Here is a 144,179-nt window from a genome sequence, read left to right on the forward strand (position 1 = left end):
CTAAATAGTCAAGTTTCCCTTTACGATTTTTTGGTGCAGCCCTGGGAAAGGTGTAAGGGAAGCCATCCTTCTCCTTAAGCATAAGAAGGAAGTTGCATGGGTTTGGGATGGTTTTATTCTCCAAAGCCAGAGCTGCTCTACCATATATTGGTCTAGGCGAGGCCACTGATTTCTGTACAGGACTGGGGTAAGGAAATAACGTGATCTTTAGAGAAACTTTCTTGGATGTGTATATTTCTCTTCAACAGTTAGCAAGTCTGGCAAGTAAATTCATTACAAATTTCCTTGATGACAAATTTTGCTTTAGGTTAAGGCTAAAATTTTTGAAAGAGATTTAGGAGCCTATGTCCCATTGACTTTCAATGAGATTTTGATGCCTTAGTGCCTAAGTCTCTACTGAAATGGGACTTAAGTGATGTAGGAGCCTAAGAGCATTTGAAAAATTTCCCCTCAGATCCTTAGACAGAAACCTTGTCTACATGATGGAATATTACAAAATATTCTCTACAATGTTATTCTCAGTTCCTTTGCACCAGTGTTAGTATCAATACCTGCTGGTTTTGGTGGCTGGATCCATTTTTACCATTATGTTAGCTAAGGAGAGTTAACTACCCTCAGGGTTAAAATGTCATAAGCTGCCTGGGGCCTATGGCTCCCACTAATCCAAGCACCAATATACCTGAACTGCCTTAATGTTGCCCTAATAGGAAAATGTTTTGTAACATTCCACACAGCTAAGACTTTACTTTGTCAGACTTTTAACTAGTGTCGGTTAAAATTTTTCCATCAAAACCGTTTTGTTTTGGGGTGTTTTTTTCAGGGGTTGGCTTGTTATACTTGCAAAGCTGTGGGCTGCATTTGACCTTCAGGATAGAACAATAGCTCCACTGTCTTAATTCAGAGCAAGGTACTGGGAAAGGGCATCATGTAGTGAATTAGGAATGTGGAGTAAGGAGGAGCCTCCCAATGAAGTTAAAAGATTAGAAAAATATTGTCCATCATATCTAGTTTATAAAATCAAGAGCAACATATAAGACTCCCTAATATAACGTTGTTCTGCAGCATCGCTACTAAACCTTAGGGATTCTCTAACTAGTATTAGAACTGGAGACAAATGCTGCTGTTAAAGAGTAGCATTACTGCATGTCACTATTTGTCTTTTCTACAGGGATCTTCTGATAATTCAGTGTTTGAGAAGTTCTAATTATCTAATCAAATCACCTGGAAATTGTTTATTGAATTCAGTAGATTCATCCTTAAATGCTTTGGTCATTCTTTTCAAAGCACCAGTGGTAATTTGCTGTCAATCCAGTTTTAATGTACATTGCTGAATGTCTTTGGGGATTATTGTTCAGTGCCCTGTGAATAATCTTTCCTAGAAGAAGATGGAATTGTTTGCATTTAAATGGTGGTTTTCTTTGATGTAAACAGTAATAAGCAAGCTGTATAGGAAAATTCGTTCCTGCCTCTCTCCCGCCTGAACACTGCCATAAAAGCTCTGTGTCATGTATACATGTGCATTTGGTAACATGAATTTGGTAACTCCTCGGTCTAAATAGCGACTCACCTTTGTGATGCGCACTAGAGAAGACGCATAGTTTTAGTTTTCACAAATGGTGGTAGAATATTTTTATTTTAAAAAATAATTTCCAAAATTCTGCCTTGGGATACCCATACTTGACTTCTATTTGTGTGTATCTGATGTCAGAATCAAGTCTAGTGCTCTAATTTAGAACACCATCTCTGATAGCTTTATGATGATGTCTGGTGCATGTGCATGCTCATGTGCACATTACCCAACTGTCCACTTGTAAATACACAGTATATGTTCCTGTCTTGCTCCCTTCATGCCACTCAAGTCAGTTTTCTAACTGCACACTTTGTAATCTCCTTCCACGTTTCTCTTCATGCCTTCTTTAATGCTGCACCCCAGACTTCAAATAATCTCTTGTCATTCAAATCCCTCCTTGAAATACACTTTTCTGTAGAGCATTTGAATGATAATCCACTAATTAAAGTGAGAGAGCAAGGGAAGAATTGAAACAATCTGCACCGTGGTGAGACTGCCAACCTCCAATTGGACCACCCAATCTTGGGTCATGTAGGTGTCAATGTTGTAGTGTCTCCACATCTTATGCCATGTAAGGACTGTCACTTCCATCTTTCAGGATAAATGTCCATTCCCTATGAGAGCCCCACAACAAGAAAAGTCCCCAGGACACAGAGTTGTAATAGCCCTTATGCTAAGGAAGAGACTGGAGTTGGCTGTATTACAGGAAACTGCTGGAGTTCCCTCTGACTCTAGCTCCAGGCTGACTAGCAGAGGCTATGCTGCTTACTGTTACTAAACAAAGTCTTCCTCATTCCTGGCCTGAACAAAGTAGCCACGGAAGGGTCCATTGACTACACCACAAGAGCCAAAAACTCAAATCAGCAAAAATGAAAAAAACACATATTGGAATCTTCACAGAATATAAAAGATAATCAAATGTTACACATGTGAGAATGGACTCTAGGAAGTGTTCCAGTAGGTGGCCCTACAGAATGATTTTTTTTTTACTTGACCCTTTTCATGATAGTACACTCTTAGCTGTGTAACAGTTCAGAGCTGGTTGTTTTTTTCCCTCCAAGAGCTTTGAGGAACGGAACATGCTTCCAAAGGGAATTCTGTGTGTGACTGGAAATTGTCTCTTCTTAATTAAAATCCTCTGAAGGATTTTTCTGGGATCATCCCTGAGAGAGTTGCCGGGGCAGTCATCAATCAGCAGGGAGTTTATGGGAGAGTGCTGAATTGTGGCCTGGGAGCACAAGAGGGGGAGCAGTGTGGATGCATTGGGCCCCTGTGCAACTGCTCCAGCCCTCCCTGAAATGTCCCAGCAGCCCTGTGGATTGTGGGACATCTGCTGTTCTGGAGGGTCATACTGTAGTCTTACCCACTACATAAAGGAGTGGTTGTAGTAATGGGCACAGATGGGAGGAGATCCATATTAGTAACTCCTGGTGGAATGTTTCCACAGTAGCAATGAGTGCTGATGAAACTTGTTCTGGCTCTTCCATGGGCTATGTCTGTGGAACAGAAGATATAGCCCTGTCATTTATGTTGAGGTGTTACAGTTCCAAAGCAGACCTATTCCTCAAAATACATATAACATTTTTGTTCCACCCACCTCCTCTTTTGCATATGCAAATTCTTTTCTCTGCTTCTTTTTCCATATATTGACTTTTCTTTAAAATGTTTCTCTTGTCAATTTCCACCTGTTTAAAGAGAACACTAGGGTCTTCCAAACTGGAAACACCTTATAATGAAATCTTTGCATAGGTTCTAACTCTTTCTATGCCTTGTAGAAGATTGCATTCAGCCTTTCTAGGGATAGACTCAAATAATGTCAATGGGCAGGCCACAATTTTCTTACACCTCATTTATGTTTAAATTATCAAAACCACACTTGTTAACTAAATCAGTTTTATAAAGTGATACAGGGTCTAAAACCACGATGAAGGCACAGTTTATAGAGAATTATAATGCAAAAAAATTGTGTACATATTGAATCTAAAACTGTATTGCTTTTCTTTTAGTTAACATAATTGCTGCTCTATTTTCAGTAGTGTACAATAGATATTTGGGGTCAAATTCATTTGTGGTCTAACTATTAAAGTCAGTGGGTTACAAGAAGGATGAATTTAGCCCTTCATATTTAGTATTGTACTAACCAAAGTACAATACAAATCCTGATTTTCAATTACATGGATACATGAAATGAATAATACAAAAGAAATTTGCATTTATATAACATCTTTCATTGACAAAGGATCTCAGAGCGATTTGCAGATAGTCATATAAAATTCCAGTTAAGGATTTTCTTCTGATTATTTTTACTTAAATGCATATCTCTCTTTAATCGCCAGATTTTTATGCTTGAGTGTATTGATTGTGTCATATTCCAATCTACAAGCATACAAATTATGAACTAGATCATGCACCTTTTCTCTGATTGGTGATCATATACTCTCATGAGCAGACCCACTGAAGTCAGTGAGACTCCTTATGTGAGGAAGTACCACTAATATAAGTAAAGATGGTACAGCCTAGCCCTGTATGATAGTCTACTGCAATGCAGATGGGTCATTTTTGCTACCTCCTACGTTTTGTCACTGACTACATATTAGACTCACTTTCCACCTCAGTAAATCATTATGCAGACCCCACCTACATTATCTTCATTCATTCTGATTCTTCATCTACCAGTTGATAGAAGATTGAAACATGCCATCAAGAATGCTACTGTTGGTGCTAATCTGGTTTCTCTTTCTCTTGCTGTGGTGGACATGGTTACTGTCACATATATGATATCTGATTTCCTGCACAAAAGACAAAAAAATGAAATGTTTACAGACCCCTTTGTACTCAAGGAAAGGGAACCCAATCTCCTCATAAGCTACTGGAAGAGCAGGAACTTGGGAAGTCAGAGCCTCTGACATTGGCCTTTGGCAGCTGCTGTTAAGTGGGCAGGGAGATGATAAAGAGGACTGGAGGATGGCAAGAGGGGGTTTGCCGTGTTATGTTCAGATAGGCCTTATATGAGTGTGCCAGGCCTGGCCACTGACTATACAGGTCTCTGGGCTATACTTACCTAAATGTCACCAATGGAAACAGACTTTCTCCATATCCAATAATTAACCTAGCACTAACCAAACTAATGCACTCCGTTATCCTCACTTCCTTAGTCTCCTGAATTTTTTTCTCTATATCCCGCCACACTGCTCCCAAGTATGTCTAAACCCAAACGTTAAGCCACATCCTCTCAGCCTCTTATAATGGGAGCAGGAGCAGGCCGTAGATGCCTAATTAAATTTGGTGGAACATTATTCTATTGTCCTTCTGGAATTTTTAAGTTACCCTCAGCCAAAAGCATGTTACGTAGGTCAGACATTAAATGGACACCCTCTTTCAAAGAAGAGGCAGAGATTAATGAGTAAAACCAAAATGATGGATTACATGAGGATAGCAAACTGCATCTGCACAATGGCAAAGGGGAATAGCATTACAGAAGCTGGAACGACTAGGATAAGATAAACCCACTAACATTGTTTTTATAGGCACGTTAAAAATGAATTCTATGACTACAGTAAAGCAAATTATTTAATGCACATTTTAAAAAAAGGTAAATCGTGCTCTGTCCTTAATCCAGTTCACTATACGGGTCAAATTCACAGGACGTGCTTAGTTTGATGCAAATTAGACTCTCTCTTACTAACTCAGACTCCCTTTCACCCAGTTAGATGGCAGAGAGCATTCTCAAATGGTGACTCCTCAAAGATTTGTTCTGTGTGTGTTGGGAGAGGAGTTATAAACAGAGGCACTGTGGCACATGCTGTTCTTTATTTTATCAGGGCAATTCACCTTAAATTTTTCTGATCTGAGGAGCATGCACTAACCTGAATATAACTCTGTGATAGTATTTTGACGTTCCCACAATACAGGATCTCATAAGAGCCATGGAGCAACTGCACAGTTGAAGTGACATTTGGCTCCAGAAGATTACAAATGGCACTAGTTTGGATGCAGTATGTTAGAGGGGTTCACAGTGGGTTGTAGCAGAATAGGTATAATTATGTGGGTTTTCCTGACAATTAATTTGTAACTCTAACTTGGTATCAGCTATTGTTATTAAGGGTCTGACAGATATTGAAAGATGGCTTTGGGTTAGTTAGCGGTCTGATCAAGGATGGTTTGGTTCTCCTGTAGCTGAATGGTTGTCACAATGGTGATGTTGAGTGTATGATAGATCCACATGTTTCTAATTTATAGTTCAGTTTATCATTCTAGATTCTAGTTCTGGTTCAAACTGTGGTTTTGTGGTTCTAAACTAGTTTCTCTCACTATCATTGTTCCTAATGGAATTATAATCCACTTTATTCCAGACTTCTTGTAGATGACGCACAATATTTCCTTACTAACAGCTCATGCCCTGTTCAATAATCCATGCTATAACCAGTGTACATAATCTTTTCCCATTTGCAACAGAATTAATGATAAAGGCCATTTTGCTACAGTTGGGTACAATTTCCGTTTTGTGAATTTAATTAATATCTGACAAGATATTATGCAAATATCCTATACTGCATTGAGAATTAATCATTCTAAACATTTTTTGAAGTCACATAATTCATTTTAATTAATTCTTATTCTGCAAAGGATACAATGTGCTTCTCTCTGTCTAATCCTAGGGGTTTCCAAACTGTGGTACATGTACCAGTGGCGGTACATGCGCTTGTTGGAAATGGTTATCCAAAACCTTGTTACATTTTTTTAAAAAACCTTTCTGTCTCAAATGAACAGTCGTCTGATGCACTGCAGTGTGCCAGAACATGCCAGAGAACAAAATGCACTCTCCTTGTCCATCTGGGTACTTCTACACAGTGAGCAGCAGCCCGGTGAAGTGAATCTCAGTGCCCAGGTTGACCGACTCAGATTTGCAGGGCTCAGGCTACCACGCTAGAAACAGCTGTATAGATGCTAGAGCTCAGGCTCTGAAGTCAAGAGATGGGGTGGGCTTCAGAGTCTGAGTTTTGAGCCTGAGCCAGAATGTCTGCACAGCTATTTTTAGTGCGATAGTGCAAGCCCAGGCTCTGAGGCTTGCTGCCCAGAGCTGTGGAGATGTACCCTTACAGACCAGAGAACCAGGGCCACCCAGAGGATTCAGGGGGCCTGGGGCAAAGCAATTTCAGGGGCCCCTTCCATAAAAAAAGTTGCAATATTATAGAATACTATATTCTCATGGGGGCCCTTGCGGGGCTCGGGGCCTGGGGCAAATTGCCCCACTTGCCCCCACCTCTGGACAGCCCTGCAGAGAACCACACACACATGAGCCTACTGCAGAGCAGGAACTCCCTCTTCACTATCTGCCCTGTAGAGGTTGCAGCCTGGCCATTGCAGTGCTGGTAGGGAGGGTGGGGGGTGCATGAGGAGCCCATGGAAACTATTTTAAAATATCCCTGTGGATTTCTGAGTAACTCAACCAACCTGGTAACTGATATAGATCAGGTGTATGGTGCCTTCATTTAACACTTGAACATGAATAGCTAGGACTAGAGCAAGTTTTTGTTTGCAACTGCCCAGCATTACTGTGTTGTAGTTACACATGTCTTGGCTCTACAAGGTGCTGAGTGCCTTCACTTCCCAGGAAGTAGCATCAGGACCATAACAGAGGGGTGGAAGCAGCAATAATAGCCCCTTTTCTAAGTGTCATGCCTGGATTTAGCTTGCAGCCCTCATTGATATTAACACACCAACCCCATGTAATCGCCTCCTTTACCTTCTGATACATTTTAAGATCAGCCAGAGGTTAGTGTAAAGAGAAATTGAGCAGAAAAAATACTGTTTAACTTCCTTTCCTTTCAATACACATAGATAATGTACAAGGTGATCAAAGGGTGCAATTGTTGTGGGGATTGGACAGTTTGTTAATTATGCAGCCTAAATAATAACACACTCTGACTATGCCTCTGTTAATTTTTCATTATTATAGTTAGCTAGAGCAAAAATTGTGATATGCACTTTACAGATAGATATGAAAAGAATATCCCTACCCCCCAAAGTCTAAGGCTCCCATCCTGCAAATGACAATGTGCCTGTAGAATGTTCCACCCAAACAGAGCCCCACTGCAGTGTCTGAATAGATAAAAATACAGGGTTAGTACGAGGGAAAGAATTATTACAGAAAAGCAAGGTGATTGAGCAGATACATTTGATTTTGTTCCTTCCACTTTTCTCTTCTTCCTGTTTGTGTTTGTGGGTTTTTTTAAAAAGCCTGTACCCTTTCACCTCTCTTGCTCCAGACAAAGGACCTCGCCCTTTGCAGACCCCCATGCTTCCCACTGCTACGGAAGGTCAGCATCCCCTCTCTCCCCCATTAAGTCTAGATGTGACACAACTCACTAGGAGAAAAGGTAATGACCCATTAATCTTGAAGGCTGGTATGCTAAAACTGCCTCACATCACTGTAGGAACATAAAGGGGCCAGAGAACCCTCCCCTTGAGAGGGCTTCCTTGTTGGCAGAGAGCTACTGGAATAGCCCTAACCTTCCCTGGACCACTTTCCTGCTGTACAGGTTGTGTTTGTTGTCCAGGAGATGGGAAATGAGGAAGGAGATAGGAGGGGACATGGCCCATGCTCCAGCTAGTCTCTGCTTTCCTGGGCCCATAGGGGTCTATGGGAAGGAGAGCATGAGCTAGAACACCCCTCAGGCTGCTTTAACTGATGACAGAGTTTTTCATGCCTCCTAGTAGTTCTAGAATAGAGGTGCAACAAAGGTGCATTAAAGCTACTTTTACCCAGTTGTGCCTTTTCCTGCAAAAAGAGTAACAAAGCCTTAGGCCCCATGTGTCCAAATGTATTTTCCAGTCCATAGGCCAGTGACTGTGGCATGATGCTCTGGCTGCTGCTTTTTCCACAGTCGATGGTAGCAGCATCTGCTTTTCCAACTTCTCCAGTGGTAGAGGTGGGCATTTTTTCCCCAATCTGCATGGGCAGGCACATACACCTGCGTCTCTAACCTCCCCTGCCCCAGTCGGGATAATCCTACATCTTTCCAGTGTGAGAAGAAGCTTAATCTAGGCACATGCTCAAACACTGACTGTAATGCTTGAGATGAAGGCTCACTAGCACTTTTTATTGCAGTTACTGATGGTCCTGGTGGTACCAAAGGAGCTGTTATGTCTTCACTAGATTCTTTTGCCCTCCTTGATGTTCCCGAAAATATACTCTTCTTAATGAAACCCTCTTAGAACTGAACACTGGCGCTGAGGAGGAGGAGGGAGACAAGGCCACCTGCGGTTAGTGTATGCTCACTTCTTTTTCAGTGATCTGTCTTTGTCTGAGGTGAAAGAGTGGTGTCAGTTCTGCCCAGGAGCTACAGGCATCAAGCAAGGCCCTCAACCTATTCATCTCTTTGAAACATTCCACTGATGCTGAATCAGCAGGCAGCTGACAAGCTTATGTTCCTGGGAGGGCAGGTTGCCATTACTTTTCATTAAATCGGACTTCTTTGAGGATCAGCTTTTATTGTAGACTAGTTTGTAAAGCCAGTGCTTTATAAAGGTCAGGTGATAAAAATGCTAATGAGTTGGGCTCATAGTCTAATGACGATTATTGCAATAGGCCAAAATTTCAAAGGTATGTGGCCACAGCAGTCCACCCACTCAACTGCTGGCCCGAATGTGCACTGAATGTGCACTGAAGTCCTCAATAGAATTTCCTAGTGGTGGGTGGCCCTTTAAGAACAAACTCAGTAGAAGTAGCTGCTGCAAACAACATCAGGGAATATGACAGGAAGCCTACCACCCCACTCCTCTGCAGAGCCAGTCCTTAGCCTCTGGAGTCACCTCACCCCTTCCAAACCTTGTGTCACCTGGAATTGACACCTTTGTAGGCTCAGGAACCCTGATGTGAGCAGTTCTATACCTTATTAGCTGTTGTATGGGGCTGAGAGATGTGGGAAAGAGAGATAATGGGCTCTGCTAGCATCTTCGCAGTGCAAATCTTAGGGACATCAAACCATACAGTTCCCCAAACATGATTAACTTTCTGCCTCTTGCACCTTACCCTGAAAGCACTCTCCCATCCTCCAGATAGTGCAAGAGAGTAGGAGGACCATTATCGTAGGCATGGGGGCTTACACAGCAAGTGGTGGGCATTATTGGTCGAGGGGGTTGTGGTGACAACTTAAACTTATATTAAAAGAAACTAATAATGGTAGGCAGTGGGGGGGTTGGAAGAGAAAAGAAGAGGCAGAACAATCATAGGCAGTGAGCACAGGTTTGCTTTTTCTGAAGAGTGAGGAAGCACAGGAGGGTTATGGCTTGAGGTGGAATTTTTAAACTGATAAACTTGTAAATTATTGAGAATTATCAAACCGAGCACTTTGTTAGAGCCGGTGGAAACTTTTTAAAAATGTTGAAAAGAGTTTCTGTAAAGTATTTCACTTAATCTATTTCTATTTTTCAATGTTTCAAAATGGGAGCAAATTTACAGGAAAACTGGTTATGGATTATTTTTTCCTAGTTTTTGGCCACCTCTTTTATTAACGCATGTGTAACTGCATAATCTTTTCTCTTCCCTTCATATTTCCTGTTGCATCTTTCCCATATAACCTTAATTTTGCTGCCTCCTGTGTATACATTATGATTGAGCCTGGTTAAAAAAATTAAACTGAAACATTTTCCTGCTAGAAAATTTTCCATGGCAAAAGATTAATTACATTGGGATTTTCCATCAGGAAATGGGCAACATCCGTAGCAGATGAGCCACAGAGAGAAACCACGATTTGTCATGGAAGATACAGTTTGACTGGGAAGAAGGACCAAGAAGGGAGAGAATGGGGAGCATGAGCCTCAATCTCCATGAGGCACCATGGGAGCTCAGGTGGTCATATAAACTAATGTTGACCCAGCCCCAAACGTAACATGACAGTATTTCCAAATCTCAAATTTTCAGAACTTTATGTTCAGTGAGAAATTTTCATATTTCCAACTTTGGGCCAGACTGAGGACAAGAGCAAATGCTGAAAATATCAGAATTTCCTATAGAATGGAAATTCCATTTTTTCAATCAGCTCTAATGAGGATAGAATCTTCAATTACATGATCACATAGAATTTTTTCCACAGGACCCATGTCCTTTTTAGCACACAGGCACAACAGTGAATCAGCTGAGATTGTGTAGTGAATGCTTGCCATCCATAGGTAGCTGGGATTTGTATAACTCATCTGTATTTATTGTAATCTTCTGAAATCTCTGAATAGGTGCTGTAGTAAATTTGAGTGATTCTTCCATATTATCCCCTCTTTAACAGTGGGTAATGAGAGTCTTAAACATTTTTAAATTAAAACAAATCAAGAGATGGATAAAATATAGAATAAATAGCATGTTTCACATATGAAGGCTGATCCTGCTCCTTTCACTAGAGTAAAGGACCTTCATAATTCATTCATGCCTGTGCAGTTGTAACTTATGGGCCTTTTACACTCATGAAAGAAACATAATACTCACCCTTCATGGGTGAAATATTCTATCTGGACTTGGGATTTATTCTTTATTGGTCTCTCTCTGGAAGTGCTCATATTAAAAGTTTTCTTCAAGGATTAGATTTCTTTACAGAAATAAGAGCAGTTAATCTTCAAATCATAGACTAAGTATGGTTCAGGCAGTTTCTCCCTCTTTATATTGGATTTACCTGACTTTACAGCTTTGTTCCAGTTTATTTGATGCCTGGGCTGGATGTGATGTAGCAAAGACATTAAGTACAGGATTTAGCTGCGAATATATTCAGGGTATATTGTACATATCTCTGTTTATAAATAGTTGTTATAGACTTTTGTGTTTACAGTTAGGATATTTATTTCAGTGGATCTCTTATTTACCCTGCAGAAGACAGTCTAGAGTAATGGTTAGAGCAGATGACTGGGAGTCAGAACTCCTGAAGCCAAATTCCACCTAGTAATACTTATGTATAATTGAATACTATGTGCTGTGTAATTTATTTGAAGAGTTTCATAATACATTTTGAATACATTATTTGGTGGTATATTTCCATAATTCATACATTTTATAGAACTGAATAAGTCGCATATTATTTTGTTCCGGTAAAACATTAATGCATACTTTATTATTTGCCCAGTTGTACATGCACACAATTCCTACTGACATCAACAGAAGTTGTGAACAAGTAGCTAACAGCAGAACTTGGCCCCAGGTACTATTCTTATCTCTGTTACTAAGAGCTTACACAAATATGTAGAATGGAACTACTTACATGCATAAAGTGAAGTAGTTGTGTAAGCATTTCTAGCATCTGAGGGTATGTCTACACTGGAGCCGGAGGTTTAATTTCCAGCTCAGCTATACATATCCACACTAGCTATGATCAAGCTAGCATAATGGTTTTAGTTCAGTCACAGCTAGCCCAGGTGTGTCTACCCAGGTCCAGTGCAGAATTAGCCTTAGACTAAGAGGCAGATTTAGAAGCCTATCTGCATCTTCAGGCACCTTTGTAAATCTAGTCCTAACTGTGTCACCTTGGACAAGTCACTTGGGTTTAGATTTAAAAAAACAAAAAAACAAACAAAAAAAAGCGCAAGACTAGATTTTGAAGTGTTTGGTGCTCACAATTGGAACTAGACTTTCAGAAAAGTTCAGCTTTCAATTAGACAGCTCAGTAATGGCTGGACTTTCAAAAGTGCTCAGCTTTCATTCTGACACTTGCAGACAGGTTTTCCCAACAGCTTACTACACTGGGCAATGAGCCCTTTTGAAAATGTGACCCTTTATTTCTCTGTCTAAAAAGGAGCTGAGCCCTTTTGAAAATCTGGGCCCACATAAAGGTGCTGAAGTCATGAAAATCTGGCCATTAAGGGACCAACATTCCAAAAAGTACGGAATTCCCCCAATTATAGCTGAAGTCAATGGAAGCTGAAACCCTTCAGCAGCTCTGAAAAATCCAGTCCTGTCAACCTATGTGTCCCTCAAATTTACCTTAATATATAAATGTTATTACCAAACTCCCAGGGGAGTTGTGAGGCCAACTTGGTGCTTGTAAAGCATTTTTGAGATCCTCAGATGAAACATGGTATGAAAATACAAGTAATCATGGGGAAAAGTCTCATACCCTCCAATGCTACGTCATGAATCTTTTTTGTAAAACATCTAAGTCTGGGATAGCCATTAGAGTTTGCTATTCATAAATCCAGTTCTACTATTTGAAGAGATCAAGCTTTATAGCACTTTCATGAAGATTTTGCTTCTTTTTTTTTCCTTTTACTGCAGGCTAGAATGTATTGTGTAACACCTCATTAGATAATTACAATTTCAATTTCTTGATTACAATTTCAATTTCTTGATTACAATTTCAATTTCTTTCTGTAGAATCTTTCATGAGTAATACATTTTGGGGGCTAAAATTTGATGCTAATGGGTGTTAAACTACTGTATTTTAAATAGATTGCATGGATATGATTATTCCATTAAACTGCACAGTTGTAATTGTGTGTAAGTGTGCTAGTAATAATGAGATAAAGGATACCGAGACCACAGGCTGAGTTTCACACCGGTCACCAGCTATCTATTCTGTAAATTTAATGAGGAAAAAAAAAGCCCTCTACATTTATGTAACATTAAAGTTCTAATTAAAATGCACAAAAGTCAGGAAATTCAGCGTTAAAGTGCAGTTCTGGTCTGAAAAGTGGCTTTGTAAAAACCTCAGTTCTGTTCTCTGTGTGCATTCAGATTCTTCTCATATCAATTACAAAAATAAGGTTTGTTTTTATTGCTTTAGTACTACAGGATGAATACAGCTGAGAGCAAGCTAGATACTTTCTTCCTTCTTGTGCATCAGTTATTTATTAACTTCTTCACAGTGACACTTGTTCAGCTGCCATTGATGCTAGTTGTGTGGCACAGGTCACACTGAGGTCACAATTGTAAATATCTTGGAGTTTCACGGGTGTAAATGATACTCATTTTGGCTTGCAAACCTTTATCACTGGAGTTCATGTTTAAGGACAGCTTCCTGACTTGATTCTCAGATATTGGGCTGGGCTTTCAGAGTGCAGTTGATTGAGAAATAAAGAAATAAACTGTAATAAATTGATAAAGAAATAACTGTAGGAAAGCAGACAGAAGTCCACAGTCCTATTTTTAGTGATTCACTTTTCAGAGCAAAGCCATAGCTGAATTCTTTCACAAAAGCTTTAACCCTTCCCTGTCTGCTGAAAGGGATCATAGACATCATTCAGTCTCTGTTCACAAAGCACTGAGAAAGAGATATCTCTTTTTACAAATACATAGTCTCAGGATATTGCATAATGGAAATACAGAAGTTGAAGGCAGGCACACATAGGAGTAGATTTTCTAAAATAGGAGGGAATAAAAAAGGAATGCCAAGGAAAGAAGTTACATTTTGTTGACTATGAATCCCAAAAAGGATTCAGGATTCTTCCCCTGGATTTTTTTAAGCAGATGCAGTTTAAAAGCATTCTTCAAAAAACTTTTTGGAAATGACCAAGTAAAAGAATAAAATTTAAGAAGCATAGGAGAGAGAGTACAGCAACAACTGAACAATGATAAACATGAGTGTGGAGATGGGACATGGAGTGAGAGGAGAAAAAAACAAGAGATAAATAAGGGATACACTAATGTGGCAAGAGCAGATGGTATCTATCTGTCTAAAGAAAAGCAGCTGAAATGCCCCGTTCTTCAAGTTGTATTGGAAGCATTCTTCTGTTCAGAATCTGAGGGCTTGTCTACACTTACCGGACGATCTACAATGAGGCGACTGATGCATTGGCGTTCAGTTTAGCTGGTCTAGTGAAGACCCGCTAAATCGATAGCTCTCCCGTCGACTCCTGTACTCTACCTGATTGAGAAGAGTAACGGGAGTCAACAGGAGAGTGTCTCCCATCAATGTTGCATAGTGTGGACTCCGTGGTAAGTAGATCTAAGCTACGTCAATTTGAGTTACGCTATTCCCGTAACTCAAATTGCGTAGTTTAGATCGACTTTTCCCTTTAGCGTAGACAAGGCTTAAGAAAGAAAGCCAAAGTGTATAGAAGTTGTTGTGATCCATTTGTATGTGTTCTGTGAGCTTTTCCATAATAAATGTCCCCACATCACAAAAGGCACCATCTCATTTGTCATTAATTACCTCACTTTGCTGCAGAGAAGCCAATGACTAAATGCGGATGGAGACTGAATTACACTCTCACTCTCCAGATTATGTCTGAGGCACTTTAGCGGGAGCCACAGTGTGGTTTGCTTGTACTGCCACTTCTCCATCTGTCTCTTCTGTGGAGAAACTGAGCATGCCAGTCTGCAGGACTGTCCTACCAGGTCTCTTCACAAGCACTAAATTCACACTTAAAAAAATAAATGCAAAAACTATCCAAGGGGATGAAAAAATCCACAGAACTGACAGTTACCTTGGTTTAATACCAATTGTAGATCCATTGGTTTCAAAGAAGTTATTAGCAATTTGCATTGATAAAGAGAATAAGGCTTTATATCTGTATAGCCAAAATCTACCTTTGTGCTGCTCCCACTGTTTGCAGTGTGCAGTATTGTGTGCATTCAAAAGCGGACATATATTATAGGCGGAGCTCATATTCCTACCCAAGTTATGGTTGCCTGATACGTCCCAATATAAGATCTTTTTTCCAATTGTTTATAACTTAGCCAAAATGTAACTGTATGGGCTGAATTTTTTTCATGCTTGTGTATCTACATCAGCCTAAATTTTGGGAGGGAAGTCCCAGCAAAAATGGTTCAACCGTTTCTGAGAATAGTATTATGGAAAAATGTTTTGCTCATGTTAAAAAAAATTTTAAACAATTTCTTTACCCATTTCTACCTTAATTTTGGCATTTTTCTAACATTTGAGTACTTGATTTTGCAACCTTAATGGCCATTTAATATAATTCTAATATGTAAATCATAATTTATTTGTACAGAAATGTAGATGTGATTATAAACAAACAGGATGAGAGTCACAGAGAAATGATGATGTTTTCTAGTGCTTCTAAGGGGACTTTAGATTTGTTATTGTTGTAGTTCCCCAGCTCTGCTTAACAATGATAGCCCTATACAACTTGTGAATTAAGATCTTTTTATCATCACTGGTCCATGGTGTCTCTGGGTAATTGTTCTACTAACAGTATGTACTCTCCCTGATATTTCTTGCAGCTGATTATTATTGCCACCTTTGTGTTGTAACATTGGGAAAAGGGCAGATTGCAAATGTTTTTCTAAAATATGGATATGTGTATATATAAAGTGTTTTCCCATCCTCCTCATCACCTATGGTTTCTCCACTGCTCCTTTCTTTCCTGGGCTCAGTAAGCATGCTTAACAGCTTACTTAACCTAGAATCATAGAATCCTAGAAGATTAGGGTTGGAACAGGCAGGGGCGGCTCTAGGAATCCCGCCGCCCCAAGCAGGGCGGCGCACTGCGGGGCGTGCTCTGGCGGTCGCCGGTCCCGCGGCTCCGGGGGACCTCTTGCAGACGTGCCTGCAGAGGTTCTGCTGGTCCCGTGGCTCCGGTGGAGCATCCGCTGGCATGCCTGCGGGAGGTCCACCCGAGCCGCGGGACCAGCGAACCCTCCGCAGTCATGCCTGCGGGAGGTCCACCGAAGCCGCGCTACTAGCGGATCCTCCGCAGTCATGCCTGCGGGAGGTCCACTGGTCCCGTGGCTCTGGTGGACCTCCCGCAGGCATGACTGCGGAAGGTCCGCCGGAGCCGCCTGCCGCCCTGCCGGCAAAATGCCGCCCCAAGCGCGCGCTTGGCGCGTTGGGGTCTGGAGCCGGCCCTGGGAAGAGGAACTGTAAGAGACCTCAGGAGGTCATCTAGTCCAATCCCCTACTCAAAGCAGGACCAACTAAATCATCCCAGCCAGGGCTTTGTCAAGTCTGGCCTTAAAAACCTTTAAGGATGGAGATTTCACCACCTTCCTAAGTAACCATTCCAGTGCTTCACCACCCTCTTAGTGAAATAGTGTTTCCTAATATCCAACCAAGACGTCTCCCACTGCAACTTGAGACCATTGCTCCTTGTTCTGTCAACTTCCACCACTGAGAACAGCCAAGCTCCATCCTCTTTGGAACCTCACTTCAGGTGGTTGAAGGCTGCTATCAAATCCCCCCTCACCCTTCTCTTCTGTAGACTAAATAAGCCCAGTTCCCTTAGCCTCTCCTCGTAAGTCATGTGCCCCAGCCCCCTGCTCATTTTCATTGCCCTCCACTGGATTCTCTCCAATTTGTCCACATCCTTTCTGTAGTGAGGGGCCCCAAAACTGGATTCAATACTCCAGATGTGGCCTCACCAGTGACAAATAGAGGGGAATAATCACTTCCCTCGATCTGCTGGCAATGCTCCTACTAATGCAGCCCAATATGCCATTAATCTAGATATGAATTGTTCTGTATCTTCTACTAAAAATATATTTGTACTAGTAAGTGCTTTTATGACTAGCACTTCCAAAGCAATCCCCTGGAAATTAGATGAAAGATCAAATGACACTTAGAAACCTTGCCTGGTTATATAAATTCCAGATAATCCAAGAATCTGTAATGTTATGACTCTAGGTCACAATGTAATAGTAATTAATAATACCTTACTCTTATTTAGTGTTTTTCATCCATAGATCTCCAAGCACTTAATGTGCTTTATGTGCAGGATGAAAAGTATGTGACTTCCCACAGTGCAAATCAGTTATTGGATAATTGGTACATTTGCTGACTAATGACATGAATTAAATTAAAAAACACTATGTGAATGGTAATAACAAACTGAGGTCGGATCACTTAAGAAAAAATGATCTCTTTAAGTTGTGCAGTGCTTGGCTCATCAGGTTCTCCTCAGTCTGGTGTTGAAAGGCCAGAAAATACTTTTAAACCCGTCTTTACATTAGAATGAAACCAGAACTGTAGCCAGCTACTCAGTTCTGGGCACCACACTTCAGGAAAGCTGTGGACAAATTGGAGGAAGTCCAGAGGAGAGCAACAAAAATGATGAAGGGTCTGAAAAACAATGCCTACGAGGAAAGAATGAAAAAATTGGGTTTGTTTAGTCTGGAGAAGAGAAGACTGATGTGGGGACATAACAGCCTTCACTTATGTAAAAGGTTGTTATAAAGAGGAGGGTGATAAATTGTTCTCCTTAAACACTGAGGACAGGACAATAAATTAATGGGCTTAAATTACAGCAAGGGAGATTTAGGTTAGACATTAGGAAAAACTTCCCAACTATAAGGGTAATTAAGCCCTGAAACAAATTACCTAGGGAGATTGTAGAATCTCCGTCATTGGAGGTTTTTAAGAAGAGGTTAGATCAGTAGTGAATTTTTTTTTTGTCAAGGTCCATATTTGTTGGTCAAGGTATAATCAAGGTCCAGACTCCAGGAGTCTAGAGAAACATTTTTCACACTGCAACAACAATGATGATAAGTAAATAAAAATGTTGCACTCCATTCAAAAGCACCTGGCAGTCTGGATTTGGTCTGCAGTCTGCCTATTAAGTACCCTTGGGTTAGAGCAACATCTGCCAGGGATGATCCAGCTAATACTTAGATCTGCCTCAGTGCAGGGGATTGGACTAGATGGTCTATCTAGGTCTCTTCCAGTCCTAGAACTCTATTTCCATGATTCTATGCAAATTCCCTGCAGTTTAGCTGGCCAGGAATCAAACTGTGCAAAAGTGTAGTGCCAAAACTGGTTGAGTTTTGTTGCATTAGGGAGCCAGGGTTAATTTAAGATTTCACAGAGAAATCTTGGGAGAATCTGTTTTTTCATTGTTTCTGCCTAAAACTAGACCAAACTCCCAAGTTTCAGCAGAGTTTCACTTTTATGTTTGTGGTTCCTGTAGACAACCTCCTATAAAATGAAATGTAAAAAAAGACTTGCATCAGTTATCTGTGAACCAAATCCACCAAGTTTCCTGCAGTTCTAGTCAGAAGCGACCCAGAAAGCATGATGATTATGGGACAATCTAAAATTAGAATGGGACCCAGGCTATAAAATTCAGATCCAAATGCTAGATTTGGATGCTTTTGGCATGACAGATATTGTAGCTGCATGCAATATCTTTGGAGACCATGATGTGTAAAGTATATGAATGGTTTATGTATCATTGTGAGCCAGGTAGGGTGTGCAATTCCAGGGGGGGAGGATTGCCACAGCTCTGCCTCAGGGATCCCCTCAGGGATCCTTGCATACACTGGTTCTAAACAGTTTTTCCAGAGACCAACAGACATGAAAAAGGTCTTTTGGCATAAAAAGGCTCACTTTAAACTGACACAGGATCTTCTTTTTGATCCAGCAAATGAACAGGGCCTCCTGGCCAAAGGGGACCCCAACCCTTGTGGAAAGCTTGGGAAGACTTTGGCCTACTAGGCCCACGTAAAACTGATTGGCGGCCTGTGGTAAGCTTTTAGTATGTGTGTAAGAACTTTTATGTTTTTTTATGTTTTCTCTGTGATGCTTTTACCTTAAGAATATAGGTGCTTGCATAGAAAGAGCTGTGTGGTAACTTGTAAGTGCTGGTAATAGGCAGCTCCTAGCCCTCAGAGAAAGAAAGACACAGGCACTGGCCTTTACACAGACTGGCTTGCTTCGGGATATCATCGTGTAAGGCAGGGAGCTATGTAGCCTTCAAACCCTAGTCGTGAGGGAGAGACATGGGTCTCTGCTCACAAAAGGTGATGGATGGGAGCCAGAAACCTTAAGTGGGTGCCTTTGAGGGACCACAGAGGGGGAATCCAGGTTCAGTTACCATGAAACTGTGATGTTTGGACTCGGGGTTCTGGTTCAGGGCCATCTTGACTAAAACTTGGTAATGAAGATCCTTCAGTAGAAAATGTGTACAGCTCCATAGCAGGGCTTTTCTACAGAACCTGTCACAAAAAGTCCCAGAGAACAGAGACATTGGCAAACATGTTCGCAGGACTAGGTTCTTAGGGAGAAATGTTGGACCTATTGAAGTCAATGAGAGTTTTGCCATTATAAAATTAAAAGCATTGAGCTGCATTAATCAAAAATATGTGCTAGTTAGCAGGTATGTGTGTAGATATAGTTATAGATATTAAATGATTTATGAAGGGTTTTTTTTGAACTTCACAGTAGTGAATTTGGCTTCAAAAGAACTGGTCAGCAATTCGAAGAAAAAAATTAAAGCTGAGTTCAAAAGCAAAATGTCTGTCCTGGACATCAACAAACGACTGATAGAGGGTCCATGGGCAAAACTCCCTACTCTACCAACTTTTAGAACTCATGGCTCAAACTCACTCCCTTTATCAAAACATTTCTCACTGGCTTTAAGAAATCAGGCAAATTGACTGCTGTTTGTGAATCAGACAGAAACCTCCATGGAAAGTAAGACATTCAGTTTTCAAAACTGAGGGATTTTCGTCAGTTTCAGAACCCACCTCCCCTTTTTAGCTCACTTTGGAGAACTGTCAAACTTAAAAGAGAACGACTTGCACTAGTGAATCAGTGCTATTCTGTCAAATCTCCATGGCCTGCTACCCATCTTTATATCTTATAGATAAATATATTAGGCCTAATTCCAACTGAATTTCAACTGTATTTGGGCACCTAACTTCCTTAGGAGTTTGAACATCCCAGTCTAATTGTAGTGGGAGGACTATCATTTGTCACCCAAGGAGAGGGGAAACTAGATGTAGGGAGTATGGTATCCTGGCAGACTTAAGCAGGGCTCTGGCTTTACCCAATGCCCATTGTGGTAGGATTCTTGTTCAAGGGCAAGGGCTATGCTGTGGCTTTTAAATCCTCTGCCACATTCAGATTTCAGGTTGAAGAAGGACACTGTACTAGCAGTGGGTGGGCACTTTCCACCCATGAAGCATACAGGTCAATTAAAAAAAAAAGCCTCTCTGAGTACTGGAACTCCATATAACAGGGTGCAATATACACTTCTTCCCAGCCATATGGAAGAGGAGTTGGAGCTATGGTGCTACTGATCGGGCTTCTTTTGAGATGTCTAGCACTATGACTGCCTCCCAGGTTCCATAAGCATGGAGTCTACAAAGGCAAATGATTTCCTGTGCCTTCTCCTCCACCTGCGCAGGAGGAGCCAGAATGTAGTTTGAGGCCTCCTACCTTACACCACATTTGTACATTTTCCTCTTAGGCTCTGTTTCTAGGGTACTATGGTACTATGGGCTGGCAAGTGCTACACACATCAGCTTCCTTTAGACCCCTAAGACACGGACCATTAAATAAAAACTGGTATGCACTGGTGCTTAAAATTAAATGTCATTTTTACTTACAGACATTATCTGGAGCTGAGCAGAAAAATCCCACACTAGGATAATCAGGGCAATATGTAGACAGGAAAGAAATATATGTGCAGGCTAAGTTTCTCCTCAACCCTGTCTCATGTGAACACAGTCTCCTGCCCTCCCACCAATCCCCCACTCATTCTCTCTCTCATTCAAACAGAAATACACACAGGCTTTCCTTTTCTTTTTTTTTTCTTCAGACCCCCACTTCTTCCTGCCTGGGTGTTGAAACCTCTGTCATCTGATCTGAGCAAAGAATGAACTGAAACTAACATAAGGCTTCAATCTAAATATGGACTAAAGCGTGTAGGAAGCTCAATTTGCAGGGAGTGGTGACTATTTGTAATCTTACCTCCTTTCTAGAGGTTTTATAGCCTCTCTGATCCACATAGTAGCTTGTGGTGCTCCTGCTCCTAGATACCTGAGATGCCAGCCATCCTCATACAGTTAATTGCAGGTAGCAATATAATGGCCTTCTTTACAAAAAAATTTGGTGCATTTAAAAATGGTTAGTATTGATGGAAGGTGCCAGTCAACTATTCTTGGAGGCTGGGCTCCTATATTTATCCACAGAACAGGTACAGATAAGGTAGCAGTGCAAATGTCCTCAGACATTGTGTCTTCACAGCAATCCAACACCCGCGCTGACTGGCCCATGTTAGCTGACTTTGACTTGGGGGGCTTGTGCTGCAGGCTGTGAAGATGTTCAGGCTGAGCCTGGAGCCCAAGCTCTGGGACCCTGTGAGTGGGGAGGGTCCCAGAGCCCACGCTCCAGATTCGAACATCTGCGCGGCAATTTTTAGCCCTGCAGCCTGAGTCTGCTGACTCAAGCCAGCTGCAGGCATGCTGCCGATCTTTTATTTCAGTGTAGACATACCCATGGTGTCCTGCTAACATACTTCTTTCCTGACTTGGAGGCGTCATCTTCTAGGGATTAGAAGGTAGCTCAGAATCCAGGCCTATTAGAAAGGATAGTACCTTGTGTGAGTGGCATACTTGTCCTCTGAGAAATGGGCTGAGATCAGCACCTCATTTTACATTGGCTGTTGAACATAAGGTTAGTAATATTTTCTGCCAATCTCCTTTGGATTTGAACCTGCAATATACAGGTGAATAGTTCCATATCCCATTATTCTGATCCATCTAGTCTCCTTTTCTTCCTATACAGAATACACAATCATTTAAATTTCATCCACTTTCTTTTTACTGCAAACTCTCATTAGCCTACTGTTATCTGCCCAAAATGTGTAATGATGATGATGTTGGCTACATAGTGCTTTTCATTTTTAGAGCATTTTACAAACCTCAATTAATGAAGAATGCAGAGCATCAACTAATGAATTTTTCACTCTATCAGTGAACTGATATAGACAGATAATGTGATTTGCTCACTACCTGAGTAGTTCAGAGGTGGACAGGCGCATCTCTAAATGAAAGTGCTGGCTAATTTAACTGTCGTTGATGGTGATGAAAAAATCAGTTTGTTTCTCTGAAATGTACTGTAAATTCCAGGACATAAAGCACCTATTTTCAATTGAATTTATGCTTCAATTCTTCATTTATGATTAGTTTCATTTAATAGGATGACGGGAGTACAATACACTCGGTTGCTCTGAAATGAAGGGATTAAGAGCCACACACTTATTTTCAAAGGATAAAAATCTATGGATTTGACATTTCAGCTGAAGAAATAATTTCATACAATTTTGGAAGCTACTTTTAGACAATTTCATGCTCTATAAAAAATCCACTTGGAAGGAGAAATGTGATGTTTGGTGCAAACAGCTCACTTATTTGTTAATCACTCTGATTTTTCCATCTTCATTCTCATTGACCACTTATTGTATTTGCTTTTGGAGGACAAAAAAAGCTGCCATCAGTTTGTAGCTCACCAACTACAGTTCACTGGGCTTCCCCAATAATTCTGCCTTGTGTAATACAGCTGCACAACAGTTGATAGTGCATAGTCAAAGTGATGTTTGCAAACCACCCACAATATGAAAATGATGAATCAAAATCATTTGTTTGGCAAATACTTATGAACAACGATGCAAATATATTTGAAGATCATCAGCCCATTAGCAATTCACTAGCCAGAAAAGCAGCTAACACACAATTATTTGTAACAAGTATGAGATAGACCCAGGCCAGTTGGGTACAGCAGAATAGCAGAAGGCAGATATACTGGCCACTGGATTAACAGTTTTCTGTTCCCTGACTGACCAGAGCAGGGGCTGCTCCAGGCTAATGAGAACATAAGACTCTAATTAACCTGCAAAGAGTCAGGTGAGGCCATTAAGCTAATGTGACCACCTGACTCTAATTAAGGCCCTGCTGATACTATAAAAAGGGCTCACTCCAGTCAGGCAGAGGAGAGCCAGGGAGCCAGAGGAGAGGAAGTGCGGCTGAAGGGCTGGTTAATGAAAACACCCTCAAACCATCGGCAAGGGAGCCCTAAGGTAAGGGTGAAGAAGGGAGAAGCAGGAGAGCTGTGGGGCAGTGGCCCAGGGAAATGTAGCAACTCTGGCAGTGAAAGGTTGACTGCCAACAGCTGCTACCATTAAGGTCCCCGGACTGGAACCTGGAGTAGAGGGCGGGCCTGGGTTCCCCTCAACCCACCATTACAGGAACATCTCCTGGGAGGGGAAGTCAGGTCCCTGTCAGGACAGGAGGCTAAACTGTTCTGAAATAAGCCCCCAGGGACAACAGAGACTGTGGGAGTTCTCTCACCAACCTCCTTGCTGGCCTAAGATGAAAAGGGCTCAGTAGACTGTAACCCTGGCCCTAGAGAGAGAAGGGCTATGTGGAGGGTCACAGTGAACCACTGAGGCTAGCATAAACCACCTAGAAGCGCAGGACCCAGGGGGGCAAGGTCAGAGCTCTGCCACAAGTAGTTAAGCCAGTTTTGCATCGCAGCTCGGAGGTGGTCACTCTAGAGCAGTACCGAGGCACAAGGAGCATGTGTGTAGGGCATGAACCATCATGGTTTATTTTGTAACCATTCTATGTATAAAACAGAAGAGTGTTTTCCAGTATTTTTCAATACTACTAAACTTAGACTTTTAAATGTTTTTTAAACAAATGATTTTCTCACAATTCCAAAGATAACGAATAAAAGTTTGAAACAAAGGCTGATTGGAGCCAAAAGAGATTACTTTCTGAATTTGCCATGAATTTGTCTCTAAATTTAAATATAAAGCAAATTGGGGAGGAGGGATGCTGCTTGATTTAATTTAATACTTGATTCACTCACAAATTGCTTGGCAAACAAGTTTATGCATATTAATTACATTTCTAATGAAAATTATTTGCAAGTTGCACCTGCTTTCATGGTAAAGCCAAGATTTTGGTTGCAAAGTGAATATACATCATTTAGTAGCTCTTGGCTCAGCTAGCTTCAGAGAATACCTATATTTAGATGAGCAAATGCTGCCCTAGAGGTTTGGGTTTTTTTTTCAAGGTCCTTTGTGAAGGGCTAACTATAGGGGGTAGGAACTCACGTCAAGAAAGGACTCCAGGTTTCAAGGCTAATGACTATAACTGATTTGCTTTCAGTCAAGAGTATTTTCTCTTTTAGACTCAAACTTTGCCACAAGAATAATATGGTAGAGTGCTATGATCTTTCGAACTATGTCTCTAGTTTTGAGCAGTTCAATCATTTAAAAAATTTCTGTCATTTCACTGTAGGCTGGCCCCACACCTGCCACAGATTTGAGCTACTATGTTATAAATTAGAGGGAAAATAAGGCAGATATGGACCCTACTTAACATGTACTAGTAGAACCATAAACATTTCTGTTGTCCTAAAATGCAGGACTACAGAAATGTGTGTGGTTTTTCTAGTGTTTGCACAACTTTTATCTCTGAGGGACATGCTTGGTTTTGAACAGTACAGTCTGGTGCCATTGAATTTTGCATCTCAGATTTGTTTGTATTAACTGTTGTCCTTAAAAATAACACAATGTCTAAATTTAATGTTCAGTGTTTACTTCTGTTTCATTATATCAAAGTGTTTATTCAGTTGCACAATTTATTCTTCAATGAGCTTGTAATACATCTTGTATTAAATCATAAGCAGTATAATTTAACATTAGCAAATCTAATGCTAAATGATGCTTGATAATGGCTGAAATTATAGTCTGGATCCTGAATCCTTCTCACTTAGATATGAATTTGGAATTCATATTTAATGTTGATGGGAGTTATGCTTGTGGATCAAGAAGAGAATTCTTGCCATGAAAACAGTGGGTCACATAGCTGTACTTCGTTACACTGCACAGTAATAGAACGATCACCTTTTTGCCATAAACCTTGCTCAGAGGCACATTAATTATAGTAATTAATTACATTGTAATGAAGTACTTATTTTAAGTAGGTGTAATTGCCATTGATATTTCTTTTGAAATGCTTTGAATTGTGTTCTCTGTCAGATGAGCACTGCTGTTCGTTTTTCCTCACCAAAAAAAAAAAAGCAAGCATCAAAGTCTGAATTCTTATTAATTAAAGGGCCACATTATGACAGGATTACTCATGTTGAGTGGTATCTTATGCCACAAGTAGTCACATCGATCTTAATGGGACTAATCATGAAGTAAGATGCTGTTAAACATGAGAAGATGGCAGAATCTAGTCTCAAGGAAGACTGATAAACACTATACCAAACTCATTTGGTTACATAAGTTTCAGTTAGAATCTTGTTAATAGGAGGCATTTTAAGCTTTCTCATGATCTCTTCCTGACTTTTAAGTATCTTTTTTGTTTTGTTTGAAAGGAATACAGTTAGGAAACTTTTAAACCACTTTCCTTCAGTTTAATGTAGTGCAATTGAACAAACGCAGTAAAACCAAAGAAAATATCTAGGCCTGAGAATGACTTTCAGTTGAGCAAATGGATTTCACCTCTAAAGAATCAAACTGAAGCATGATGATTTTCTGGAACATTTAAAAGACTAAGTACCATATACCAAAAGTAAAATCACCAAAGTGAAGAATGTATTATATGATTTATGACACATTTCCCAAAACACAAGAGACTTGTGATGGGAGAGAGAGTTAACAAATCTAAAAAAAAACCCATGTAGTCACAAATAAGGCAGCTGACTTAAAAAGATAGAACAGAATGTCAAGAAATGACAAAATGTTTTGGTAAAATTGCACAAATCAGTTTTCATGGTAACTAAAGAAGACAGGCTTTAAAAAAAACGAAAGCATCCACAGAAGAAGGGAAAGGGTGTTTTTGTGAGCAAGGCTCTTGTCTAAGGCTCAAGAGACCTGGTTTCAGTTTCAAATCCTGCCACAGACTTCTGTGTGACCTTTTATAGTAATTTATATGGGCTAAAAGTGTTAACATAAACCAATTACTGTCCGACATTAAACAGTGTTAAACAAGGTGTGGGGTTTGGTGTGCAGAGACCTCTGTCTGCTAGCTACGATGGCAAACACGCCATTAAAAATCCTTTTAATCCTTTCTTTAAAGATAAATAGAAGGAAAAACAGTTAAAGCATTTGAAATGTAAAGTATAGAATAAAGACTTTCATTTTTAACAACATCCCTTGATCCCTTTCCATTTAGCTGGAGAGAGTTCTTAGAAGGAAAAAGCCTTGCTTGACAGTCTCTTAGATGGTATCAAAGATAACTGTGCTTTTGGGGAAAAGAGAAGAAATTAGTTGATTGGCTTCAGCTGTTGGTCCTGTTCTTGTTAAAGTCCGATCCCGTTTCATCCTAGGTGGTGGTTGGGATCCCAAGAGATGATGGGGATGATGATGATGGAGAAGGTCACTTCAGTAGCCAATTTTTCTCCCATAGTCTTTGTCTTTTGAGGACCCACAAAGGGAAGGGTGTAGAATAGGCCCCACCCCCCTCATTATTTTGTCACCAATTAGGCCTAGTTTCCGACATGCCAGTTTCAGTTCACTCATTTCTGGTTCCACTCTTCTCTTGCTTAATCTTTTAAATACAGATCTTAAGACAGTCCTTGTGTTATATCAGTAGGCCTTTTTGTTTGAACTAGTTCTGCCTTTGTCTCCCTTTTATCCCTTCCCCATCAATATTTGTTGTCATATTTGTTGTGATGATTTATGAACTTACATTCTTTACAACTGAGCTCACAATGAATGTAAATTTGTAGGCCCAATTATCACAGCAGACCTTGGCAAGTCACTTCATCTTTCCATGCCTCACTTCCCCATCTGTTAAATGGGGATAATAATCTCCTACCCTTTGTCTTTCTCCTGTATTTAATTTGCAAACTCTTTTTGGAGGGGAATGGCACTTACCATATCATCTCTAGGTACTACTTTAAAACAAATAATTGGTATAAGATACTATGAAATTGAATGGAAATTACAGATATAACCACTGATTGATGTTTTGGGGAATGTGGTCTCATACAAAAGATTGGAAGTCTGGACTCCTGGGTTCTATTTCTGGCTCTGCTGCTAACGTTATCTTCAATAAGTCATGTAACCTCAGCACTTCAGATTCTCCATATGCTAAATGAAGATTATACTTAACAACTCACACTGATATTGTGAGGCTTATATATTTTTGATAAAGTGTCTTGAGAGCCTCACATGCAAGGCACCATAGAAGCAGTGATAATGTAGATACAGCTTACAAATGGAATCCCACAGAGCATATTTTCTTCCTCACCCTGCCACAATATTTAGATAAAAAGTGCTTTTGGCTGCAGAAGCTTGTTTTGACCAGTCCTTGAGCTCCTATAGCTCATGAGCTAAGCATGCTGCTTTGCTCTGCACCAGTTATGGCAATGTATCTATGACTATGGATGGTTGAATTTGTGGCTGACAGGCAACTCTATGTGGAACTGAAATTGCAGCAGGCAATTGGTCAGTCTTTAAAGACCATTTGTATCATCTGTAGTGAAGTATCTGCAGCTTCCTTAAGATCCTCGGGTTGGCAACCATCAGCATAGACCCACAGACTTAAATGATGCTTTGCTGCTATATTCCACCTGGCTCTATGTATGCAGACAATGATCCCAGAGAAAAAAAAACTGAAATCACAGGGGAGCAATATTAAAAAGAGAACAATCATTACAAAAAGGGACTGATTCCATGATGGCTTGTAACTCAGTGACTTTAGTGAAGTGACTCCTGACTTATACTAGTGTAAATATAAAGTGTCTGAAAAATAAGGTACTTGTGTATAAGGGCAAAGAGAAGAAAAGAAGCAGGTTTCAGAGCTGGGCAAAGTCTGATGTGGATAGAGTTTAGGGTGAGAATAGAGCACAGCCCTGGAGATAGGAATCCCAGGAGCTGCAAGGTATGGGGAATAAGATCTGTATGGATTTCATGTTGTCTTGTTGTTCATTTCCTTGTTAATAAAATCAAACACCAAGAAAAGGACAAGTTTTGATTTTACAGGGTTCATGGACTGTGTCTTAAAGCAGATGCAAAATTCACTTGCTCAAACTGTCAAAAAAAGTCTGCAAATCTGTACACGGGAAACTATGGGCTTATGTACATGGGGACTTCCAGGATAATTAATTTGAATTAACTTGAAGCTGTGACTTTGAAGTGGATTGGTTAAACCACATCGAATCCTTGTGTGGATGCTATTATTAGAATTAAGATGGCCTTAATTTACTTTGGAAGTGAATTAGGATATTCAGAATTAAAGTGGCCTTAATTTGGTTTGAGGATGTTTACACAGTAGTTTAATGTGATTCATCTAATCCACTTCAAATTCAGACCTTTAAATTAATTCAGATTAATTTCCTAGATGTCCCTGTATAGACAAGCCCTGTGACTTACTACTTAGTGCTCTGCAGCAGGAGGTTGTCATATCTTAGCCCTGGTCTACACTACAAACTTATGTCTGTATAAAATTCACACCTCTGAGCAATGTAGTTATACCGACCTTATTCCCAGTGTAGACAGCATATATCAATGGGAGGGCTTCTCCCATTTACATAGCTATCATCTCTTGGGAAGGAGGAGTACCTATGCTGGTTGGAGACGCTCTCCTCTTGGCATAGGTGGCATCTGTGCAGCACTGCAAATGTAAACAAGTCCTGAGAGACTGAGTTCTGCAGCATCGGGACAGAAAATCTTTAGAACTTGGAATGATGATGGAGCATCTATTGTATTGTCCCATGCAAGTCCCGCTAAGACTTCACTACCCAAATGGCAAATACTGGGCCAAGTGGGGTGGGCTGTAAGTCAGGATAGAATTTAGCCCATTTAATTTTGGTGTGCATTAAGATTCTTCTCCCCCCCCTCAGAAAAAAAATCTGTCTAAGGCTGTTGCTAACATCGTGTAATAAATGGAAAGAGTTAACTTCCTTGAATAGCTAAGTTGATAGTGAAAATCCTGTTTGTTGTTCTACTGAACAGCTAATATGTTAACGTGCTTCTCATTTCAAATCCAACCACAAATAATTAGGAACATTCAGACTGCTAATGAACTTGTGTCAATATTTTTACTTTATGATTATTTCTAAAGCCGTATTTTCCATAACTAAGTATGTAGTTCAAACAGGGATGTAGAAAATAATGCAAGAATCATAGAGCGCTAATGCCTGTGTGCATCTTAATGGGGAGAATGTAAAGGAGAAGCTCAGAAAGAGTCCATGTTGAGTTTGTTGGAGACTATAACAGCCCAAGTGCTAAGTTCGGTAATTCAGAATAAAGACAAGTTGAACTCTAACTTTGTTTGTACTTCAGGCTTTCAGCATTTGTAATTGATTTACTCAGAGTTATCTCTGTCTGTTCAATAACCAGATGGATGATATTTAATTGGTGAAGCTGCACTACTCGTGTATTTATATACAGAATATGAAAGAAGCAAAATGTTCATTCCCACTGTATCGCATGTCTTTAATGCTGTAGATAAACTAAACATTTCTTTTGGGCTGCATTCCTGAATCACATCCCAAAATTGTAAAAGCATTTTATGGCTCCCCACCCCACACCCCGTCAAGTACAGTATGGGCAACATTGTGCTTCCATATATTAAATATTTCAAACAAGGAGAAAGTCATATGAAAAGCTCTCAGAAGTGTTACTTTATCTCTGTATTCTCTAGTCAGCCTTAAAAGGGAACTCTCTTTTGGCTGCCTCACAGAATGAAAGATTTAGAGCCATCCCTTTGATATCCCACTTTAAATAGAAAACAAAATGACAATTTTGAACAAGATGAATAATTTTTTACTCTGATATCTCATTAAGCTCACTAGAGATGTGTGCCCCTCTGCACTTTCAAAGGTCTGCAAAGGGGTTTTAGCTTTGTGATTCCTGTTTCACTGAATCTCCATCCACTGCTTTGAACATTTGGTGAAAAGGGTTAAGGGAAAATGTCTGTAGCATGGCATCTGTGAACAGTCTTCATTTTTTGTTTCTTATAAAGCTAGTATGGATGTGCTTGCTTGGGTTATCTCTGAACTAGGAGGTGACCTCAATCTACACTCTTAACCTGAAGTGATATTTTTTTGACATTTGAAAAAGTTGAGTTAATTTTATTCATTTTCACTTTCTGTGATATTTTGAGCTAGATCTCCACTCTTGATGCTGTTCCAGTAGCACAAATGGGCTGTAAAGCTGCCTTAGGTAGACAGCTGATAATTATCCTAGCACCGAGGAATCCTTGGGGGGCACAAATCTGGTCTAGTCACCTGCCTTCTATGAGGTCCCCTAGGGAGGAGTCATGGCTGGAATGCTGGGTACCCTATTTGGCATGATACCTTTGGAGGACCACTGCTAGGCAGTGTCAATTAGAGAAGTTTCAGGATTGCTCTACTTACACCTAGGCCAAACTAGCCCTCAGCATCCCTATGGATCTTGGGGGCACAAAGGTGATATATGGTCACAGGTCATCTCTGCCTCTGTCCCCTCAGGCCCTACACTGACTGCAGGTTGGCCAGATTTGAGAACCAGACTGCCTAGTTACATCTAGGACAAGAAATGCCAAAGCGTCACAGGAAAGTCTTGTTCTGGTATTTCCAGCCCAATGAGAAGTAACAGAAGTCTCATGGCATTTGTAGTTCAGGTTGTCAGGCTCATAGGTTTTGGATCCACACATTCGTCATCAAAAGGCAGTCTGAGATTCCCCATCACTACTCTGAATTGTCAAGGAATCATTTTAGCTGTTGCCATACCCAGATGTAGGGCTCCCAAAGCAATACTGGGATGATGTGTGTGCTAGCAGTCAGATAACATTAAGCATGTTTGTTTTTTTGTTCAAGCAGGATGAAACCAACAGTGTTGTACAGAAATAGCGTTCACTAGAAATTACTCTGAACACCTATAGAATTGTATAGAGAATAAGATCTATAGTATAGGTTTTTAAACTATTCTATAGAATTCTATAGCAAGATGATGATGATTCTCTAAATTCTATAAGATTCAAAAACAATTATAGAAATTTTGCTATTCTATCAAATTCAACAGGGCTTTTACATAAGGACAAAGTGAAGCGCATCAACAAACAAAGGAATACGGGGTAAATTTACAAAGTTGTGATGGCAATATTATTGGCAGTAGAATTATGTCAAAGTTGAATGCTTTTGAAAATCCCACCCATTAGTGATTATAAAACGTGCCATATAAATAAGATTGGAAAATAGGGAACACTATCTAAAGGAAAGATATTGCATGTACAGCAGTGCAAATATCCCTTCAGCCTCCCCACTGATTGGAGGTCCCCTCTCTTGGGCAAGATGATAATGCATTCCCAAACCCATTATTTATTTCACAGTTGGATTGAGGGAAATTATTCATTTCTATTAGGCTACCAAATCAATGCATTGTACTGTAAGAAATTTAAGTCACACATCCTGTAAACTCAAGCAGATTCAAGGCAATGACCTCAATGTGAAAGCTGCCACAGCTTCTGACCAACTCCCTGAGCCATCTATTCCATCCTCCCCACTCCTACCTTTGTTGTTTGAACAGCTTCCTCTTTATTTAGTTTTTCTGCAATTTGAAATCATCATAAACAAGTTATTCTACACTTTACAGTTTTCTATTATTAGATGACCCCTGAAATTCTGTGTATTGTACTTTGGCATTCACATCCATTCAAATTCATTAACATTTTCTACCTCATTATACACACTTCTCTACAATAGGCAAAAGCGGCATGCCAGCAGCTGCCCTGGGGAGAAGAGGTAGAACAATATACTTCATAATTCAAATATTAAAAAAATCTATGAAACACAGTAAAATAATAATTACATGTAAGTGCTGTGCAAATGATAATGTCTGATTGAATGCCTCCTTTACTAAAGAATCTACTACTATGGTAACAGACAAAGAGCCTAATTTATTCTGACTAATCAGGATTGATGTTAATTAAAGAAGAGTTCAAGATAATGAGTTCTCATTACTATGTGATAGATAGAAATAGATTGTTCTACCTCTAGGTAAAATAACCAATTAGGTAACTTCTGTTTTTAAGGCCTTCCCCCCCCCCCCACCCCGAAGTCTTATCTCATCCTGCCTTCTCTTTCTATTGTCAAAATATTAATATTTACATGTCTGATTTTATCACTGCTCATCTAGATGGGTGTTTTTTTTTAATTCAGAATAGACTTTCTCCAATTCAGTGGTCTTTTTTTCTGCACCTACAAGGAAAAGCACAGAGTAACTTTAAAAATAAAAGCTATAGAATGAAAATTTAAAAAACCCACATATGTACTCTGGAAAATACAAGGAAATGTGAGGGAAAAGAGTGCAAACTCTCAGAGCCATAGTAGGAGTCAAAGCTTAGCCAAAAAAATTGCTTTCAAAAAATGTTTCCCAACGTTTGTCAGACATCTTTCCGATCATTTAAATAGGGACTATCCATTTACTGCATTCTTGGAAAAAATATTTGCCCAGACTGATGGAGGATAAAAAAGGACTCATCAGGGAAGATGTTTTTTACAGACAAGTACAGTACTTCTACCTGCATAGGGGGCAAAAAAGGATATTTTATTAAGACACTGTACTGGGAGTAAGGCGATCTGAGTTCTATGCCTGGATCAGCTACTGATTTCTTGAGTGTCACCTAATCAATAAGCTTGTATGAGTCAGTAACCTAAAATGGTCAAGATATTTGACATGCCAGGAAATGCTTGTAACAGGTCTAAGTCTGACCTGCTATACACCCTGAGAACTGTGTGGAAGGACCCACACAGAGCCCCATTGACATCACTTAGTCTAAACTTGGCTTGTTTCCCAAACTTCTGCTTGTAGGTTGTAACCCTTTCTCCTTTTCTTTCTGTCTTTTCTATTTAAATAGTAAGCTCTTCAGAGCAGCTGTCTTTTACTGGTTGTATATCCAGTGCCAATGGGGCCCTGATTTTGGTTGGGGCTACTGGAGTACCAAATGATCATTAACACTAAAATAATAACGCAATACAATTATAATGAATGGCATGTGTATTAGAATACATGTCTATACAACAAGATTTAATTATATTAGACCCAAAATGGGTGCATACTTTAAAGGCTGTCCTTGTGACTAGTGTCAGAACAGGCTACATTTGCAATTAGGGATTGATAAACCTGTTTTCAGCAATCATCAAGGCTGAAATTCTGTCTAATGAAGCCTATTAAAATAAATGTGTGCAAGTTTATTTTTATCTGTTCATTAAATTTTAAGCTACTGAGTAAATGCAAATCAGACCCCAAATGACTGCACAAAAAGGAAAAGATATTTATTAGAGACAGCCCATAAGTACAGTGTATTAACACTAAAACAATGAGACTTAGCATGTATAGAGGGCTTTTTCATTCATAATGCTCAAGGTGCTTTGCAATGGTTGATAAACATTATCACCATTTTATGGATAAGGAAACTGAGGCACGGAAAGCTGAAGTGACTTGTCCATGTGTAGAGGGGTTTGGCCAGGGCATGTCCCTCTCTGGGGCGAGGCAGGGGACCATACCGCCTCGGTACTTCCTTCCAGTTGTTGACGGGGAATTAGCCTAGCTGCAGGAGTCTCTCGCCACGGCAGCAGTAGAGGCAAACACAGACAGTTATTCACTCCCTGCCTGTGGTCAGTGGGCAATAGTGAGTCCAGGGCTCAGGTCCTCAGGCAGGAGTTGAGCAAACAGTTATAAATAGCAGGCCCAGGCCCTAGGTCAGGGTGGGGCAGCATAAAGTCAATGGCTCAGGCAAGGCTGAGCAAATGCAGGTAAACTACCAGCCCAGGCTCTTGGCTCAGAGGGGCCTAGGAAGATGTTGGGTGGCAGGGGGGACGCAGCCCACTGCGTCCCCCCGGGGCCCTAGCAGTGGTAGAAGACTCACTGCTGTGTCAGTGGGGATCCTGACCGCAAAACACTGACATGGTCTCTGGCAGGGCTGCAGCCAGACTAGGGTTGGCTGCCCCCAGGCTACTTCCTACCTCCCCCCTTAGAAGTACCTGGGTCCAGATGGTGTCCTCCAGGGGGTCAAGCACCACAGGCAGTTATGGGTAACTGGCGAGGGGCTGGCTTGACAGCTCCTCCAGGCTCTGGTCAGCATCAGGTGTTGGTCGGGTGGGCCAGTCTTCGAGTCCACCACCGGTTGCCGGGGTCTCCCAACCGGGAGCTAGGCCACAGGCATCTGGCCTCTCCGGCGGCTGTTCCTCCAGTGAGCTCTGGGGTTAGGCTTTTATACTTTCTGTCCTGTGGCTTGACCTCAGGGGGTTGGGTGCAGGACTCACTGTCTCTGCCCACTTTGGTATCCAGGGGGGCTCATCCCTCTCCAGCAGGGTGGGGGACCACACAGCCTCACTACGCCATGTCACCCAGAAAGGTAATGGAATAGAAACCAGCTCATGTCATCACCAGTCCAATGTTCCATGTATCTAGACAATACAACAAGTTAAGAGAAATTCTTGAAGCTTGGGGTAAAATTGTGGGCTGAGCCTCTAAGAGGAGCAACACAGAATTTGCAGACCAAGAAGACTGGGGACTGAGGTAGCTTTAAGCCATCGTTTGCACCCTCCCAGAGGCTGGAGCAGTTCCAGTATAACTTAGACCAGAGCAGGGGCGGCTCTAGAAATTCCGCTGCCCCAAGCAGGGCGGTGCATCGCGCCGCTCGCACCGCCCTTCCCCGGTCCCGCGGCCGGGACAGAAGTGCCTGCGGACCGTCCCGTGGTCCCGCGGCTCCGGTGGAGCATCTGCAATCATGCCTGCGGGAGCTCAAGCGGAACCGTGGAAAGAGGGGACCCTCCGCAGTCGTGCCTGCGGCAGGTCCGCTTGTCCCAGGGCTCCAGTGGACCTCCCACAGGCATGACTGCGGAAGGTCCACCGGAGCCAAATGCCACCCTGCCAAGACAATGCCGCCCCACACACCTACTTGGCGCGCTGGGGTCTGGAGCCGGCCCTGGACCAGAGGTGGGCAACCTGTGGCCCATCAGGGTAATCTGCTGGTGGATTGTGAGACAGTTTGTTTACATTTGCGTGGCTGCCCACAGCTCCCAGTGACCACAGTTCACTGTTCCTGGCCAATGGGAGCTGCAGGAAGTGGCAGCCAGCATGTCCCCATTGGCCAGGAACAGCGAACTGCAGCAACTGGGAGCTGAGAGCGGCTGTGCAAGGCTAAACAAACTGTCTGGCTGGAGGCCCCATTATAAGCCAGAAATATCTGCCAGATAGGCATGTTTTGGTAAGACTGGGTCGAGTTTTGAAGAAACAGGTTGAACTTTGAGTGGACCTGGGTTAAACTTGGACTGGTTCCTGATTTCAGAAATAGGGAAATCCTATCAATAAAATATGGTGGTTTCACATAGTTTTTACCCAAGATCAGGCCAAATTCAGTCATTTGGGGTGAATCTAGTTTTGAGGTTTATTCAAATCTGAAAACTCAAAATGAAACCCAAGGGGCACAAACCTATGTGAAATGAAGCAAAAAAATAAGACTGTGAACCAAAACTATTGAGCACTGTACTGTTCTAAGGGTAATAATCATGGAAGTTAGAGATGAACATCTAATGTTTTGTCTAGCCCTGCTGTAAATGCTTCTAGCAGCTCCAAGTAAACAAGACTTCCTGATGTCTATGTAATGCATTAATTTTTAAACCAATGTAATTCTTTTCAATAGAACAAAATGGAAACTACAATGCAGAATAATTAAAAATACAGCAGTGTTTCTATGAATACAGCAAATAGATTTAATGCTGGAGTACTTAGAGACAAAGGAAAGAATATTGATATTGTGACACCGGCAGACCAGGTGCCAGCTCATGCCAAAGCCCCAGGCTAATTAATTTGTGTAGTAGTATAGATCAAAGTGATTGTTAAATCAAATAGAGTGCAGTTGGTGTTTTAACTTCATGAAAACTAATGGGATGTTACTTGCATTGTTTTCACTTATCTGTATCCCGTTATAAGGTAGTAGCAACCATTTATATTGTGTATATCCGTGTAATTAAATAACCCATCAAATAAGAAAGAAGCTTTGTGGTATGCAAATGAAGAACGTTAGCAAAAAAGTGTTAATTTCAAAGCAAGGATTCATTGTGTGTGGTGATCAGAGGTCAAAGACTCTGACAGAGAGTGAGGATTGCATTTAATGGAAGACTCCACATGGGTAATGACCCTGTCAGCTTGTTTTCTGTGAGGAGAAGCTATAAGTATGGATTCAGGGAAAGATTCTTCATCCTTGGATTGTTTGGACTCTTACAGGGAAGGGTATCAGATGCAAAGTGGAGATCCTCAGAGACAATCCTTTCCTTTTTGGGAAACTGGTACTTTATTACATCACTACCACCATTTGGAATTACACTGTTACTCACCTGTGCATATATATTTACCTGCTTTAATCTCTCAATTCCTTTTCTTAGCTAATAAACCTTAAGTTAGTCTACTATAGAATTGGCTATCAGTGTTGTCTTTGGTGTAAGACCTAGGGTTCCAATTGATCTAGGGTAAGTGGCTGGTCTCTTGGGACTGGGAACAACCTGAATGTGGTGTGATTTTTTTTTTTGGTGTAAGTAACCGTAAGCTTGCCTGGGGGGGCAAGATACACTGGAGTGTCTAAGGGGACTGTCTGTGACTCCACTGTAAGACTATTGTACTACTTTGGGAGTTCATATTTGGTACTGGTGAAATCTGATTATAGACCACACCACCAGTTTGGGGTGTCTGCCATGTTTTCTGACAGTCCGCCCTGAGCCACTGCAGACAGCATGACCTATATTATCTGTTGGGGGAAAGAAGCAATTATATGTATGGAGACCCTGTCTGTCCTTCAGGGATTAATTTATTCATATTATACAAATGAAATAGTAATTACTATGTTGCATATGTGGTCGCATGGAACTTCATAGCAACAGCTAGGATAAAGTTCAGATTCTCCTGCTCCAAAAGCAGAGTTCACTACCACCTGAGCTATAGGAGAATTTTCATTAGTTAGTACCAATATAGAATCTATGACATAACTGAGCTGCTTGTCTGCCAGTTGCACACACCCTAGCCACTTCATTACAACAGTCTACAAAGTTTTGCGAAACAATATAGAAATCATTAGGGTGAGAGAGGGTCCTAGGTATTTCTGGGGGATGTATACAGCCTTTTCATGGCATCCCCCCAGGAGTACTATAAAAATAAAGCAAAAGTAGACACAATGGAAAAGACAGGCTCGTGTTTTAATCAACAATCAGCCCCAATGTGCTGTCCTGCTCCTTTCAGATCCAGCACCTAAACTCTAGCACTGGGGCTGGTTTTCAAGATGCTGCATTTTAATAGTGAGGTGTTATGGCAGTGAAAAGCGATAGCCTCTTCTACCTAGCTACAATCTTGAAGCACATGTAATCTTGCTTCAGGAGACACATTCCACCATTGATCAACTTTCAGTTCCAGGCTTCGCTGCCGTTGGCTCATCATCATGACAAGCAGTATGGGAATAGCATATTTCATTACAGAAGGACTGTCTGTTATTGCTATAGCCACATGTGGTACAAATGACATCACAGAATTGCAGGAAATAAAGGTGAATGACCTTATGCTGATTGATGTCTACAAATCTTCATCAGTTAACTAACCAACCACTGATCTGCCCACCTTTCTGGGTCCTTCCATCTACAGTGGTGACTTCAGTTTCTACCATGCAAATTGGGGATATCCTGACAACAATGCAGCAAAGAGAACCTAATGGAGTGGGTATCAATCACTGACCTGCAACTCCTCTATGACCCAAAGTGAACACCAAGCTTTCACAGTAGCAGATGAGCAATGGGCTCTTGACCATCACTTTTTTCATCTTCTGGGTAACTGCTGCCAATGGTAATAGAGAAGAAGGTGCTTGAAGCTTTCCTGAAGTCTCAGCATCGGCTGTCTTTCATCACCAAGGGTCTGCAGATGTCAACAACAAACAGTTTGTGGAAGGCCTGGGGGCATTGTCTGAAAGCTTGGTGGAAGGTCTTTCCAGCAGAACTAGAGATGTCTCTCAGCAAACTGGCTGAGCTGGCCTTGACATGCCCAGCCAATATAAATGACTCCTACAAAACCTTCTGCAAATTAGTTCAGGCAGCTGCTAAGAAATCAATCTCTAGAAGCTATCACCAACAATATATCCCTTGGTGGTCAAGAGAGGCAATTAAGCTTGACCAGGAATTGAAATCTGCTGGTAATGAACAGAAGGCCATTAATAAGACCAATGAACTTATTCAGCTGCTGGATCAAATCAGAAGCAATTGACTCTAGCTGGAAAGACCACCTAAAGACTTTCTGGAGACCCAGCCTTGGCACAAATAAGCTTCCAGTCACTGAAAATGCTATTCCATCCTGGCTAATGGCTGTATACAGAACTTTCATAAGTCTTTCAGACATGTGGTCAAAACTGAGGTTACAGAGAAGTGGCAGGCTCCAACTGTGGATTCAAAATTGATGGCTCGTTTTTTAGATGAACACTGAACCAGGCCATAAAGCTAATGAAAACAGGAGAGGCTGCAGGCCTAGATTATATCCATATGGAGTCCTTACTTCAGATGGGCCAAAAATCTGGCACAAGGGAAAGGTTGTAGACATTCCAAAACCAGGAAAACATCTGGAAGGTCCCAAGAGCTACTCACCAATCTCAGATGAACAATGGTCCAACAGCTATGTCATCGCAAAGTGGCAGAAACTGTGGGATAGAAAGACAGGCACATTGATGAATTTCAGAGGCCCTAACTTAGACCTCCTTGTCTGCAAGCTGGAACATAGATCCCAGAGTAGGCTTAACAGACATCTGACTGGAATGGCCAAAGTGGCTACCACAATACAGAAATTTGGTTTAATCCAATCTTCACAGTGTGACTGTAAGGCAGCAATGCAGAGGGTCAAACGTGGTGAAGGAGTACACAGTCAGATGATTGGGGAGTGCATTGCAACACCTTGTTACACTCAATGATGCAGCAATTAGATGGCTGAACAATCTAGATATGACTGAGTGATGCATATGAAAGAAGAATAGGACCCTTTTTAAAAAAAAAATCTCCAAGTTGCTCTTTAATAAGTGTACCCTAGATCTTTATAACAAAGTAATATTATTGAGGATCTCTTTATTTTTTCCAATTTTGTCCAATATGAAGAATGTTAGATGTTTTAAAAATAATTAAAATGTTAGATTTGATTTTCCAATGTTGTCTTGTTTGGAGAACATTAAATTAATGCATGGGTGCATGACTAAATGAAGAGGTTGTCAGTGACTGGGCATTAATAAAATCAGAGGGGTGGCAAATTCCTTTTGCTTCATACAGGGCTACTGTTTGTTGGATCTCTTTGGTACCATACAGCTACAGTACATATTTACTCAAAGTTTTTAATAAAATTGGAAGTATCCAGCCTACCATTTGCCACTGGCCTAAACAATATTCTTGGGTTCCTGTTGAAGCAGCCCTGCTTTCCCACATAAATGGTTGCTGTAGAGCAAAAAAATAATTTAAGATGTTGAAACAAGCCTTCATCAGTACTTTCCGCCAAGGAATCTATATCTTCTCTGATGGGGGAGGGAGGATGCACAAATTTTTGGTTATAATCATTATCTACCTAGAAGAAATAGAAATATAATGAATGCTGCAGTTTTTGATGTCCTGTAATTAGAATGCTTTAGAATGGTAAAGAAAGTTGGTTTCAATGAAGAGGCTGAAGCCAGGGAAAGATACTTAACAAAGGTGAAGTAAGGTGTCATTGGAGATCTCATTAGATAAGTTCATAGCAGACAATAGAGTGGAAATAACAGTTCACTAATAACTTACATAAGTTAACCAAATATAAGAGAACATAAGCTTCAGTGTGGCTGTTTATGAAAGTACAGATCAATCCATCTATCCCAATTTGAACAGAGTCAGTTCAGCTCATAATATACTCTTATTCCATTTCAGCCTTTTCAAGAGACGAGCAATAAGCACTCACTGTTCCCATGTTACTAGTTTTGGCAAGACCCACAGAATGCTAATAAAAATAGTCTGCCTAGAAGATACCTTACTAGGGAAGAAAGAGTGGCTGCTCTGTGAGAGGTTAGACATATCTGAAGTCGTTCATCAAAGTGGTCAGTGGGAATCCTAGGCAAGAATCCTAGAAAACCCATCTGTCATCTATTCCAGTCCCCTGGATGGAACAGGATTTCCCACAAATCATTTTTCTGCCCCATTCTTAAACATCCCTAGTGACAGTGCAACAATCAGACCTTGCAGGTCATTCCACATATCTGAAAATTTCACTTATTTTGAAGAATATTTTTCTGAAGACTAACCTAAATGCATGTATATGGTTCCTTTTAGTTCTTTTCATTTCCAGTAGTGACATTATCAACCGCTAGAAATAAACCCTTTCTTCCTTTATATTTCTATGTCCTCAAATGGATCCAGGGGAATTTGCACAGACTTTTCTGCAACAGGAATCTTTTGGGGGAAATTAACATGATTAGACTTTTCTCTCACCATCCTTCTGTCTCTAAGATTGTCCTAAGAATACCCTTTATCCTACCTCATAGTTCTCCGCTTCATGTCTTCAGTTCCAAGGATTTCTGTATTCAGACTATCAGTTTGATCCAAAAGCCCATTGAAATTACATGGAAACTTTCCATGGATTTTGGTAAACCTAGGCCATAGGTGAACAACCCTGCGCACAGCACTTTAAATAATGTCTGACAAGTTTCTTATGGGCACTGCCATTTTCTGGGGTAAATCTAAGAAACACAATGGAAATGGAGCCCTAGTATTCATTTCAGTGCATATGACAAGAAGAAACAATTGTTCTGAAAGCAGTTAATCAAAGCAATCTAAAACTAAATCTACTGTATCATGTGGTGAGCCAAATACACCATAATGTCCTTGTTCGAATCAGTGTGTTGTAAGGATCACTTCTTGGAGCTCTCCAAGAAGCCATATTGCTTTGGAAGGATATATGGGTCATATGAAGAGAAATCAAAATGACAGCATTGTTTTAGGAGGGAAATGATAACAGTGAAAGGATAGGCAGCAGAGCCTGAGCTCTCGTTTTGAAAATACCTAGCCAGACTAGGAATCAGGACACCTGGTTCTCCTCCCAGCTCTGTTGCCACTAACTTGATCTGTCACCTTGGGCAAGTCATTTGACCTTACAGCTAGAAAAACCAAAGTTCTGAGAAGTTGGGATAGTGTTGCTTATCCAACTTCAAGAAATTCTCTGAAATGTACAGATGAAAAGTACTATTAACTTCTAGTAATAGTTAATTACTGAATGGCTCTGTGTCCTTGTGGCAGGGTGCTGCTAGGGATTTGGGGAAATGGATTGGGGCTGCGTAAATAGCCTAGCTTTGTGTAATCACTGACTGCACCTGCCAGCCTCATTAGGCAGGAGCTATAAGGCTGGGAGGAAGTGAGTGAAAAGGGGTGCAGAGACCAGGAGGGAAGGGAGGCTCAGGGAGAGGTAGAAGCCTGCTACTCTGTTGCTGACCAGGCCTGTGTTAGGCCAAGCCATTGTAGATAGCCTGTATATAGTAGGAAACTGATGGTGGGAAATGGACACAAAGAGCACAGGAGTTGCACCAGCTTGGAGTGTCCCTGAGTCTGTCAGGAGTGGAGCAAAGGGGCTGGGTATGCAGGGGTGCAATGAGCCTCCCATTACACGTGGGGGCTTATCCGGGATCTGAAGCCCCTGCCAGGAAGTGGGAACCTGAGCATGGAGGGCACTATGCAATGGCTTGCTAAGCAGCAGGGAGAGCTGCAAAAGACCCTCCAGGTTTTCCAGCAGTCCCACCAGGCCAAGACAGGCCTTACTCACCTGGCAGGCTGAGCAACAAAAGATCCTCCAGGAATTCATCCAGAAGCAGGCCAGTGTACAACAGCAGCTCCTGCACCAGTTGGTGAGTCCCCTGGGAGGTGATGGCAATGGCATGCCAGGGCTGGGACTCTGTAAAATGGGCCCAGATGACCTCAACACCTTCCTATGTACTTTTTGAACGGGTAGCCATGGGCGCCGGATGGGACACGGTGACCCTGGCCCTAAGACTGGCCAGAGAGGCGCGGATGGCCTACATGGCCCTAAGTAATGAGCAGGCCAAAAATTGAGGCCATGAAGGTGGCAGTCCTGTACCGGATGGGACTGTCTGCAGAGAAGTACAGGCAAAAGTGGCCCAGTGGATGCAGGGTTTGCAGTTCCGTGCTTTTGCCCAAAACTTACTGACTGGGCCACACGGTGATTAAGGCCAGACAGTGGGAGAGATAATGGACAGGGTGATTCTGGAGCAATTTGTGCAGGACCTCCCAGAAAATGAGTCTGGGTCTGGCGGCACCAGCCAGGTACAGTGGAGGCCGCGGTTAAACTGGCTGAGGAATACGCCGACGTGGATTTTCTTTGAAGGGACAGGTGGACAGGCCGGGACCTGGACTCAGGGAAGAAATTTCAAGACACCCTCCTCCTCCCTTCCCACCCCAGGAGGAACCCAGAAAAAAAGGAGGCTAAGGGAGACCCTAGTTGCCCAGGCCAGTTGGCCTGCTGGTGATGTGGGTGGTCGGGACACAAATGCAGAGATTGCCCAGAAATGGAGTGTGGGCTAGCCGAATTCTGTGACTGGACATATGGTAGAGGGAGGAAGCAGGGGCGAAGACTGGCCACCATTCCTGTGCAGGTGTGAAAGAAGCCCCATAGGGTCTTAGTGGACATGGCCTTGGCCCGCTCCCTCATTTAAAGGAGGCTGGTGAAGCCTCAGTGGTTGATCCCTGGAGCAAGAATGATGCTTAAGTGCATCCATGGGGATTGGAGGTTGGGGACCAATTTGCCTGACAACGAGTAGGGATGATAGAGGGGTTGCCATACCCCGTGATACTGGGGACAGATTGGGGCCCCTTTGCAAAGAGGAAAGGAGGTGGTAGCAGGGGATGCATTGGCAGAAGAAGGGCAGAGACCCCCTGATCCCAGGGACAGCCAGACCCCCTAGGCCAGGGGCTGCACCGGAGGCCCTGGGTGGCCAGGGTGAGGTACAGACCCACCTGGCTCCCCTACCAGACAAAAAAAAGGGGGGAGCAGCTGGGAGGGTGACCGAAAGGCTGCGACTGGTGTGAGGACCTGTGGGTAGCCATAGACCTGTGGAGCAGACCACCCCTTACCTAGTGTACCTTTTGTGGCTGGGGCATGGACCACTCCAGTGAGGAAGACCCCAGGGACCTCCCAGTAGGCGTCCCCAGAGCAACATGCCAGACGGGGGGAGAAGGGTCCAGATCAAGCCCCCCTGGTGGTTGCTTAATGGAGGTGGTGTGTGACAGGGCGCTGCTGGGGAAGCCTCAGTCAGCTCCTGCCACTCCAGCCCCAATCCCTTTCCCCTGATTGGGGCTGGGTAAATAGCCTAGATTTGCCTAATCACTGACTGCACCTGCCAGCCTCATTAGGCAGGAGCTATAAGGCTGGGAGGAAGTGAGTGAAAAGGGGTGCAGAGACCAGGAGGGAAGGGAGGCTTAGGGAGAAGTAGAAGCCTGGTACTCTGTTGCTGACCAGGCCTATGTTAGGCCAAGCCATTGTAGATAGCCTGTATATGGTGGGAAACGGACACAAATAAAGAGCACAGGAGTTGCACCAGCTTGGAGTGTCCCTGAGTCTGTGAGGAGCAGGGCCAAGGGGCTGGATACGCAGGGGCACAACAGCCCCGCCTCCCCTCGTTACAGTCCTCAACACATCCACACAACTTTTTGCGATTAAAGATGGGCTAAGGCAGGAGCCTCAAAACTGAATCATTGAAACTTGTAGTGGTGAAGATGCTTCAGATCTGAATCCCCAGATGCATTCAGTCTTGAGAGAAACCCAAGGAAAGTATTTGTTCATTCCTCGTATTAACCACAGATAGCTCTGTTATCTCCTTCTCCACTTCAGTTTGTGGAGGGATTGACAAAGCTTTCTGATAATGGCCTTCTTCTGGGTGACAGCTGTACTGCAAATGATCAGTACTGAGCAGTGTGTATTGTAGAGCTGGTCAGAAAAAAAAATTGGAAAAGATTTGCCAACACTTGATTGTAATTAGGAAAATGTTGATGAGCTGTAATACATGAATGGTGTAACAAGCTGGGTGGCAGCGCTTTTCTATTGACTTGTACTGTTTGCATGTGTTGGATCCAGCAGGGAACTGCTGATGGATTCCTACTGACACATTGTGGCAAGAGTAGCAGTTACAGTTAATTAACGAAACCATAAGGATGGGAATGATTCTTTAGCTGGAGTGAATTAGAGTATGAGATGGAGAAACCTTAGGAAAAAAGGCTGGGAAGAAAATTTAGGCTGACAGATTATTTATGAATAACTCAAATACAAATGAATACTTTGCACTAAATACAGGAGGCCATAAAATGGTGTAAATTATAAACAAAGATATGACAATTTACACCACCTGAGGCTATGACCCAGTGTGAGTATCTTTCATTCACGTAGGGTGGGAACTCCATCTGCTGACAAAAAAGCTGTCGTCATGTTTTAGTTTTTGTAAGATTTGTTGTAGAAAGATGGAAGAAAGGGCACTGACAAGTAACAGCTTTGGGCATAAGGCCAGGGATGGTCCATTCTCTTACAAAGAAGAAAAAAAATCTCTGCCAGCTGCGCAAGGAATAATAAAACTGATAGATCAAAGCAAAAAGAATCAGAAGAAGAGTCTGACAAGGTGGGTGAGTTAATATCATTTATTGGACCAACTTCTGTTGGCGAGCGATTTGACAAGCTGTCGAATTTACACAGAGCTCTTCTTCAGGTCTGGGAAATGTACTCAGTGTCACAGCTAAATACAAGGTGAAACAGATTGTTTAGCATAAGTAGTTAACACAGATTTCAAGAGACCATCTAGGGTCAAGTAGCCCATAACACCGCTCCGACACAGGGAGAAAGGAAGGAAAGGAGAGGGGAAAGGGAGCTTGGGCGAGGGGGTGTTGGCAGTTTACAAATTTAGTGCACTGGATGAAATACACCACAAATTGTGATAGGCAGTCTAGGACCCATGGATCTTGAAAGGAGTGTGGTGGGGGGTGTTTGTCTGCAGGTTTTTCACCTGTTCTGGCAGGGTCTGGTGCCGCTTTGAGTTGGCGTTTCCAGGTCTGTGGGGAGCTTGCATCTTATGATGAGCTTCGAGAGACTGGGAGGTTGTTTGAAGGCCAGAGGAGGAGTAGAGGAAAGATTTCAATCTTTTCACTTTGCAAGATCCATGAGTCCTACACATGCCTATCACAACACATGGTGTACCTCATCCAGTGCACCTAAATGTCCCCAAAACAACTATATGGGTGAAACCAGACAATCGTTATGCTCTCAAATGAACTCACACAGGAAAATGATAAAAGATAAAAACACCAGATCACCTGTGAGTGAACACACACATAGATCACTCTATAGCTGACCTCTCAGTCCTCATTGTCAAAGGAAATTTGCACACCTTCAAAAATGGAGCCTGGGAGCGTCAATTTGTAACTTTCCTGGATAATAAAAATCATGAACTGAATAGACACACTGGATTGATGGCTTATTACAACAATCTGTAAACCACCAACAATCCCTCCATCTCCCTTCTTTCCCCCCTGTGACAAGAGGGGCCACTTCACCTTGAATGGTCCCTTGAAATATGTGTTAACTACTTACGCTAAACAATCTGTTCCACTTTGTATTTAGCTGTGACATTTTGAGTACTTTTTCCAGACCTGAGGAAGATCTCTGTGTAAGATTGAAAGCTTGTCTCTCTCACCAACAGAAGTTGGTCCAAAAAAAAATATTACCTCACCCACCTTGTCTCTCTAATATCCTGGCACCAACACAGCTACAACAACACTACAGAGAAGTGAAACATGGTATATAGGAAAAGCCATGGAAAAGATTAAAATGATGCTAGAAGTGTAAATGTTTTTCTTTTCAGGAAGCAAGAAATGGCCTGGGGTTAAGGAAAACATTTTATTAGAAACAAGTGAGGAGTTATATGTGTTTCCTTTTGTACACAGAAATCCCCCATAACAAGAAAACCACCATGGTAGCAGAGAATTTTCCTTTGGACTCTCATCAGCTACAAAATATAAGTACCACAAATGTTCTAGGACCTGTTCGGTGCCAGAAAATTCTGATGAATTGCACTTCATTTCTGCTGATCTGTGTCTTCCATCTTTTGGATGACATATGAAAAGGTGATTCTGACTACTTGTCATGAATGACTTTCTGGTACTTTTCATGAGTGTTAATTCTCATGTCCTGGCCAAATTCCAATTTGGGTAATTACATCTGCATTACTGAAAAATTCCCATCTAAATTCAGTTAGAAACATCAGTCTACACTTTCTGTCCTCAGGCCTAGTCCTGGACTGAAGCCATTGACTTCAACAATAAAACAGGCCCCTAAACTACTGGTTGTTAACCCATATTTTAACCCAGAGGTGGTGGAATTTTGGCAGATAATAGAGTTTATGCCTGTGTGTAATGTGTGGTTAAGCTTGCAAACTGCTTTTGGACTCTTCAGGATGAACTAAGCCTATAAGTGTAAATTATATTCATATTGAAAAGAAGGGGAAAATATCTGGGAATATGGAAGAAAAGAGTAGGGGAAGAAGATGACAAATGAAAGGGAGGAGGAGGAATAAAAGGAAAACCTTCATAATGAGGAAAGAAACTTGTGGCATATTCATTGTTAAATCCAAGCCACAGCATAAGTCTGAACTTCCTGTTATGAGAAAATATAAAAGATTGATGGTTCACATAAAACTTTTATTTTATTTTATTTTTTATTTTAAGGCTATTAAAGAATTATTGTGCATGTCACTTGAAATACAGAGCAGAACTTTGGTTCACATTATTCAGGCAAAAATTGTGCTTGGATGGCTGTCATGATATTCTTGCATGTATCGCTTATATAAAATGACAGTCTGGGAAGATATATTCACGACTCCAAGGAAAATTGAGGTCTTATAGGTGCTTATATGCATGCTGAATTCACAGAAGATGTGTTTTATTCATGTAAGTACTGAGGGAATTTACTTATTTACTAAATACTTGTACAAGAACTGATCACATACAACTGGTATCATCAGTAGAATTGATGCACTTCTTCCATTAAAAATGTATCTTCTCCGATCTCAGTCATATATAATTCATGGATCATTGACATAATATTGTACCATTGTGTATTAAGGGAAGTTTTAATCTATGGATCATTGCAGTGATCAATTCTAATGGTACCTGGTCTACCAAGTCAATGCATATTGTACAGGGCAGTTTTTTTAAGAATGTTGCTGAAGAACAGAAACTATTTCTAGGGGATTTCAGAGAGAATACCTAGATAAATTAGAGGAATTGATTGGTTTTATTTTTGATTCATGATTATTTGATTGCATTATCAAACTAGGTGCCTCTTGTTGTTTTGTTTAATAAATCCAAATAAATATGCCTGGGGATTTCAATAGGAGTTGGGTGCCCAATTCATTTAGTTTTTTTAGAAAATGCCAACTTAAATAAATAGCCAGCAAGTCTAGTCTATGGATTATTGGTAGGAGAGACCATAGCAAGGATTCTAATCAAATTTACTGACAAGTCCTTAATTATAACTGAGTCTATAATGGTGTTATACAATCAATATAATGACATGAGTCATATATTTTAAGGACACTAGGGACCATTATGATGGTCTAGTCTGACCTCTAGAACAACACAGGTCATAAATTTCACTTAGTGATTCCTGCATAAAGCCAATAACTTTTGGTTGAGCTGGAGCATATCTCTTGGAAAGACCCTCTGGTATAAAGTGTTTGTGTAGAACTAGTACTCTGGTTTTCTTTTTATAGATTCACCATATATTTATTAAAAACTTTGCAACACCAGATGCTACTCTGTGAACTCCAGATGGTAGGACTTCACTAATCAGTAGTGATACTTGATTTACTAAATTTTTTCCTTTATAGCAAAAATAGTTCTTAGATTTTTTTTTAAAGTATTTTGTTTGGTTTCTATATAGTACATCTAGATCTTAATTAAGATTTATTATCATTTTAGGAGGCAGTAACCCAGCATCTTGGCTGAATGGGAAGCACTAAAAATAACAATTAATGTAAAACATAGGACAAGATTGTGACTTTGGGTAGGTGCATGTACAGGGGAATAATGGCAACAAGAACCCCCTTCTAAATGGGCTACCCAGACCTTGGCTCTTTAAACCTACTTACTCCCCAGAAGAACAGATGGGTGGGAAGGGGCAGAGAATTGTCAGAGTCTTGATTCCTCCCCTAAACACACTGGCAAGCATGGGAAAGCAACTGCACAGAGCATTGTAATTGGCTGCTGGTGTAGGCCTTCAGCTATTGCTCCCTTCTCCAAAGGGTACATCTATGCTGCAGAAAAAGATCCATGGCAGCGAGTCTCAGAGACCAGGACAACTGACTCGGGCTTGTGGGATTCGCTCTATGGAGCTAAAATGACCAGAGTAGATGTTTGGGCTCACACTGGAACCCAGACGCCGAGATCCTCCTCTTCATCAGGTTTCAGAGCCCAGGCTCCAGGCCGACCCAAATGTCTACACTATTTTTAGCCTTATAGCACAGAGTTCCTTGATTCTTTCTTTTGCCGTGTAGCCATACCCCAAGTCACAGGGCTTCCCGGGACTACTCGGGAGAGCTTACATATCACACTTTCTTCAAGGCTGTGCCCTAAAAGTACAATTTAGCCCATAGACATTAATATCAAGATTTTTCTCAAAAACAGGATGTCTTTGTTTTTAATAAAAAAAAAAATAGTCCTAGTTGAAAGCAATTATTCACATAATTTATTTTGCCCCCATGTGCAGATTGCTAACACGCAATCACAAAAGGGAAAAATTCAGATTTTGAGGTTTTCAAATTTTTCTTGAGAGCCCCTAACAAAATTTTGGCTATCATAGGTGTACCTAGTCTGGATGGATGGCATGAAGACTAGAGCTGGTTGAAAAATTTCTAGTGCAACAGTTTTTCATCAGAAAATACGATTTCATGAAAATCAAAATATTTCACATGAATGTGTCAGTTCTGATGAATTTTTATAGGAAATATTGAAATGTCTTGTTTTAATAAGGTAAAAGGATTTTGTTTTGACTTTTTATTAAAATATTAATGTTATAGCTATGTATATATTTAATGTTTTCACCTTATCCAAAAGTCACACCAATATTGAAAGAAAACATTTTGACAAACCCAAATTGAAATTTTTAAAAATTTTCATTCCAGGGAAAATTTCAAAATTTCAACTTTTTGTTCTGATTAGAACAACAAAATTGAAAGTCAGAATTTCCCACAAAACAGAAGTGTCCTGCATAGGAACTGCACAACAGGCAGGTTACTGTGTATTTACTTTGCCAGTAGTGTTCTGAGATTGTGTGACAACTTGTACCGCAACCTGTAACTTGAGGGGTCTTTTTATCTTTAGGAGAGGAGGATACGTTGTACCTCCATTACAGCTCTAACTCTTTCCTCCACTTCAGTCTCACTCCATGAGGGCTCCCATATAATGGCCACCAGACTATTATTTTTCATGATAGTAGCACTCCTAGCTTTAAGCTTCTATTTAAAGGGCCAGATTCTCTGGCTGCTATGCTCCCTTTGTGCTGCTCAATTATGAGAGTCTGTCATAAATGCTCAGGTGTCGATTCCTCCAGTGTTTGTGGCGAGAGGGGCATAAAACCAATATGGCCCTTTTCTGTCCCTCACTCTGCATAGCTAATTCTCAGGGGGAAGGAAATGACATGGCCAGAGTGTGATACACTCTAGCTACTCCAGCTAGCAGCGTCTTTGAACGGAGCAGAGAATGTCTTTACTTGAGGAGACTGAATTGCTGGAGACTGAGAGCCTTGAACATTTGAAAGCCATCTCATCTAGCACACAGGCTTTTAAAAAACATTTTTGGACTGGAGGTGCAATCAGGAAATATGTCCTATTTCACTCATGGTATTGAGGCTGCAGCATAATGCAAAACTACTTTCACAGCAAGAAGGTTCAGAGAGCTGATATGACTCTGTTTTATAATTCTGGAGAGTACTATGTAAAGATTTTATGCCCAAACTTAATAGTTTTGTTTACATCCGATCGCTGCTGCTTTTTCATTTGTTACTCCATGTATGTAATATGATTCAGAATGTACAGTAGTTAGTCAGCTGTAATGAAAATAATGTAGCCTAGCTATTTTTAAAAAAAAAAGGCAAGATGAAGGGGTGGGGGAAACATTTACAACTAAGAAATTACAGTGAACAGATGGAAGTAGCACCTAAATATGCAAAAACAAATCCATCCTAGTGTATACACAACCTTTTGAGTATAAAAGAGTTACACCAAGGATGAATTTGACCTGGGTTTGATTTCTTAGTATCAACAGCTGGGTTAAAAACAGCTGACTTCAAACTTTCTCACTCTTTAGTTCTCCTTTGTAAACAAACAACTTTAATCAAGGTCAGCATTTCAGTTTATTGGTTTCGTCTCAACCATTTATTTTTCCTTCTCCACCGATTGTAGGGAGCGAAGGAACAATCACATAGAATAACTGGCAAAGCAGCAACAGAAATGGGATGTTTGAGTGAATGGCCATTTGTATTTCAATGTTTGGATTAAACTCTACTATTAGCTTTTGCTTCTGTACCAATAAAGTAACAGTGTCCTTCATCCTAAGAGGTCAGTGCCTTATAAACTTGACATCTGTATACAGGGATCACTCCATCAATCAGCCACTTCTGGGGTGGAATGTGATATATGTTTCGGGCTTCTGATTTTTTATTTTAATTGATAAACAGCAATTAAACATCTCAATATTAAAAAAAGAAGAAATTGGTGTTTATTGAATAAACACTAGAAATGGTTACTTGTATCTAAGTGCTTTTCTACTGGGTGTAGTAATGCAGACTATGGGAGTGTGATTTCTAAAGCAGACTAATGTGGTGCACATTAATTGATTCACATAGATCAGGGGTTCTCAAACTGGGGGTCGGGACCCCTCAGGGGGTTGCGAGGTTATTTTATGGGAATCAAGCTGTCAGCCTCCACCCCAAACCCCGCTTTGCATCCAGCTTTTATAATGGTGTTAAATATATAAAAAGATGTTTTTACTTTATAAGGGGCTTGCTATGTACTCAGAGGCTTGCTATGCAAAAGGGGTCACCAGTACAAAAGTTTGAGAACAACTGACATAGATCCTAGTACTGCACACTGAAGGTTCCCTAGTGCTGTTTGAAACAGTACTACATTGTAATATTTCCTAGTGTGTTTTAAATGACTGATTATAGTATATACTACTGTAGTGAGAAGTATACACAAAGAGCCCTGAAAAACCCTGATTTTTGGACATCTACATACAGATCAAAAATTGATAAAAAAATAAATAAACCCCCACAATTAAATTAATAAACCCTGAAAAACAGAAACTTGTCTATATATATTTTACAGAGTACAACAGCCGTATACAATAGATTGGGACATGATGTGAAGAAAAATGGCATATCCAATGAAACTCGTGGAAATTTGCTGTAGGAAGGAACAATGTATTTGTATTCCAACTGGAATTTTTGCTAAGACACTAGCACTAACACCTATTCCTGCAAAAAAGTACATGGTGTGATCAGTATCTTAGGTTTACATCTCATCTGAAGTGCATCATCTCCATCAGCACAGTGCCTGCTGAGAGTATACTGAAGCACAGATTCAGTGTTCAGTTGCAGGGAAATGAGATGCTTCCTGGTTTAGCAATACCACAACTTACTGCACCTGGAGTTTTTCCTAGGAAGTTTCTGATCCAAACACTAGTCCTGCTCTAGTCAACTGGTGAGTCCCGATGATAGCTCAGCTGCAGTAATAAAACTGAAGTGCACTCTTTATGCAGTATATCTTCCTCTGACTACATCAGTAATCAGCCATTTATCAGATAATCAGATCTCTGCCAAACTATGTGCCAAATGTGATTATCTGACTGATGAATAAATATAAAATGTAATTTTAGCTAGCCCATTTTTGTACATATTTCTCTTTTCAGACTGTCTTTCTGACCTTGTGAAAAATGGCTGCAGTTGAACAAAAAATGTGTTTTATTTCTAGATAATGGACTATGCCAACTTCCATTTCTTATAGAATTCAATAGAAACTTGGTATATCAAGACATTTCCTACATCCTTATTTTCTTTCAGACTATACGCTTTAATATACCCAATGCCCCAATCTTTTCTTATATCTCTTGACTTCAGCAATTCCTTTTTCAATTTCTATTGTTTTTTTATGAGGCAGGGACTTTTGCTACTGAGCAGTACATTTAGTTTTCCACACATGTAGCTATGAGCTAAGAAATTACACCAGTTCCTTGAGGCCTTCGGAGCTAAGTGATTTTGGCTCGATCTTTTCCAGCTATCAGCCCTTCCATTAGTGTTAGAGGATGCTTCAGTGATATTTACTTGTTATTCTGATCCTGCTAATTCATTTTCTTTTGCTTTGATCCTGATAGTTTGAAACTTGGGTCCCTGGAAGGGTCACACTCCCTGCTGAAAGAGTCTAATTAAGATGTGCTAATATAGTGGCACATGGTTGTCATAATCCCTGAAAAGGTCTTACAGGAACATCTGATTTTTTTTTTGAAGTATGTCTACTTCATAGCACAGAGACACCTGCTCTGTGTAGGGGCAATGTGTCCCTCTCCTGGTGTGCTCCAATCTCTCCTGGGTTGCATGTGGTCTGCACTGCCCATGGGCAATATTCATTGCTCCTACCCAATGGCCTACCTTACAAGCTTTATGCAGCTCCATGTGAGACATTTTAGGCAAAAGATTTAATTAGGTAATCACATGTTTGCATATTATTTGCATATGGCCATAAACTTCCATTTGGGTACCTGATGTTTTGGTGATAGTGAATGTTGTCAAACTGAGACTAGATTCCCCAGATAGTGGATACAGGTGTGGAGAGTGTGGTATCTTCTTGATGAGAGAGATCAGCTTCAACATAAACAGTTTCTGTTATTAAATAAAGGATGTACAAATAAAAGGGATTTCTTTTATTTATTTATTTTTTGCTGTTCTCTAGCAATAGCCTGCTACTGCTGTATCCTGTGTTCCTTTGTTTTCTCTGTCCCAGCATGAAACACCTCACAAGAAAGCAATCAGGTACATAGTGTACAGGAAGTGTGGCATCTATACACTTCCTAGAGGATTTATTTTCTCTATTTCTCACTAAACTAAAGCTCTATTAATCAAACAAACTGTTATAAATATAACTGGGTACTTAATGACTGTTCAGTTTGCTTTAACACAACTCTAACATGTCTCAATCAGTCTCTTAGGGCATTTATCCAATCTTTCCAATCTGCTGTATTGCAAACCCTCCTTATACAAGTTATTGTCTGTGTCAGACTCGTCAGTCTCATAGTCAGTAACAGGATCCATTTGTGAATTATTTTAGACTTGTGTGTCTGTTCTCACTACGCTTGTCTCTGCCAAGTTCTCAGGGATCTTGAGCTGATGCTTACGAGTCCTTTGTAAAATTTTGATTTATCTGTGATCATTGAGTATGACCGAGGTGACTTTTCCTTGGTCACTCTAGTTTTGCCAGTGCCCATCTTGGTGAATTCTTGAGTCTGTTTTTTAACTGTGGAAGAGGTCTTGTTCATTGTAATATTTTGTCTTTTCGTCACTATCACAGACTCCTTAGTCATCCTTTGTTTTTGTCCCATATCCGATCTGTCAGTTGTAGAGGAGTTCAGAAGGTGGCCATCTACGTTGCAGGGCAGGTAACTATAATTGAGTAGTGCTAAATATGGATCTTCTCTTGCATCTGTTTTTTCTTTTTTGAGGCAAATTCTTTACTGTACATACTCCACATTCAGCTAACCCATTGGCTTGAGGCTATGTGAGACTAGATTTCTCACGATGAAAGTCATACATATTAACAAAGTCCAGGAATTCCTTATTCTTGAAAGGTCCATTATCAGTTATTACTCTTCTTGGAATTCCATGATATGCAAATACAAATTTAATTTGCCTGACAAGTGTTGGAGCTGTGGTGCCTTCAAGTGTGATTACTTCTGGGGAAAGTGGTAATGTGGTCCATTATAAACAGGTGATCATGTCTTCTCAGGCTGAACATGTCAGTTCTGACTTTGTCCCATGGGATTGCCACTTATTTACATGGTATCATTGGTTCTTTCTGCCGGGAATCTTTTTACTTCAGACATGTTTCACACCTGCTCACTTCAATGTCAGTATTCATCAGTAGTCAGAATACAATTTCTGTAGTTCTCCCTTTTTGATTTGGTCTTTCCCAAGTGCCCTTCATGGATTTGTTCCCATATTTTCCTTTTTATCACTGTGGGAACCATGATCTATGTTCCCTGTATTCTCATACTCATGAGCAAGACCAACTTAAAGATAAAGCTTTCATTAAGAAAGGAATCTATATACGGAAATAAAGTAACAAAATGTTCTACTATTCTCTACCTGCAACCTGTAACTGCCCTGTCCTGGGATCTTTGCTTTTCTCTGTCCTAGAATGCAGCACTTCCCAGTTAAACAGGCTACATGCCAGAAGTATGGCATTTCTATACTTCCTGGAAGTCTTATTCTGTAGCACAGGGAAGTAGGAATTATTGCAAGCCTCAGAAGAGGGGGCCAAGGCCATGTAGGGAACCTGAGGGGGGGAATGCACTTGCTTAACTGGAGGGAGCCTGTGCGGCAGGGTTGCAGTATTGCCAGGTCTCACAATTTTTATTCCGACTAATAGGATTTTGGATGGTTTGGGAGTCTGTCCTTTTCCACTAAAAGCTGCTCTCACCCCTTCCCCTATAGTAGTTCCTCTGTCCCCCTTCCACCACTCTCTCCTCAAATAGTTCCTGTCCCTTGGGCAGGATACGGAGCCATCATCTCTTCTTCCTCCTTTGGAAAAATAAAGAGATTCATACAGGAACCAAGATTAAAATTATACAATGTTATTGTGATAACCACATTCTTATATGCTTCCAAAACTTGGAAAAGGCAAGAAGTCTACAACAGGAAACTTGACACATTCCACCAGAGATGCTTGCAATGAATAGTTGGTGTCCACTGTGGGATAAAGTAACTACCGGTATGCTAATGTGTTGCAAAGGACAGACCAACAGACGGTAGAGACAATGATCTGAGAAAGAAGGCTACAGAGTTTTGGTCATGTTATCTAGATTTCAAAAAATTGTTTTCCTAGATAGGCCTTGGCTGGTTACCATTTGGTAGAAGATGGAAAAGAGGAGGACAGCAGATGATATGAGAGAACCATTGAGAAAGATGCCAATGTCATGAGAACAGATTACAATGGAGCAAAAAAGGCAGCATTAAACAGACAGGTAGAAACACTGGGTTGCCTCATGAGTCACAAGGCACAAGAGCATCTATTCTAATCTCAAAGAATAAATAAATCTAATCTCTCCTTCCAGAACAGGTAACTAGGCCCAGAGGTTTTATTCTACCTGTGAGGCTTCATCCCTGAGGCCCTTAAGTGCAGGGGCTCTCCCCTTTGCCCCTTGACCTCTGGTCCCCACCAAAAATTTTACAAACATAGTGCCCATGTCTTTCCATTATATCCCACTGCTCCACAGCCCTAAATTCAAGCTTCATGTCCTTGCTTTCAAGACCCTGTATAGTCCTGCTCCTCCTTTTTTTTTATTCCCCTTTTCTAGTTCAGTATATACAACATTCATTGCTTCTTCTCCCTCAGACACCAGCCCTCACACACCATTTAGTCTCTGTCTTCATGCACCATCTTATGCCTGGAATACCTTTCCTTAATGGGTCTGCAAGGCTACTCACCTTTCTGCTCTCAAATCCCTCCTGAAGACCCACATTTACTTTGACTACTAGAAACCAACTAGCTGATTAGGGCAAGACAGAGAATTGGGATAATCCACACATAATCTTAATAGAAACAAGCAAAACCATTGTGTTGTCCCATGTTGTTGTTTTATGAAGATGTAACCAATCACCACCTTGAACAATTTGCCTTGCTGTAGTATGTCTTCCCTTACCCTTTATCGGTCTGTCTTTTGTTTTTAGATTTTTGGGGCAGGGACTATGCCCTCTTTTCTGTTTGTACATTGTGGGCCTGGCAGTAAATAAATGTCTAACATTAGACAGCATGCCATATCTTCTTTGGGGTTTTCAAAGACACGTAGGATGTTTTAATTCCATTATGTACACGATCTTAAAAACAAAGCTAGTGTTTGAATTATTGCAGCGACTCAATTTTTTTTAAATGAGTGAAAAATCTTATAGGACCAATACGAGGAGCCAATGTTAAAATGAGTGGTTGTTTTGGTTGTTGTTGTTTTTTTTTTTTGCATCCTGTGATTGATGGAGGGTGATGATCCAGCCCCAATAGGTATGTGCCAAGAAAGCATTCTCACAAGTCCTGTGCTCAAGTCAGCTCTCCCTCCCAACAGCTACCTATGACTTCTCCCCTGCCACGCTCCTTCTACACAAACCTTAGATTAAATTGGAGGCTCAGTCCTTCATGACTCCACAATGACAAGTGCCCTGATCCAAACTCTCAACAGCTGCTGAGATATTCCCCCCCATCAACCCCTCAAAGTTGCTTCCCAGCCCAGCTGTCAAAAATCCATCCATGAAACTTGCCCTAGATACCACATCTTACTTCACCCACACTCTCCAAAACTATGGGATAGCTACATAGTAGGGAATCTATGTAGGGAATCTATGCACATTCTGCACAGACAGTGGTTCTATTGATACTGCCTTTTATGTTCACATTTTTTAAGATTTTCATGCAGTTGTTAGCTCTGGTCTTTTGGAGAAATATATATATACACACACACACACAGTGCTTGTGTTTGGCATACAGGTGCCCTTTGAGAGATAGCTGTCAATGATAGTTGTTGTTGTGTATATGATATCCAGACTGTATGTCTAATGCCCCTCACATAATACGGATTTTAAGCTAGCTAGGAATCTGATGGTCTACTTGGAAGTTCTATGCTTTCTGATTGTCTTTTTTAAGCAATGCAATTTTGTTTGAAGGAAGCCTTGTGCTGAAGAAAAAGCAGCAAACAGAACTGGTTGGCGGGAAAACTAAGTAGTTTTTGAAAAATGCCCATTTTTTCCCCCCGATTTTGAAATTTGAAACTTTGTTAAAATATCAGACTCCAAAAAATGTCAAACAGCTCAATAATTGGTCAAAGTATATGAGGGCAGGGGAGAATTGTGAACATATAATTTTAAAAGTTCTCATTTTTAATATTTTACATATTAAATTGAAACTTCAAAATTTTGACCAGGTCTAGAAGAAACTGAATAGCGACCAACTCAATGCAGTTACAAAGCTATAGCAACAGCATCTATCATATACCTCTCTGTGTGCAACTGCTCCCGATCTCAGAACAAAATGGCTATGCTAAAAAGGAATTGTGTATAGTTTGTTCCAGAAAACACCTGTTTCTTTCTGCTGCAGGAGTAGAATATTTGTTTTTTATGTAGTTATTTGCAAGGTGATATCATGGGACATTAAAATGCTGAGAGGTCAAAATACAAAATCTTTAAAATGTAAAAGAAAACCAACCAACCAAATACAATGCACAGCTAGACAACATATAAACCTCTAGCCCCATATAAACCCCAGGGAGAACAATTCAATTCCTAACCAGTTATAGGAAGGAGGAAAACAAAAAAGTAGTTATGTAAAAACTGTAGGAAGGAGACAAAAGTAGTTATTGATAGTCCAGCTGAAATAAAAAGGATCTTGTAGGTAGACCTAAAGAGGCGCCAGTAGGAAAACACTGCCCCAAAATTGCCAACCCCAACCATTTCAAAATCATGAATGAGGCCATCAAAAGTCCTGAGATTGGTTAAAACTTGAGATTTTTAATAAATGATGGGTTCTTTTTATTTGTCTTCTGAATTCCAGAGCTTTTTAGGAATCATGTTTTCCAGTTTCCTCTGCCACCATGAGGGCTAGAAACTTGCTTTTAAAAAAAAGAAGAAGAAGAAAAAGCAAGTAAGGAAAGAGCTGAGATTTATCATACAATCACAAGCCTCTAGAATCTGGGGCATTAAGAAAAACGCCAAGCCTCACAATATTTGAAATTAAAGCACAAGAGTTGGTATAAGGGAGTTTCACAAATTGTGCACTCTCAGAAAACAAAGACCTGCCCCTTGTTTAATTCTAGGGACTAACAGCCTACCGAGCTTGGAAACCAGAACTGCCAGCCTCCAGCCTGTACAAGAGGTGATGGTTCTTCAACAGAATTACTGCAGTAGTGTTTTTTAAGCAGAATGTGACAACTGAAGGCTTCTGCAGCAAAGTAGCTTGTGGCTCCTTTAAGTGCTTAAGGAAGCAAGGCATAAGGACTGAATGCTGCTCTTTCAATGCCAAGAGGGTGCCTATTGGACACTTGGTGTGCAACAGAGCAAGCACTCTGCCCTGAAAGGGCTCGTGTTCTGCAGCTAGGTTCTGTACATGTGAATCTAATCATAGTTTGCAGCAGGGAATAATATGAATTTTTAATAGATGGAAGCCAGCGGCACTGTAACCTAGCACCGTGCAGTGTGAAATAAATGCTGTTAAACTCTCTCCCCATGCAATCTGACTCCCAACGAGCTTAAGCATGCAGTGTACCCAGATAGCTGGCCTCTGAGAGTCATCGCCACATTTTAATAAATATAAAGATGTGCTGCCTGAATCCTGTCCCTCTGAGAACCAAGCAAGAAATCAGACTGACTGTCAAAGACAGTAAAGTAGCCTTACAAGTTAGTCTTCTCCACCTAAAAGCCAGGCTCTGTAATTTGAGAGTTTACAATGGCTCAATATCAATTTATCCAGGCCTCCTTCGTTGAAAGTAGATGTTTCATTTACACTTAATGCTCCAAAGGCTCATGTAATGAGTCAGAAATCAATTCTTTTCCCCTCTCCTCTCCACAAAATGAACAATGGTATTATACCCATAAAGCACAGGGAGCAAATGGAAAAAATATTCTGCCTTGCCTTAACTCAGTGCAAGCAGGATGCAAGCAGAGATTAGATTTTTTTTTATTTTTTTAGATTAGAATAGATGCTCTTGTGCCTTGTGACTCATGAGGCAACCCAGTGTTTCTACTTGTCTGTCTAATTTTGACCTATTCCGTTATTTACATCTTTTCGTAAATCAGTACATTAGTTTACAAACAGGAATAACATAATCTGTTGACAGGGACTCACCTGTCATTTCACTTAGTGACCATGGGGCTTTTGACATTTTTCTGGCTTTTTTTCCCCCTTGTGCTGTAGTAATAGCCTGTTTTATCTGTACACTACACTATCAGTAAAAGTCCAGCACTCTCCAGCAAAAGGGAGTCTGAGCTGAGAATAGATGCTGTATGTGTTTCTGCAGACTCAAAATAAAGGCCTGAATAGCTAGGGTTCTGCTAACTGATCTTATAACTGGAAATAGCCTGGCTCTCCCGGTCCTGAGCCTTTCCTAAACAGAAACCATCAGTCATGTCATATATTTTATGATAATTGTGTGATGTCTCTATCATCCAGTGGTGACTAGGTTTATCTCACCAAATTTATTTCACTTGTAACCTTGGCCAGATGTCAACCCAGGCACCCAGAGATGAAAGGCTAATATATTATCTCACTATAGCATCTACCACTCCTTCCCTGTCTCTTGGCACGGTATCTGTGATTCTCAAACTTCAAACCCGAAATTAACCTTGGCAATATCACACTAAGAAAAGGTCTCGCAGTCCCTGAATAGGTCAATGGCCCTCCCAGCATTCCTTTGGCTCCTTTAAAGCCTGAGCGCAGTATTACTGCTGCCAGAAGTATAAGACAAAAGGTAATTAAACTAGTATGTGGGAACCTGGAGAAAGCTCAACAAACTGAGGTGAAAAGGTGCTCTCAGAGCCAGTTTACTGCTGGGGGTATGGATCCTAGCATATCTGACTGCAAAGAGAGTGAGCACTGCCCAGCCAGCCTGGCTTGAGGAGTCTGCACTTCCTAAAAAAAGTTTTTTGAAAGGACAGTGGTGTGAAGTCTGAGCAGGAGGCAAGAGTGTGAAATAGAGGAACTCAGGCCACTGATGCCAAGTAGCAGTCACCAGCAGGCTATATCAAGTGATATAGAAAAGTTGTGTCAATTGATGGCATACACTGTGGTTTTTGTCTTTAAAAAATGTCAGACAAAAAGAAACCAAAAAAGAGTCTGCTACCGTCACTGGGTTGAAAAACAAATGTTTTCAGAGGAGCTGAGTTTGATGTTTTGGAACAATGTATGGCATTTTTCCTTCTGTAATGAAATCTAACAAAGGCAGGGCTTGCTGTTACTATGAGATTTGCCGCAACTTAGCGGGGCAACAGTGAATTTTGTTAAACAACATGTTGGGCAAAACAGACAGCAGACAGTATGGGAGCCAGGGAATAAAATATTGATCTAGACATGGTGAGAAAGTCAAGTCCATAGAGGGTCTACAGACCTGGTTAGAATTGCCAGTGTCCTACCTGCTACCATTTCCACCACTCATTTTCCCCCCAATGCCCCTATCGTCAGCAGTGCCCAATTCCAGTGACTGTGTTGCAAACATCTCTGCTCCATTGGCTGTTGCTGTTGCTCTGCAACCAATTTCAGAAGTGATCCAGCCAAGTTTCCAGTTAATTGAGTAGATTTAATATTATCCTCGTTTTTCAAGAGAAAAGGAGTTAATAGAATAAACAACTATTTAGAGCTCGGGGCAATGATTGTTTTTGTTAAATAGGTATGTACAGCCCCTAGCACAATGGAGGCCTGCTCCCCAATTTTAGGCAACATTGTAATACTAAATACATCCAGGTGCCATTGCAATAATGAATGAAGTGATGTACATAAAGTGCTTTAGATAGACCTGGCCACTTTTTTTCTCTTTTTTTTTTTTTGGAATGAAATGGCTTTTCAACTTTCCATTTTCATGGAAAGTTTTTTGAATTTTCATTCAAACCCCATGTTGGCAACCAAATTCCCAATATGTTCAGTGTTAAAACATTTTTTTTTGGTTTGGGGTTTTCAGTTAAAATAGGGGAAAAAACTGAAGACAATCTTCAGTGAAAGTGAAAAAATCTTCATTTTTGATCAAATTTTCCACAGGGAAAATATCCTCTCTCTACCAGCCCTAGCTTTGGAGTTCTTCTAGATAAAAAAGTTGCATATATTTTGTTGTTGTAATTTACTTCTATTGTGGTGGCACCTAGGACCCCTAGATAGGGACCAGGACCCCATTGTGCTAGGCACTGTACAAATACACAACCAAAAGACAATCCCTCCCCCAAAGAGCTTAGTCTTACAACCAAGCAAAGATTTATAAAGAGTAACCTGGAGATGAATGAGGGACCTTTTGATAATAAATAATATGATAATAAGTAGATATTTGTTAAGCAAAACCCATAGGCATCTTTTTATTAACACTGGAGTCACAGAAAAAAGCTGACAAAATTGATAGAGAAGTTTGAAAGTGAGGAAGAGAAAAAACAAAGCAAAATGAAAAAGGGAGGATGGTTTCTGAGAACCTGTAGGGAAAAAAATCCTGCTGTGCATATCTGACAATCCAAGGTAATAAATAAAATTTAAAATAAAAAATTAACAACAAAAACTTTCCCTTGTTCTTTTCTTCTTTTGCTGCCCCATGTTAGTGTTGAAGACAGCTGCTTTGAGATCTGAGTGATCCGTCTGTCATGAGAATATCTACCACATAAATTATCCACACTTTTCCCAAGAGCTACTCAGCCCAGATAATGCTTGCTGGCTTGGGTCCATTTATTAACACTTTACTTGCGCACTCCCCCTTACCACCTGTTTTATTTTGAGAATGAAACATTTTTCTCTAGATTTAAGGTGAGGGGGAGAGGTATGATTTTTAGGAGAGGCAGTGAAATCTAGTGGACAGGACACCAGACTGGGATTTCAAGAACCTGAGTTCTATTCCTGGCTCTGCCACAAACCTGCTGGGTGACTTTGGACAGGTCACTTCTCCCTCTGGGGTATGTCTACATTGCAATTAAAAACCCGCAGCTGGCCCATGCCACCTGGCTCAGGCTAAGGGGCTGTTTAATTGTTGTGTAGATGTTCAGGCTAGGGCTGGAGCCCAGGCTCTTGGACCCTGCAGGGGTATGGTCCCAGAGCTCAGGCTCCAAGTCAAAACATCTAGACCACAATTAAACAGCCCCTTGCCCTGAGCCCCCACGAGCTCCAGTCAGCTGATACGGGCCAGCCATGGGTGACTAATTGCAGTGTAGAGATGCCTTGGGGCCTCAGTTTCTCCTCTCATACTTTATTTCGACTGTTATTTTGGGGCAGGGGCTGAATACCTTCAGCACATGGTACAATAAGACCTGTTCTTAGTTGGGGCAATTAGGCATGACAGTAATGTCATTATCAATTGCTAATTTATTATTAATAATGTTGTTTGGTGACCTCACTTTTTAAAGTACAGAGAGAAAGATAAATCTTGTTCTTTAAAACAAGTACACTTTTATTTGCATTTTAAATTTACCTCTCTAGTTGTGTGTCCCTTTCAGACCTCCATATTGTTTTAACGGGAACTATTGTAAAGCTGGTGCGGGTATTGTTAGTATTAACCCTCTGTAATAGGGTCAGTGGCCCACTAAAGGAAACTGGTCTCAGCGCTCCGATTCCAGTCCAGGTACACCCTGTTTTGGCCAATTAAGAGGGCCGGGCAGCGTCTGGGAAGCTACAGGAGGCCTGAGAGTGAGTTAAGTGGGTCAGAGCAGACTGGCTCAGTCAGGAAGAGCGGTTCCTGGGAGAGGGCTGAAAGCCGGAGAGCAGCCAGGGGTTTGTAGGCTGGTGTCCCCGAGCCAGAGAGCCAAAGCCAAGAGAGGGCTGAAGGCAGAAAGAGCAGCAGAGGAAGATGCCTGCTGGCTCTAAGCCACAGAGCGAGAGCCTAGCTAGAGGGCTGAAGGGAGGGAAGCAGCTGAGGGGCTTATCCACTGGTGTCTCCAGAGGAACCAGGAGAGGCTCTCAAGGGAGAGGCTGTGAGAGTTCCTACCAGAAAGAGCAGGGCTATACCCCAGAAAGAAGGGCTGGACTGGCTGTCCTGGGTGGAGGGGCAGATGATGGACTGATAGAGTCCAGATCTGGCAGTAGGCACTGAGAGGGTGAGAATGGAACTGGGTTTTTAAAGATTACGTGCAAGAGGTTGATGTGGACTGTGGTGTTGGACTTTTGGATTGGTACTTTTGCATGGTGTTTTGCTTTGTAAACTGTGGTGGACATGAGGAGATGCTTGAATGTGACTTACTGTGAACTCAAGAGGGAAACTGAGGCAAAGGGCTCGCCCGGCTGCTCTGAGGCTACAAGGGGACACCTGGGAGGAGGCCACTCATTTGCATCTTCCAACAGCTTGTCTGCCAGTATTCAATGTTCACTAAACAGTGCATGATATACTTTTTTGTTCTTCCTCACTGGAGGGTGAAGAACTTCTGTGTCTTCCTAATGGGATGTCCTAGAGCTTATGTACTTTACATACAACAATAGTTTAGTTATTATAGACTTATAGCAGGGGTAGGCAACCTATGGCACAGGTGCTGAAGGCGGCACGGGAGCTGATTTTCGGTGGCACACACTGCCCAGGTCCTGGCCACCAGTCTGGGGGGCTTTACATTTTAATTGAATTTTAAATGAAGCTTCTTAAACATTTGAAAAGCCTTATTTACTTTACATACAACAATAGTTTAGTTACATATTATAGACTTGTAGAAAGAGACCGTCTAAAAACGTTAATGTATTACTGGCACGTGAAACCTTAAATTAGAGTGAATAAATGAAGATTCGGCACACCACTTCTGAAAGGTTGCTGACCCCTGTCCTAGACACTTGTCCTGTCAGTTTCAGGCAAGAGAATATGCTACTGCTGTTGCTGCAAGAGGTTCTGCAGGGAAAAAATTATCCATGCAACAGAGGAGAAGTCTTTCAGCCTTTATGTTGGGGTGGGAGAGAGTAGATAGAGATAAACACATGTGACCCTTCCCAACTCTCCCAGGGAAGTAAAAGCAACCTGGTGGAGGCAGCAGAGATGCACCTGCATGCTCCAGAGGTCCATGATCAATTCACTAGTGTTCACATCCAACACACATTGAAGTCAATGGGAGCTTTTCCTTTGACTTAATTGGCATTGGATTAGGCCCTCGAGTTCAGACTACCTAAAGTTAGGTTGTGTAATTGGTGATTTCTAATGAGAAGAAAAATTTTCATATCTCGCAGAAAGGGATTAACAGTGCCATGATCAAAGGCAAAAGACCAGGGGGCTGCCGTTCTACTCAGAAAAATGACTGAAAATTGCAGTGGGCTTGATTATGCTCCCACTGAAATGAATAAGAGATGTTTTCATTGCTTTTAATATGAGCAGGAGCAGACTTGTTATGAAGTCCCCCCCCCGCCCCCATATTGAATTTGCTCACTTTACAGACCATGATAAGCTTTGGGGGAGTTTTTTTTTAAAAACTCATCAGTTCTGAAAACTCACTCAATTGTATATCACAGAAGCTATACTCCTAAGATCCAGAGGCCTGCAAGTGGTGGGGGTCTACAGTTTTTGGATCAGGAGCATCCAAGTTCTATCCCTGCTGTTGCCATGAAGCTCTAAGTAGCCATGGAGTGCACCACGGCAACAACCATCAAGTCTATGGATTTGTTACTGTAGAGTTATCGTGAGGAGATGGTGTGAAAAGGTGACATTTTTTAGATAACACCACACTTTAAGTTCCGTGACTCTCAACAAGTCTGCCTTGTCTGTTTGCAGTCCTGTATGTTGTTGGCAATTTCATCTGATAGTGGCTAGTCGGGGAGCGCTGTGACCACTCCTGTTGACTGGCTAAGAATTTGCACATCTTTTTACGTTTATTTGTTACCCTGTTTCCCCCATCCCCACCCTGGCCCTCCTGTTGGTTTCATCCACCTGTTGTGTCTTGTCTTTTAGATTGCAAGCTTTTTGGGGCAGGGACTTGTTTATTATATTTCTGTACAGTGTTATCCAATGCCTAGAAAAATAGGACCTAAATTGGATGTGGCCACTTAGATGCTACCAGAATATAAATAATAATAATAATAATTAGTTTTAACTGTGATGTCTCAAATATCATCCCCAAAGTATAAATCAAAATGTACAAATCAGTCATTGCCAGGTTAAAACTGTTCTATAAACTTAACACTAAGGCTTTGTCCAGATGAGGAATTGGAAGTTGTTAGCTAACGTGATTACTCAACAAGTTTAACACGTGTTAAAGGCACGTGGCCTTGTCTACATTAGGCTGTTAAGGTGTTAGTTAACACATGTTCCAAATAATACTTTAAAGAAGGCCTAAGAGTCTCTTACTTATGCTTTGAAAAAAGCACTACACACCAAGTAATAATCATTACAGAGTGGGGGAAAGGTCTTCTCTCCTCATGCAGTTTTTCTTAACTCTAAGCCAGTGGTTCTCAAACTTCATAGCACCGTGACCCCCTTCTGACAAAAGAATGGCCATACTGGGTCAGACCAAAGATCCATCTAGCCCAGTATCCTGTCTTCTGACAGTGGCCAATGCCAGGTGCTTCAGAGGGAGTGAACAGAACAGATAATTATCAAGTGATCCATCCCCTGTCACCCATTCCCAGCTTCTGGCAAACAGGGTCTAGGGACACCATCCCTGCCTAATAGCCATTGATGGGCATATCCTCCATGAATTATGACATGACCTGGGGAGGTGGGGGTGGAGCCCAAGCCCTGCCACCCCAGGTGGGGGTGGAGCTCAGGCTTCAGCTTCAGTCTCAGGTCCCAGCATTAAAATGGGGTCCCAACCCACTTTGGGGTCCCAATCCATAGTTTGAGAACCGCTGCACTAAGCTAAAGTAAGTTCAACCAGAATTGGCAGCAAATGACAATGTTTTTGCTACTCTAACTAGAGAGACCAAGGATTGAACAAACCTGGAGAATAAATCTCTCTTTCACCTCTGTGGGTGGTCCTTATAGCTCAGAGGTAAGTTGCATTAGTGGGGTCATGAGGTGGAATCTTACATTGCCACTTACCCTGGTTGTAGGCAGGGTATGTGGAAAAATAGAGGGATTCTCACTTCCAAAGCTGTCAAGCTAGCATCTTTCACAGGAATATTAAAGACAACACTTTGCTCACATTGTTTGATCCCCAATCTAGCGATTGACTGATACTCCCCAATACCTTTTCTGTTCACTAAAATGGCAGTTATTTTAAAGTAAAGAACTTGACCAAGCAGGGTGACAAAGAGAAGCAAAGAACAGAGAGAATTAAGAAAGGTGTTTCTCTACAATCAGATCAATTCCGTGACTAGTACTACAACTAATCTTTAAAAGCTAAACATAGATACAGCACATGTGGAATCGGAATGGCATTTCTTTGTTAAAATGAACTGCTCACCATTACCCTGCCAAAAGTAAACTCTCTCGCCTTTGATGAAGGGAACAAATGCCACTCTTTGTGCTAAAAATACTCCATCTAGGCTGAAATTGGAGGACTTTCTAGACACATTGCAACATTAGCCAGGAGCGACAAAAATAGACAGTCAATTCAGTCAAAAGCTTACTAGTTCATTATTTCACATCAACTGACTCTTCAAAAGAAATTGTAGTATTTACTCAGAAGAGACTAGAACTCAGCTAGTTACAATAATCTCCTTCTGGGTATTCTCTAGCTTTAGCAGCATGTCAATACTTGGACTTTAGCCTGGACAAACAAGGCAAACTGAACTGCCTAGGGGATAAATACATTGGGATGTACATATGTGCCAATTTTCATTACATTCAGTATTAACAGATTTATCATGTAATCTTGTGTCCATAAGGGCTGGTCACAGAGAGATTTCATTGTGCCGAGTTGCCTCTGAGGAACATGATGACAGATATTTATTCTTTCACCATGACTGTCATCCAAATGGCTGACGTGAAGACGGGAGTTAGAAATTCTAAGTTCAATCCCTCAGTGCATAGTCTACTGTGTATAGCGCATGGTCTTCACAAAACAGGTGACAGAGTTGCCTGTGATGAAATCCAGCTGAGACCAGATGTCTACAGTATGAAATCTGTGGATGAAAGGTCCGTAGTGAGATGGTGTGGGACCCTGCTGATGAACTACAGCAGTAGCTGCAATGCAGGTAGAACTGCATGCGCCAGCAGCCACTGCCTCTAAAATTAGGATCCTTTTTAAAGGGCTCCTGCTGCTGCTCCTGCACCCTGCCCCATCACTAAAATTTGCTCCTGCTTAGCCTCCATTATAGTTGACCCGTGCCTTCCTATCAGTCCCTTTTGTGCCTTCCTATCAGTCCCTCTGGATACATACATCAGCTTTACATGCTGATCCTACCACATTCAAGATTCAATCCTCTCAGTAGCTGGATGCTGTTTTTTGGCTATACCTTGCAACCTGATCAATCAAGGTCTTACATGTGCTGGCAATATGCTTCACTGAGCCTGCAGCCAGGGAGTGAGGTAACTTGTTAGCAGCTCTTCCTCCCCTTGTAATATTTTAGCTTCTTTCTTCCGTGTATTTACAGATATTTCAATGCCAGACTTAGAGCTTTAGTAAAGCATTAACCTTCCTAGTTCCTCTTTCTTCCTTGTCACTCAATGCTGAGTCCATGACAGACTGTTCATGTGAGATTCTCCTCCTCTTTCCTCCCAATCCTGCTGTTGGACCCGATTCTCTGTTATCTCCCATCCTCTTTACATCCTCTGGGAGCATAAAAGGTCCATAAACTCATCAGAAATTACACCAGAATATCCTTTCAGGGCAAGGGGGTATCAAAGAACCAGCAATACAATTCCGTGATGCTCCCAAGGCAGTCACTGGCATAGAGGGGCTGGCCAGAGTACACTATGGTCTGGTTCTTCTGAGCCGTGAAACAACCTCTAAGGCGCTGAACTAAGGTGACCAGATGCCCCGAGTTTATAGGGACAGTCCTGATATTTGTGGCTTTTTCTTATATAGGATCCTATTACCCCCACAACCCCTGCCCCGATTTTTCACCCTAGGCTGAACATAAATTAAAGCAGCCCTGAGCCTTTTATGACTTCCCTCAAGGACCAAACTGTCCCCAAAGGCCTAAGAATTAGAACCACTTTTTGGCCTTTCCCTTATCCTTGTACTACTAACTCAGTAGAACAGAGAATCAGGTCTGGTGACTCCACTGTAGACTAGGTGGGAAATGGAAAAACTGGGGAGGAAATTGAGGGGGGACAGAAAGGCCATGGTCTTCCTCCTTTAATTTTCCAGGGTATGGTACTTTCTTTCTGTACGATAGCTCTACAGTACCATACTGCACTTGATGGCATGTTGAAATAAATGTAGTGGTTTAAAATGTCTGACACAGCATGATTCAATTGATTGTGTCAATGGACTCTTTCCCCAAGTCAATATAAATGGAACAATAATTACCTTAATTAAGATTTGCATAATTGTGATTACTAACTTCCAAGAGAACTGTTGTGGTAACAGTACAGAAGCTTATCTAACGGACATTAATTTGTTTCCTTTCTGATTTAATTTTTTTAAATCACAATGAGCAGTAAACAGGATGTTTACTTGACTAATTAATTAATCATATTAAGTAGTTGTGGACTGAAGTGATTAAGAAAAGTTTGAGCACTTTAAAGCGCAAGAAAGGTTTTTCATGTGGAGGTTCACAAGAAGGCTCGGTGTTTCATATGCTGTCAAAAACCCAGAAAACACACTGTGGATCATGTAATCAACTTGGAGTCTCTCCCCTCCTGCCCTGTGTTTTTTCAGGATTGTTCACTGACAGCCAGATTCTGATACCCTTACTCACCATGAATAGCACTTCACTCCATGAGTCATGCTACCAACATCAGTTGGACTATATGTTTAGTCAGTGACTATTCAGCATGAGCAAAGATATCAGAATTTGGCCCTGAATAACATTCCCACTAATGTCATAGCTAAACCGTTCCTGATCATCTGCAGTGATGAGGCCTGGACCACTCTTGGACCAAAACTAATGCACCAGGATTTTGTCCTGGCAATAATAGGGTTTGGAAATATTTGTTTATGACTGAAAATAAATTAGTAAAAGGGAAGTGGATATTGGAAAAGCAGCAAAATAGCACTTTTTGGGCCTTTAAAATAAGGCCAAAGGATGAGAGAGGGAGTTCAGAATCAGAATCCAAGGCTATGTCTATACTTTGAGCTAGGAGTGTGATTCCCCTGCATGTGTACACACTCTCACTAGCTCAATGAGAGTGTAGCAGTAGAGCCGCAGTTGCACAGGTAGCAGCAGCAGAGGCACAGCTTAGCCGTGCCGAGTATGTACCCACTGGTGCAGCTACACTGCTGTTTATACTCAGTGACAGCTGGTACAAGGATACGTACACAAGCAGGGGAATCATACCTCTAGTTTGTAGTGTAGACACAGCCCAGTATACCAGGAGGAGGAAGGATCTGTGTGGAGCGGAGAGAGGAGTTTTTAAGGTCGAACACACTCAGAAATCTTAGATTTGGTGGTTTTTTTTTGTTTTGGTGGTGGTGGAGAAAGAAGTAGAAAGGTGGGTAGCAGGCAGAAGAGAAAGTCTTGAATTTGAGTATCCCCGAACTCAGTCTCAAAATGTCAAAAATGATTGGAAGGAAGGAAGCAAGAAACAAAAGAAAGAGGCCCTTTCCCTGAGTCAGTCTAACAAGGCATGCAGTTATTTCATTCCCTCAACCCAGCTAGGTATTAGAGGAGCACTTATTCACATTGCTACTCTGACTGGTGTAATTAGAGTACCATGCTACTTGTCTATCAAAAGGTCACCTTACAAAGAACAGCTTTCCTAGGTCTATCAGACCAAGCCTATAGTCAGGTCTATTAGAGAGCTCTCAGCTAATCAGAAAGAAAACCTAAAAATAATTATAGGACAATTTCTCTGAAGGTTGTCCACTTTTATGTTTATGGCTGTTCCTTTGTGTTCACAATTCTATGTCTGTTCTCCTCCCCTTACCACCCTTTTCCTGCAGCCTCCTATTCATCTTATCCTCTCTATTATGTTTGTGCCACACTCCTCTGTATTTCATTCAGAGTCCTGCACTTTATGCTTCTCTTCTGCTTATTTTCGTTTTTCACTTAAGTATAACATGGTACTGCATCACCAAAGAAGTCATCATAATTTTGGCTTCAGTGCACTTTTTAACTCCCCTGCTACCAACTTTTTACTTTTCTCTAGGACTGTTCAGGTATTTTTACAGAGCAATCTTCAGTCACATTTTAGAAGAGACTTTTCTTCCTAGTCCCAGTATATTAAATTTCTATTACTTTTTTTAAAGATAAGTCATGAAATGTGTAATATTCTTTCCATTAATTTAGAATTAAAAAAAAAATCTTTCTTTCATCAGCTAGGGCCTGAACCTGGGCTTTCCTTACTCCTTGCTAACAAGCTGAAAATAGCAGAGAATGGATGAAAGAAGGTGAATTAAAATGAAAGAGCTAGGAGCATCAATTGATGAAAACACATTTTATAGAATTCTGAGAAGTCAGGTGTACAGTTTGGATGAGCCCCCAAGAAAGAGTAAGTCAAAGTGACTGTGATGTGGACCAGAGAGCCTCCATGATGGGTTCAAAACATGTGACTAACATATGGGCCAAATAAGCCCCAAGGCAGGTGTAAATTGTGTGACTACGCCATATGCTCCAGAACGCTCTCACATTAGAAATAGAGCTTTACAGTACATAGGGGTCATGTGCAATTGGTCAACACACACTTTTTTTATTGCTTGTTTTGGTTTGGTTCCCATAGGTGGAAATCCATGACGTAGGTTGGAATTAACCCAATTTTAAATAGCAAAACTCAGCTGAAGTGACAGAATTTCTTCCCTGGTTTGGAGACAAAACCACTGAGATTTGCAAGGATTCCACTCAAAACCACAAATCTCTGTCTAGAGCCTGAAACCTGGCCCATAAAGCACAGCCTAGATTTGCTTAAACGTCCATGAACCTCACTAAGCCTTTCACTGAACTTAACCAAAGCTTTTAATTTGCAATAAAATCATTACATGTCATTCTAAAAGTTTTCCACAGCTCTGATTAGAGCACATTAGTGAATAGCAGCTTCATTAATGAACAATATTAACAGAAGCTTTGTAAATAGAAAATTCATTGTTTAATTGGATTTCACTGAATTAACATATAGGGCCAGATCCTTGCTGTTGTAAATCGACATGGTTTCACGGTCGTCAGTGGAGCAGTGCCGATTTACAGCAGTTGAGGATCTGGTCTCTAGCTCACATTCAGCCCATGGCTTTGTGAAAGTATTAGCAAACTACTTCTCAAACTTCTCAGCTGCTTAGTCTGGAAATTGTGTTAGAAATCACCCAGAGTCAAGCTTTTTTGGCAAGTTTCCCACTCAAGTACTACTTGGTGTTTGCTGAGCCAGATATCCCATGAGAACAGGTTTCGTCTCTCTCTCTTAACGTTTTGGAATTTCCACTTCTAAGCTTAGCTAAGCTAAATTTCTTAAACCAAGCCAGTTTGCCCATTCCTGCTAAGAGCTACAGTACGTGTCCAGGAAAAATTTGCATAGGCAGACCTATCATATCCAGTATAGTGATCACTAGAATTACACAGTGTGTGAAATCCTAATCTCATTGAAGTCAATGGCAAAACTCCCAGTGATTGGCTCAAGATTTCACTATCTAGGACAAGGTGAAAGTGGACAGAAGATTGAGAGTCAGGGCTCCTGGGACCAGACTCATTGCCGGGGTAACTCAATTGCAATCTATTAACTGGGGGCCATATACTTTGCTTGTGTAAGTTAGTTTTGCTCCATGGACTGTATTCGTGGCAATTATCCATGAGGCAGTGTGAACACAACTTCTATTTTTAGAAGCAAATTGAGCAAAATTTCATCTTGAGTCACTAAGCGCAAACATGCACAGAAGCCCCAGAGGTCATTCCCATTCTAAATATGCAGAAACATCAGCCCTATTGTTTCAGTCTCGCTATTACACCATACCTAGTGTAAAGGCAGATTTAGGCCCTGCTCCTGCAAACACTTAAGCATGTGCTTCCTTTCACTCTTGTTGTCCCCATCCCCCTTAGTCCCATTGGCTTCAAAGGAGCAGATCATCAGCTGGTGTAAATGATAGCAGCTCCAGGAAGGCAAGGGAACAAGGAGCATGCTGCTCAGAGAAGTGACTAAGAATAATAAAAAATTGTCTGGTTTCCCTTTGCCTTGTACTTTGCATAGGCACTGACACCTGGGTGAAATGGGCATAAAATGCTCCCATTCAGATCTGGTGTTGTTTTACACCCACTTGACTACAAAAGATGCAGAATCAGGACCATTAAGTATTTAATAATCCTATAGCAAATACAGGGGAGCAATTGCATCTGTAGAGGAACCAATCTGTTAATTAGGATTTATCTGCTACAGAAGAATTCTAATGTCCCTGTTTGCAAGCAATTCCTTGTAAAGCCATTATTCAAACATTGCTTAAGGAGGGTCAGATCTAGAATGGCTTCCCCCAAGACTTGGAAAAACTAGAACTGAAAGGTGGTGAAGGGCTCCATTGTAGAAATTTTTCTAAAGATTTGAAAGATAGCTAGAGCATCTATCAAGCAGGGGTGAATGGGGATATATAGCATAGTCTTCCTGAGAAATAGAAATACCTAATCAGGAGTATGATGCCCAGGGAGCCTATCCCCTCCTAAAAAGATTTAGCAAAGAGTCAAAGTTTTTAGGTATAGAAGCTGTGGCCAAAGAGGCTGCCTGAAGATTCAGAAGGAAAATAAACCAGTGCAGTAAGGTGTAGTCCCTGGCTCACAATGTCTATATCAAATCTATGGATGGCAGTTGAAACACCTAGGTACTAGAAGTGAGGCTTAGATTAGCTGTCCCAAGGACTTAAAATGGCAATTGCCACTGGAGAAAAAATGTATCTGCAAAAGCAGAGCAAGTGACAAAAGCCACCTCTTGTCTTTTCCCATTATTTGAACTTTTAAAGGTTGCCTTAGTAAAAAAGGGAAGCTCTGAGTACTTTCAGGTTGTTCTTCCCAAAGAAACCACTTTTTATCCTGATGTTCAGTACATGTATCTTTGTAACTGACCTTGTGTCTAGTTGTCCGCAAAACAATATAGAGGTAGGGAGTTATAACATTATGTAATGAATGATTATTTTTCCCTCTTGTAGTAAGACCTCACTGTCAACTCAGTGTTAGCGTAGCATAATAGCCAATAGTCAATATATGTTGGCAAACCAGTATGGCACTCCTCTGGTGACCCCATCCGTTTCTGCTCAATTTAAATTTTCATATGCAAAAAATGAAGTATCTAGTCTTACAATCACAAAGAAAACCTTCAGAATGTGAACCAGAACAGTGCTGTCATACTGAATCTACAGACCAGCAGACGAAACAATCTCTGAAAGAGAATTATGAACTACCCCACTCTTCTCAGAGGAGTGTTAAATCTGAAGTTCAGTGGTGACAATGGGGATATTAACATTAACTGTTTCAGTGGTAATAATCTCAGCAAGAACATTCAGTCATCCAGGGAACTTGGGAGGGCTTTGGAATTATGCACAATTCTTGAACAGTGACCCATCATTATTTTTTTCCAAGCAGCCACACTGTTAATATCAAAGCTTAGCAGTCAGCCACCATGCTGCTTAGTCACCAAAATGAGTGGTTAGGAAAATTCTCCAAATCAGTTTGCTTAGCAATGATTTAATTTCAGGGGTTTGTTTTTCTTGTATGGATTCCAGTTTGCTTGTGATTGCTGTGTTGAGACTGCAAAGATCATCGGCATACATTTCTTTGTAGGCTCTAGTCTGAGGCTAGAACATTTTAAAAAAGTAGTACATGCCTTTAAAAATTCTTCCATGAGAACCACTGGGGACACAATGGGTCAAATCCATTCCTGAAGTAAGTCCACTTAAGTTACAGGAATGATGTTTGCATCTCTCTTTGGCGATTCCTTCAAGTGAAAAGGAACATTAAATTGGGGTTGTTTCAATAACTAGATGTTTCAGCAAGTATTTCAAACCCACTGAAGTGTGGCTTATTCTTGAACTGTGACATGCAAGGATTTTCTACTTGTCTGGAAACATGGGAATCAAGGTGACCCAGGTGTAATTAATGCACATGGCTAACAATATTTCATGAGCAATAATGTAGTGAATAACATGGCAAATCACACTGTCACAGGCACCATCTAAAAAAAAAGTCACCACTTTCACACTTCAAATTTAGGTGACATTGCAACTACAAGCCACCAATTTGGAGTTCAAAAAAGGATGTATCTCCACTATTAAAAATGGGTGATCCGAAAGGAAAAGACATTGACACACTCCTAAAATGTTAGGAAAGTGTTTTACACTGCTTCTTAGAGTACAGGCATCACACACACATAGCCCCTATGACACACAACCACCAGAAGCATCTGAGCCCCTAACAATATCATCACCACAGTATAAAGACTCATCATAATCTTGAGCCCTTCTTTCTCTTCCGTGAGCTAGCTAAGGTATTACTCCTCCTTCATCTTTTACCTTCTGCTCCTTTCAGTCTTAATTCTGTTTGTCTTATGTTTTTTGTCTGGGAATTAGTATTTATTATATATAGTATTTCTATATTATAGAAGTATTAGTGAAAGCAGAAGGATAATGTTAGACACTCACAGATTTCCTCAGAAAATATCCTTCTTCACTTTCCTTTGTATCTTAGTTAATGATCACCCTCATAAGCATTTTTTAACTCTTTTCTGCTGGAATATCACTGGATTCTAAACTTATCAACATTTCAGATGGAGCCATTTCTTCTTTTATCTCCTTCAGTTATTTGAGAGTTACTGTCACTCCGGCAAAATTCACCTGCTCTAAGTGAAACCTCTCTAGAGAAGATTAGGGATGATGGTGTACGTGATGCTTCAGTGAGATGAGTCATGTCAGTGCTAAATAAAACACAGCCAGAAATGAAATTAGTGTGACTATGTACCCACAGGTCCTCTAATTTGTCAAACATGTCATCACCAAACAAAAGGACAATTTTGTGGAGTTTTGTGTTTTGATTTAAGTGTAGGAGGAGACTGAGGGCAGGCTGGTTGGGTCTCACTTGTTTGCAAGGGCTGATAATCTGTTAAGAGGAGAGAGAGGCTAGGAAGAGCGAGAGAGGAATTGTCTACAAATCAAACACCTTGAATAACAATTTTGAAATACCTAGTAAGGAGCTGGAGTCTTGCTTTTCTTCAGTTTATATGGCATTAGTTGCTACATACTCACTTTCATCAGGCTAAGCTCTTCAGCAAGTATTAGAAAAATGCCCCCTCCAAAATCTACTTCCACTGGTTAAGGGAAAAAGCAATTAACCTAGTCTTATTTTTTCCCCAGAATCTAGCCTGGCTGCAGGGACAGGTTGTTTATGGTGGCCATCATATAGAAAATGGCAAGCTTCTGTGATAGTTTTAACTGAAAATGAATATTATCTCTATTACTTTGCAGCTCAGATAATGGCAACAAATGTACATTTCTTCTCTTAAATTATACTTTTAAATCAAAATGAGCTGAGGCAGCTGCAGAGTGCCTCCAACCTACTTGCAGGTGGCTATTCAAGCAGGGTATTTGCTGCTCCAATAGCAATCATTGGTGATGGGCAAATCTCAATAAAGGTTCAAAGATGAAAGTGGCTGGATAGTGGAAGGAAATATCCATAAGATTTTTGAGAATTCTCAATGGTATTTTGCAAAGCTTGTTAAAAATGGTAAATATGTTTTGTTAAAAAGAAATATAAAGTTTAATTATCTCTTTTGCCCCTCTCCTTTTTATTTTCTTATGTCATCTTGCCACTGAAAAATGTGGGGGAGAGAAAGGAAAGAGAATAGGAGAGTGGAAACAAGAACCTGAACAGAATAGAAACCCCCAAAATGTTTGGGGATGCGTGTGTGTGTGTTTAAACCAAAAATCAGAAAATGTTGAGTGAAAAATATAAAGATTTTCACAGAAAATCATCATTTTTTTTAAAAAAAGACCAGTTTTTTCAGAATTGAAGACTTTTTGAAGAGAAAAATGAAGATTTTTCACAGAATGTTCAGATTTTTTGGATGAAAGAGAAAACACCAAATAGTTTTTCATGTTGTTCTTCAAGTGATGGTCCCTAGTTTTTTCATCTGTGCTACAGAAGGACTTGTTAACTTTTCAATCAGCTCTAGAATTTTGATCTGGTCATGTTGACACCCTATTTTGTTCTCCTTTTGCTAACTAGATGTGTGCAGAAACAAATTTTGGAACTGTGAACAAAATTCATTGTGGATAGTAGCTGATAAAGGTTAGGTCATCTTGTGAGAGAAGAGAGAGAATACCATGTGGCTTAGGTGCCCAGACATAAAGTTAACTAGTCATTTATGAATGGTAAATATTTAACCGAATACTCCCTCTGAACAGTTTGTGAACACCATCAAACAATTTTAAATAATTAACAAATAGGTAAAAACCATGATCTGTTTGGGTAATTTGCTAAATTCATCTACAAGAAATTAAATAATTAAAATATTAAGCTAGAAATAAAACCCTTGTCCATTAATAAGTGGATCTGACTAAGTGACTGCATGAACTTCTTTATATGGCAAAATCCAACTTAACCCCATCCTACTCTTTTCTATGCCATGTCACAAATATTATAACTCATCTACATGTTAGACTGCAAGCCATTTGGGATAGGGTCCTGTCTAATAAGCTGCTCTTTTTAGGTACCTAGCATACCTTTTAGGAGTGGTATAAATAAATAGTACATCATCATTATTATTCTAATATTATTTTTACAAGTTATAGTAGGACCAACCCTCTTCATGGATCTAACTCAGGTAAGCATTAAAATGACATGGCAAAAAATTTCTAAACACCCAAATGACACAGAAGCCGAAGTCCCATTTTCAAAAGCAACTTAGGAGCCTGAATATCAATGGGATGCAGGCGTTTATGTCAACTAGGCACTTTTAAAACTTTTACCCCTGAAATAATTATCTAAACCTCTTTAATCTAGAACGCAAGCAAAAACTCTAAAGAGAAAAGGCACTCTCTCGACCTTTCAGTGGGATCAAAAATGCCATACACCAATTCTTGTTCCCCTTTGCACCACTTTAGCAGTGTAAAGGGAACAAACATCTGGCTTAAAAACTGCAGGGGATTTCCCTTATATAGGTGGTATAAAGCCAGCATAGCCACCTGCCCCTGGTACCCCGGCATACAAGGTATAATGGGATATTGTCATAGAGCACTGTATAGTAAAGAATCCTGGGCTGGTTTAATGGTCCTTAGGGGGCTGTTTGAACTGGCTTAATATAGCACAGCTGTAAGGCAACTATCTTGTGCCAGAGACTGAAATGACCCCTATCTCTAAGACAAATATGACAGAAAGCAGGGGTGAAAGTAGAAATAGGGACTTATCAGTACGGGGCTGGATTGGGGCTGGCTCTGGCCCCTGGAAGGGACAGGGCCTCGGGTGGAAGGGGCGGGGATGGAGGGGTCAGAGCCAGTCCCAGCCCGCCCTGTACTGATAAATGCCCTCCCCATCCCCTGCCGGGGTAGCAGCAGCTGCCAGGGGCTCCAGCAGCACTTTAAAGGGCCCAGGGGTCGGCCGCCACTACTGCCCTGGGCCCTTTAAACCACTGCTGGAGCCTCCAGCTGCCGCTGCTACCCCAGGGCTCCGACAGCAGGGCTCCAGCGGCTCCCCTGCCTCTACCGCCCCAGCCCTTTAAATAGCCACCAGAGCCCTGGGGTAGCAGCGGCACGGCTCTGGGGGCTATTTAAAGGGCCCAGGGCAGTAGAGGCAGCAGAAGACCCGGCCCTTTAAATAACCCCCGGAGCCCCACTGCTGCCACCCCAGGCTCCATCAGTGGGGCTCTGGCAGCAATTTAAAGGGCCTGGGGCTCCAGCTGCTGCTAGGGGCCCCTGGACTTTTAAATTGATGCCTGGGGAAGCTGGGCCGTCCCGGTACGGCACACTGGCTCTTGCTGGTACACCATACCAGGGTGTACCTGCTTACATTCACCTCTGACAGAAAGCCATCTAGATTCCTGCTCCTCCTTGAGTGTACTTCGGGTCCCTGAGAACAGCCTCTCAGTCTAAATTCATGAGCTAGACATTGTCCCTGCCAGCAGGTATATGGGATCTTGGGGAGCAATTACCACACGGGTGGGGTGCAAAATAAACTTTATTAAGAAAATACAAAAACGGAAAATTCAATAGTGAGGGGTATGGGGTTGTTAAGGTAGACAATTGGGGAGGGGTTCCTTTTTGGTGAACAGTAAGGGAGTTTCAATAGTGGGGTACAACACAGTAGGATGCAATACAGTGGGTAATCAGTTAACACTGAGGTATAAATGTAACAGGTAGCTAGCGATTTCTATGTTAAAAGGTGTGTCACAGCAGCATATAACCAACTAACAGTTATGGATAAAATGTGTTAAATAACAAACAATTCCAGGTAAAAATGTGTCACAGTGGTGTAAATGTAGAATGTGAGGGGTACCAGAAAGGAAGAAAGTAACCAATGGGGTTTTATGCTAGAGATTTAAACTTAGTGAGACAGAGCAAACAGGTTGCAAGCTTAAGCAGCAGAGAGAGTGTAACAAGGTAGAAAGACACAGAGAAGCTGGGGGTGTGTGTGTTTGCAGTGGGAAGACAGACAATTACAATTATAAAGAACACAGCAAAATCTTATTTATGAGCTAACTTAACCAAGACTACACAAATTAAAACACAATGCAACAATTCTCTAAGCCTAACTTACAAAAGTATAATGCTAAACTTAACTTAATGGGTGCACCTTATGCTAAGGATAGTTCCAGAGGGCTGAGTGGTGTGTGTCCAGGACACAGCTCCAAAGAAGGGGGGGGGGGGTGACTGCAGCAGTGGATACAGCTGAAAACAGTCCAAGGCAAAGCCCACAGGAGCAGAACTTAGCAGCAGCACAAACTTATTTTTAGTGGCAGAGTGCCACAGAGTTTAAGAGAGAGGTTTTAGGACACAGACCAAGGTTTAGCTTGAGTCTGTGTGCTGGGGAGACAGAGCCAGCAGCCAGGATAAGGGGGGTGGTGGTGGTAAGAGAGGCTTTAGGACACAGACCAAGGTTTAGCTTGAGTCTGTGTGCTGGGGAGACAGAGCCAGCAGCTAAAATAATAAAATAAAAGTATAGAAAGTTTCACAGAGGGATTCTTACCATCCCCCAAGGCAGCAACAGAGGCAGAAGCAGCAAGAACATCAGAAGGCTTGGTACAGTCTTGATAATCAGGAGATCTCTCAGGCAGCAATTCGTTCTTCGTGGGGGGGGTTCAAAAACGGGGTACGCTCAAAAATAAAACGAGAGCGGAGAAAGGACCCCCAGAACCCCTGGTTGATCAGACCAGGCAGCAATGCAAGAACCTTTCTGAAGTCTGTTCAAAAGATGTCTGTTTTTAAAGGCAAACCCTGGCAGCTTCCCGCCAGTAACTCTGATTGGTTCCCCTTCTCACAGGGAGGAGAGCAAGCAGGGAAAAACTGCAGGTAGCCACAGAGACATGTTTGGACTAGTCCTGAGCCCAGAGGTATGACTCATGCCCAGGATCTTAAAAACACAATAGTCTTGCAGCTCTGGATAGAGCCTACCCTACACCCAGCCCAGGTTTTAACAAGGTGATAACAGGACTAACCCTTTGAACAGGGCAGTGGTCCCACTTAGCATAAGTGGCCATTCCTTTGAGAAGGGCAATGGCTTTTGTTAAACAACTTAAGGGGCCCTCCCTTTGAGAAGGGCAGAGGCCCTGGTAACAACTTAACAGCCAGGGAAGGGCGGCCACAGAGGAGAACAAGAACAAAATGGGGTAAGGGGACAGCTTTAAGAAACAAAAATGGAGCTGTAACAGACATGCCCCCCTGGCCGACCTGAACGGGCTGTGAGGGGGATATCCCATGCAAAGACCAAAAAAAAAGGTAAAAGAGAAAAGAAAAAAAAATAGGTGTTTTACAAGTCGTCGTCTTCGTAGTATGGAGGTGGTGGTTTGCTGCTGTCCAAGGGGATGGAGGAATACCTCACCTGCAAAGGCAGGGCTGACACAACCTTACGAATTAGCTGCTTGACCACTGCCATCCCCAACAAAAAGGCTACAAGAATAAAAGCAACAGTAATAAGCCACTGCTCAATGGACTGGGCCCAGGATCCCACTGCTTACGCTCCTTACGAATCTGCATGGCGAAGGAGGACAGTTGGTCAGCCACGGCTGAGATGTTGTTCCACCCAGGCTGAAGGTGCAGGCAACATTGTCCCTTAAAGCGAGGATCAGGGTCCTCTAAGGCAACACAAAAGTCCTTCTGTAGGTTGGTCTGGATCAGAAGACGGTTCTGCTCGGCGTAGCTGGCTAGGATAGTGAGGGCGTCACTGGTGGTGTGGCACGTAAACAGAGGCCGATGAACCCAGTCTGTGTCATTGCAGGGTGAAGCTGGATGCTGTGGAGTCAGGTTCGTGAGGGGGAGGAACTCCCAGAGGGAGGGGGACCCTCCCTCTGAGGCCTGTGGTCTTGTACAGGCAACGCAATCGTGCGATGGGGGGACATCTGACAGGTTCCCGATGAGGACCTCCTGTAGGGCGTAGGCTCTCAACCAGGCAACCAGGGGGTTTTCTCGAGGCGGGGCGGCAATCATGGCGACTGATTCCCCCCACTGGGACACCGTCTGGTCTATAGCTCTACTCTTGAACGGTGGCCCTCCATTGGTCTGGATCTCTTCGGGTGCCCCCCAGGCAGCAATTACCTGGAGAAGGGCTACAGAAACAGCTGGTGCAGTAGATCGCCTGAGGGGAGAACACATTAGATACTGTTTTGCCCCCGGGAGGGAGCCAATGAGGTCCATCTGCCAGGTTTTACCCGGGCTAAAGTGCTCAGGGCTATAAGCACCATGAGCATAGACAGGCTTGTTAGTGACTCGTGCCTGTTGGCAGCTCAGATACCCTTGGACAGCTTGGGTGCACTGCTGCCTAGACACACTCGATGTTCGTCTCCCTCGGTCAGTCAACAGCTGATGTAGGGCACGGGCAGGCAGGTGCCCCCACTCTTTATGGAGCCAGGTGATGAAGGGATCACTGCAAGAGATAATGTTAACCTGGGATGTGTTACATTTATGTTCTCGGAGTTGTAGATCCAGGCTGGAATGAAGAGGGTTACTGTCAGACCTGTGTGAAGGACAATGGGTAACAAACCATGGCAGCTTGGACTGTGCTGCCAGTTGTGCCCATATTTCTTCATGAGCGGTGGGCCGTCCTTCTCCCACCAGGATGGACACGCAGTAGCTTGAGTCCACTCCCAGGACCACATGTGTTTTCGGGCGGGCTGCCACAATGTGAGAGGCTGCCAACAGGACGCCTTCTGCTTCGGCCTTCTGAGCTGAGCTGCAAAAATCTAAGAGTTTAACTTTGAGGGTATTACAGGTAGCACATAGCATTCCTGCTCGGGGAGAAGGCGATGTGCCCCCATCAGATACAATCCAAGGGGCATAGGCACTTAGTTGGCCAATAGCCCCCGGCTCAGTGGGAGCTGTGGTGGAGGAGGACTTAAGGGCCCAATGTCCAAATACCTCTTGGGCCTGGTAAACAAGTCGCTCCCAAGTAGCAGGGGCTCCCTGGAACTGGGGGCCCGGGGTGAAGGTGAGGTATGGGAGAAGCTGCACATGAGGCCCTTTAGGGTGCCTGTGGCAGATTTATCCCATGGGAGAGCACACTGGACAGCAAGCATGGCGATGCCCACAGGCCCATCTGTGGGTATGGGTCTGTATTTCCAGGGTGTGGGGTTGAGTAGTTCAGGCTCGTGGGGGGCACTGGCACCCGATAGGGTGACTGGTAGTGCATCGAGCACGGCTTTGGCCAGTTTAAAACGCCATAGCTCCTGAACCCCAAGGAGGGGCGTGGGTCCCACTAGGGCCCGAAATGTTATTGGTGTGTGGTTTATGTGTGCATGTACCTTTACCTCTGAGCAGGGCTCTGTGCTATTGAGGCCTTGCACATAAATGGTGTGTCCTGTGGGAGTGTGAGGGACGTGAGGGGGTACAATGGACACCTGTGCCCCCGTGTCCAGCAAAAAGGGGATGACAAGACCCTTGTCAAAAACTAGCGGATAATAGGGACGGGGGTCCCCTGGCCGGGTGCTGGCCGCCGCCAAGCACCCGGCCGCTATTCGTTTTTTGGCTGGGAAGGTTTTGGGCGCTCTTCCCATCCCAGAGCTATGGCCAAGGCTCTTTGCTGCTCACTATTGAGCTTACGTACAACCTCCTTAGTGAGGCCCTTGTACAATAAGAACCCAAAGATTTTGCGTTCTGTAAATGAATGCTGTGAGTACTGAGACCTGGGTTGTGGACTGGCGTGTGGTGGGGGTGGACTGGCGTGTGGTGGGGGAGGACTGGCGTGCGGTGGGGGAGGACTGATGGGTAGAGCTTGGGCTGAGGGCCATCTTACTTTCTCGAGGGCTTCATAGAGTCGCCCAATGGGGCGCCTAGCATACCCCCTTAGCCACAGAACTGCCCCAGTGTCAGGGGTGGTACTGCTATCCATGGCTAAGTCAATGGCAGCTTCGGCTATGGGTATCTCAGTGGGGTCAATAACATGCCTGAAGGCATTGACCTGGTTAATCTGGGCCTGAGTAAGTCCGAGAGGGTGTAGGGCAGGGGACCATAGCATGATGGACCCCCCTGCGATGGCACATCTCAGGGAAGGTATGTCCTTGACGCTTCCTCTGGGGACTTGGATCCCTTGAAGGGAGTGCTGTAAATGGAGGAAGGCCAGGGCTGGGGCAGTCAGGGGCCATGCGGTGTTAGATATCACCGGGCTCCCTGAGAGACCCCGGGACCAGCTACTGGTCCTGGCTAGTACTATGCCCTCTTCTCTATTTACTAGCTCCTGTCCATGTTCCAGAGCCAAGCGGCCTAGCCACAGTAGTGGTGGCTCATTGGCTTCCCTAGCAGTGTCTGAGATGAACTCCTTCATCTCTGCTTTGGAGCGGGGTCGGAGTTCTGTCACCTGTGTGGTGTTGCCCTGGTCATCAATCTTTATACGACTGATGGATACTGGCAGGGCTTCACCAGAGGTGACAGTGGGTGCAGGTTCATGGGCTTGGGCCTCTAGAGGGGCTGAAGGTAGGGCTGGGTATAGTGGGGTTTTCTTGAGGGGAGATGAGGCCTCTGGGCGGATATATGGGGGTGGTTTTTCAGGGGATTTATTGGGACTGGGCAGGCTAGGGGTCAGTGGTGGTCCCTCCTGGCTAGTGGCCTCCTTGGCCGAGGTCATTAGGGCCCCATGGAAAACAGTTAGTTTATCAAGGGCCTGAGCCAGGATCTCATAGGTAACTGTGGCTACCTTTTGGGGCTTATATATGTCATGCCACAGTTTCTTGGGCTTTCGAATTTCATCCAGCTTTTGCACCAGTTCTGTTAATATCTGGTGGGTGGGGGACCCCTGCAAAATTCGAGGTTCAGGGGTGAGCTTAGATGGGGCCCCCCCGCAGGCTTTCATGACCCTTCCCACCTCTCTCCAGAGGCGGGTGGGATCTGAATCTGCGGCTGGCTCTCCTGCCTTAGTGCAGACTGGCCAGAGGCTGGAATCAGCAGGGCTGGCCCTGAATGTGGTGTGGCAGGTTAAGAGGCACCCCACATCAGTGAGCCCCAGGTGGGTGGTATACACCCTGGAGCTCTGGCCAATGCCAATAGTACAGACCCATTCTAGGGCCTCAGGCTGCTGTTTGCTTTGCAGCAAGTGGTACTGTAGGTGGTTGGTCTGATCTTCCTCTGTCCCAGAGGTCTTGGCCTCTTTCCAGGGACAGGGAGGGCAGTAATTGTTACCCCAAGATCCTGTTCGTGACGCCATGTCCCTGCCAGCAGGTATATGGGATCTTGGGGAGCAATTACCACACGGGTGGGGTGCAAAATAAACTTTATTAAGAAAATACAAAAACGGAAAATTCAATAGTGAGGGGTATGGGGTTGTTAAGGTAGACAATTGGGGAGGGGTTCCTTTTTGGTGAACAGTAAGGGAGTTTCAATAGTGGGGTACAACACAGTAGGATGCAATACAGTGGGTAATCAGTTAACACTGAGGTATAAATGTAACAGGTAGCTAGCGATTTCTATGTTAAAAGGTGTGTCACAGCAGCATATAACCAACTAACAGTTATGGATAAAATGTGTTAAATAACAAACAATTCCAGGTAAAAATGTGTCACAGTGGTGTAAATGTAGAATGTGAGGGGTACCAGAAAGGAAGAAAGTAACCAATGGGGTTTTATGCTAGAGATTTAAACTTAGTGAGACAGAGCAAACAGGTTGCAAGCTTAAGCAGCAGAGAGAGTGTAACAAGGTAGAAAGACACAGAGAAGCTGGGGGGGTGTGTGTTTGCAGTGGGAAGACAGACAATTACAATTATAAAGAACACAGCAAAATCTTATTTATGAGCTAACTTAACCAAGACTACACAAATTAAAACACAATGCAACAATTCTCTAAGCCTAACTTACAAAAGTATAATGCTAAACTTAACTTAATGGGTGCACCTTATGCTAAGGATAGTTCCAGAGGGCTGAGTGGTGTGTGTCCAGGACACAGCTCCAAAGAAGGGGGGGGGGGTGACTGCAGCAGTGGATACAGCTGAAAACAGTCCAAGGCAAAGCCCACAGGAGCAGAACTTAGCAGCAGCACAAACTTATTTTTAGTGGCAGAGTGCCACAGAGTTTAAGAGAGAGGTTTTAGGACACAGACCAAGGTTTAGCTTGAGTCTGTGTGCTGGGGAGACAGAGCCAGCAGCCAGGATAAGGGGGGTGGTGGTGGTAAGAGAGGCTTTAGGACACAGACCAAGGTTTAGCTTGAGTCTGTGTGCTGGGGAGACAGAGCCAGCAGCTAAAATAATAAAATAAAAGTATAGAAAGTTTCACAGAGGGATTCTTACCATCCCCCAAGGCAGCAACAGAGGCAGAAGCAGCAAGAACATCAGAAGGCTTGGTACAGTCTTGATAATCAGGAGATCTCTCAGGCAGCAATTCGTTCTTCGTGGGGGGGGTTCAAAAACGGGGGTACGCTCAAAAATAAAACGAGAGCGGAGAAAGGACCCCCAGAACCCCTGGTTGATCAGACCAGGCAGCAATGCAAGAACCTTTCTGAAGTCTGTTCAAAAGATGTCTGTTTTTAAAGGCAAACCCTGGCAGCTTCCCGCCAGTAACTCTGATTGGTTCCCCTTCTCACAGGGAGGAGAGCAAGCAGGGAAAAACTGCAGGTAGCCACAGAGACATGTTTGGACTAGTCCTGAGCCCAGAGGTATGACTCATGCCCAGGATCTTAAAAACACAATAGTCTTGCAGCTCTGGATAGAGCCTACCCTACACCCAGCCCAGGTTTTAACAAGGTGATAACAGGACTAACCCTTTGAACAGGGCAGTGGTCCCACTTAGCATAAGTGGCCATTCCTTTGAGAAGGGCAATGGCTTTTGTTAAACAACTTAAGGGGCCCTCCCTTTGAGAAGGGCAGAGGCCCTGGTAACAACTTAACAGCCAGGGAAGGGCGGCCACAGAGGAGAACAAGAACAAAATGGGGTAAGGGGACAGCTTTAAGAAACAAAAATGGAGCTGTAACAGACAGACATCAATGGACTTTGGAGACCAAGTAGTGTCCTGTTACTTTCCAGGATATGTTGAAAAGAAACCACAAAATTTGGTTTTTCACCCCTTCATGAAATGATAAAAATAGGACAGTTCAGTTGCAGTTATTGCTCCATGAAAGAAAATCAGTTTCTGCTCTACAGTTAGTAAAAGTAAAATTTTGTGTTTCATAACAAAAGCGTACACACTTATGGCAAAAAGCAGTTAGAAGCTGTCATAGATTTATTCCCCACTTTGAACTTTAGCGTCCACAAGATGGGGACCTGCATGGACTCCTCTAAACTAAAATCCTAGTTTAGATCTGGTAAAGCTGCCACCAACTAGAGATTCCAGTGTCTAGTACACTCCCTGGTCCCCCAAAACTTTCCCTGGGAACACAGATCCAAACTCCTTGAATCACAACACAAAGGGAATTAAACCATTCCCCCACCTTCCTCCCCCTCCCCTAGTCGTGGGGAGAGATACCTTGATTCAAACTCCTTGAATCAAAACAAAGAGGGATTCACTTTTCCCCCCTCCCCTTCCCCTGAAAATCCAAACAAGGGAAGAAATCAATCAAGTTCTAAAAAGCAAAGGATTTTATTAAAAGAAAGAAAGAAAGTACACTAGCTCTGTAACACCAGGATGAAAAATATACAGGGTCTAGCTTATAAACCTGGAGAGGCTTTCCGCCCGCCCCCAGCTCCTTTCTCAGAATAATCAAAGTAACAGCAAACAGAAATAAAGATATTTCTCCAGCAAACTCACAATTGCAAATGCAGAAATTAATTATAAGACTAATCCGCCTTTCTAATACTTCCTATACTGAATAGTAGAAAATACTTCAGGAAAACTGGGAGAGCTTGAAGATATGTCTGGCCTCTCTTAGATCCAAAGAGAGAACAAAGACCCAACAAAGAACACAGACAAAGACTTCCCTCCACAGAGATTTGAAATTATCTTGTCCCTTGATTGGTCCTCTGGTCAGGTGTTCGTCAGGTTACTGAGCTTGTTAACCCTTTACAGGTAAAAGAGACCTTAACCCTTAACTATCTGTTTATGACACGCCCCCCAAATCGCAGACAGTGGGGGAACCACACTGGCGGTGATTTCTTCCTAGAACTTTAAAATAAACAGATTAATAAAACACATGCACCATTACATATACTACTAAGTATGTAAACAACAAGATTTTTCACATTTCAAGAACACTTTTTAACCATTTGATTCTGGGAAACTTTCACGAAAGAGTGCATCAGCTACTTTGTTGGAAGCTCCTGAAATGTATTGAATTTCAAAATCAAAATCTTGGAAAGCTAAACTCCATCGGAGAAGTTTTTTGTTGTTTCCCTTGGCAGTATGAAGCCACTTTAGCGCAGCATGGTCGGTTTGTAGCTGGAACCGCCGTCCCCAAACATATGGGCGTAGCTTTTCCAGGGCATACACAATGGCGTAACATTCTTTTTCACTGATGGACCAGTGGCTTTCCCTCTCAGATAGTTTCTTGCTGAGAAACACGACAGGATGGAAGTTGTGATCCGGTCCTTCCTGCATTAGAACTGCTCCTACCCCACGCTCAGATGCATCGGTGGTTACTAGGAAGGGTTTGTCAAAGTCCGGGGCCCTTAACACAGGGTCAGACATGAGCGTCGCCTTAAGCTGGGTAAAGGCTTTCTGACACTCATCAGTCCACTTAACTGCATTTGGCTGTGTTTTTCTGGTTAGATCAGTTAGTGGGGCAGCGATTTGGCTGTAGTGTGGTACAAATCGCCTGTAATATCCGGCCAAGCCTAAGAAGGATTGGACCTGTTTCTTTGACCTTGGGACAGGCCACTTTTGGATAGCCTCCACCTTGGCCTGTAGGGGGTTTATGGTTCCTCGACCCACCTGGTGCCCTAGGTAAGTCACTCTGTTTTGGCCTATTTGACACTTTTTGGCCTTAACAGTTAGTCCGGCCTGCCTGATGCGCTCAAAGACCGTTTCCAGGTGTTCTAGGTGTTCGGGCCATGAATCAGAAAAAATGGCCACATCATCGAGGTAGGCAACTGCATATTCTCCCAATCCTGCTAGTAGACCATCTACCAGCCTTTGGAAGGTGGCGGGTGCATTTCGCAGTCCGAACGGAAGCACATTAAATTCATACACCCCTGCATGGGTGATGAAGGCTGACTTTCCTTTAGCGGGTTCATCTAGTGGTACTTGCCAGTACCCTTTGGTTAAATCTAATGTAGAGATGAACTGGGCACGTCCCAGTTTTTCCAATAGCTCATCGGTGCGTGGCATTGGATAGCTGTCGGGGCGAGTTACAGCATTTAGCTGTAGAACCACTGGAGATGCCCATGCACTGTTAGAGAGGCAGATTATACCCATCTCTAGCATGTTTTGGATCTCCCGTTCAATAGCAACTTGGGCATGAGGAGACACCCGGTAGGGTGGGGTTCTAATTGGGTGAGCATTACCTGTGTCAATGGTGTGGCATGTTCGTTCAGTCCGTCCTGGGGTGGCTGAGAACAAAGGGCCGAAGCGAGTGCACAGCTCCTTGATCTGTTGCCGCTGTAGTCGTTCCAGGGTTGTGGAGAGGGTCACCTCTTCCACACCACCATTACTTTTCCCTTCGTAGTAGACACCTTCAGGCCACTCAGCGTCATCTGTTCCCTGGGCTGTAAACTGACAAACCTGTAAGTTTCTGGCATAAAAGGGCTTTAGAGAGTTAACATGGTATACCTTAGGCTTTAAGAAAGAATTAGGAAATGTTATGAGGTAGTTAACAGCTCCCAGGCGCTCTTGGACCATGAATGGTCCTTCCCATGACGCTTCCATCTTATGGGCCTGTTGCGCCTTCAAGACCATAACCTGGTCTCCTACCTTGAAGGAACGCTCTCTGGTATGTGTATCATACCAGGCCTTTTGCTCTGCTTGAGCATCCTTTAGGTTTTCTTTAGCCAGGGCTAAAGAATGGTGGAAGGTGCTTTGTAAGTTACTTACAAAGTCCAGTATGTTAGTTCCTGGAGAAGGCGTAAATCCCTCCCATTGCTGCTTCACCAACTGTAATGGCCCCTTAACCTCGTGGCCATACACAACCTCAAATGGTGAGAACCCTAAACTGGGATGTGGTACAGCCCTGTAGGCAAACAGCAACTGCTGCAACACTAGATCCCAATCATTGGAGTGTTCATTTACGAATTTACGTATCATGGCCCCCAAAGTTCCATTAAACCTCTCCACCAGGCCATTGGTTTGGTGGTGGTACGGGGTGGAACCAAGTGATTCACCCCATGAGCTTCCCACAGGTCTTTCATGGTCCCGGACAGGAAATTAGTTCCCGAATCTGTAAGGATGTCAGAGGGCTAACCTACCCTGGCAAAAATGTCAGTTAAGGCCCGGCACACAGTGGTAGCCCTGGTGTTGCCTAGAGCCACTGCTTCCGGCCATCTGGTAGCAAAGTCCACGAAAGTCAGTATGTACTGCTTGCCTCTGGGGGTCTTCTTTGGGAAAGGACCCATAATATCCACAGCTACTCGCTGAAATGGGACCTCAATTATGGGGAGTGGCTGGAGAGGGGCCTTGACCTGGTCTTGGGGCTTTCTTACCTTTTGGCATACCTCACAAGACCGGACATAATTGGCAACATCCTTGCTCATCCCCTCCCAGTGGAAGGACTTCCCCAACCTGTCTTTGGTTCTGTTCACCCCAGAATGACCACTGGGATGATCATGGGCCAAGCTTAAGAGCTTTTCCAGGTACTTAGTTGGAACTACCAACTGTTTTTGAGGATGCCAGCCTTCCTGGTGTCCACCAGAAAGAATCTCCTTATATAAAAGTCCTTGTTCTACAACAAACCGGTTTCGGTTAGAAGAGCTGAGAGGCGGTGGGTTGCTCCGTGCCGCCGCCCAAGCTGTCTTAAGGCTGTCATCTGCTTCCTGCTCAGTCTGGAACTGTTCCCTTGAGGCTGGAGACACCAGTTCCTCCGTAGACTGTGGACTTGGGCTTGGTCCCTCTGGAAGCGATGTAGGTGATGAGGTTGTTTCCGTTGACTGTGAACCGCTCTCCGCTGGTGCACTAGGTGATATTTCAGGCTCTGGCTGAGCCTCTTGGGTAGGGTTGTCTGCTGCTTCTGCCAGTTCAGGCCCGCTGGTGCCCTCTGGCGATGGGGTTGGAGACGGGTTGGCAAGCGCTGGCATCAGTGCTGGCAATGGTTCTGCCGCTGGTTGCTCTTCCAGTTCCGGGTCTGGGACTGGATGTACTATGGCTGTTGTAGTTGTTGGCATGGGATCCGGTTCCACCACCTCTGTCTGGGTCTCTGGTAACACAGACGGGGCCCTGGTGGACGGCTCAGGAACAGGGATGGGAGTGGAAGTTTGTTTGGCCTGGCTGCGGGTGACCACTCCCCCCATCTTGGCCAGCTTCACATGGTTGGCCAAGTCCTCCCCCAGTAGCATGGGGATGGAATAATTGTCATAGACAGCAAAAGTCCACTTTCCTGACCAGCCCTTGTACTGGACAGGCAATTCAGCTGTAGGTAAGGTTACAGATTTTGATATGAATGGAGAAATTGTGATTTTGACCTCTGGGATGATGAATTTTGGGTCCACTAAGGACTGGTGGATAACTGACACGTGTGCCCCGGTGTCTCTCCATGCGGTAATCTTCTTCCCGTCCACTCTCAAGGTTTCCCTGTGCTCCGGGGGTATTTGAGAGATATCTGGGCCTGGGGATCCTTGGCGTGATGATGGTGTAATGGACTGTACTCGATTGGGGTTCTTGGGGCAGTTGGCCTTTATATGTCCCAGTTCATTACATTTAAAACATCGCCCAGCTGATGGGTCACTGGGCCGAGGTGGGTTGCTGGAGACTGGTGAGGTGAGACTGTAGGTAGTCTGAGGCTTTCCTTGGGTTGTAGCAGGGGTCTTGGGTGGCCCCCGGTGGTAGAGTTTATTGTCAGCTTGCCCCTTGTTATATTCACTCTCCTTGATAGTAGCTTTTTTCTTTTCTGCTAAGTCCACCCATCTGCCTCCAATCTCCCCTGCCTCTGTTACATCTTTGGGCTCTCTATCTAGGATGTACCGTTCTATTTGCTCAGGAACACCATCTAAGAACTGTTCCATTTGCATCAGGTGGGCCAGGTCTTCTAGAGATTGAATCTTTAGTCCTGACGTCCATGCATCCCAATTCTTTCTAATGTAGTAGGCGTGTCTGGAGAATGACACATCTGGTTTCCACTTTAGGGCTCTGAACCACCAACGGGCATGTTCAGGTGTTAGCCCCATCCTGATTCTGGCCTTTGTTTGAAACAGTTTATAATTGTTCATGTTTTCCTTAGGCATTTCAGCTGCCACTTCTGCTAAGGGTCCACTAAGCAGTGGCCTCAGCTCTATCATGTAATGGTCTTCAGGGATGCTGTACCCATGGCAGGTCCTTTCAAAATTTTCCAAGAAGGCCTCAGTGTCATCACCTGCCTTGTAGGTGGGAAATTTCCTGGGATGGGAAACAGTGCCTGGAGAAGGGTTGTTGGGGTTGGCAGGAACATTCTGCTTAGCCTTTTCTAATTCCAGAGCCTGTTTCTGTATTTCCAGTTCTTTCTCTTTTAACTCCATTTGTCTCCTGTGGTCAGCCTCTCTGGCTTGTTGTTTCTCCATCTCTCTCTTGTGGTCAGCCTCTGCCCTGGCCATTTCTGCTTTAATTAGTTCCATCTGTCTTTGATGTTCTTTGTCTTTTTCTGCTGCTTGCATCCTAGCCAGTTCGAGTTTCTCAACTGTTTCACTGGTACTCATGTTTCCGTGCTTTCTGGTGCTGGCCACACCCCTCTGTAGTCAGTGATTTGACTGTTTTGCTTGGTTCAGTTGCTTGGATTACAAGTTCCTAACTTTTCTATTCCCGACTGAATAAAAAGAAAACAAACTTTTCATTTGCAAATGTGGTGCTGGTAGTTCACTGACAGAGAACCAGAAAAACTGGTTTGTCCTGTTTCTAGCAACTTGCTAAGTACCTCTCAGTGGGGGTCCTTTCTAACAAGCCTCCAAGAAAACTTTACATCTCTTCCCTCAGGCTGTTTTTTCAAACAGCCAGAAAGAAAAAAAAATCTCTCTGCTTTGGTTTCTAAAAAAAAACCTCCCCCTGATAGCCTGCTTTCCTGCTGTAGAAGGAGAAAATAGCTCTCAATGGCTCTTGGTTCTTAAAACATCCCACCACTGCCTACCATGTCATAGGTTTATTCCCCACTTTGAACTTTAGCGTCCACAAGATGGGGACCTGCATGGACTCCTCTAAACTAAAATCCTAGTTTAGATCTGGTAAAGCTGCCACCAACTAGAGATTCCAGTGTCTAGTACACTCCCTGGTCCCCCAAAACTTTCCCTGGGAACACAGATCCAAACTCCTTGAATCACAACACAAAGGGAATTAAACCATTCCCCCACCTTCCTCCCCCTCCCCTAGTCGTGGGGAGAGATACCTTGATTCAAACTCCTTGAATCAAAACAAAGAGGGATTCACTTTTCCCCCCTCCCCTTCCCCTGAAAATCCAAACAAGGGAAGAAATCAATCAGTTTCTAAAAAGCAAAGGATTTTATTAAAAGAAAGAAAGAAAGTACACTAGCTCTGTAACACCAGGATGAAAAATATACAGGGTCTAGCTTATGAACCTGGAGAGGCTTTCTGCCCGCCCCCAGCTCCTTTCTCAGAATAATCAAAGTAACAGCAAACAGAAATAAAGATATTTCTCCAGCAAACTCACAATTGCAAATGCAGAAATTAATTATAAGACTAATCCGCCTTTCTAATACTTCCTATACTGAATAGTAGAAAATACTTCAGGAAAACTGGGAGAGCTTGAAGATATGTCTGGCCTCTCTTAGATCCAAAGAGAGAACAAAGACCCAACAAAGAACACAGACAAAGACTTCCCTCCACAGAGATTTGAAATTATCTTGTCCCTTGATTGGTCCTCTGGTCAGGTGTTCGTCAGGTTACTGAGCTTGTTAACCCTTTACAGGTAAAAGAGACCTTAACCCTTAACTATCTGTTTATGAAGGAGCCCACACTGCAAAGCTTGAGTCTGGACCTTAACTCTTCCAAATTTTTAATCTGATTAGTGCAGGGTTTGGGTTCAGTGACTTAGATTGGATTTGAATCTAAAGTTTGCCAAAGTCAGTGGAGTGTTTTGATCCAGTGCTTTGTTTTGGACCAATCTCCATTTAAACAAGTAAGTTACTCCTTGGTCTGATATATTTGTTTGCAGTGTTCAGATAAGGGAGGTTTTATGGTCTTGGTGGGCATTGACTCCAGTCCCAGAGTATGGGACTGGAGACTAGGCCCCCTGGTTCCATTTTCTTACTCTGTGACCTTAAACAAAGTGAGTTAAGCTCATAGGGCTAGGACAGTGGTCAGCTCTTAAGCAGCCATGCAGTGGGGGAGGGGGTTGGGAGGAAGAAAGGAACTTCCGCCATTTTGCTTCATTAGGAGTTTAAATTTGGGAGTCAGCATATGCTATTCTTGGATGCTCCTGTTGAGGAGGAGTAGACATTTCAGTAGAAGTCTCTGTAACCTACATCAGCAGTTCTTAACCAGGAGTCCGGGGCCCCCTGGGGAGGCAGCTAGCAGGTTTCGGGGAGTCCACCAAAATAAACCAGAGAGCAGGGCCAGTGTTAGACTCACTGGGGCTTAGGGCAGAAAACTGAAGCCCAAAGTCCCTCCTCCCTGGGCTGAAGCCAAAGCCCAACCAACTTAGCTTTGTGGGGCCCCTTGTGGTGTGGGGCCCCAGGCAATCACTCTCCTTGCTACCACCTAACACCGACCCTGGCTTTTAATCTACTGGCAAACCATTGTTGTTGCACAGGTGGCCCATGATGTTTTTATAGCATGTTGTCGGGGGCCTTAGAAGGAAAAAGGTTGAGAACCCCTGGCCTACGTATCTATCCCTGAGATTCTGAGTCTGTTTCACCTCTCACTTGCACTAGTTTGACACCAGTGTAGCTCTACTGACCTCTATGGAGTTACACCTGATTTACACCAGTGTGGGTGGAGAATTGGCCTGTATATGTATCTCTGGAACTTCCTGTGCTACAGAGTGTATCCTGGAGTGTGGCAAAGCACTAACAAACTATGGAGTCCTGCAGCAAGCACCTTGAGCCTTTTCCTTCCCAGTGAACCACACTACCACAATTCTGACAGTTTTGGCCAGACACAAATCCCATGATCATCTTCAGTACTTCTTTCTGTAATTCCATTAGTGTTTTGTTAAGCACCCAGCAGCGGCGGCTTTGCTCTCTTAAGACAATTGCACTGCACAGTAATTTTTTTCCTCCCTTACGACACATTACACCATTACATCAAAAGAGATTCACCTTCAATGGGATCTGCTGTCAAATCTGTCCCTGCCTTTTATTTCTTTTTTCCTTTCATAGAGGAAACTCTGGTGACTGTCTTTTCTATATATATTTTCCCTCCTATGAACCCCAACCTCCATTCTATTCATTTTCTGTCTGACAAGAAAACCCAGCCTGGCTCTGTTAATTTCCTGTATTTGGTTCTATAACAAAGCAGAGGAACTCTGAGAAGCAGTCAGGGAGGCAATTCTCGCCTGCTCAAGTAAATTTTGCTTGGCATTTTCTTCTGCAGTTTCTTTCAGTGCCCATATGACCTCATTCCCCTGCAGAGCTCAGCATGAGCAGCAGCTTATAGGAGCGGAATAACTACACTCATTCTACAGCAGGAGCTCTCAATACTTGGCACTTTTTCTGTTAATGCTTCAGTGGGAAAATTGAGTGCAGGAAAGGAGACCAGAATTAAGGAAGAGTATCACTTAGAATGCATGAGTTGTGACCTATTGCTTATTATAATTTAGCAGATGAAGAGTGGCTAAGGACTGAGAGTATGTTTAAAAAAAATAGAATCCGTGCATTTGGAAAGGGTCCAGTCAGCTAGGTTCTGTAGGTTTAAAGTAATATACCATTATAAAGATAAAGAGATAATCACAATTCTTACTCCTCTACATTAAACTCAATATGAGTAGGCTTTGAAGGATTCAATTTTTATCAGTAAACATTGATTTCACTGTACACACAGAAACTGACCAAAAAATATGCCCATCGATACTAATCAAAATTGACAGATAGGCAAGGTAAGAAAAATGCTGCTTGGAAACTTCTTGGAGTTTGGTTTAAGGTTATTTACTTGTCATATTTTGACATGTGATGTGACAATTTGTGTTTTAACAGTTCTAAAGATTTATTTTTTATAATCCGAATGCATACATACATAATTATTGTCTGAGCCCATCATTGTGTGACCACCCATGCTTTCCTGCAACTCTGAAAATTTAAATTAAATTTTCAGATAAAATAAAAAATGCTTATAAATAAACATTGATATTATCTGTGGAAATTATTAAAAAAAAATTCTGCCAAGCCTAAACATGGGAGTATCAGGATCCTTATAGGAAAGGAGAGGTAATGAGACTAGACAGCAGGGTTCTCCTGGCATGGAAAGAGGAGTAGGGGGAAAGAAAATATTGTCACATGTATCCCTAGGAGATTCTCACTATTCCACTAAAACACAGAGGTCCACCTTCGGCTCAAGGTGGTTTCCTGTCTGGCATTGTGCAAATTACTATCTACCTGAGTTTTCCTGTCTGTAAAATGGGGCTGATCATTTTTAGTCTCCTCCCTGATAAGTGTGTTATGAAGATTAATTAGCTCCTCCTTGTAAAGCATTTTGAAGAAGCAAAGTTCTGCTAACTTGCCCTTTAAGCAACTAACCCTTTTCTAACTGTTGCTTTTGCAACAATATAGAGGAAACGGGACTGCAGTTCATTGCTGTGGATCCATTTCTTATTTACTTATGGGTAAGAACTCAGTCATTTTCTATAACTCTCTAAACTGCCACACTGGCATGAGGTATCGCTGGTGAAACAGATCCTGAGGTGATGTGAATTGGAGCAGCTCCGTTGATGGAATTATGCCAAGTTACACCAGATGAGGATCTGTCCCAACATGTCCACAATGCCTGGGGTACATTACAATTTTAGAATAAATTATGGACAATGTTACACTAACATAGCCAGTTTTATAGCAATCACACCTTTCTTTATCTGTATCATATTCTTTCTATCTTAGCATATTTGTATAAGTGATATGTTTTTGCTTAGTCTGAGACACTTGAAATGTGCTCAGATCTCTTAATTCTATATTACTCTACATCTCACAGTAGGTCTTTATAACTCCTGCCTCTAAATGAGGCAGAACTTCCTGGCCACAAGCAATGCATTTAAATATAAATACAAAAGCTTCCCTGGAGAAAATAGTTTCTACTCATCTATAAGATTGTGAAATTGATTAATTTCTCTGCTATTTTCAAATTGGTGACTAAGGGGTGTAATGGCTTAAGACAGTGAATAGGGGGAATCTCAGGGCTGGGTTTAAACCAGTAAGACATTCATTCCTGTTCATGTTTTAATCTGTTTTGAAGATGGTGTATTTTTCTATTAAAGCCTAAGAACAATGGATTTTTATCTCTTTAGCAAGAGAGGGAAAATCCTTTAAACCTCAGAAAAGTGTTAAAATGATAATATACCAAACAATAAATTATTCTTCATTATGATTATAAATGGTAAGGAACACAAAGATGTACTGATCAGTAAGAGTTCTGCTTTGATTCTCCACTGACCATTCATCTATTAGGAATTCAGACAAAGGGAAGTATCAGTTACAGAAATAATTAGGCCCAGGATAAAGAAAGAACCAACATGAAGTTTTATCTATCCCCTGAAACAGAGAAACAGAAGGCTGAAGGAACAGAGGTCCTTAATGCTTTTGGTCCCGTTATAGTCAGAGGAAATCAATCAAAAAGCTGCTCCCACGTTATCTTAACAGATGGTCCCTGTTCCATGCTTCAGAGGAAGTCAAAGGGCACCCAATATGCTAATATTCCTTCCTGAATCCAAATGTGTTGATTAGTCCAATTCTGTGAATAAGTGCCTGAAAAACTGTAGTGAGGCATCTAATCCCAGTTATACTCTATGATGCCATTGCTTGCAAGGAACAATCTACTTTTTTTAGCTGGACCAGAACCTTTAAGGTTCAAAAACTTTTGGTTAAAATCCCTTAGCTTCCATCCCATTGTGCCTCCACATATCTTGCTACTAGCCTTAAACTCAGTGCAGTCTCCCTTCCCCTGCAAGAACCCTCAAAATCCTACTAGCTATCCAAGGCCCCCATACTTCCTCACTACTTTTAGTGACACCTCCAGACAGGCAGTTGATTTCCCATCATCAGTATATTTTTAAGATCTTTTGCAGAATCCAGCTATGCCACTGCTTAGCACCTACAACTCCACTTGACAACTGGACAAGGTGTAGCACCTTGTGAACTATTTTTGTTCTTCATCAGTAGTCCTTGGAACACTTGCTGATGGTCTATGGAGAGCTGACTGGTCACATGATGTTCACTCCCTCTCCTTATTTCTAACTACTAGCATGCCTTAAAAGAAGGTAAATATTCATTAGGTACTATCCTAATATCACTTTTTTTGTTGTAAGCAGTTGCTACAGTTGTCATAGGGATGATATTCAGTTTTCATGGGGATGGAAGTAATCCATGCAATGGCCAGTGGGTGGGAGGTGTCCATGGGACAATTGCTCCATTAAGAAATAGTCCTCACTGTGCAAAAGTTTGAGAACCTCAGCACTAGATAACCTAATGGTATTAGCTGATACCAATTGAATGGAGCAGGAATGAGTAAATGCAATACATAGTAGAGCAACTGGAATTGGATGGGAGTTATAGGTCCTCAGTACTATTCAGAGTTTGTCCCTGAGTTTCAGTGCAGCCGATAATCTATTACAGAGACCTCAAGTAGTTGGCATAGGGGACCCTTCTAGAGCTACACGTAATATTTTATCCTTTGCAAAAGCATCTTCAGCTTTTGCACTCCAGTACTATCTTGGAAGTGGGTTGGGGTTTTACCAATTTGCATCAATAACAATTTAAATATCTAATAATTTATAATAGATCATAAACCCTTGCTGTGAAAAGATTTCAGAGATTCCTGGTTGGTGCTAGCTTAATGCAAGACCTCATTAAGGGTGGCTGTGTCTGGTAGTCCAAGAGAAGGAAGGGGTGTGGAGGAGGAAAAGAAGATGAAGATGAGGGGGGCAAAATGGCCATTGGCATAAGAAGACAGAGTTCTAACCCTAAACAGCTTCCCCCCAGCTCCCATGGAAGAAGGGAAGACATATATGTGGATAGTGCTTACTGAAGCAGCAGGGGAGCTCTCACCATACTAGCCAGGGCAGAGAGGCAGGAGCTGTAAGGGAACATTGCTCCCCCAAGTCAGGCAGTTCTCCCCCTGTCATTAGCTGAGGTTGGGGGATGCTGAACTCCTCTCACTCTCCCTTATTTTATCCCCCTACTTTTATGTGACTGGGAGGAAGAGGACGACAGATTCCAGTAGAGATTGGCTGGTCCTCTCCCAAATCCAAGGAGCCAGGTTCCTTGGAGAGGGGCTTTTGTAGGATGAGAGAGATTATGTTGCAGAGGTGGTACCAACCAGGGTTCAGAGGCACAGGCTCTAGAAGCAGAGGGGAGGAGGAGAGAACGGAGCGCCTAGTGTGGTTTAGTGGTGTATAAAACAGGGCTTATCACATCAGAATATTTCCTGATTTGAACAAATTCATACTGTACATTTGTAGTGACTGTTTCTGTAACTTTCTTCACACTCTGTGTTCCATTGTCTGCATTCCTCCACACACGGGTGGCCTAGAATCTTTTGACCCTACATCTGCCTCACTTGCATGGATTAACAAAAGGAAAAGAAAAGCTTGTTGCTAAGCAAATGAATCAACGGTGGTTCAAGGTTGTGTCCCTTGATAACAAGGAGAAAGAACTACAGAAGCTACAAAAGTGAGAGCAAAAGCGTTTTTCTTCTCCGAAAATATGTTCATCAGTACCTCAGTTTTTATGAAATAGGGTTGAATCTGTCTGTTATAAAACTCATTTCTTGCCTTATTCTATGTTATACTTTGTCTGGGTAAAAGCTAATTTAAAGATATTTTAATGTCTGATTATTCAGTTGTTTGGGGAAAGCTAATGCTGTTTGTTAAAAATACTCCCATGGTTTATTAAAGAGCTATATTCATTATCTTCTCTTCCTGTAAAGAGGTATAGGGCTATTCACATGCAATAAACTTCTGTTTCTACCCTCCACCTCTTATATGACATTAGTGGTACACTCAGAGAGATAGGGTGACATAATTTAGACATTGGCTTCATGATCCAATGGCCATAATTGACTGAGGAGACAGCACTCACGCATAAACCAGACTCAGGCTCCCATCTGTTTAGGAAGCCAAGCATTTTCTGAATTAGGGCTAGTCACAGTGGGCCACACCTCTCAGGTCTTGGTTTGACGGTGGCTAGCTGTTTTCCTGCACTTGATTTGAATAGTAGTTTTATTTTTTGTTTTTTACAGAGAAATCCTCAGTATTTCAGATCTCATTCTCCATTCCCACCAAACAAAAAACTTTCTAAAATAAACCCTAGCTCCATGTCATGGAGAGGTATGTTCAGAACAAGGTGAGAGACATTTATTTTTACAAATCTATTTTGGTTCTGGATTTCTGTTTCCAGAAGGTTTGGATTTAAAGGTCAACTGGAGAAAATACTTGAGAATGTATCATAGGAAATAACCCAACACTGGCAAGCATAATAATGGACTATCTGACTTGTATCTCATTCCGACTGAAAAGTAAGTAAATGCAGTACATAAAAGAAAACAGCAGGAGAGCTCTTGGGTGAAAATTTAGTTGGAAAGAAAATGAAATGGTGGAGATGCATACATGTTTGTGAGTTCCCTGAAACTGTAACAATGGCATCCATGTTTGCTGACTGACAAAGACTCAGCACCAAATATGTAACCCAGAGTTCAGTGTGTGACACATCCCCTTCTGTGCCCAGTCCACAGATGACAGGAGCATTACAGCTTTAGAATTTAGGGCCAGATCTTTAAAGGGTATTTAGGCGCTTAATGATGCAGATAGGCGTGTAGTGAGATTTTTTTCAAGAGTATTTAGATGCCTATGTCCCATTGAAATCAATGAGAGTAAGGCACCTTGGTGCTTTTGAAAAATCCCACTAGGCATCTATCTGTCTTTAAGAGCTTAAATATCTTTCAAAATCTAGCTCAATTAGCCCTTTAGCCCAAGCTGCACAGTCTCACCGTTTAGTTCTGAAAGCTCCTGTTTCATTCCCCAGTCACAAAAGTGGGAACTCATCTAGCATTCAAACTTAGGACTTCACAATATGTTATTTACCTTTTATAAATAAAAAGATGACATTTTCTAGCTGCTAGCCCTGCCGTATCAACCCAAGGTCTGTATCAACCCAAGGTCTGAAGATCAAGCTGCAGGAAAGGGGAAGGCATCATAACCAAAGCAAAAGGCTGTCTAGGCCTAATGAGGCTCTGGTGACACCTGCCTACTTGGCCCTTAGTGAGTTTGCATGAGTGGAATAGTTGGGAACTTAATAAGTGATTCTGATGAACAAACAGTCCAGCTGACTCTCTTGTAGCACTAAAACAGGCAGTGAAAACTTATTTGTGTCACTAATGTGAGATCTGATTCTGAATACCCACTGAGGGGAGTGGATCTCTTCAGTAAGAAGGTGCCATTTTCAGAGTAGAACCATCCTTTCCTCCTTGAAGTTGCTTGCTTATTTATATCAAATTACAACAGCTAACAGGCAGAATTTTTCCATTTCTAATATCTTATCCTTTGAAAGGAAGACTTAGATTTGTTGATCAGGCACTGGACCAGGTTCTAGGAGACCTGGGTTCAATTCCCAGCTCTGACAAAAACTGCCTGTGTAACCTTGGGCAAGTCACAAAGGGTATGTCTACACTGCATTTTAAAACCTGTTCAAGCTCCGACTCTGAAACCCAGGGTAGGTTTCAGAAGCCAAGCTCCAGCCTGAACAGCAGTGTCTACACTGCTGATTTTAGCGGGTTTTAAAACACAGTGTAGACATACCCTTAATCTCTCTGTGCCAAAGTAACTCATCTGCAAAATAGGGCCTTTTGTGCATGTTGTCTATTTAGTCCATACATTTTTCAGGCCAGGAACCCTCTTTCCATTTTTTTGTACAGTATAATCATTAATCTCACTTTGGGCCTCTATATGCTACCACAATAAAAAGAATAAAGCAATTGAAACATGGGGGGGGGAAATTCCATTTAAAATTTGTGGTTTTTTTTAAATATAAAATTTTGCTGAAACTTTTTGAAATTTTGGGAAATTTGGTGAAACAAAATCTCCAAAAATTTCATCCTGGGTTTTTTGTTTAATAACTGGAAATTTAGAAAAATCTGACCATCTGAAAGTCAACAAATAATAATTAATAATATGAGAATATTAGATAATTGTGAGCAGTAAAGGCTTACTGATAATGTTCATTCTTTTGCATACTATAAGCTTGTCAGGTTACAAATCAACTCCAAAACCAACCAGCAAATAATAACATAGCCCACCTTTATAATACATTGTCAGAAATTTGAGAAGAGTGATGTCAGCAGTACACCTCCTCTTCTTGTGCTCTCTGGTTTCAGAAATCTAACAGCCCTTCCAAACACAAATCAAAAAAGAAAATGAGCAGCCAGATTTCACAACTCATCTGAAGTTTATTTGGGTGACTTTCTTCCATTTCTTTTCATGAAATCTTTGCCAAGCAGCAGCAATAAGATTTCATTCCCTGGACTGTTTCTCACCAGACTAACCTAAGAGCTTGCTTTTTCATGGATAAATGCACAGCTTGACTGCAGGAGAGATTCAGGATCTAATGTTTCCAACTAGAATATGAAATGTCATGTACTTTCTGATATCCAATAAGTAGTGGAGTAAGGTACCAGTCAGCTTGAGAAAAGACGTCAGAATCTGATCGTTAACTAATAAGATATTCTTCAGTGTTAGTTAGGTGTGGTGGAATCTGACCCTATATTATTAAATGCAAAATAATAGAGAGAGAAAATCAACCGTCAATGGCACTATTCATGTGCTTCTATTTAGGCATCTGCTCCAGTACCTTGCTGAATCGGGACTGAGAGAGTTGGGTCAGGCAGTAGACTATGTTTGAGTTGTGGGAGGCAAGGACACTGGATTCCTATGCCTAATCTAAATATCAGGTATAATAAGCATATCTTTCCCAAGGACATGTTTGGAGTGTGTGGAGGGGAGCCACAGTGACTAATAATAATACTAAATAAACTGAGTTTTCTCATGTTATGCAAAGAACATGTTGCCCACCTAGGGTGAAATCCTGCCTCCACTGAAATCAATGGCAAAACTCCCTTTGGCTTCAGTGGGGCCAGGATTTCACCCCTGGTGAATATGGGAGATCTGGCCATGGGAGATCACAGTATCCCTAGCATGCTAGCAATGGTAGCCCAAGCAGTTTGAGTATTCTCCAGCACAATGCTTGTCAGAGGTTTGGACACTGGTATCGACACTTCAGTGGTTCATTTTTAATTGGGGGGGGGGAGGGGGAATAGAACCATAATCAACATAACTAACATTTCAAGGAGTAATCACCTTAAGTCAGTTCCAAAACCAGTCTTGCTTCTGTACTTCTCCCTCTGCCCTGACAAATAAGGTTCTATAAGCCAGAATCTTAGAAGTATTTAGGAACCTAACGATGCAGATAGGAGCCTAGAGGGATTTTCAAAAGCACATAGGCAGCTAAGTCTCATTGAAATCGGTGGTTCTTTTGAAATCCCACTGGGTACCTATCTGTCTGTGTGGGTGTTTTGAAAGAGACATATATGACAATTTGATCTACCAGGCTGGATTCTGCTCTTACATACTGCAGTGTAAATCAGGAGTAAGGCCACTGAAATAAATAGCTGTGCTGTGGCCTGAGGTCAGAATGAGGCCCAAAGACTCCCAAAAGAGAACCTCTGTTTTGGTCTCATTGGAGAAATATATAATCATAGTAAAGGCTAATAAAAACACTTGGACGGTGAGTTGTAGTGCCCAGTAGCAACCCACCTAACTTGCATATGAAATATTGCATAAATCACATTAACAATTTTCCACCCATGCAGAGCCTAAATGTTATTGCTAGGAAAGGCAAAAAATAAATCTATATCCTCTGAAGAATAAACAAATAGTTAATTGGAAATGAACATGGAAGGTGCTTTAAGTAAATAACAAGAAAAGGGTAAAATAATGTGCTAGAAAACTGCAGTTACAGGAAAAGAAATATACATCCATCTTTTTGTTAAACATACACAAACTTAAATCCAAGCACTATGCAGAATTTAAATAGGGTCTGCCATTTCTCGCTGGGTATTACTAAAGGAGTCACTTTGTTGCCTTATTTAACAGTGCTACACTTACTTAACAGATGTGTTTTGAGATAATGGTATAACATTTATTTTATCTACTACAGCAGGAATAACCACACTGCACTCAGGGGTCACATATCTGCCCATTGTGTGATCCCTGGTCTGGATTAATCTAGGCTCAGAATATAGGGGTGGGAAGGATGTGGGGAGAAGGTGGCTTTACCCAACCTTTATATTCCCTCAGTGTTTTCTACCTTGGTGCAAATGAAACCAGCCTGAGAGCTGCAATAGCTTGTGCCAGCTGGAAATGACCCCTTGGGAATGGTTAAACTGGATGGTGATCACTGGAATGCAGCAGCATGCTGGTCACCCTCTGACATGTCCCCTATTCTGTGGGCTGCAGGAAGATAGGGGTGTAGTGCTGTGACCCAAAGTGGCCTGCCCCCTTTAAGAGTCAGGGGCCTAGGAACAACCAGCTCTGTTCATTTTTCAGTCCCAGCTGGGAAGGGGTCAAGTGATCCTTAAAAAGAGCTGAGAGAGCAGTTTCAAGAGAGAATTGAGCTCCTGAAGTAGGCCCTGAAGCACCGGGGATTGAAGGCATGGGTATGTCGTTCTTTCATCACTCAGAGAGGCAAGGGGGAAAACCTGTGACAGCTGTAGCCCAGGGTGAGCAGGGACATTTCTTTTCTTTAATGTTATGCCTAAGTTTTATAGTCAAAGAATAAAACTGTGCCTGGAGAAAGAGTTGGGCATGGGAAGGTCAGGAGATAGCTACCCTAAACAGGAGAAACTGAGGCAGCAGCTAGCCTAAAGGCAAAGCCAGACTGGGTAGGTGACATTGCTACAGGCTGGTATAGCCAACTTATGCCATCTGGGGATTCTCCAAGCATTATTACAGCCTCTTTGCATCAATGGAGTGATGGAAAGAGGTTGTATTGGGAGCAAAGAATCTGGAACATGGAATTCTAAAGTCTGGCCATTTATGCCTTCCAGCTGTATCTGCAGGGTTAAGACAAAGCTGATTAAAAGTAGGTTTTAATTATTGCTAAATTCTAGCCTGCAATTTCTGTTCCTCTGTCAAGGAAGAAGAAATGAATTAATATTATGCTGGTGTACATTTGTCTTTTAACTTAAAATTTATACAAAATTATGGTATGATTTTCTTACCTTAGTTTCTGTCTACTCTGAGCCCACGTTAGATATAACCAATAACTTTTAATAGCAGTTAAAGTACTCTTCTTGGATCAGAAACACTGGGTGGAAATAGCTGGTAATTATGAGGCTTATAGCATCCAGCCCTATGGAGTAAGTACATTTCTAAACACTTCTTACATTGCCCTCATGCCCTATAATTTAATTTTTTTTCATAACCACAACCAACTGCGCAAAGCATAAAATTGCTGATGGACATTTTAAATCGCACTTTGGGCAGCTGCACATCAGACTGGTGGAAAGTAAATTTTCCAGAGTAAGGTGAATTTAATTCCTACTGTGCTAAAAGGAAGGAAACATGTCAGAGACTTTGGGATGGTAGAAGCTGATTGTATAAACATGGTTGCCTGCAGTAATAGGGGACTGGACTAGGTGATTTAAGAGTTCCTTTCCTGCACAGTGGGAGATCTTCCTTCAGCCTAAGTATATCAATAAATGTCTGTCACCCTGTTTGCATGGAGATCAGAAATGACCAATCTTGACTGCTCTGTTGAGAACCAAATAAAATGGAGGAGGGCTTTTCATGGAAGAAGGCAGGAGGATTTTGGCATGCAGGACAGTTGGTTTGGGGGAGCTTGTCAAGGAGTGGGAAGATTTGTTACCAAGAGAGGATGCAGATATTTGTTTTTAGTGGGAAGGTTTGGCAGCAGGGAAGGGAGGAGCTGTTGGGAAAATTTATTACTAGGAGAATGTTTGACAGCTTGTGGATTGGTTTGCAAATCCTTGTTACTGGAGGGGTCCCCTTCTTTCTAGAGTCACTCCATCTTCTTCCTGCCTTTTCAGCTTCCATGTTCCCCCACCAGTTGTCATCGCCTCCTTGCCTTTCACCTACAGTATCACCCCTTCGTACAATAAAAATATAATTTGAGACCAAGATGCTTTGTCTATGATGGATCTGGACACTGCACCTTTAAGCTTGTGGAGAAGATTCACCTTTGGCTTCAGCTTTAAACCACAATCTGCAAATCTGATATTGGTTCTGAATTTACAGCCATTTCCAAGGGTCTTCCAACCAATTATTCTTGGCCTTCTTCGCTCATAATCTGCAGTCCACTTCTCTGACAGCTCTTCAATTGTCCAGGCAGATACTTGGATTACTTCTCATGACCCCTCTCATCTTCATCTATCTCAGATGCCCTACATCTGGATTTAGGTAACTAACTTGAGGACCCAAATTTTGGCTCATGTTCTTTGTTTGTTTTCTAGCTTATTCTGTTGCATCCAAGTTCCTTTCTAAATAGTACTTATGGTATTTCTACACTACAGGTGGAAAGCATAATTTCCAGCTCAAACAGATATATCCATGCTAGCTCTGATCAAGCTAGTGCACTAAAAATAGAGCATAGCCCTGGTGTTGCAAGCAGCAGGAGGGCCTAGCCACCATGAGTTCAATCTCATCTGAGACTGTAGGTACGTAATCGGGCAGCTAGCTCCTCCCACAGCCATGGTTACTCTTCTATTTTTAGCATGCTAGCTTCATCAGAACTAGTGCAGTTATGTCTCCTTGAGGTCAAAATTACAGCTTTAGTGTAGACATAGTCTAAGACTCTGGGGTGCATACCACACAAGAGACCCAAGATTGTGATCAGAACAGTTTGTTGTTTAGCAAACTTTAAGCAGTTTGTCCCTATTTTATGCAGTTCTATACCAGTACTATTGCATTTTGCTGATATATGGAATGCTGTCTTTTTTTAATTAAAGATAGACAGCTCATGTGGATATCTTTAAATTATGGCTGTCACAGTTTCAATGTAGCGGCACTTGTATTCCCCCTCAGTGGTCCCTCGAGGGCACCCACTTAATGTTTCTGGCTCCCATCCATCTCTTCTCTTGAGCAGAAAGCTGTGTCTCTCTCCCTCTTGACCGGGGTTTTTAATGTTACACAACATCTTGCCTTACACTGTGATATCCCCAGCAAGCCAGTCTGCCCAAAGGCCAGCACCTGTGCATTGCTTTCTCTCTCAGGGCTATGAACACTGTATTGCTGGCAGTTACAAGTTACCACACAGCTCTTTCTAAGCAAGCACCTTTATTTAAGATAAAAGCATTACAGAGAAAACATTTAAAAACAATAAAAGTTCCTATACATGTGCTAATAGCTTATCAGAGATCATCTATCAGACTTATGGGGCCCCAGTAGGTCAAAGTCTTTCCAATCCTTCCACAAGGGTTGGAGCCCTTGGACAGAAGCTCCTGTCCATTTTCAGGATCAGAAAGAAGCCCCCAAATCAGTTTAAACACAACCTTTGGATGCCAAAAGCCCTCTCTTTGTCTGTCGGTCTCTGGAAAAAAAAAGTGATTCAGCTTAATCAACCCTCTGTTCTTGTTCCTGGAGGAGCTGTGATAACCCTCCCTGGCCCACAGTGATGCATAAACTCAGTACAATATGGTGCCCAAAGATATTGCTTGTGGTTGCAGTATCCGTCACAATTCATCCATTGCCTCCTTTAGTTTTTCCTTTGGTTCTGAAAATCAAGAGCTTGCTGCTGAATTGTTTGTTTTTCCAGTTGCCTTCTACGCATAGCACAGCTCTACATTCAGCTGAAGCACTACATTGATCACAGAGGCTAAAAAGGCTCAAACTCACTTTTGTCACTGTCACTCTTACGTTATTACAAGTAGCTTGGCTTCAAAGACTTCAGGTTGTGTGATAAACTCTAACAACTCTGGACTGTAACATTGTCTGCATCAAAAATGGAAATGCCTGTGATAAAGAAAAAGAAGGAATGGTTAAGGTTTGATAGTGGCCCATTTGAAATAAATGGGAATATAATAGTGCAGCTGGATATTATGATGCAATATTGAAGCTGGTGGTGTCAGTGGATCAGGCCTTTCTGATGTTTCCTTAAAGCCCCTGTGTGACGTTATTGATATAAATTGGGACCATATAGAACATCGGTTGCAACCAAGGTCCTGTAGTGGCACCAAATCTTAGGTAAAGGGGGTCATATAAGGTGTCTAAGACCAGGTTATGGGTTGCTGGTTATGATTATGCTGTCTGAGTGCATGTATCATTTTTAGTTGAAGTTATGTATATTGGCTCTATACTGTCTGTATTTCAAGTTGGTGATGTGCTTCTGGGTGATATCCCAGACAAGTTGGTGTTAGCTCTGCTTAGCCTGCTTGATGGCCCATTAAGGACCATCAGCTACACAATTGACCCATGGAGAGAAGGCAAACACGCCTTATGACTCAGCGAAGTATGCAGGGACTGGCCCATGTGACTCCAGACTCCATTTTGCTGTAATTTTCCACAGTAAGGACAAAGAGGTTCTTACACCTGGAAAAGCCTATATAAGGCTGATGCATCATCTCCATCTTGTCTTCAATCCTGCTTCTTACCTCTGGAGGGACTTTGCTACAACCTGAAGCTCTGCACAAAGGACTGAATGACCCATCCCAGCGGGGGATGTTCCAGAGACTTGATTTGAACCTGCAGTTTACTTCATCACTGCTACAAGCCTGAACTAAGAACTTTGCCATTACTGTATGTAATTGATTCCATTTAACCAATTCTACCTCTCATCTCTACCTTTTTCCCTTTGTAAATAAACCTTTAGATTTTAGATTCTAAAGGATTGGCAACAGCGTGATTTGTGGGTAAGATCTGATGTGTATATTGACCTGGGTCTGGGGCTTGGTCCTTTGGGATCGAGAGAACCTTTTTCTTTTATTGGGGTGTTGGTTTTCATAACCATTCATCCCCAGGACGAGTGCACTGGTGGTGATACTGGGAGACTGGAGTGTCTAAGGAAATTGCTTGTGTGACTTGTGGTTAGCCAGTGGGGTGAAACCAAAGTCCTTTTTGTCTGGCTGGTTTGGTTTGCCTTAGAGGTGGAAAAACCCCAGCCTTGGGCTGTGACCGCCCTGTTTGAGCGATTTGTCCTGATTTGGCACTCTCAGTTGGATCCCGCCAGAACCGCATCGTCACACCCTGACTTAGGCCTGTGAGGGATGTTTGCATCCCAATGTACAAAAGGGAAAATCTGTAGTAAACAAAGCATTATCTACCCTCCCCCGGTCTCTGTAAGCAAAGGGCATGATTCTTATTTACAATTAGACCACCTTGCACCAAGTGACACTGTAAAGGGTGGTACTAAATTATACTGAAATTCATGTTAAGGCCCTTTTTCAGTGCTACAGCAGTTTAAGGCAGCCTTAGTATAACTGAGAATCAGGCCCAAAGAAATAGCCTATAGAATTGAGGAAAAGAAATGTCAGTTTTGAGCTTTACTGTACATGTTTTATTGCTGTACGCATCTGGCTATGCAGTTTTCTAGTATATGTGGAGAGTTGCCATGTAAATCAGGGAATAATAGTGACAATAAAATGTAAGGAAGTATGATTGAATTGTTTTGATGGATAAAACATCAGCCTCTTTGCTTGCTGGATTCACAGGACAGGGCAGTGGCAGAGAAGAAAGAAACGCAATATTAAACCCTCTCAGCACATTCACATAGTCTAAACTGAGATCTAAATGCAGACCACAGGCAGCTTTGAAGAGAAACAAAATATCTTTAGAACACTCACAAAACTGTGCTAAATGCCACATCCCAAATGGAAACATAAAAAAGAGGAAATAAAGCACAAGAGGAGCTAGGGCTATGTTGGTTTTAATAGCTGGACAGAAAAAGATGAAAACAAGACAATATTTTACATCAGCTTAAAGGGATACTGTCACATTAAATCAAGCAGGCCCCGTACATGCTCTCTACAAGCTGCTCATGCCCTGTACATGTGAAAGGGGGAGGCGGAGAAGAGTACTGCTTATGTGGCACTGGGGTTCCTTCCTACAGGATGGGGATGGGACCAGGAGCTGTCTGCAACATGTTCTGCCTTTGGTTGCCATAACAGATCGTCATGCAGAAATTAGTGAGAAATTGACCCCGGGTTTACAAGATCACAGCACTAACCCCTGAGCTATGGAGCCCAAAGCATAGCTCATAAAGTGTTAAACCCAGGAATGGAACTCAAGCATTTTATTTTCACAATCAATGCCTAATCCAAAAAGCAGGCACTGGAATCCGTCCTGTTCCAAGAGATGTGCGCATAAATAGCTAGCAGATAAAGTGCCAGTCGATGGCACTCAAGAATATTTAGCATAATCCTGGGGGATTTTAGGACTAATAAAACTCCTTGTTGTACACTGTATATCTTTGTCTGTGCAGCTATTCAGATCTTAACAGAATTCACAGCCACAAAGTTTATTTTCTACTTCTTTTGTAATTCCAAGTAGCACTAAGGGCAGATTGTCCACCTTACTCACACTAAGTCACTCCTTACTTCCTCAGTGTTCTCACTGCAGGCAGGAAGGAGCTAGGGGCTGAGGGTTTTAGAATCCAATCAGATGCTTGGGTAGCAAAAACTGCAATGCAATACTTACATTAAAATATATACAAAATTATGAAAAAATATTTCATTTTGTAAGAACCTACCTCTCTCTCACACACAATTAAAATAAATATGAAACACATCAGAAAAAAAAGATTGGAAGGGGGAAATTAAATGTTACTGACTTGATTGAATGTCTCCATCCAAATATCTTGCATAAGCAGACGTGTCACTTTAATCAGATAAAAATCACCAGGGAATACGGTAATTATTTGTATTACTTCTTGACAGCTATGAAAAGCTAAAATGTTACAGTGCAAATTCTGTCTGAACAGTTTAAACAATTGAAAAATATGATTTAACAGCCCAAATAAACTTGATAAACTCTGGTCCTCCATTGACATGAGGGAGATGTACTCACATGCTCTCTACATTTATTGAGAATTACCAGCGTAGAACCCCCCTTCCCAAATACATGCCAACAGAATTATTAAAACCTATTAAGACCCCCAGCACCCCGTATAAACCCATTGTGAATAGCAGATTTCATATGCTGTCTTTTCGAGCACAGCTAGTTCTACAAGCTTCATTTCACTTAGCTTGTAGTAGGTCTTTGCCTTTCAGACTCTTAAAGAACCATAGCAAACTAGCAAAGGCCAACAACTTACTTGATGTTTCCTGCCAGGGGCCCACCTTCACTAAAAATTGATGTGATTTGGTTTGGATTTCGTGAGGCACAATGATATGGTGTTCCAAGCAGAAGAGGATGAAAGGCAGGCGTGGGCTTATTGTGATGTGCTAGTATTGTCATTAAAATAGCAACCAATGGAAACAAAGGGCATAAGGACCAAAGCCCCATTTTGGGTCACTGGGAATGGAAGCCAGGCTTTTGGACTCTGAGGAGAGGTATAGAGCTATTCTGCTGACTCACCCAGGGAGTCAGACTAGGCAAGTCATTTTAGCTGTTACTCATTAAGATGTGGTGGTTTTGGGGGGTTGGGTTTTTTGTTTGTTTGTTTGTTTGTTTTTAATCACTGTCCTTCCTTTGAGCTTATTACTTCAGTGAAGAATTAAGGTAAATCCTGGAAAGCGGGCGTGAATTTGAGGGCAACACCTTCTCGTGCATGCTGTGTTGGGGGGAGAATGATATGGAGAATACCACCATTAGCAATCATTATTAGTCCCCATGGCTCTGTTTACGGGGTTAAAGTTTCAATAAATCACAATAAATCTTGTAAATTACAATGAAGTAATTACAACACTACACTGTGAGGCTGTTAATTTGATCCCCATCATTCACATTTGGTCCAGCTTTACACAGAGTCTGGCTTCATTTGATCTTAGTGAGCTATCTTAAACAAGGCAACCTTCTTTAAGGAATATATTTTTTTCTTGCCACTGAAGTAATTTTCAACACAATGGTCAGTATAACACAGGGTCATCTGAATCAGAGCTCAGAACCTAAGAGCTCAAAGACTCAAGTGATACAGGCCAAACCCCAGTTTATTAGCAACAAAAGAAAGAAATACAACGGTGGGAGGAGGGGGAGGAAATCAGGCTAAAACTGAATCAGAGCAGGGAATATCTTAACCACTGGGCTATCGACTATTCTGGAGTGGGTTGCACATGTTTTTCATGAACAAATTTTAGACATCTCATTTTCATTCCATTGTGGAATGATAAAACTTTTGAGGTTTTGAAATTTATTTGGAAAATGGAATTCTTGTTTTCCAGCCAGGCATACTCCAAATGCTATTCTGAGTAGTGGTGGGAGAACTTAAAAAGATTCAGAAGTTTGGTTCAACAAACTTCATGAATCAAAATGTTTGATTGTCATCATCTTCATCAGCTGCTCCATAGTAAGTGTCAGGACAAGATCAGAAGTGAAGATATTCAAAACCAAACCCAGGAACCCTCCATCAGCACTGGTTTGATTTCGGTGGCTTTCTTGGTATGGACATATTATTAGGATGGAAGATCAACAAATTACGAAGTGTGTTTACCAGCGAATGCTGCTATGCAGCCGGTGATCACATGGTTACCAGAAGCTCCGGCGGCAAGATAAGACCTCCATAGACAGACGTAAACTGACTATCCAGCCAGACCACCTTCAGGACATAGAGTTCAATCTGGGTGGCACTCAATCTGCAAGGAGGCTACAACCCTTCAGGATTTGCCTTGATGATGATGATGATGAATCAAAACTGGGCTAGATCAGAATTATTACAAAAGACCCTGGTACCACCTCAAAGCCTTTCTTTTGTGATTGGTCAGCATTTCTGGTCACAGCTGGACCCAAGATCCACAGGGGCTTGTGAAAATGATGGGGAAAGGGAAACAAAACAAAAAAAGAATGGAAGTTTTTCAAATATCACAGTATCTTCTGGGTCTGGGCAGTTGAAACTGGTGCGAGGGGGGGTTCCTATTTTATCCAAACTATCTTGCCCATCTGTCGTTTTTACAGGATTTTTTTTCTATTTTTCTACCACATTGAAATATCTCTGTAAGGCCCTGACCTTGGAATCAGATTTGCTAATACAAAACCCTTCCTTTCTGCAGAGTGTCTTGAGCTCTGCACAAAAAGAGAGGTTCATGCTAGCTGATCTGATGGGTCTAATTGTGGGAAACTGATTTTCTTCTCTGTTGTCAAATGTTATTTTTAACAACTTGATGTCACTCAAACATACCGGGCCAAATTCTGCTCCCAGTTACACCAATGTAACCCCACTGTCTACTGGAGGTTTTATTCTCAGCACTTCACCATTTGTGTCCCTCATTCAGACGTACTTTCCCATCTCATCCCCCTTTGTTTTAGTTCTGTCTTTCTCCGGCATTGTATATATTTCCTGTAAGAATTCCAGTATGTTTGCTTCCTCTAATGAGTTGCTTTTCGCCTTTGAAAAACTTCTTCCTCATGTAGATTTCCTGAAGTACTTATCATTTATTGATGGCTAGTTAATTATAACCAGGCAATAGATCTTGTTAAACTCCCTGAAACAGCAGCAGTTGCTGACATTGTGTGTGCCTTGACACCAATGATCTTTCACAATCACAGATATTTTTTCAGGCAGGTAATACATGAATCTGCATTTAATGAAACAGAATGAGTCAAGGATTTGTATTCCTCTCTGCTTACATCTTTGTGCATCAGCCAACAGTCCTGATTCCCTTTCTATCCTTGCCTTTGTTTAATAAATGATTGATTTCCTGTATCCACTCTTTTCTATAGGCAAGATATTTTGCCATACCATCAAAATGCAAATTACATCTGAGTTTTTTAGTGTGGTTTCTACTACTCATCAAAATTATCCATTGCCCCTCCCTGGAGGCCTACATGTGAAACATCTCTGGCTCTTCCATTTTTCATGATGTATTATTAGCATATCACCCTTATTCCTGTTCTCCATAGATACATGTGTGCACACACACAGGGTCAAATCCTGGATGCTGCTCAGAGCCCCAGTAAATAGGATGACTGCAGGTACTGGGGGAAAACGAATCCCTCCCTGCCTGGCCTGTAAAACAGTAGCAAAGCCACTCTGAGATTACTGCTGTAGCCCTACGGCGGTTGGCCTTTCCTCAGCAGTCCTGAACACCCTCTTCTCTATGTGGGTTTTTGCCAGAATATCCACAATGACACAAATCTACCCACACTTCTTCCCTGCCTGACACCGCCCCAAAGCTTTGAGTGGCCACTCGCCCTCATGAAGCACAGCCTCGTGACACCCAGCTCCCAACATGCTGCCTCTCCTCTCCTCCCAACAATGTGGCCATTCCACTCAAAGCTTTTTGTAAGGCCACAGAGAACGAAGCAAGATTTGCCACCTGGTAAAGACACGTGCATATACGCATGTACCATAGGCCAGGAATTTGTCGTCATCTATGTTGTTGGATTAGTTCTCTCTCTCCTTTGACAAAGTATCACGTTCTCCTGTCAAGGTGATTTTGACCTGTTTGTGGGAGCATCCACCAGAGCTGCACGCTTAAAATTATCATCGGTGTAAAATGGACATGGGCAATTTATGGCTCATATTGTGAGGATGGGGAACAATGCAGAAATGTTGACACTGACATCAGACATTTCGTAAAAGCTTGTTGAAATTCTGCTGGAATGCGACATATACTGTATTAGATAGAAGAACTGATCAAACCAAATATGAGGTCATTAGGACAAATGGTGTACTTTGATATCAGCTCGGACAGCCATTGTGGTTTGAAACAAGGTTAAAGTTCCCTGAGAGAATTCAGCAATATCAGGCATAGAACATTACAACCGCTTTAACGATCAGTGATTGAACCAGCACTGCACATGCTATGTATTGAACTCACTCTTACTTGCGCCTTTCCTGGCTCAACTTGGGGCACAGGACATTTTTAGAGAGGAAAAATTGGCCCTTGATATTGCAGCCTTGTTCCCTCCTAATGTGAGGGTGAGTTTCAATGGAAGGAAATGTATGTATTGTCTTATACTGTTGATCCCAGACACATTCTGTTGATCAAAGTAAGGAGAGCAAAACTTAGAATTTCATGAATGGGGAAAGCCTGGCTAATCCTGAGAAGGATGTGTTCAGATTTCTAACCTTTACATTTTGTGTATGTTCAATTCTGTCTCTTGTTCTTGTGCTGAGCCTGTCATAACAAGATAGTGTAAATTAGGTCTGTCAATTCATCGCAGATAACTCACATGATTAACTCAAAAAAATGAATCGTGATGAATTGGTTTTAGTCACACTGTTATACAATAGAATACCAATTGAAATGTATTAAATATTTTGGATGTTTTTCTACATTTTTGTACATACTGTATTCTGTGTTGTAATTGAAATCAAAGTGTATATTTTTATTATAAATATTTGCACTGTAAAATGATAAACAAAAATAGTATTTTTCAATTCACCTCATGCAAGTACTGGAGTGCAATCTCTTTGTCATGAAAGTGCAACTTACAAATGTAGATTTTTTTTTTGTGAGAACAGGCATTTGCATGGCACTTCTGTAACTAGCATTGCAAGGTATTTACGTGCCATTCGTATGCCCCTTCATGCGGAAACTACAGAACCCGAACCACCAAAACAGAAAATCTACCTTCTCCTTGCGGCATCTGACTCATAGATAATGAAAATGAACATGCGCCGGTCCGCATTGCTTTGGATTGTAATCAAGCAGAACCCATCATCAGCATGGATGTATGCCCTCTGGAATGGTGGTTGAAGCATGAAGCGACATATGAATCTTTAGTGCATCTGGCACTATCTTGTGATGCTGGTTACAACAGTGCCATGAAAATGCCTGTTCTCACTTTCAGGTGACATTGTAAACAAGTAGCAGGCAGCATTATCTTCTGCAGATGTAAACAAACGTGTTTGTCTAAGTGATTGTCTGGACAAGAAGTAGGACTGAGTGGACTTACCAGGCTCTAAAATTGTAGATTGTTTTATTTTTAATGCAGTTTTTTGTACAAGAAGCTTTTAAAGTATGAGAAGAATCAGAGAAATTAGCAATAGAAACTCGTCTTAGGTCATATTCTACATTTGTAAGTTCAACTTTCATGATAAAGAGATTGCACTACAGTACTTGTATTAGATGAATTGAAAAATACCATTTCTTTTGGGTTTTTTTACAGTGCAAATACTTGTAACCAAGAACAAATATAAAGTGAGCACTGCACACTTTATATTCTGTGTTGTAACTGAAATCAATATATTTGAAAATGTAGAAAACATCCAAAATATTTAAATAAATGGTATTCTATTATTGTTTAACAGTGTGATTAATTGCACTTAATTTTTTTAATCATGTGATTAATTGCGATTAATTTTGTTTAATCGCTTGACAGCCCTAGTGTAAATGTTAACTTGATGGAAACAAAAAAGTTAAACTCTCTTTACTTGGTTTTCCACCACCCTGCATGTTGGATAATCATCTACACCTGGGCCAAGTGGGTGGGGAATGCTACTAGATCAGAATTTGGAACAGGCATAAATGCAGGGTAGGGCAACACAGTCAGGTTCCCTATATAGTGCACTTTGTTTTCCCTCGTAACATATAGCCCTAACCTCCTCCCACTGAGCTTAGAGGGCGTTTTTCCCATATACGGCAATTGGATCAAAACCAGGCCATTTATCTGTATGTATTAGAGATGAGTGTGAAGATTGTATACACTTTATGTGCTTCACACTCATCCATAATATATAGAGTTTTGAACTTTGGGGAGGCTTGGGTCCAAATGCTAACATCACAGGCAGCACACACCTTGTAACAAGCAGAACCAAACCTCTGGAACTCAATCCACCCAAACTTGGAGAATTTTGGATCCAGAACCAACTGGTGAAGCTCAGATTCATCTGTAGTATTAACATTACTTCTTTATGGCATTTGTTTCTTTCCCATCTCTCATTTTAAGTCTTTCCTGCTCTGATTCTGGGTTTTATAGACTAGAGGTTGTTAAGGAGAAAGCAGGTTTATTCAATTTAAGCCTATACTCTCCGCTTCAATCCTCTGCATTGACCCACACATCCTAGCCATAGTTAAATCCTGCTGATTCCTCCTGTATATCTCCAAGATCTGACCTGTCCTCTCTTCCCACCCTCCCAAAGCTCTAGTCCAAGCCCTGACCATCCATCATCTTGACTCCTCCAACCTCCTCTTTGGCTTTTATAGCTGCAACCCAGCTACAATCAAATCAATTTAAAATGCTGCTGCTAAGGACATCTTCCTGACTTGTTGCTCTGTTTATGTGACCTCCCCTACTCTTCGAGTCACTCCATTGTCCTGTATTCTGTGGCACCAAACACCAATCTTCTTGTCCTAACCTTCAAAGTCCTCTGCAATTTATTTTTGGCAAGCATATTCATCCTCTTACCGACTCCCTCCATCAATCCACCAACAACGCTCCACTAGCCTTGATCTCTTGCTTGCCTAGGCTTGTCAGGTGTACCCTCACATTTTTCTCATGCCCCTCCTTATGGATGGGAAAAACTCCTAGTCAAATCCATAAGTCACCTCCTTAGCCTCCTTTAGTCCCACCTAAAAACTTACCCGACATAATGCATACAGAAAACTGCCATCGCATAACTGCTAGACAGGTGGTGAGTTCTGATTATGGCTATTGACTGACCACAAACTGTAGACAGAGAAGCTGTGCTGAGACATCTTGTTAGTTTTGTTTCCTCATCTTCTCCCTCCCACCCACTTGTTGGTTTTATCCATCTGTGATGTCTTGTCATTTATAGTGTGAGTCTACACTGATCTCCCATAGAATTTCAAGTTCAAGGTCTCAGTCCTTTTCTTCAAGGCACTCCATGGCCTGGGCCCAACATATCTGAAAAATTGAATGATACTCTGGGATGAAGACCGGGGTCAAATAGAATAGAATACTCAGCTGAGCAGCACCCCATTCTTCTTCTTGGCCTTGTTTGGGACTGTGAATCTGGCCATGGAAGATGGGAGAGGAGGATATTTATCTGATACTCCCTTCTGTGAACATGTGGGCATGGAGGATAACCCCTATTTACTGGCCAGCATAACTGAGTGGATTAAAAGGGAATGAGCTGTTTTGTGAAGAGATAAAATAACTTATTCCTGCCTTTCACCACCTCAAAGCAAGGGCTAGCAAGGGAAGAATTGTGACTGACTGTGACAGATGCACCCACACTAGACTGGCAGGGGTTAACTCTGTATTGTGGGCTGAGGAGGTCACACCTCCGAATCCCTACTGGGAATGCTCCAAGTGCAACAGTAGTATAAAAGGGAGCACCTCAGCTCAGTCTGGGTGGACAGCCAAAGGGGAAGGATACTCGCTGCAGTCTCCAGCCCACGAAGCACCTGAGGTTCCGATAGCAGGAGCCAGGAACGCCAAGACCTAGGTGGAGACCCAGACACCCACGGACATCTGTAAGAGCCCAGGGTCACTGGGAACCACCCACGCCAACAACTCCAGAGACACCCGGACTACAACTACAAGGGACACAGTAGGAAGTAGCCTGGGGGGAACTACCCGTTGTCCTGAGTATTGTCAGTGTGTTTTGTCATATTCCCTGTTGACACAGTGGCGGAGACCCTTGCTACTGGGACCCACTGGAGCAGAGTGGGCCCGGGTCCCCCTACCCTGGCCACCACCCATCCATAGGTGGTGGCCCGGTGTCCTGACTCTGGCTATTAGGCCTTACCACCCTGTGGACAAGGGCAACTCTATTGACTCTGACCACTAGGCCTTATAACTGTGCATCCTAGAACAGTGCAGCAAACCTGGTCATGAACCAGGAACACCCCCTTGAACCAAGGAGAATGGGGCGCCCCCCCTGCCTCATCACACTGATGTACAATTCAGTAGCTGGTCTGCTTCTGGGACAGTGCAGCAATGTGCCACCCCTTACACAGGGTAGACTACAAAGCTGTTATCTAAGCCACAGGGACACTAATTTATTTCCACATCTCTAAATCCATGCAACAGCAAATTTAAAACATTTTATCCCACAGACTAAATATAAGCTAACGTCGCTAATCAGCAAAGAGAGACAAAAATATTTCCTGCACAAACTCCACATGGGAGGAAGGAGGGGAATGGCTGTTCCAAAGGTTTTTTCATTAATTCTAATACCATAACGTTGTACAGGTTAAGCATCTTCTCCATAAACCAAAGATTAATCTCACAGTAGAAAGAAGGGAATCCTTGACGATACGAATACTTATGGAGAATAGTTATGGAGCTTTTGAAGAGAAGAATTTCTTGTGTTCCTTGCTGTAATAAACAACAACAAGCCCATAATGCTAGCAGAGAAGATTTCCCTTGTCATGTGTTTAGTAATCGGGGCACATCATGCATTATTTATGGTCAAAAGATAACTGGACAAAACCAAACTCTTGGTTCTAATGGAAATTCTGCCAGACATCAAAGAACAGGGTTTCATCAATAAAACAAAAGGAGAAATAGCTGCAGAGACATATACCAACTGAATATATAAAAATGTACATACACTTACCGCTGAAATCCATACTAAATCCCACCTGGAAGGCTTGTAATTCATCTAACTTGGGAAATGAATCATACAGAGTAGACTCATACAGAGAGTATGATATTTCCAAAGTTACAATACGTTCAAGAGAGCTGTTTCTTGTTAGAACCAAGGAGCCAGATTATTTGGTTCAGTGGAGCTGTGTTCGTGTCACGCTGCAAGTAGGATCTGATGTAACAACCCCATGGGAGGGTCCCCACAATGAAAGGGTGATCCTCTGGTGACAGAGAGACCATATTGGATTTCTTATGCCCCTTCCTATTGCCACTGCAGCCGGGAGAGGAGGGAATGGGGGAGAGGAAAGGGGTATGGCCACATGTCTCTGTGATGTGCCAACGTCCACTGCATTTTGAGCTTTGCAGGAGGACAAGTCTTGCACTGTGACACAACAACAAGGTAAGTTTACACTCTCTCCCTCTCTCTTTCCCCACCATGTCACGGGCTCTTGTCTTTATCCAACTAACCAGTTAAGTATGTGCTTAAATGCTACACTGGACACTCGGATGCCAGAGTTTTTATTCACATTTAAAACTTTAATTGCCTGTAGTCTTCTAGATGTAAAATGTTAAGCTTTTAAAAGATTAGAGTCTATAAACCAGCCTCCCTTTTTCCTCCTCCATCTTCCAATACCCTCACGTCACAGCCAGGTTTAACACATGCCCAAACACACCTCGTGTGAACTCACTTACATCTGCAGAAGGGGGGTACCCTATTGGTGGCCCTCATATGATGTGTTGGCACAGGGCTCCCCTATAAATGGGCAATAATAAAAATCCAAATCCTGTTTCCAATATACTCTAACATAAACATCTATCAATCATAGGGGTTTCATATTCCTGCAATATCCAAGCATCTTTAATGTCCAACTGATGATAGTGAAATCACTAGTGGACTGCAGAGAGTCTCCATCACTTCTTCCTGGGTACGCATGCAGTAACTGAGAATTGGGGTGTGACAAAGTGGGACTGTTCTTAATGTTTCCTCTGAATACTGTGTGGGTGCCTCAGTTTCCCCTATGCATTTCTTAAGTCTCCAGCGTGCATAAACGGCTGATACTTTGTATCCTGGCAACAAATGGCTGGGGCCCTTTCCCCCCTGCAAGGGAATAGCTAAAGGTGAACAAAGAGATCAGGTGACCTCCTGGCCCGGGAAAGAGACAAAGGCCAGAAAGGAGGGGCTGGAGGGGGTTTCAGTTTGGGGCTGGCTGGGGACGAGGAGTGAGTGCAGACGGGGTTGTCTGGCTCGCTGAGCCCCAGAATGGACCCGGCTGAGGGGTCCCGTTCGCTGTACCTACAAGTTCTGTTTTAGACCATGTTCCTGTCATCTAATAAACCTCAGTCTTACTGGCTGGCTGAGAGTCACGTCTGACTGCGAAGTTGGGGTTGTGTACAGGACCCTTTGGCTTCTCCAGGACCCTGCCTGGGTGGACTCGCTGTGGGAAGCGCACGGAGGGGCAGAGGATGCTGAATGCTCCAAGGTCAGACCCAGGAAGGTGAAGCCGTGTGAGCTTCTTGCCCTGAAAACAGTCTGTTGCAAGGGAGAGGAGGCCCCCAAAAGTCCTGACTGGCTTTGTGGGGAGCAGTTCCAGAGCATCGCCCGGGGACTCCGTGACACGGGGCCATTCCAGAATAAACTCAGTCTAATCAAAATGTGGAAGTGTGACACTTCACAACACTGCAGAACTTTCAAAACTAATCCATTCTTGGCTGTCACACAGACTGCACTGGAGTTCCACTTTCACTTCCCAGAAATATGTTATGTGAATCTATATTTACATGAATATTTATTCATTTTTCATAATCAGGCCTAATATACTTGGTTTTCCCTTGCTTTTCTGCTGAGTGGGCCATTCACAGTAACAAAACGTAGGTATTTTAGAAATAGGAAAACAGATCATTAAATGAAAGTAAATTTTGCTTTTGAGTTTTGCACATAATTTTGCATATATACAGTTTTTGCTTCAAATGATTGTGTCATGGCAAACTGGACATTTTGCACGCCACCTTTTCACTTCCCCTTCATCAATCTTGAGGAGTCAGCATTGTATCTGTGGGGCAATGAAACACATATGTCTGATCTGAACAACAAACCATTAGCTTGACAGGATAAACTGATGCATGTAATTCATTGCCCATATTTTTTCATTCTCCTTTTATCATACCTTCTGCTATAGAATAAGCCCAATGTCAATAATAAATCAGATCAAATAATATTCCTCAACCATGAAAACTGAATGGACCCCCCCCCATGTGCTACAATATACTAGGTATGATTTAGGTATAATGAAATCAGCATTTTATACTGATGCAGGGAGAATGGATAAGATAACCAACTATAGATCCCTTCTGAACAAATTGAGCCTCAGCTTTATGCACCAAGTTTGAGGACTCCAGTCTTGAACTATTAAAGGATGATTCACTCTACAATTTAAAATTGGCTTTTTTACATGAGAAAAAGCTCAGTCTCTGAAATTTCAATCTTCAGTCCAAAAATTGCCCTTTCCAAATATATACAGCACAATGCAGAAAGTTATTAACATAATTGAAAACCAACTTGCAGATGAAAAACCAAGATCCTGACCATTCATAGTCGTTAAAGAACCCACAGCACATTCTTTGCACAGTTCCAGTTCCGTTAATTATATTCTACCTACCTAAATTCTCTCTGGGGTTTCAGATTAAAACAGTATACTAAATCTCATCTAAATTTCTGTAGGGTGTTGCTGTGTATTATTAAGTGCCACCTCAGAGGTGATTAAGTTTCAATGATGGATGAAGTAAGTATTATAATAATCCCCATTGCCCACAAAATATCCTAGTTCCTGCTTTCTCTTCACCTTCTGGATTCCAGAGTGACCTGAAATTTCTTAATTTGGACAAGCTTTCCAAATCCAATCCCACTGACTTTCTCTTCTATTTCCTGTTCAGCCTTTTACAATCTTCAGCCCAAGATTTTGAACTTTAATTATTTATTGCACTATACATTAATCATTAGGGAAAACTTCCTAACGGTCAGAGTGGTTAAGCACTGGAATAAATTGCCGAGGGAGATTGTGAAATCTCCATCATTGGAGATTTTTAAGAGCAGGTTAGACAAACACCTGTCAGGGATGGTTTAGATAATACTCAGTCCTGCCTGAGGGGGACTGGACTAGAGGATGTGTCAAGGTCCCTTCCAGTCCTACATGTCTATGATTTGATGCAGACCTTTTCACAAGCCTCAAAGTGCTTTATAGAATGACCAGCTCTACATTTATAGGGGTCACTTTACCTCTCCATCAGAAAGCAGTCACCTCTGAGGTGGGATACAGCAGCCCCTGTAGGCCTAACTGAAAGCCCTTTGAAGCTAATGGAAATGATGGGCCTTGGATCAGGACCTATAACAGGACTAGCAATTCTACAGTACAGTGACAGGGGACAAAGAAAATGTCCTTCAATAGGTAAACTTGCTGGAAGAATACAGTTACTGTTGTGACATTAGCTCACATTGCTTTATACTATACAGTAGCTTTACGATGACTCTGAAAGTAGCTTGTTGGTATAAAGACCATAAAAAAGGAGACTGAAGATACACAATATAACTAGCATAACCCTCTTTCATTAAAACCATTTACCACAGCTCTAGCCATTAGTTCTGTGGCAAAGACGAAGGAAAAGAAAAGCAAACAAAAGTAACAATTAGACAAACTGTTTCTCAGATACTCTGGGCCAGATCCTCAGCTAGTATAACTGTTTACACCAGCTAAGAATCTGACCCTCCAACTCTGAAAAGTTCCAGGCTTATTCATTCTAATACAATCCAGTAGAGACAGCCAGCTAGAGAGGGTGCATCAAACTTCTTCAAAGTAATACTTTCCCATTATTCCCATTTTACAGATGAGGAACAGAGGGACTAAACAACTGACCCAGAGTCTCCCTGGGTATCTGTGGTGGAGCAGATAATTAATCCTGGATCTCCTGAATTCCAAGCTAGTGCTCTAACCACTTGACAATCCTTCCTCTATGTTCTAGCTATGTACATATTCAAGTAGAGATACCATTTGTCTTTCCCACTTGCTAATGGAAGGAAATTAGCAGATTTTTCCATTAGAAGCGAAATAATTCATCATTTTCTGCTGCTAAATGTGGGAGAAAAGGTTAAGAAACTGGGCTCACAGTCCTATATAGATGATGAATTTCTTGTGGCAGAAACATTTTTTAAAATGTCCCTGCTAAGTGCATGGCCGAGTTGTGGTGTGGTGCTTAGTAAATACAAGTAAAACATCATTTCGGGGAGTACACCACACTGAAGGCCAGAAGTGAAACAGTCAGAAACAAAATGCTGCATAGGATTCATTGGGGGCTTCATTCCAAAGAACCCACTTTTACCTAGCATATTGACAGCTGGGATTGTTTTTACAGCAGAGATTTCTGAGGGTCTTTCTTTCTTTGCATTTGTAACGACTGTCATGAAGCATTGAGTTGTAAGAAAACAAAGCAAAGACTTTTGCTTTTTAAAGCCTGTAAGTGACTTAGGAGCCTAGTCCCATTTTTGAAAGTGACTTGAGCACACAGGAGTCATCTCTGTAAAACTCAGTAAGGAGCCTAAGTGTCTAAGTCGCTTCTGAAATGTGACTTAAACTCCTAAATCACTCAGGGTGCTTTTGAAAATGTTAGCCAAGACCTATAATGAACACTTAACTCTGTATATTGTCAGCTCATCTACACAGCATGCACATTCTCACACACACACACACTCACACACACCCCTTTGTTTTACTCATTCTGCCCGAATAAAGTTTCAGAAATACATTAAAATGACCATGTCTTGTCATAATCAGTGACAACATACATGACTGGATGGTTCTATTCCGGACTGAAGTTGTTTTTCAAATAAAGCAAACTTACAGAAGCCCTAATGCTATGGTCCTTGCACTCATGTCAATAGAAGTGGGAGCTTTGTGTGCACAAGGACTTTGTGTACACCCTCCATGCTATGTTAAAAAAACTGCCCTTTATGTAGCTTCTGACACAGTCGGCAATCAGCTATACACACCAGAGGGCAGTTTTTCCACTGCCAGGATGAAAGTTGGCTTCATGTCAGTCATTCTTGATGTCAGACTGGTGGCTCAGTGTTAGATTTAGTAGCATTTCTTCTGTTACTATAAAAAACTGTTGAACCTTAAAAAATGTATTGCATATTCATTAGTGATCACTGCAGTAGATGGGGCCTTAAGGCAAAACACACAGATGAAATAATATGCATCTTCCTCTGACATTTGCTGGCTAATGCACTAGCCATGAAATTACAAATAAAATCCACCAGGACCAGCTGCTCATTTTATCCACATCCATCCAATCAGACCAACTATTAAAGTTTATTTCCAGGCTAGTTTCACTTAGTTCACCTGGAGTCCCCTCAGAGCAGAGCTTTTCAAACAATACTCCCAATTTATTCCACAAATGTTTCCCATCAATCTACAAATAAATAATTTGAGTCATTTCTTTTCCCCTGCTCCGCCAGTTCTATAATCAGATTCACTGAGTCTTTTCCCCTCTGCTCACCCCTAGATCAGTGGCGCTCAACCTTTCCAAACGACAGTACCCCTTTCAAGAGTCTGATTTGTCTTGCGTACCCCAAGTTTCACCTCACTTTAAAACTACGTGCTTACAAAATCAGACATAAAAATACAAAAGTGTCACAGCACACTATTACTGAGAAATTGCTTACTGTCTTATTTTAGCCATATAATTATAAATCAATTGGAATATAAATATTGTACTATATTTCAGTGTATAGTATATAAAGCAGTATAAACAAGTCATTGTCTGTATGAAATTTTAGTTTGCACTGACTTCGCTAGTGCTTTTTATGTAGCCTGTTGTAAAACTAGGCAAATATCTAGATGAGTTGATGTAACCCCTGGAGTACGTGTACCCCTGGTTGAGAACCACTGCCCTAGAAGACAGTGGAGAATCCTCTCCAAAATTAATGCAGCCTCAAATTGTACCTATATTGCCACTGAACTCCTCTCTGCTGTGGAACTCCACTTTACAGCCCAAGGAGTGCATGGGGCAGCTGCAAGCAGGGGCAGCTGCACAGGAGACATGCTGAGAGAAGAGTAGGGGAGAACCACAGGTATGTGAGACATGGAGACTCTATGCAGACACATATGCAGACACAGTTCCGGCACATCTCAGCTCCTGGGGGGCTGAACCTTCCTTTCACTGTTGATGGAAACTCCTTCCCTGGAGAATAAGCTAGTGAAAACATTCTCCACTATGCATGTTTTGCCACACAGGGGAATGATCTGACCTCAGATCAAAGTCCACCAGTAGCCTGCCTCCAGCACTGGCCACTAGCTGATGCTTCAGAGGAAAGTAAAAAAGCCTGACTCACCTGTCTAATGCTGAACCTGAGGGAAATTTTACCCAGTCCTGAGCTTATTCCCTGAAACACGAGATTTCATTACCTATTAACTTAGCTTGCAGAAATACATTAAAATTGGTACTAGGTATTATTGGTCATAATATGTAGCCCTTATCAGTTTGTATACCCTTTTCTTTTCAGATCTCTCTTAAAGTAGACTTTCTACCCATAGTGTCATGTTGACTTCTTTTTCATTTACAGTAGTTTATTATTAACATTTTTCCCATTGTAGCCCCACACTAACAAAGCATCCCACACTTTTACATTGAAATATATAATTTGGTTTCTTTTTTCAATTGAGACCCTATTTATTCTCTCTCTCGCTGTGTATAATATGTGTTCCTACATAATGTGAATTTTTGGTATATGTATCATATCCTCAGTAGGCTGGGCTTTCTAACACATTTTGCTATAGATACCAATTTTGAAATTGCAAGTTAATTATGCAGTAGTCCATAGAGGGCACTTCTTAAGACTTTTTGACATTTAAATCCTTCATTCACACACCATTGATCAATCCTCTAGTAAGCCTGCATAACAGCTGAGTTGCATTTATATCTCACTACACACCACTAAGGGAATTTTTCCCTAAAATTCAGGGGGTAAAGATCTTTTTGAAATGTGTGTTGGGAAAGAAAATATCCTACATAAAATTGCTAAATTTAAATAAGTTGGCCATTTTGAAGCATTTCAAAAAGAAATGTCAAAAGTTCACCTTGTACACTGAATTTCAGGGGTTTACATGTGAGTTATATGATAGTCAAGTTAACTTACAAAAATAGACATTTATAAATGGAAGATCTGAACTAATAGGAATGCATTATAGTAATCCAGTGTTGTCACTATTCAGTTCATATAAAACAGAGATCATTTTCTAGCACTGATTTTCAGAACTGCTCTTGTTGGAGTCAATGGGTGTTCAACACCCTAAGAGAAGGGAATATAGTACCCTACAGAGTGAAGTCCTGCTGTGTTTTAACCTAACTCAACAAGCCACTAGATGTCACTTGCATTTCACAGAGATATGAGTATGAGGTCTCTGACTGTAAACAACTCAGTCAGGAAAGAGAAAGCTAAAGTATTTCTTAGGTGTCCATCTAACCTCTACTACTTGGTGCACTGAGCTTCCTTTCTAGGTCTGGGCAATATTTCTATTTCTTCTTAATAATCCCAAAGGTGTTGCAAATTTGATTAGACATTTTGCAAAACGCCTCTTTACCAAAATAAGCATGACAATCCGAGGGAACAATTTGGTGCAGAATATAGACATATTGGTAAGATTACACTTCCTTTTTGTGAACATAGGGCTGCTGCTGGAGTATTTGTGTCCCACAGCAAGACTTTCTTTTTTTCTGTTTTGTTTTCAAATATGCCAGTATTAAATGGCTTGATCTAAAGCCAATTGAAATTGACAGAAAGACTCCCATTGACTTCAGTGGCCTTCAGATCAGGCTCGTAAAGAAGACAGGAGGTTTGAAGGTTTAACTTTGTTTTTAAAGTAGTCAAAGTGTAAAAAGTGTTTGGGAGGAAAGTTTGTGTCTTACCACAAAGACATCCTCATTAAACATTAAAATGCTCTGAGGTTTTGATAGAGGCCACCAGGTCAGATATCTTTCCCTTTACGTTGCTTTCATTGGCACTGCTTTCTTGATGAGAGTCCTAATTGCATTAGGAGCTTCACTGGCATTTAGTTGAATTGGTTCACTTTAAATGCTAATTTAAAAAAAAACCCTGAAAGCCAATCCATATATTAAATTGGTGGCAAGTGCTTGGTTATCACAACCTCTCCCCACCCCCCATTTAATACTCGATCCAAAAAAAGTCTAATTCTATTTGCTATCTGTCCTAGAGTTGGATCCTTAAAATGCTTTCATTTAGTCAGGTTTTGAATATTTGAAATTATTTACTGATAGTGTTACATATTGGATGCCACCGGTTCCGACGGTCTCTCTGGCATTATTAGCCTTCTCTTGTGGCTGCTAGAGCTTTCTCCTTACAGTGGCCTTTCCACTCTGCACATTTCAGCCTCACCATGCTTCCCTGAAACTTTTAAAAACATCTACATCACATGACATGTATGTACTGTCATTCCCCTGCAGCACTACTATCATGCTATCAGCACTTGAGTGGTGCATAGCAGCCATGACACAATAGTGAAGGCATGGGATATTTTAGCCAGTGAAACAAGAACAAATCTTTATTCTTATGAAAATATCATGGCATGTGTTTTTTTAAAGTCTTTATAGTTTGTATCTCTACATAAGAATAAGAAACTATGGACCAGTAACAAACTTTATGGCCCTGAGTCTGCGACTTGTTGCATGCTGGCAGACTGCCTATTCTTTTGACTGCACTGAGATTCTATGTGAGCACAGAGGTCTCCCCACATGGAGTCATTTGCAGGATGAGCTCTAACCACTGTCCAAGTCCAAGGTTGGTACATCACTTGTTTCCTCCAATCTCCTCCTCCCCCAGTCCCTACACAATGGCTGAAGTCTTGGACCTACTGAAATCAATGGGGGTTTTGACATTGACTTTAGTGAGACCAGGATTTTACTCAGGACCTCCCTAGCAAACTCAAGTGTCTTTCTCTTGCCCATCTGCAGTTTCCTTTAGTTGACAGATCAGTTCTTCCCATATCACATTCTTCAGTTTATCCATTAGTCTTATAAATATGGGACAAGGCTCCCGTTTCACTTTCACAGGTGCAAATGAGGAGTCAATGACGTTACACTCGTGTACAAAATAATGTAGGTAAAAATCAAATCAAGCCCAAACATTCATAGGAAGTAATATCAACCTCCTCAACAACAATCCAGTCTTTTAAGAGTGGGGTATGACTCTTCTACTTTCTATGGGCAACAGCACCAGTTTTACAGGACTTTGTAAACCCAAGGGTAGAATAAAAATCAAATAACAAATATAAAATTTTGTGGGACTACTTACGTGCTTACTTTTGTGGGACTTGAGTATGTGCTTTGCTGCATCAAAGCCAAAGCGCTCAGCACCTTACCCGACTGAGCCCATAGTTGTGACTCATTTGGTTATTTGTGATTATGTACTATTTCCACATGTATTCACACATGTTTAATTCTAGGCTATTCCCATTGCAGGATGTATTAAATTATTACCTGTGCTAATTCTCACACTGCTCTCACACGTTGTTGACTAGTAGGTCCCATTTGAATACCACATGTAGGAGTCCAAGACATTTGGTATGCTTTCAAAATGTTATTTCCTTGTCTGGCCCTCAATATGTGCAGTGTTTAGCAAGATCAGGCTCCTGTCGGAGTTCTGAGGCCCCAGAGAGTATGTTTAAAACTGAGAGCATCTTTAAAAAACTGACCTTGACATGTCAATCAGTGAGAATTTCCTATGTTGCTGTTGAAGTAGAGAGGCTCAGCACTCAGTGTTGTCTCTCAGGCATGCCAAAAAAAGCCACTTTTGAAAAGTTGGCTCTAACATGATACTTTTGGTGACCTGAATTTGATGGGTGACATTTTATGGCTCGCCACTGAACGCATCTGACCAGAAGATTTATAGGTTTATAGTATCCAATTCAGACTACAGAGTTCAAGAACCCAGAGAGTTCTATATTGGGAGAGGATTCTTGGGGTGCTTGGCAAGAACACATACACAAAGGACAATACCAAATTGATAAAATCTTTATTGCCATTAACATAAAAACAAGGAATGAAATGAAACTTATAACTGCAAAACAGTAAAAGAATTCCAAAACTCCTGCTGGTAACATTTCTATTATAAGTACCTTAACCTAACATACTCACACCCTTCTTTGGGAGCCCGGTAATAAGAGGTGAAGATGCAGCCTCACTCTGGGCATGCCTGATTATGCGATGGTGCTGGCTTCCCCGTTGGTTAAGAATGTTGAGTAGTTATACTATACTGCGCAAGCTGAGCTGATAGAATGATAGAAGATAGAGTGGATAGATAGATAGAATATATAGATAGAACTTAGAAGAGCGAAACTTATCCCTAGAACTATTCCCTAAAACTAATCTAAAAGACTAACCCCTAAAAGACTAACTAACTAGCCAACTCTTACAGGGTATTTTATAGGATCCTGATCTATGTAATTCAGGCCCAACCTACTATACCCAAATCTTGTTTCCGTACCCTAAGAAATTTATGGGTACCCTTCTCCTATAGGTTGGTGGATTATGACACATACTTTCTAAAAATATTAAGAATTATCTCACTCCAAAACTGCCAACCTAGTCTCTCTTGGTGACCTTGAGTTGTGGTGTACCCTGAGGTTACCAACCGGTTGTAGAAGCCGGATAAACCTGTGATGTGATGTGGATAGTTCCTCCCTTTGGTTCCCCAAAGCTTCAGGGACCATTCTTATCTATGCCAAAGGTTGCCAACTTTTATGCTGACATATTTATAACTAATTCTTCTTTTTGCTATATAGAAACTCTTACCGGATCCTACAGGCCGGCAGGCTTCTTTCATTTCAGCATTTCAGCAAAACTTATTATTAGGAAATACATGTCTCAACACATCCTAAATTCCAAGAAATTAATACTGATATAAGAATAAAATGGATTAATATTAGAAAAAGAAACATATTAATTAATACTGCTGGCTGAATTAGTAGGATATAATAACTAGCAAAATAATCCTATGGGCTACACTTTAACTCCATGGTCTGTGTTAGGAACTGAAGACTAGTCACATACTGTATGGTGTGCAAGGCTTTCCACTTACAAAACCAGTCAAGACAACAGTGTCTTGTGTATCTTATCTGCTCACTTCTCTGCTAACACAGGATACACTACTTCTCTCTCTTCCTAGGTATGTCTACTGCACTCCTGTGTGTTGTATCTGAGCCCTACTGCTAAGGATGCCCTTGATAGTAGCAAACAAGTCTTGTTATATCCAAAGTTGACAGAGTCATCTGGGGATTAGAGCAGGGGATGGGGAGTCAGAACTCCTTGGTTCTATTCCTTGCTCTGACAATGCCTTTCTGTGACTTTGTGCAAACCACTGAATGTTTACAAGATTTAAGATGATGAGACTGCCTCTTCTTCCCCTCCCCTCCTTCTCAGTTTTAGCAGACAGCTAAGATGGCTTCTCTGTCTAGAGAATTGTTGTGCTAAAAGGCAAGAAATCCCAATCAGTAAAGCGTTTTGATATATATATATACACACTGTGACAACTCACCTCTTTTGTCATGTCGGGGCTCAGCTTTTCTCCCTCAGATATTGAGGGGGGTCTGGGGCAAATCAGTCCCATTCCAGAGGTTCAATGGTTCACGTTGGTTTATTTACAATATTTTATAGGGTAGGCCTTAGGCTTTGCTTGAGAGCTTCTTTAAACAAAACAAAAATTTCCTAACTCCCACTGGAGTACTTCCTCTTTTTATGCTGGGTACCAAACATAACTCCCTCTGGGTTCAGCTGCACTGGAAACCAAGGCCCCCTCCCCATACAGAAAGAAACACAAGATTTCCCCTTATAACAGTGTTGCCAACTCTCATTATTTTGTCACAAGTCTCATGATAATTATTGTTTTCCTTAAAGCCCCAGCTCCTGGAGTCAAATGGATATGTGATGATTTCAGCCTTCATTCTTAAAGAAAAAGTAAGTTTCTAGCCCTCACGGCTGTGGAGAAAGCTTCAGAGTGTGACCCTAGTGCACCCTAAAAGCTCAAAAAGCAGGAGTAAAATAAAAGACCACCAAATCTATTATTTTTACAGAATCTCATTATTTTAAAACCAATCTCATGATTTTTGGTGAGCCTGACTCATGATTTTTGAACATTTGGGGTTGGCAATATTGTTGTAGGGGAAAACAGCTCTTTACCTAGGAAAACTCTTTTTCCCTCATGGCACACAACTATTCTGCAGCTTGCTTCTCATCTCATCTCTCTTTTCTCTCTCACTGGAAGAAGTTGTTAAAAGTCATGGGCTACCCTTAATTACACTCAGGGGTCCATAATTAACCAGAGGTAACCTCTTTCAGTTCATAGGAAAAAGGGATCTAACCACTCTAAGACTGATATACCTGCATTCAACCAGCCTTCCAGAACTGTCAGGTCTGTCTTTGTCACAATACATACACTCACATGAATACCAAATTAACATAGCCTCTCCCTTCCTCCCTCCCCCTGGGCCAGTCAGAGTCTGGGATGACAGAAGTTCAAAGCCTCCTGAGCTACTATGATGTAGCAAACAGGAAAGCAACACAACACATCTTGATAAATAGCCTCCAACATATACTTGAACGACAATTGGGCAAGTTGTTAGCTTCAAGGATCCTCTCGAAGGAGGGGGCAAGTTTGTTTTGCCAGGCAGGAAACTTAGAGATCAAAAGGCCTGAACATCTTTTAAAGGAAGCTCTCCCTAAAGAAGAGAAGAGATACAGTTTGTGAGTTAAGGGAACAGATTATGCCAGCCAGACTTTAGGGTTTTCAGGAAGTGTATAGAAAGCTCAGAACTACCAGGATTCCCATGTGAAAGACGGTTGGGTATGTGGCAACCTAGACATATGTACAGATCCACTTCCTGGACACTACAGTGCAAATAAGTGATGGTCACATAATAGGGTGACCAGATGTCCCGATTTTGTAAGGACAATCCCGATTTTTGGGTCTTTTTCTTACATAGGCTCCTATTACCCCTGACCTCCATCCTGATTTTTCACATTTGCTGTCTGGTCACCCTATCACATCACCACCACCAGAAACCTACTGACCACTACACTTACCTACATGCCTCCAGCTTCCATCCAGGACACATCACATGATCCATTGTCTACAGCCAAGCCCTAAGATACAATCGCATTAGCTTCAATCCCTCAGACAGAGATAAACACCTACAAAATCTCTATCAAGCATTCTTGAAACTACAATACCCACCTGGGGAAGTGAGGAAACAGATTGACAGAGCGAGATGGGTACCCAGAAGTCACCTACTACAGGACAGGCCCAACAAGGAAAATAACAGAACACCACTGGCCATCTTATACAGCCCCCAGCTAAAACCTTTCCAGCACATCATCAACGATCTACAACCTATCCTGGAAAATGATTCCTCACTCTCACAGACCTTGGGAGACAGGCCAGTCCTCGCCAACAGACAACCCCCCAACCTGAATCAAATACTCACCAGCAACTATACATCACACCACAAAAACACTAAGCCATGTAACAAACCTCATTGCCTACTCTGTCCCCATAGCTACTCTAGCGACACCATCAGAGGACTTAACCACATGAGCCACACCATCAGGGGCTCATTCACCTGCACATCTACTAATGTGATATATGCCATCATGTGCTGGCAGTGCCCCTCTGCCATGTACATTAGCCAAACCAGACAGTTTCTATGTAAAAGAATAAATGGACACAAATCAGACAGGAATGGTAACATACAAAAGCAAGTAGGAGAACACTTCAAACTAGCCATCCTTCAAGAAAAAACCTTCAAAAACAGACTTCAAAGAGAAACTGCAGAGCTACAATTCATTTGCATATTTAACACCATTAATTTGGGCTTGAATAGGGACTGGGAGTGGCTGGCTCACTACAAAAGCAATTTTCCCTCTCTTGGTATTGACACCTCCTCATCAGTTATTGGGAGTGGATAACATCCACCTTGACTGAATTGGTCCTGTCAACACCGATTCTCCATTTGTAAGGTAACTCCCTTCTCTTCATGTGTCAATATATTTATGCCTGCATCTGTAATTTTCACTTCATGTATCTGAAGAAGTGGGTTTTTTACCCACGAAAGCTTATGCCCAAATAAATCTGTTAGTCTTTAAGATGCCACTGGACTCCTCGTTATTTTTGTGGATACAGGCTAACACAGTTACCCCTCTGATACTAGTCAGTTTGATGGTTTCAAGCAGGGGCGGCTCCAGGCCCCAGCATGCTAAGCGCGTGCTTGGGGCGGCATGCCGCGGAGGGCGCTCTGCTGGTCGCCAGGAGGGCGGCAGGCAAGCTGCCTTTGGCGGCATGCCTGTGGAGGGTCTGCTGGTCCTGCGGCTCCGGAGGACCTCCTGCAGGAGTGCCTGTGGAGGATCCGCTGATCCCGCGGCTTTGGTGGAGCCGCGGGACCAGCAGATCCTCTGCAGGCACGCCTGCGGGAGGTCCACCAAAGCCACGGGACCAGCGGACCCTCCGCAGGCACACCTGCAGGAGGTCCACCGGAGCCGCAGGACCGGCGATTGGCAGAGAGCCCCCCGCGCCATGCCGCCGTGCTTGGGGCGGTGAAATGTCTAGAGCACCCCTGGTTTCAAGATATGTTTTCTCTGAAATGTTGTGTTCTAACTAAATGATACTTTGCTTTAAGGAGGCTGTTTGTCCCTGACCACCACTGTAATTGCCCCAGAGGGAACAGTACTGGAGGGTCTGAACCTAAGTCTGAGGTAATCATAGTTAGTACCAGTGGACTGCAGCCAAGGCCCAGTCTGAGAGTGAGAGAATCACAGTGATTCCATCCAGAGGCAGTTGACAGCTCCAGACCTGGCTCCTGAGAGCAGAGTGCACTCAATGAGGCCAGGAGGGGTCAAAGGGGCAGTTAACCTGATAACTGTGACAATGATACAATGACTTATGTCAGTAAAGAAGATGATGCAAAATTCAAGGAACAACACTTCAGCCATGTTTGTCAGATATCCTCAAATTCCTGGTGGTGTGTGTGACTCATTTCAGCAGTTCTTTTGCACGTATGTGGTGCCCGGGGATTTCTTGAACACTCAACAGCATAATTACTATTTGACTATGATCTTCACTTTGACTTGTACATGGCAAGTCAATAGCTTTGATTCCTCCAGTGAAGCTCTTTTAGGCCATTGCTGTGCTGTCTGTTAGAGATTTTTTTTAAAATACTCAATGGGGATAAGACAAATGAGAAGGAAAGCGGGTTCATGTACAAATAAATGTCATCTGCCCATTTTTCCCCCCACTGGGAGATACTGGAAATTGGATTTTGCTTTTTAAAAGACTGTTTAAAGCCAAGGAATTTTCCTTAAGCGAAGCAAATCGAGTGGCCTGTGGTGCAGTTAAGCTGTCAAAAACTACAGCTCTCACTCTGAAAGGCGAGGTATGGATTTTAACTTAGTTATACTACCAGTAAAAATGTTTCTTTACACTGCATTGGTATTCTCATAAGATTTAATAGCACTTTATTTTAACAGACCTGTAGTCTGTATATCTGAATATCTGAAACAAAACTGTGCCTGTATAACTTGCTTTTCACTATATTGTAGGGGTTGGTAGGGTGACCAGATGTCCCAATTTTATAGGGACAGTCCCGATTTTTGGGTCTTTTTCTTATATAGGCTCCTATTACCCCCCACCCCGTCCCAATTTTTCACACTTGCTGTCTGGGCACCCTAAGGGTTGGTGAAATTTGTTTATGATCCACAAACATTCATTAATTTAATCCTTGTTACATCCAAATGCACCATGCTGAGCACTTTCATCTCCTTCTGAAGTCTCCTCTCCTGCTTCCCTCAGCTTATTTAGCATTGCTGTATTGTGATTAGCATAACAGTGTTTAGCAGCCCTACCACAGGCTCAACACTGCTCTCTCACAACCTCCCTCTGCCCCTATGTATAATCAGGACCACCTGTTTGTGCAAATGCAATCAGCAAAGAACAGGCAAGTCCAAGCAGATTCTAACAGCCAGATCTTTGGCTGGTGTTCATCATTGTAGCACCACTGAAGTAAATACAGATGCACTGATTCACACTGGCTGAGAATTAGCAGATGGAAGTTTAGAAAGCTGTCAAACCAGTTGCTCTTTCTTACCTTTAGCCTAATCTCTATCTGATCCTTGTAACTGGTGATTTCAAAGTGGCCATTGTGGGGAACTGCACCTTTAAGAGATTTATGGCATGTAAAGCAGATCTCTGTCAAGCACCTTTCTCTGAGTGGTAACTGAATACAACAGCCACCACTGAAGAATCTAGGTACTGAATCACCATGAAACCCAAAATAAACAAAATATGCCTTGTTTTCACTTTTATTACAAACTCAGGCCAGGCTCACAGATATTCACTGACTTTCTTGAATCTTCCAAGTCAGCCTGGGCCAGTTATGGGTTTCACTGAAACCATATGAAATGGTTTTGATGTCATGTCTGTTTCATCTGACTTTGACTTTTGAGATCTGGGGTTCATGTGAACTCCAAAAATGGGCCCTGCTTCAGCATAGCACTTAAAGTACATACTTAATTTTAAACTTTAATTTAATTTTAAGCACTTTCTAAGTAATAGCAAAAAAAAAATTAAGTACATCAGAAGCAGGAAGTCTGCTAAACAACCGGTGGGGCCACTGGACAATCGAGATGCTAAGGCTCTTAAGCTGTCATGGGATAAGAGGGAAGGTCCTCTCATGGATCAGTAACTGGTTAAAAGATAGGAAACAAAAAGTAGGTGTAAATGGTCAATTTTCAGAATGGAGAGAGGTAAATAGTGGTGTCCCCCGGGTCTGTACTGGGACCAGTACTATTCAACATATTCATACATGATCTGGAAAAAGGGGTAAACAGTGAGGTGGCAAAAAAGCAGATGATACAAAACTACTCAAGATCGTTAAGATCCAGGCAGACTGCAAAGAGCTTCAAAAGGATCTCACAAAACTGGGTGACTGGGCAACAAAATGGCAGATGAAATTCAATGTTGATAAATGCAAAATAATGCACATTGGAAAACATAATCCCAACTATACATATAAAATGATGGGGTCTAAATTAGCTGTTACCACTCAAGAAAGAGATCTTGGAGTCATTGTGGATAGTTCTCTGAAAACATCCACGTAACATGCAGCAGCAGTCAAAAAAGCGAACAGAATGTTGGGAATCATTAAGGGATAGATAATAAGACAGAAAATATCATATTGCCTCTATATAAATCCATGATACGCCCACATCTTGAATACTACGTGCAGATGTGGTCACCCCATCTCAAAAAAGATATATTGGATTTGGAAAAGGTTCAGAAAAGGGCAACAGAAACCATTAGGGGTATGGAACGGCTTCTGTATCAGGAGAGTTTAATAAGACTGGGACTTTTCAGCTTGGAAAAGAGACAACTAAGCGGGGGGTATGATTGAGGTCTATTAAATCATGACTGGTGTGGAGAAAGTAAATAAGGAAATGTTATTTACTCCTCCTAACACAAGAACTATTGATGAAATCAATAGGCAGCAGGTTTAAAACAAACAAAAGGAAGTGTTTTTTCACACAATGCGCAGTCAATCTGTGGAACACTTTGCCAAGGCTATAACAAGGTTCAAAAAAGAACTAGACAAGTTCATGCACGATAGTTCCATCAATGGCTGAGGTAGGTGTCTCTAGCCTCTGTTTGCCAGAAGCTGGGAATGGGTGACAGGGGATGGATCACTTGATGATTGCCTGTTCTGTTCATTCCCTCTGGGGCACTTGGTATTGGTCACTGTCAGAAAACAGGATACTGGGCTAGATGGACTTTTGGTCTGACCCAGTATGGCCGTTCTTATGCTTAAAATTAAGAATGTGCTTAAGTGCTATGTTGAATCAGTTTCAATGAAACCCATAAACTGGCCCAGGCTGTCTTGGAAGGTTCAAGGAGGTGAATAAAAGTGAAAAAGAGGCATGTTTTGTATATTTTAAGTTTTGTGGTGGTTCAGCACCTTTTTAATTTTGATTTTTAAGCGCACAGGATTAAGTGCTATGCTAAACAAGGGCCCAAATTTGGAGTGCACATGAACCCCAAGTCTCAAAAGTCAAACTCAAACGAAACAGCAGAAGTCTTTTTAAAAACAGGATACATCAACAGTGAGCAGCTGTGGGGGAGGGAGGGAGGGACGAGAAGATAAAGTTGCAGCAAAGCAGTATGAAATAATAAAAATGCAGTAATCTTTATGAAATAATTAAAAGTCAAATGAGCCAGATCCTCACAAGTGTAAATCAGCATAGCTCCAATTTGGGGAAATTGTCTTAAATACATGTATGACTCTGTATAATCTGCATATACATATTAATAATGCTCTGAAACCATATATTAAACCTCAGAAATTAGGAAATGAAAGGGTTAATGTTCTTGTATTGATATTAACTCATCTAGTCTCCAGTTAACACAGGTACATAAGCATGTGCCTAACTATAAGCATGTAAGCAGTTCCCTTGGCAGTGATTGGATTACTCGTTTTCTTAAGTAACTGGCTTAATCAAGGCCCTAAGTGCAAGTACATAAAGCTTTCAAATACTAGCTAGATGATTAAACAATGTATTTGGAGAAGATAAGAGGAAGTAAATAAAAGAAAACAGAAAAGAAACAGAATTTGCCTGTCCAAATGAAAGCTTTAAATGATACCTGCTAAATAGTTGTGCTACTGTTTTGAGAGTCTAATTTTTTATTAAAATAAATAGCCATAAATGATAAGCAACTATACAGGAGAAATGGATGTTTCTATTGCAATTCTAAAGGTTGAAGTGTTCTCTGGTGGAAGGGGGTGACATTGGTGAAGGGACTAATGTTGAAATGATAAAGAAAAATGAACAGGGGAGGAGAAAAAAGAGAATTGGAAGAGATGGAGCACGAAGAACATTATTTTGTGTAAATTAAATTTAAATAAAAAAGGATGACACTGACTCTGATCTTGTCAGGCTGAAGTATTTTCAGGCCAGGCAGTAATAAGAGAATTATACATAACACAGGTGCCACAGGACTGCAATGCACAGCCTTTTTTTTTTCCTTTTCTAATAATGGAGCTGCTGAGGCACATTTGTCAGGGAGACAAATAAACTCCCAAAATATTGACCCAAAAAAATGGTCCGGGTCAGTGAACATCTTCAGAGACAGCCTGCATCAAGGTGAGGAACAGAGGGTATCTGCTAACAAAGAAAATGCCTCAGACCTGTTAGTTTGCCATTTGACTCTTCTAGTGACCATTCTTTCATTCTTTAACCGTTCTTTCTCATCTCTGTCAATCCTCCTCTAATGCTGGGACAGGACAGAGTGTCCTTTGCTGGGTCCTGCTGTTTCTATTCCGCTGTAAAAGTTGATTTCTTCCGCTCAAACCTAATCAGCTCAGCAGCAGGCATCTTTAAAGGAAAACCCCTCCTGTTTAAGAAAAATGACAGCCCTGCCAAGGGACTTATAGGAAAAGCTTTCACAAATCACAGAACTTTTTGTGCCTAGCACGTTGAGGGCCCTACTGGGTGTAATAAGAAGTACAGTAGACAAGTCCATTAAAGGGGGCTGACTGATTTTGCCATTTGAAAAAAAAATAAATCAAGATAGTAATGTTTTAAAAATGTGCGCTGACTATTTGTACTTCAAAGCATTTCTTTCGGGAATATTAGCAGTAGTTCTTTTAGCATTACTCTTAGTAGTAAATAGGTACAATCTCATCTATTTGTGGCTACATGCCACATTCTCCTAGATCAAGAATGTTACTTGCTCAACACAACGGCCAGTCCCAGTGGGGAAGGAGCAACAAGCACACGGGGCTGCAGCTCCCCCCACCTTGCAAGGCAGGTGGCAATGGGCTTGCAGGGAAGGGAGAATCGATAGTCTTGACTGCTCCCCCATGGCACGGAGATGTCTAGGTCTGGGCAGGGAAATAATCTGTTTTAGTAGCAGGTTATGAATCTCCTGGCTCAAGAGGGTGGGAACCAGAAAACCAATTGTGGCTCTGAGTCACTGTTTGCTACTTGGTCTGTTCTTGAGGTAACTACATTTCTACATAGCTACATTTCCACCATTTGTTATATTAAGGCCCTAATCCTGCAAAAACTTGTGCACATGCCTAACATCATGCAGTGCAAATAGTCCCATTGTCTACATTCAGACTACAAACAGTGCACAAAGTTGCATTCGTGAGTAAGCCTCTGCAAGACCGGGGCTTAAGGTTGCAATCTAGCCCATTGTAAATATTATTTGTATGGTACATTTTCTTGTGATGTATTTTCACATCTGACTAATGATATTATTTGACATAACTGTAAAATCAGTATTGTTATAGTAGATTGTCTATTCTCACATTCTAATGATGTATTTACACATATCAATGGTAATGTAACCTTACCAACCCACAAGCAATAAAGAAAAATGACATTTATGTAACAAACTATTTTAAACAAATGTAGGTGATGGAAGCAAACATCAATATAAGCATCAAATTCTTACTTATGGATTAAACCTCTAATAACTTGGCACACGGGGAGGGCAGGAGAGCCTTATAGTGTTTAGATGGTGAAGGTATCCTCTGCTGTAAATTTTCTTGGCCTTTGTGACAGGGTGTACCTACCCCACACCAGTTTGGCAGGGGTTAACCACATGGTGTGGGCTGAGGAAGCCACGCCCCCTCATCCCTGCTGGGCATGCTCCAACTGGAACCAGAGTATAAAAGGGAGTAGCTCAGCTCACTCTGGGCTGGCCATCAACGAGAGCAGATGTGTGTTGCAGGCTCCTGCTGGGAAGCTACTGGAGCTCCAGGACACAGAAACCAGACAGGCTGAGACTCTAGCAGACCCCCCAGCCAACCACTGATGCTGGTGGAGGAGAGACAGCATTAGCCATGAGACTACAAGCATTGGAAGGAATGGTAGGAAGTGACCCAGGGAACGGGACTGTAGTAATGGGTGACTGAGACTGATTATACAAGTACCAGGTCCCTAGGGCCCTGGGTCAGGACCCAGTAGAGAAGGCTGGTTCCAGGTCTCCCTCCCTCAACTGCCCCACCGCTGAGGGCAGCCAACATGCAGAGGGGTGAACTTTACTGCAGAAAGACAGTCCTATTGACTCTGGCCATTGAGCAATACTGCCCTGAGCTGCAGGGCTGCTATACAGATTTGGGCCACTAGGCCATGCTGCCCTGAGCAGGACAGCTTTACTGACTCTGGCCACTGGGCCATTCTGCCCTGAGCTGTAGGGCTGCTACGTAGACCCAGGCCATTTCATAGAATCATAGAATCACACAGCATATTAGGGTTGGAAGAGACCTCAGGAAGTCATCTAGTCCAACCCCCTGCTCAAAGCAGGACCAACCCCAACTAAATCATTCCAGCCAGGGCTTTGTCAAGCTGGGCCTTAAAAACCTCTAAGGATGGAGATTCTACCACATCCCTAGGTAACCCGTGTTTCACCACGCTCCTAGTGAAACAATGTTTGCTAATATCCGACCTAGACCTCACTCACTGCAACTTGAGACAATTGTTCCTTGTTCTGTCATCTGCCACCACTGAGAACAGCCTAGCTCCATCCTCTTTGGAACCCCTCTTCAGGTAGTTGAAGGCTGCTATCAAATCCCACCTCATTCTTCTCTTCTGCAGACTAAATAACCCCAGTTCCCCCAGCCTCTCCTCATAAGTCATGTGCCCCAGCCCCCTAATCATTTTCATTGCCCTCCACTGGAGTATCTCCAATTTGTCCACATCCTTTCTGTAGTGGGATGACCAAAGTTGGACACAATACTCCAGGTGTGGCCTCACCAGTGCCGAATAGAGGGGAATAATCACTTTCCTCGATCTGCTGGCAGTGCCCCTACTAATTTGGGCCGTCAAATTCCCATTTGGATAACCTCCATAATCAAATACCCTGTGACAGGGTGTACCTACCCCATGAAGTCCTTGTAAAGTCCCATCTCAGACCTGAGATTATTTTCAGATCTTTTTTTCATTATGTGAATAATTTCAATAGTTCAGTCCTCATTTGCTAAGGCAGAAAACCTACTTGTAGTCTAGTTTGTGGGCATTGTCTATACACTTCCAACTCTCTATAAGACAGTTTTCTTCTTTCAACTGGGGCAAATATGAAATGAATAAAAGATTCTGCATTAAATAAAGATTTATGAACAAGAATAGGTGAAAAGAGGATACAAAAAAAATTAACATGATAAAGTGTAATTAGAAAGGTGAGTTTTCATACCCGACTAAAAAAACCAATTTCCCAACATTGGGTATTTCCATATGACAATAGAGATGCCAGGTAAAAGCTCTGTGATTTAATTTCAGACTGACATCTTCTTCTCCTTAATATGTTGCTTTCAGTTTGCACAGAAATTATGTAAATTCTGCTTTGGTGTTCCTGACCTGACCATACAATGAGATGTGTAATAGTGACATCTAATGGAATGTACCAGTATCACACAAAGAGAAACAAGTGCAAGTATGTTAGGAATTGAAAGGAGAGATAGGATATGACTGAAATACTTGTCCAACTTGAATGAAATATGGAGAGGACAATGACTGCTTGGGCTGGATTGAGAGCTACCAGGATCCAGCATGCAATACCCCATTGAAACATGAATGACTTAAAGATTATTCTGTTGAAAGAAGAGCTGTGAATTTCTCTCATCCCTGAGAATTCACCACTGCAGCAGTGAAGGGTGAACTTCAGAAAGCTCAGAACACAGATAGATCCATGATCAAAATATGGATCTATATTTCAGCCCTCCCCAGGTTTGGATCCAGAGTTTTGGCTAATTAAAGACAGATGTAAGCCATGAAATTCAGATCCAGATTCCTCTTCTGATTTGGCACATTGTTCTGGTCAAACTCATGTGGGGTTGGTTCGGGTCCACCCTGGCTCAGAGGTTTGGAGGATCCCCACAAAATACTGGTCTTTATTTGAAGCTTATTCAAACCTTTTGATGTCTTTTCTTCGCATCTCATCTTTCTCTCTCCTTCAATCCTTTCTTTCCCTTCTGTTCCTCCAGCTGATGCCCAACCTTGATCCCCAGAGAGTACAAATAGCTCTGTGGCCAGTTCCCTATTTGGACTCAGTGACTCCTGGTCCTCCACCCCCAGTGCTTTTAGTTTTTCAGTAGGCTACTCCTATCATTACTAGTAACCTCTCAAGTCCAGCACAGTTTATCAGCAAACTGGGGAACCTATGTGAAGCAGCAGGAGGCATTGGAGGCTGGAAGGCTTGCAACAGCATGTCTCCCCTGATTTGGGGAGTTTACCAGTTTCTTCAAAGTTATGATGCAAACATCTAAACGGGGACATCCCCTCATGTCTTGCAATGTTCAGGGTAGGTTAAACTACCTCAAATGAGGGCAGTTCAGGCCAGCAGAGATTTCTGTCCAAACCTTTTACCCAGCCCAATTAAAGCACCTACTATAGTTGGTTGAGTTCTTTGTTGCTGTGCCTCATGTCACGAAGGCTTAGGTCCTGATTTGACAATTTAAGCAAATGCCTAACTTTAAGCACATGAATAGTCCCATTGATATCAGTGCTTAGATTTAGGCAAGTGCTTAAGTACCTTGCTTAGTCAAGACCTTATGTCAGTTGATACTGCCTCAAATTCATTTCTAGTTGTTAATTTCTGTTCATACTTCTCCCCTCCTTAGTTCCCAGGAGTAATCGGGACCTGTGAGAAACCTTCAAGGTTCAGAGAAGTATCCAAAGTTTGGGAAGGTAGCCCAAACCCTAAATTATCTGACGTTCACCTCACTAACTTATACAACAAAGCTCTATGATAATTATTGCTTGTACTAATTGGAGTTATCCAGTGTTATTTCCAGTCTTATTGGTTTAAATATTGTTGCTCGAAAAGGAATGATAATCTCCAGCATCATCCATTGCAAGTGACCTAACAGCTGATCTAGCACAGCAGCTATTCTAAGGGCAGGTCTACACTAAGGGCGGGGGTCGAACTAGGGTATGCAAGTTCAGCTACGTGAATAGCGTAGCTGAACTCGAAGTACCCTAGTTCGAACTACTTACCCGTCCAGACGCCACGGGATCGAAGTCCGCGGCTCCAAGGTCGACTCCGCCGCCGCCGTTTGCAGTGGTGGAGTACCGGAGTCGACCGGAGCGCGCGGGGAGTTCGAACTATCGCGTCCAGATTAGACACGATAGTTCGAACTCCGAGAAGTAGAACTCACCACGTCGACCCGGCAGGTAAGTGTAGACTAGCCCTAACAAAACATTGACTTAAAATCCAGCATTGTAAAGGCAACAAACTATCTGTCACCCACAGAGATACAGTTATTGTCTTCAAAGAACAGTGTAGTCAGGTGACATTGACTGTATCTTAGCTGTAACTACAAAAGCATCTTGTGTCCAAATCCTATCCTCTGTCACACCAGAGTAAGTCCATTCATCGCAATAGAATTATTAGAGATTTGCACCAAGGTGAGAGCAAAATGTGGTCCATTGGATTCCTTTAATTTTGCAAGTATGCTGTGACAGCCCCTTCATGCAAAGAGCTATGCAAAGGCATCACGTTGGGTAATGACTTCAGGTTCTCTCATGTGCAACCATCATTTTCTTTTTGTATTGCAGTTTAGCATTTTTATTACGTGTTATATGTACTGTAGATGCATTTTTTAAACCATTCAATCTGTCTCCTCCATGCTCCCAAAAGGGGTTTTTATGCTACCTGCACTGTTGGGCTATGTACGCAGTCAGAAAGTATTGAGAGTAGTTTCTCAGAGCATTCAACAAAGCAGTGGTAACACATAAGAAACATGTCACAAACAAGTTTTAGAAAGTTATTTCACCATATTTAAAACCAAAGGGCACACCATTAATATCAGGGCTCTACTGGCATTCTAATAAAGTTCTCATTAGAACAGAATATATTTGAGTAGTTATAGAGAATTCTGTATAGATCATCAGATTGAGCCAAAACGTCTTAAGAATTAAAAAGTAATACAAGTTACAGAAAAAACATTTAAACCATATAAAGAAATTGTATCTATGGGCCAAGCTCGGTCCCATTGAAATCAATGGAAAAATTTCCTCTGACATAAGTGGGAATGGTTAGCCAGTGCTTTCCCTGTGTAGGGATGAGTTTAAGCACATGCTTAGGACCTTGCCTAAACCAAGACTAACCTGATAAGGAGAGCTTTAAACTAGGTCCTATGAGGGATGGTGACAACAAATCCAGCCAATGCGCATCGAGGCTCAAGTAACGAAGATAAAGGGACTAATTTCTGGAGAAGGAACTAGAAATCACAACCACATTAAAAAGGCAAGAAGAAACGCAACAGGGCAGTCTTCAAAATGTCTTCAGTGCCTACATACAAATGCCAGGGATATGGGGAACAAACAGGATGAACTGGAAGTCATGGTATGTGAAGAAAATTATGACTTCATTGGCATTACAGA

This window comes from Mauremys mutica, chromosome 1, assembly GCF_020497125.1.
Source record: "Mauremys mutica isolate MM-2020 ecotype Southern chromosome 1, ASM2049712v1, whole genome shotgun sequence".
Taxonomy (NCBI): Eukaryota; Metazoa; Chordata; order Testudines; family Geoemydidae; genus Mauremys; species Mauremys mutica.